Genomic DNA, 144,179 nt, shown 5'->3' with positions numbered 1-144,179 from the left:
CAACGGAACCTCTGAAGACAGTGCAGTTCTCTCTTGAGTGACAGAGCACAGGACAATACCTTTTCCAATCTCAGGAGATAGGGTCCTCTCATGAACCCCTTGAGCCAGGATGCAAGGCAGAACTTTATTGAAAATCTGGAGACAGGGCACTTCTTTGTGGAAAATCAGAGCTCAGCTTATATCTATCTGGAACCCCAAGACTCAATACAGACCTGTATGGAACCAAAGGATTCATTATACAATCCTCTCTGGAACCTAAGGGGTAAGGGTAGTCCTGTCTGGACTTCCCTACTCACATTCTTAGAGAGGAATAAATTATTAAAATAAGGAGGCAGAGAAGTAATCCATCAACAGCAAGATTCTGGTGAGCCCTCTCTGCAAACTCGGAGTAAAGGTCACTCTTCTCTAGAACATCTGGGTGCAAGAAAATCATCTCTAACATCTCTGGACTACTTTGCCTCATCCTCTGTGAGAACTGCCTCAGGAACCTCAAGTCACATCGCAGTTCTCTCATGAATGTCAGGTGACAGTGCAGTGTTTTCTTAAACCTCAAAAGGGTGGACACTCAATTTTGCAGCCTCAGAGCACAGGAAAGCCCTATCTACTACCTCAGGAGGCAGGTTAGGCCTCTCTAAAAAGCCATGGTGCTGTTATTCCCTTTTCCCCAGGAAGAGGTACCAACCTCTAAATGCTCTCTCAACCTCTTCTTGGGGGCAGGGGAAGCATTCTAAGGTAAAAGAAAATCACATAATTTAAAATATAACTGTAATTAACTGCTGTATTTGCTATTATCAAACAGTTCATTAAATGCTGATACAATAATTTCAAATAAATCAAAGGATATCAAACGTGGAGGACAGGAAATGCACTAAGAAATCTGGAATCTCAAGATGCAGGTCAGATCACTCTGGAACATCTAGAGGCAGGGCACGTCTCTCTTCAAACTCAGAGCTCAGCTTATATCTATCTGGAACCCCAAGACTCAATGCAGACCTGTATGGAATCAAAGGGTTCATAGCAGTCCTCTCTGGAACCTAAGGGCAAAGGGTAGTCCTGTCTGGACTTCTCTGCTCACATTCTCAGAGAGGAATACATTTTTAAAATAAGGAGGCAGAGAAATAAACCCTTCAACAGCAAGATTCTCTTGAGTCCTCTCTGGAAACTCGGAGTACAGTTCACTCTTCTCTGGAACATCTGGGTGCAAGAAAATCCTCTCTAAAATCTCTGGACTACTTTGCCTCAGCCTCTGAGAGGACTACCTATGGGACCTCAAGGCACAGGGTAGTCCTCTCATAACTGTCAGGAGACAGGGCAGTCCTCACACCTCAAAAAGGTGGACACTCCATTCTGCAGCCTAAGAGCACAGGACAGCCCTATCTAGCACCTCAGGAGGCAGGTTAGGCCTCTCTAAAAAGCCATTAACTGTTCTGCCCATTCCCCCAGGAAGAGGTACCAACCTCGAAATGCTCTCTCAGCCTCTTCAAGGGGGCAGGGGTTGCATTCTAAGGTAAATTAAATCACATAATTTAAAATATAACTGTGATTAACTGCTAAATTTGCTATTATCAAACAGTTCATCAAATGCTGATACAATAATTTAAAATAAATCAAAGGATATCAACCGTGGAGGACAGGATCTGCACTAAGAAATCTGGATTCTCAGGATGCAGGTCAGATCGCTCTGGAACACCTGGAGGCAGGCCACGTCTCTCTGGAAATTCAGAGCTCAGCTTATATCTATCTGGAACCCCAAGACTCAATGCAGACCTGTATGGAACCGAAGGGTGCTTAGCAATTCTCTCTGGAACCTAAGGGTACAGGGCAGTCCTGTCTTGAGTTCTCTGCTCACAGTCTCAAAGTGGACAACATTTCTTAACTTCAGGAGGCAGGTGAAAAATGCTTATAACAGCAAGAGTCTGCTCAGTCCTCTTTGGTGACTTGGAGTACAAGGCAAGCCTCTCTGGAAAGTCTTGGTGCAAGTAAATCCTTTCTTGAACCTCTGGAGTGCTTTGCCACAGGTATCTAGGAGAACTGTCTCAGAAACTTTAAGGCACAGGGCAGTCCTCTCCTGGACATCAAGAAACAGGGTGGTCCTCTCTTAATCCTCAGGAGGCAGGACAAGCCTCTCTGTGCCTCAGGGCACAGGTTAGTACTCTAAGGTACCTCAGGAGGCAGGTTAAGGCTCTCTGGAGAGGCATGGGGTTGGTTATGCCCTTGTTCCCAAGAAGAGGTACCACCCTTCCAATGACCTCTCTACCTCTTCTTAGGTGCAGGGGTAGCCTTCTAAGATTAAAAACAATTACATACTTTAAAATGTAACTGTGATTAATTGCTGTAAATATAATCATCAACAGTTCATCTATGGAACCTCTGGAGGCAAGGCAGCCCTCTCTCGAGCTTAAGAGCACAGAGCACAGGGCAGTCCACCTTGCAAACTCAGGAGGTAGTGTAACCTCTCTTGATCTTTATGAGGCTGTCCGCTCTGGAAACTCAGAGGACAGGCCAGTTTTCTTTGGATCTTGATTGTGTAGGGTGGTCCAGTCTGGAAACTAGGACACAGGGCAGTCCTCTCTGGAATCTATAGAGCACTCTGTCTGAGGTTCTGAGACAACTCCCTCTAGAACCCCTGGACACAGGGCAGTCTTCTCCTTAACATCAAGATGCAATGCAGATTTCTCTGGAACCTCAGTGTGCATAGCAGTTCTCTCTGGAACTTCTGCAGGCAGGGCACTTCTCTCTGGAAAATCAGAGTGTAAGTCACATCTCTCTTGAACAGCAAGAGTCTTTTCAGTCCTGTCTGTAAACTTAGAGCACAGGACACTCCTCTCTGGAAACTCTGGGTGCAACATTGTTCTCTCTGGAACCGCTGGACTGCTTTTCCTGAGGTCCTCTCAGAGATTACAGAGCAGTATTCTTAGAAACCTCAGCATGCCATGCAGTTCTCTCATAGACCTCAGAAACAGGGATAAACTCTCAGTGGCCTTAGGGCACATAGCAGTCCTCTCAGAGACCTTACGTCACAGGGCAGTCCTTTCCGAGACCTTAGGGCAAAGGACTTTCATCTCTGGAGCAGTATTTAGACCCGCAGCACAGTAGGCAGTTATTGGACCCTCAGCACACAAGGCAGTGACTGGACCCTTAGTAATGGAGACAACGCCTGGACCCTCAGAGCAGGAGGCAGTGACTGAACCCTCAAAGCTGGAGGTAGCGACTAGACCCTCCAAATAGGAGGCAGCAATGGGACCCTCAGCACAGGAGGCAACAACTAGACCCTCATACTAAAAAGATCCACTTTCTATTTATTGTCAACAATTCTTTTTCCTACTTTATTATTTAGTGGCTCTTTTTTCTTGCTGTTTATGTACTTGGAAAACTTGAAACTCTCTTTTAAATATTTTGCTACATTTTTTGTATTTTCATAAAGCATTTCCAGTCCTTGCTCTATTTTTTCTCTTTAATACTCACAATACATTTTATTTACATAGAAACATAGAATATGATGGCAAGTCCAGAAGTTTTTGGCAAAAAAATAAAAAAACAGGTAGGTCCATCTAGTTTGTCTGTTTTTCTGTGTGTTATGTGTACTTTTTTGGGTTCTAAGTAAATAATAATTATGTTTCTCACATGCATTCTTAAATGCTTGTATAGTATGAGTTCCCACCATAACAATTAGGAGACTATTCTGTCACTCATGCTTTTTTAAATACTGTATGTCCTACTTTCTGTTACCGTTCAGTCTTCAGTCTTTCAAATTGTGTCCCACTTAAAACATCAACTATATTCATTTCACATGATGGGCCTGATTCATTTAGGAAAGTAAGGCAAAGAAAATGAGTAAGTTTTCTCCTGGACAAAACCATGTTACAATGCAAGGGGTACTAATTAGTTTATTATTTTGCATTTAAGTTAAATACTGGCTGTTTTTTCATGTAGCACACAAATACTTCATAACTTTATTTATACACTGAAATTTAAAGTTGTTCTAGGACATGCCCTACCTCAACTATAAATCTGTCCCCACATTTTAAATTTACATCCCCCTCAAATGGTAAAATTACCTCACGAAAATGAGTTTGAGCCCTACCAAATTTCAGCCCTTTTTGAATTTTTTTTCCCACACACACTAAGAATTTAGTAGGTCAGTGTATAACTCTGCCCAGCAGGTGGCGCTGCAACTTGGTTTTTTTTTTTCACACACACACAGACAGACAGACAGACGCCACTAAGCATTTATATATTAGATATATATATATATATATATATATATATATATTAACGATGAGTGGGCTCGGATTATCGCAATCCGAGCCCACCCGAACAGTGCGGATCCGAGGGCGATCCGAGCACTGTTCGGGTATTTCCGGCGGGGAGAAACAGTAAAAATGAGGCTCTGACTCCAAATCCCGCCGTCGGATCTCGCGATACTCGGATTCTATAAATTCCCCGCTTGCCGCCGCCGTCTTCAGTCGGGCATTGATCAGGGAAGCGGGAGGTTGGGTTTTTAGACTTAATCTGTTTTGGAGATAAGGAAAGGCGGCCTATTGATGTTGTAGAAAGGGGAAAAACAGTATTATCACTGAATGAGGCTACACAAACTAAAAACAAAGCGTGCAACAGGAGTTGCTGGAGTTTGATCCTGATAAAAGGGGTTGATATTTCTACCTTATATAAAACACTTAACACCTTCATGACTGGAGGCTATCATTTACTTGCATATTGGAGTAAATGTATTTTCTCTTATGGGCATTAGATGTAGAACATGTAGACAAATAATTGGCACAAATATAATCTTCCTTTATTTTTTCCCTTGATATGTTCGCTTGGGTTATCCCATGTATCTCTCAGGATGTCTCTACCATGGATGAGAATTTTTAGTGGTGCTGTGTCCTGTGCTCTGTCCTGCTAAGTCCATTGTTATAAAAAAATTATTAAAAAAGTATAAAAAAATTATTAAAAAAGTATAAAAAAAATTCTACTGCAATATCTAACTACGTTCACTGTTCCTGCAGTAAAAAGGAATTTCTACTGCAATATCTAACTACGTTCACTGTTCCTGCAGTATAAAAAAAATACTACTGCAATATCTAACTACGTTCACTGTTCCTGCAGTAAAAAGGAATTTCTACTGCAATATCTAACTATGTTCACTGTTCCTGCAGTCCAGAAATATTAGTACTGCAATATTTAACTACGTTCACTGTTCCTGCAGTCCAGAAATATTAGTACTGCAATATTTAACTACGTTCACTGTTCCTGCAGTCCAGAAATATTAGTACTGCTGACATGTCTACTGTCGCTGCATTGGATGCTGTCACCATTGAAAAAATGGTGGAGGATTACTTTGCGGACACCATCCAAGTAGACATGTCAGACAGTCCTTACTTGTGCTGGCAGGAAAAAAAGGCAGTTTGGAAGCCCCTGTACAAACTGGCTCTATTTTACCTGAGTTGTCCCCCCTCCAGTGTGTACTCCGAAAGAGTTTTTAGTGCATCGGGGAACCTGGTCAGTGAGCGGCGAAGGAGGTTGCTTCCTCAAAATGTTGAGAAAATGATGTTCAAAAAAATGAATTATCAATTCTTCAATCAAGACCAGCAATGGCCTCCAGAGTCTACAGAGGGACCGGTGATTGTGGAGTCCAGCGGGGACGAATTGATAATGTGTGAGGATGAGGAAGTACACACTGAAGGGGGCGAGGAATCAGAGGATGAGGATGAGGACGACATCTTGCCTCAGTAAAGCCAGTTTAGTTTGTACAGGGAGAGATGAATAGCTTTTTTTGTGTGGGGGCCCAAACAAACCAATCATTTCAGCCACAGTAGTTTGGTAGGCCCTGTCGCTGAAATGATTGGTTTGTTAAAGTGTGCATGTCCTTTTTCCAAAAACTAAAGGGTGGGTGGGAGGGCCCAAGGACAATTCCATCTTGCACCTCTTTTTTGGCATTGTGTGCTCTTTGGGGCCTAGTTTTTCAAACTGCCATCCTGTCTGCCACTGCAGTGCCACTCCTAGATGGGCCACGTGTTTGTGCCGCCCACTTGTGTTGCTTAGCTTAGACATCCAGCTACCTTGGTGCAACCTTTTGGCCTAAAAACAATATTGTGAGGTGTTCAGAATAGACTGGAAATTAGTGGAAATGATTGTTATTGAATGTTATTGAGGTTAATAATAGCGTAGGAGTGAAGAAAAAAACCAAACTGGATTTTAGCACTTTTTATGCTTTTTAAAAAAAAAATCAGAACCCAAAACCCTAAATCAGAACCAAAACCTTGAGTGGGGTGTTTTGGCAAAACCAATCAGAACCCAAAACCTCAAGCTAATCAGAACCCAAAACCCAAAACACAAAAAGTGGCCGGGGCACACCCCTAAAATATATATATATATAATGTAAATCAGCCTTAGTGCCACATATTAATAAATATACACCTTAGGCTTTCCGTTGTTAAATATATATTTTAGATAAAGGAAAAATTGAAGAAAACTTAAAAAATAATAACAAAGGTGGCTATTTCTAAAATCTCATAAATTCATAAGATTTGTGAATGGTTTTCAGTGCAAAAAGTGCAATAAAGCATTTGTATATAGTATTGATAACAAAAAAAGACTCTGAATTAGTCACTAAGCTAAAGGTAGAAATAGACACTAGTTGCAATTTACAGCATTGTCCGATCAATCTGCCAAAATACACTCTCACACACTGTACCATATAGGATAGATTGCTTGGACATCACAACTGCAGGAGCCAGGAGGGGAGGAACCATACTCAGTCACCTTTACTGCTCTGGACCAGTATGGCCAAGGCAACTGATCAATGCTCAGCTGCCCCAGCAATTTTATTGGATTGATAAATTGTGGCGATTTTTATATATATATATATATATATATAAATATATATATATATATATATATGTATATATGTATATATATATATATATATATATATATATATATATATATATATATGTATATATATATATATATATATATATATATATATATATATATATATATATGCATACATGAATATATACATACATAAGTATATATATATATATATATATATATAAATATATACATATCATCATTTATGTATATAGCACCACTAATTCCACAGCGCTGTACAGAGAACTCATTCACATCAGTCCCTGCCCCATTGAAGCTTACAGTCTAAATTCTCTAATATACACACACAGACAGAGAGAGACTAAGGTCAATTTAATAGCAGCCAATTAACCTACTAGTATGTTTTCGGAGTGTGGGAGGAAACCCACGCAAACACGGCGAGAACATAGAAACTCCACACAGATGAGTCCCTGGTCAGGAATTGAACTCATGACCCCAGCGCTGTGATATGTATATATATATATATATATATATATATATATATATATATATATATATATTTATATATATAAATTAGCCTTAGTGACAAATTTTATTAAATAGACCCCTTAGTGTTTTAGTTGTTAAGCATATATTTTAGGATAAAGGAAGCATAAATAAAAAAGTTAAAATAATAGCAAAGGTGGATATTTTAAATCTCCTAAATTAATAAAATCTGTCAATAGTTTTCAGTGTAAAAAGTGCAATAAAGCATTTGTATATATTATTGAGAACAAAAACAAGTCTCTGAACTAGCCACTAAGCTAAAGGTAGAAAATAGAAATAGACACTAGTTGCAACTTACAGCACTGTCAGATCAATCTGCCAAAATACACTCTCACACACTGTACCTTATAGGAGGGATTGCTTGGACATCACAACTGCAGGAGCCAGGAGGGGAGGAACCATACTCAGTATGTCAGTGAGTGTTGTTAGGTAATAGGATACTGAGGGAGGGGCTCATACATCATAATGCAGGAGTCAGGAGAGAAGGAGCAGAACTCAGTATGTCAGTTACTGTTGCTAGGTAACAGGTTGCATCACAAATGTAGGAGCCAGAAAGAGAGGAGCAGAACTTGTCATGTGCAGTGAGTGTTGCTAGGTAACAGGATGCTGGGGGCGGGATCAACAGTTAAAGTTACATAAAATCCTGTTTTCCCAGAGGATTGCCCTGAACCAGGGGAGACTGTGATTGTGGCTGTAACACCCCGGGTGCCGGGTGGACTCATAAGTTAATACCTGTCAACCATCCCACTTCCAGGGCTGTAAAAGGGGGTGGAGCTTACACAACAGGTGAATCTTCACCCCAAAGTGGGTGTTTCTTTCTTTTAGTTCCACTGCACACGTGTGAACCAGCTATCTAAGACTGAAGCGGTGAAGCTATAAGTTACCCCTTACTGCTCTAGGCCAGTATGGCCAAGGCATCCGAATATCGTTAAGCTGTCCTGGCAATATTTTATTAATAATTTGTGGAGTATATATATATATATATTTACAAGTTAACCCGTGCATGATACTCATGCATTCTAGTCAAATCAAGCTACTTAAGGTGTTAAAAAGGTTCTTGTCATGCATTTGGGCCATAGCCCAGGCCTCAACCACCAACCACTCCCAACTGTCACTTCTCCTTCAAGAAATATATATATATTTTTTTAAATCTTTATAAATACTTTTAACAATTAACAAATTAAATTAACAAATTAAAAACATCTTAGTATACCAAATTTCAGCCCTTTCTGAATTTTTTTCCCCACACACACTAAGAATGTAGTAGGTCAGTGTATAACTCCGCCCAGCAGGTGGCGCTGCAGCTTGGTTTTATTTTTTCCACACACACACACACATAGACAGACTAACACACGCCACTAGACATTTATATTATAGATATATATAAATCAGCCTTAGTCTTTCAGTTGTTAATCTATATTTTAGAATAAAGGAAATATTAAACAAAACTTAAAAAATAATAACAAAGATGGATATTTCAACTCTCATGAATACGCAAAATCTGTGAATAGTTTTCAGTATAAAAAAGTGCAATAAAGCATTTGTATATTTTATTGAGAAGAACAAAGACTCTGAACCAGTCACTAAGATAAAGGTAGAAATAAACCCTATTTTCAACTTACAATTTACAACAGCCAATTACATTCCCTTAAATTTTCGACATTGGTACAACTTACAAGTTATTAATGTACTTTAGAACGGAAATGCTTGTGTGAGGACCAGAGAGGTAATTGAAACCATAGTAAAATGTCTGTTGTGTTGTTATATTAGCTATTTTCCCTTTTATTGGACAAATCACCACATTCATCATAACTTTGCTCTTAATCCTCCTCTTTACATCAAGAGCTGACGTTTTCTTTGAAAATGAATTTGATAAATAGTGTTCGGATTTTGAAGACGCTTTCTTTATATTAGTAGAGGTCATAATGGTAAAAGTACTACTACTGCCAGTACCGGTACTGGGATGATCCTGATCTGTACAGTGATCCATTGTTGCCAAGAGGATTAATGCTACTTGAATAAATTGGAGCAGATTCTAGCTGCCTGCCACCACACCATGGGAATGCCCATTGAAATAGGGACAGGAGGGAATGTTATCTTACAATTCTTATGACATTGCTCCATGATATAATTATTTCTTAACAAACAACAAACAAATGTTATACTTTTTTTTGGGGGGGGGGAGGGTTGTGCTGCTCAGAGCTAAAGAAAAGAACACCTTGCTTCTTGCCCGCTGCCCCTGACAAAATTACTTTGAGTATAAAAGCAAAATAACTTTAGATTTTACAAGAAAAAAACCTATTTTTTGTTTTCTTTTTAAGGAAGGGGGGGGAGGAAGCTGCTGCTGACACTTTTTTCCCCGCTTAATAAATATGTCACTGCCTGCCCCTGGCAAAATTTGCTTTGCATACAAAGGAGAACACACTTTAGATTTTAGAAGAAAGAAATATATTGGGGGTTTTTAAGGGGGGGTGCTGCAATGCTGCTCACATTCAACTACAGCTCCCATTTATTGCACACTTCATAAAGATGTCACGGACTGCTCCTGACAAAATGTAAAATCACTTTTACTAGAAGAGAAAAAGATTTTAAAATAAATATATTTGGTAAATGCTGGTTCATAAAGATGCCACTAAAACTGACCCTCACAAGAATGCCTTTTTCACTAGAAAAACTTTGGATTTTAATTTAAATAAATCCAATTGTTTTTTGGGGTGAGTCATACAGCAACAGCGCCCTGTTTTTCTCCACTAAATAGAATTAGAAATAAATACTAGTTTAGAATGATGTCCTACTAAACAGAAATACTAGTTCAGAATGGTGTCTATGTATAGTACTATATAATATATATATGTATATATATATATATATATATATATATATATATATATATTATACTTTACTATACACAGTAGCCAGTACTCTATCTAAACGCTCTGATAGACTGATACCCAATCAGATATATTCTAGCTGACTGATCGCTACAGAAATAAACTGCATTAAAATAATCACAGCTATTGTATTATTATGTAAAATTCCCTATTTCACCCTGTCTAACGCTCTAGTCACTCACTATATGTTATTTTAGGAGCACAGGCTGCAAGCCACCTTCCTTTCTGGACGCTGTCTGTTCTAAAATGGCAGATGAGAACAGGGCTATATTTGTATGTATGTATATATATATATATATATATATATATATATAAATATTAGGGATGCTCAGGCTCAGTTCCTCAGAAACCGAACACACCCGAACTTAGGGGATCTGAAAAAGCGCGAAAGTACCAAGCCAACTAGGCTCGGTACTTTCACGCTTTTTCGGGTTCCAAAATGAGGCAAAACGTCATTGTGAGTTCGTCGGATCTCGCGAGTTTTGGAATCTATAAATTCCGCCCTCCACGGCGATCTAGCGCCAGTTGAGAGAGGGATACAGAAGGGGTAGCATAAAGTGTAGAGCAGTTGGGCAAGCAAAGTTAGAGAATTGAAAGAGGAGGGTGGTAACAGTGTTATAGAGAGTAATCAGTGACATTCAGGAGAGCTCCATAGCAAATTGCCAACATGGCACTCTACACACGCAGTGGCAAAGAAAGAATGAGGCCTTAGCCTTTCTCTATGAGTGCGAGATCTAAAATTGTTACTGAGGTATCTTCTTGTAATGTCACTCGTGACTGAGCAAGACCAAGTAATTCGGACTTCAACAGTGATGCACAAATACTTTTACGTGTAAAAGCCGAGCTGGAAGAAAACAGTAAGGCATTAGAGGAAAATGTATGCTCAGATTCAGAAATGATGTTGTTTGTGTAAGTCCTGCACCAGTGGAAGCAGTTCTGGCACGTGATAAGAAGAAGGCCATTGTCATGCCTGGACATAAGACCAAAAAATCCACTTCTTATGTGTGGATTTATTTCTACCCAAATCCTGACAACAGTTGTCTAGCCATTTGTAGTGTATGTAAAGCCACTGTCAGTCGAGGGAGAGACCTTAACCATCTAGGAACCTCATCCATGTTACACCATTTGACGCAAGTTCATGGCAAGGTGTTGGGAAAATCAGAAAGTTATGGTAAAAAAATAACAACAAGCAGTTCATCATCAGCTAGGACCCTTCTCTTACCTACATCCCGACGCCTGCAATCTACACCCATAACACTGTCCTCATCAATATCCTTAGTAGAGATCGGAGTTAATCGTGCATCCAAGTTGCTAAGGCTAGATGACTCCTCCACTATCCTGGATTCCTCAGAAGAACTCTTGAGCGTTAGTCCCGCTGCTGCTGCTGTTGCTGCTGCTGGCGGTGAATCTTCATCCCAGAAGCAGATCAAGAAGAAGACTCTTAGTAGTTTACAACATTTGACTATTAAACAATCCTTTACAAGAGGAAGCAAGTATGAAAGCTGTCACCCAGTCGCAAAGCGATCACAGACCAGGAGCGGATCTAGACATTTGTCCTACCCCGGGCGATTTTAGGGGGGGGGGGGCGATTTAGGCCCCGCCCCCTTTCTGATTCCTAAGGCTGCCGGCGGCTACACAGTATCTGCAGGTCCGTTCAGCAGTGGCAGTGTGCTGTCCCGCTGCTCTGATTGTGAACAGCAGGAACAGCAGCAGCATGTACCCAAGTACGTCACATTTGTCAGAGGCAGGCTACTCTGTGTATCACCAGCTTCACTAAGTGGTATACAGCTGGCAATCTGTTACAAAAATTAAGGGATGTCATTGCAACATAGCTTATCCCGCTTGGACTCTCCTCAGGATATGTCATTTCTAATAACGCCACCAATATTGTCAGAGCATTACAGCTAGGGGAATTCCATCACATTCCCTGTATTGCTCACACAATAAACTTGGTGGTGCAGAGCTTTTTAAAAAATTACAGGGGCTGGCAGGAGATGCTGTCTGTGGCCCGTAAAATATTTGGACATTTCCGACATTCGGCAACAGCGTGTAGGAGATTGCAGCAGCTGCAAGAGCAATTTCATTTGCCTTGCCACCAACTGAAGCAAGAGGTGGTAACACCCTGTATATATGTTACAATCTGGTGATTACCTTAGCTGGTATTAGTGCCGGCCTTCCCAGGGCGCGGAGTCTAACGGCCCTCCCGGTCTTTTCCAAGTACCGCCGCAAGGCAGGATGTGTTTTGCTGCCAGAGAACCGCAGGTCACGGCCCCCAGGTTAGCCTACCAACGTAAAGGACAAGGATCTATAAGATGGACAGCAAGGTAACAGTAGCATACACGATGTAAGCGGTAATACACTGACTGTGATAACAGCGAGGTAATCCGGGTTGTTAGGCAGGAAACTCTCCGCTACGCTTGTACCAGGGATAAACGGTTGAGTAGTCAGGAAACAGGCCGGGTCGGTGCACGGAATAATCCAAGCGGAGGTGCCAAGGAATAATCAATAGAGTAGTCAGGAAACTTGCCAAGTCGGTACACAGAGTAATCCAAACGGAGGTGCCAGGGAATAAACAATAGAGTAGTCAGGAAACTTGCCAAGTCGGTACACAGAGTAATCCAAACGGAGGTGCCAGGGAATAAACAATAGAGTAGTCAGGAAACTTGCCAGGTCGGTACACAGAGTAATCCAAATCCAGGAGACACAGAATTCACAGGGAAGGTTCACCCGGGAGACAGCCAGGCGCAGATAACTCATTGCTCTAACACCGGTAGTGTGTCAGAGCAGGAAAAAATAACATTTGAATTCCCCGCTTCCAAGTCATGTGATCGCCGCCGGGACTACCCGGAAGTGCGGCGCGGCGAGCGGGTAAGTGTAACAATATGCTTCTGCATATGGAGGAACAGCAAAAAGCCATTCACGCTTACTCCACAAGCCATGACATTGGGAAAGGAGGGGGGATGTATTTTAGTCAAGCGCAGTGAAGAATACTTTCTGTGTTGTGCAAGGTGCTGAAACCATTTGAAGTAGTCACATGTGAAGTGACTTCAACACTGCGAGCTTGAGCCAAGTTATTCCCTTAATTAGACTTTTGAAAAAGCAGCTTCAGAAACTGAAGGATGAGATTAAACATAGCAATTTCCGTTAAGTATGTCGGATTTGTAGATCAAGTACTATATTCGCTTTGCCAGGATCCAAGAGTTATCAAAATCTTGAAATCGGATCACTACATTTTTGCGACTGTGCTTGATCATCAGTTTAAGACCTATCTCTTCTCTTTGTTACCAACTGACCCATATCTAAATAGATGCAAGGAGCTCCTGGTGAGAAAGATGACAGCTTAAGTGTTACGTGACAGGACGGCGTCTCCTCCTTCAGTTTCTCACTCAACTGCTGCTAGGAAAAAACTTTGCTTTCCCAAAACACCCAGGGATGATGCAGATGACTCTGCACCAAATTTTGACATCTGGTCTGGTCTAAAAGAATTGACCAAAAAACATGACACCTCTGCCGTAACTCCACCTGATCCTATTATCAGCATCCAAAGGATGGTGGAGGATTATTTTCACGACAGCATAGAAATAGACACATCAGACAGTCCCTTTATATACTGGGAGAGAATTTGGAGACCCATGTACCAACTCGCTTTGCACTGCCTAAGCTGCCCATCCTCCAGTGTGTACATGGAAAGAGTTTTGAGTACAGCCGGGAACCTTGTCAGCGATCGGCATTGGAGGCTACTTCTTCAAAATGTGGAAAAGATGATGTTCATAAAAATGAACTTCAAGTTCCACGAGGAAGGCCTTTCACGCCAATTAGTTCAAAATACTGAGACTTCTGTCACGGTGGATTAGAGCGGTGATGAATTAATAATGTGTGAGTATGACGTACACACTGATGAGGGTGAGGATGAGGCTGAGGATGATGACAACAATATCTTGCCACAGTAGAGTTCATTAACAGCACCGTTGCCTTAGGTGGCTTAAGGCCATTGTTATCTTGTTTTGTGGGGGCCCAAACAAACCAAGCACTTCAGCCAGAAGGCGTGGCACTTTTGTGGCTGAAGAGCTTGGTTTGTTAAAGTGTGCATGTCCTTTTTAAGATCCAACATAAGGGTGGACTTTCAGCTACCGCTGTGTGCCAATTTGACCTACATGTGGTATATATTGTTGTGTGCTTAGCAAAAATCTTAGACACCCATTGATGATGCATGCGCAACGCTACTTGCGTAAGCTGTAATACAGTAAATACAGCTTACGCAAGTAGCGTTGCGCATGCGCAATGAGCTACGTTACTTGCGTAAGCTCTAGGTACAGTATTAGGTGATTCCTCTACTAGCGTGGGAAAATGCCATAATACTGTACTTTGAACTTACGCAAACAACGTAAGCTCAGTGCGATACGGACCTCCTACTAGGTAGGAGGTGTTTGCGGCGTCTCAAGACTTTTTTTATTTTTCTTCAAGCAAGCACACAGATTCGGGATATTACAAATATGGGCCCCTTCTGGGCGAAGTGTTCCTGCTTTTCAACTATCGTTTTTGGAAGTATAAAATGGCTGGGACTAGGGCATGCTGTCAAGATGGAGGTATAAATATTAAGGGACTGGGGCAAGCCAGGACGTTGGTAAGAAGAAAGAAGACATCATTGGTGAGTATTTGTTTTTTTTGTTTTTTTTTATTAAATAGATGTGGTTAAAAAGAGGGTGGTTAGTGTCTTTATTGTGGGGTTTTTATTTTTAATAAATATATGTGGTGTTTATGAGGGAGTTGTTGTTTTGTAAACTTTTTTCTTTGTGGAACTACAGGGCCCAGCAAGCCAGGGATGTCAGGGCATGTTGGCACTTGTGGTTCTCCAAGTGCCAACATGCCCTGGCTGCCGTGGGTATGCTGGTGCTTGTAGTTATACAAGCAACAGCATGGCCACAGTTTTTAGGGCAACCTGGCTGGCTGGGACTTGTAGTTCCACAAAAAAAAATGGTGTCAGTTTGTTTTTTTAATACTTTATCGCCATATTACCCTACTACCCACAGCCCAGGGGTAGTAGGAAGAGCCCTAGTGCTATCAGCACTGGGCTGTTTCTTTCTAGGGGGGGGTCCGCTCGTTTTTTTCGGCGGACCCCACTCCCTAGGGAATCCAGCCCAGCGCTGAACAGTCTAGGGTTGGTTAGTCATTATGGCAGGGGGACCCCTGTCGCGCGTCCCCCTGCTATAGTGCCGCCAACCCTGGCTGTTTTGCCTAGTGCTGGTAAAGTGAAAATCGGGGGGACCCCACGCAAAATTTTTCCCTGATTTTCACGGGACCAGCACTAGTCAGGCAGCACTAGGGTTAAGCATGAATAGTGGGGGGACCTCACACTTTTTTTTTTTCAACTTTTATCTGTTCTTTAACATTTTAACACTGCCAGGGCAGTGTAACAGTGATGTGTTGATACAACACGCTGCTATCAAGCAGCGTGTTGTATCTGGTGTGTTTAGAAGCAAACTCTCCTGAGTTTGCTAACTCGCAGCTTCATACATTGTAGACTTGTATAGCTGTAGTGGCAAACAGTGGTGAGTTTGATCTCTGGCGATTTTGCAAGTAGCGATTTTGACAAAAGCAGAACTCTGGCGATTTTGTATGAAAACTCAGCTTCATACATCGGCGAGTTTCAACTCTCCCGAGAAAATCGCTGGAGTTGCAAAATCGCACTTTGATACATTTACCTCCTAGTCTTGTCTACTGTAAAAGTATTGACCAGAATTAGTGACACCTCTGCTGTAACTCCACCTGATCCTACTATCAACTATCAACATCAAAAGAATGGTGGAGAATAATTTTACATTTTTTTTAACGGTATAAAGACAACACTTTTATTAACAAAGAACAATGTTGCTTTCAGAAGTAATGCAAGCATGGATGTCTAAATAGACATGTATATGTATTACCTTCCACTTTTGTGCTGTTTCATCAAGTGTTTGTAATCTGCACTTTACATGAAAGGTACCTAACTAGATTATTATTTTGTGGGAATTGGGGCTGATTCGAAGCTCACTGATGAACTGGCTTTTTGCTGCGAATTACAATGGCTCTTTTTAGTGCATTGACTGGCACCCTGGATTGGTGTGTGTCTGATAAAAGCACGCATACCAGGGGGTCAGCGCTCGTTGCCATGTATTAGCTGTAGAATTACCTCACTTATCCAAGAAACAGGTGGAGCGATCAAATGAACAATAACTGGTTTCATGATCCAAGGACAATTTCATCTTGTACCACTATTCTTTTCTAAACAATAAAAAAGGTAGAAATGTAGCGCAGACTTTGATACAGGGCTGCCTGTGTACGGATACTCCTATCCACAAAGGAGTATGCAAATTCAATATATACAACAACCACAAACCCGTCACATATGGTGCCTAGTATCAATCAAACATATATTTGGTCCTTTCGTATTGGATGTACATAACATATATAAGCTTTCACATAGTCCAGTATTATACGTATAATAATAAGTATAATACTGGACTATGTGAAAGCTTATATATGTTATGTACATCCAATACGAAAGGACCAAATATATGTTTGATTGATACTATACACTATTCTTTTCTGCCACTGCTGTGTGCCAATGTGTCCTAGATGTGGTCCGTGTCTTTGAGTCATTGCTCTGTCGCTTACCATCCAGCCAGATTGCTGCAGTATTTGTCCAAAAGTATATGAAAATAATAATGTGACCTGTGAGTTGGTCAAAATTGACTGCAAATGACTTGAAATTAGTGTTATTGAGGTTAATAATAAGGTAGGATCAAAAAAGAGCAAAATGATGGGATTGTAGCATATCTTAGCCATTCTTACAAAGAAATACAGAACCAAAACCAAAACCACAGGGATCAGTGAGCATCTCTAATATATATATATATATATATATATATATATATATATATATATATATATATATATATATATATATATAAAATCTATCCAAAACTCTGAAGAGTTTCACATTTTTTTATTTTTTTTTTCAGATTCTGCTTTTCAACTCCTTTTTAATGTGTCGAAACCATCATCACATATTTAGAGTTACTTCTGAGGAGCATCTTCCCTCCTTCAAATTGTAGAAGGCTTTTCTATGTGTGTTAGAAGAAATTGAAATACAGACATAGGTCCTGAGTCATTACAGAGAGCAAAGCATAAAAAAGAAGAAACTTTGTACCTAGGCAAAGCCATGTTGCATTGGAGGGTGAGGTAAATTTAAAATGTGGGGACAGATTTATAATTGGGGTAGGGCATATCCTAGACCAACTTTAAATTTTAGTGTAAAAATAAAGCTATGAAGTATTTCTGTGCTTCTTGAAAAATCTGCCTTTAACTTATGCGCAAAATAATAAACTAATTTGCACCCCTTGCATTGTAACATGGTTTGTCCCAGAGAACATCTACTACTTTTTTTTTTCCTTTCTTTCCTTAATGACTCAGTCCCATAGGCAGATTGTCACATTTTATTGGGCTTTGAGTGTCTCTGGGTCTGATTCATCAAGGTACTCATACTGAGCAAAACATGCGTTTGTTTCAAAACGCACGGAATTCAGACATACGCATGCCCGGATTTAACAAGGAGCGGATCTGAAAATACATTCGCTAATGAATTTGGGTGAAGGTCTACTCAGCTCTACTAGACAGGACATTGCAGGATACGTGGAATACCTATGTGGAATATACATTCGCAAAAAAACACACAGAAAAAAAATCAATTAATGTCACCTGTTAATAATATTGGCATTACTGAAAAAAATAGTTTAAAAAATAAATAAATAAAAAAGTGTTTTTTTTATTTGTTTTTTTTAAATATACCCCAAAGTGTTGCCTACTTTCTGATTAGAACTCCATATTCTCCTTTTATTTTTGTGATTGCTGAATGCCTTCAATAACCCATCATCCACCCACTCCTCCGCAAAAGCCCTTCATCTTGGTTTGACTGTATTAATGGCCAAACCACATTATTTTAAACCCCAAATGTTAAAACCTGCAATCCCGAGATAGCTCAAATGGCATTGGAAAAAATTAATAATGTTTTTAAAAGATGGGTCCAATACTGAGTAGGCTGTACGTGGAGAAAATGTAACGATGTCACCATGCAATTTGCCTTGAAATGCATGGGGTTTGGCCTGAAATGTATGACGTTTGGCCTGAAACTGCACGTCTGATTTAAAACAGCAAAATATTCCCAGTATTTTTTATAATCAGAGACAGAGAAATCAGGAGTTTTCAAAATTAATCTCAGATGTTATACAAAAGATAAGAACCTTTGATGATGCTCTGTGTTTGAAGATTTTTATTCCAAGACAACAACACTTGGATTCAGTTTACCAAAGCTGTGGGTTGTTATTTTAATTGCTAAAGGGAAACAGTCATAAAAAAAAGTCTTTATGTCTTGCGCTTTTAAATTTCGAGCAGTGTATTCTAATCAATATATAATATTTTGTCTCTATTTTGTTTATTTAAAAGTGTTAAGGCATTGACAAAGCACAAAATGGCAGAGGAGTAGTGAAAACCCATCTTTTGCAGGTGCGCACTTAGGGTGGGTTCCAAGTGCGCAGAACCCCTCCCCCCCAACCCACGCACACTCGGATCTCTTACTCTGTACTCAACTGTGCTTCTTGTGACTGACCCCTTCGTCAGGACCAGTCACTTTGTTCTATTGCATGCTACAAGTCAGAGATACGTTTCTACTCTCCTTCCTCCTGCCTCACTCCTCCCACTCCCCACTCTATGGTCCCCTCCTGTCCTCTCTATGGTTTCCTCTCTTCCCCTGTATGGTCACCACACCTCCCCTTTATTGTGGCCTCCCCTCCTCTCTATGGTCGCCTCCCCTCCTCTCTATGGTCGCCTCCCCACCTCTCTATGAATGAGTAATAGTAAAGTAGAATTTGGGCTAGTAAGCAATGTTCTAATAACTTATAATAGGCTGTTTCGAGGAAGGGTGGATTCTAATTACAGAGTTAATGCTAAGAAGAGATGATGGGTTCTATAAGCTATAAATACTTGATAGCTTATTTGTACAACTGAAATTTAAAGTTGATAATTGTGTGCTACATGAAAAAGCAGTCAGTATTTAACTTATGTGCAAAACAGAATACTAATTTGCACCCCTTGCATTGTAACATGGTTTTGTCCAGGAGACTGAAATAAGAAGTTTCTTAAGTTAAGATCCTTAATGAATCAGGCCCCTAGTGTGCAGGAACAGTAACATCAACATTATATTGTTTCTGAATAGTAAGGATAATAATACAGTGTTCATTGAGCAACCAACCTGCTTCTGGAGGCAATATCATGTGCTGTCAGTCATTAAAAGATGAAATCTCTGTTGCACAGTTATGTTCTGCAGTGATACTATAGGCTGCCATTTAGATACTGGAACACGATATGCTGTTGGTATTTATCTATCTTGTATTAATCTATCTTCTACCTACCTATCTATCTATCTACCTGTCTACCTTCTTACCTAACTTATTGTAAACACATGCAACTATGCTAAAGGGAAAGACTGCACAGTATAACATAGTGTGTGTGTGTGTGTGTGTGTGTGTGTGTGTGTGTGTGTGTCTATACCAATATTTCTATCCAAGTACATGTACAGGTTTGTGGAGCAAGAAAGTGGCATTTGCGGAGCATCAAAAGAAAGCACAGGCCAAAGGGAGGAGTTTATCTGAGGGAGACATACCTTGCAAAGTACAGTGTAGGCCCAATGCAGAAACAATATTTGGGTTTACTGCCTATTTATTGAAATTAGATAATAGGATAGAGAGGGCTCATTTTTAGGGTGTTCCTATACTTTTAATGGAACCCATTTCACACATTCAAGTTGCATTTTAGCAGGCAAGTACTTTTGAGCATTGTAATGAAAAGCATTGCACACACAAAACTGAGACATTCAATGAAAACAGTAACAATGGGCCCAATTCATTAGCGATGTATACTGTGTATAACTTGCGTAACGTAATATACGCATATAAATGCAAGAAAGGTATTCATCGATTCATCAAGCAGCAGATCCTTAGATATGTAGCAAGGTGAATCGTGTGACAAATCGCTTACGCAACGCAAAAAACTATGCATCATGGAGATGCGGACAACTACGGATATTAAGCAGTGAGGTCAACACAAGCTACAAACTTGAAAGTACTCAATGAAATGTCTGTATATAAGATAAGTTCTGTTGAGTTGATTATTGTGTGGAGATGCCTTAAGTTTATTTTTCCAAAAAATAAAAATCATTCTCAAGTGTATTAAGCAGAACTGTTGATTAGGATTTACATTATATAGATTATTTATATTATTTTTTTTATAATATTACTATTATTATTATTATTATTATTATTATTATTATTATTATAATTATTATTATTATTTGTATTATTATTATTAATAATAATAATAATAATAATAATAATAATAATAATAATAATAATCCATCAGAACACAATTAATGCAACTAAACACTAGGGCACAGATTTTTTAAAATTGTATCTGTTTATTAATATCCATTTCTTTTATTTTAATAATGTATTTAAAAAGAGATTACTTTGCAGTCCAGATTATATCTTCTACCTGGGTTTTGGTTCTATTTGGATCACACTAACATGTAGTTGACTAATAATGTTTGTGTGGAGATGTGCCCTGGCAGATGGCGAAGAAGATGTGCCCAGAGGAAGTGCCCGTGAAGAGGGTGAAGAAAGAAGAGATTGGAATCTACTCACCGGTCCTGTGTTCTAGTGGTGAGTACTTTTCTTCTTCTCCTGCAGGTTCCAGCAGCAGAGGGCAAGTGAGCCAATCAGGGCTCACCTTCCCCTGCTGGCCAATCAGCAGCCGGATTGGTGAGTCAATCCTGGCCCACCTCCGGCTGTTTGAATTGTTGGCACCGCCGAGTGACGTCAGTGCGTCAGCGGCTATTTAAGCCACCGGGCATCGCTATTCTCGGTTCAGTGCGACGGCAGAGTCAACGGTGAAGGACGTCGTGGGACGTCCAGAAGCTAAGAAGATACGGTCACCGGCAGAAGTGGCAGGGAGCCCTTGTAAGGGCTAGTAGCTACCCTGCCACTTGAAGACGATGGAGAAGCCGGCGTCGCAAGAAGAGAAGACGGCGCGCACGACAGAAGACGCCGAGATCAAGAAAAAGTAGAGATCATCAGCGGGGAGCCCTTGTAAGGGCTAAGAGCGCCCCCTCCAAGAAGACAACGTGAAGCAGCGCGCCAAAAATGGGAAGAGGTGCTGCCGGCTGGAGGGTCTGGAAGACCTGGAGATGAAGACGTCAAGGCAAGCTGAGAATACTGCGCAGAGCATTTGATTATATTTCTTGCTGTTAGGTCAGGCAGAAGGCCTGTGGGCTATTCAGGCACTAGACTCGTTGGCACAGTTAGTGGGCACAAGGCCCTGGCGCAGTTAGGGCATAGGCAGGGTTAATTTGGGGCAGTAGGCCCAATTGGTAGATCTGGGCACTAGGCCCTATAGTTAGGCAGGGGGCACCAGGCCCCAGTAATAATTGTTTGGGCACAAGGCCCAATAGGTAGCTGTTTGGGCACAAGGCCCAATAGGTAGTTGTTTGGGCAGAAGACCCAACAGGTATTGAGCTAGGACATCAGGCCCAGAGTTGTAGAGAAGGCACCAGGCCCTTAGGTTATATGGGGCACTAGGCCCCATAGCTGAGGCCATAACAAGTAGAATTTGGGCACCAGGCCCAATTAGCAGAACTTGATAGGGTAGCAGGGCAGCAGACCTGTAGTTGTTAGAAGGACATTAGGTCCTTGTGGTTAGAGGGACTGTAGGTCCTGGTTGTTAGCAGGGCAGTAGGCCCTTAGAGTAGATAGCAGGCGATAGGCCTTGGTTTATCAGGACGCTAGGTCTTCGGTAGTGTAGGGAACATTTTTTCCCTTGATAGTTAAATGTGTAAGTTGTTGAGAGTGGCACATAAGGCCCCTCTACCTGTCCAAAAGGGCACCTAAAGTCCTGAGCCCCAAGACAAGGCGGGCTTAAGAGCCGGGGTTCAGGTGCAGGCAGAGGTGTGTGGGGCGGTTGAGTTCCATCGGACACGGATAGGTAAGTAGGAGCAGTCGGTCTGTTCTCAGGTAAGTAGCTGGTGACCATTGGTAAGATGATCACTGGCAAGTAACATACCTAACTGTTTATTATTTGTATCACCTGTCTCCTTTAGTGTATTCCTTTGCCAGGTGTAGGAGTCAGACCTTCACTGAACACGGTGCTGAGACGGAGAGTGGCTGGGGTGAATCGGAAGTGGATGGTAGGCGGTCATTGTTCAGAAGGTAAGACATCTGTGTGCATCTGTCCTGTTCCCCCCAGAGACGTTACATTTGTGGCATTTTTGGCCTTAAAAATGAACTTTACACTTGTGTCTGTGCTGTATTTGAATGTGTCTTGGGGACATTACAGGTCCCAGCATGGCTTTGCAGCCATGGACTAAGCTTGTGCTTTTAGTAATACTCATACTTCATTAGTAAATGCCAGCCTGGCCATCCTAGGACCTGTAGTGCACCAGGGACACATTACTTTAATGTGTTTCATGTACTTTCATCACACCTTAAAATAGGTATTACATCCTAAAAATAAGACCAAAAAACCTTGAACATTTTTTTTATTTTTATTTTGAAACGGTGGGAAATATCCTAAAATAATAATTTTGTGGGGAGTTACAACAGACACAAGTAGCTTACCAATATAAAGGTCATCAAAACATTTTTTGCAAATATAAACAGATAAGAGATACACAGCCAAGCCACCCCAAAAATTACATGCAATGAAGCATGTGACAAACTATTCAACAGACAAATAAAAACATTTTCAAATAGAGAAACATTATTATGACTCCTAAAAGATTCCATACAGTTTAGACATTAAAGAAAAATAAGACAGAGTAAACCTCTCATGGATAATAAACATAAACAAAACTAAATGATAACTATTATATATTATACATCAACCACCTTGATTTCCAACCAATTTAAAATGTGCATCAAGCATGGTGTTTTGTTTTTTTAATATTTAAAATTGTTATTGTTTATTACATACATAAAATATTTTCATAATGGTTTGTTATGTGAGAAGTGTATGCAGGTGTATGGTCTGTATACTAATTTTGTGATCAGGGGACAAGAGTGGTTTTTCACTGTTAGCTTATTCGGCACTACTGCTGTTAGCTTTTGGACTTTGACATGACCCCGAGCTTGGGCAAATGTTGCACATGGACTTACTGAAAACGCTGTGTACAGCAGGGTATGCATCATACATATTCTGAAGAAAACACCTACTTTCATTGAGTCACAGTGGTCTCCACCCATCGCACACCCTTTTTTATTTCGAAGAACGCCGGGTTTCTAAAGTGGTGTTTGCGCCCGGTTTTGGTTCAGGATGGTTCCTGTTTAGCCTGGGTTCTTCTCATTATCCATTTAACTTCCCCTTTCCAGCCTTTTGGTTTTTCCCCTTTCACCTTCCTGTCCTATAGCCCTTACTTAACGGTTCTGCATTTGCTACCACTCGATTTCCAGTGTCCGGCATGGAGAGCTATTTCTGTTTCATCCATAACAGGCTCTACAGAACATGAATCATCTCTAGTCTGGAGTCATTATTCAGCTAGTGTGGAAGCAGCAGGTTCAGCTGGGCAGGGGAAGTTGTCCCAAGCTGTGCAAGAAGAGCGGAGGGAGCTGTTTGCATCTGGTGAGCATGCTGTTTATGTGGGTTTTGAACAAGATAGCCTGGGTTTGGGCTCTTCATCTGAGAGTGGTGGATCAGTTGAGTCCAGGAACAAAAATGAGAGGCTGATATGTCTTCTGGAAAAGAAGTTATCAGGGTCCACTGAGTAATGCGGGTGAGGATGTTGTGCGCTGTGCAAATACAGCAGTCCTTAAGGACATTCGAGGCAAAGTACGGGATAGAATCTGCACTGGCCATTTCGTCGTCATGTTTGCCTTAACCAGCAAGGCTAAAGCTGTATTGTCTGCTACTAGAGCATGCTCAGGTATCGGAGAAGTCAGAGTTTTGCTAATTGGTTAGGAGGCATGCTGCTATTCTCTGCTTGATATTTGGTAACCAGGCCTGAGGAGCATATGAATATGGTGAAGAGATGTACATGCGCTCTAAAGGTGTGATGTGGAGGCAAAATGATGAGGCTTTCTGCAAAAAAGCAAGCTGGTTTGTGAGTAATTGACTCTGGTTGCAAGGGTGTCGAAGTTTGGCTGGAAGTGACACAGCCACGGCTGGTATGCATGATGGAGGCGCTGGGAGGCTGAGAAAAAGTTTTGGAAGACAGGGTTAGTCCTTTCAGTTTCATGGGAAATGCTTTGCATTTAATGAATGGCATTGTTAAAAGGAATCTTCCTGAAGATTCGGGCATGCATGTTCCTTGTGCAGGAGGGACTACACTAGGTGCCCAGGCCCTATTCCCAGCGACCGCGTCAGTACAGGGGCTCCTGCTCACTAAAGCCCTGTGGTTTTGTCAAAACTGCACAAGTGGTTGGGGTGATATCATCATCATCATCATCATTTATTTATATAGCGGCACTAATTCCGCAGCGCTGTACAGAGAACTCATCAGTCCCTGCCCCATTGGAGCTTACAGTCTAAATTCCCTAATATAGACACACACTCACACACTCACACACAGAGAGGGAGACAGACATACACAGACTAGGGTCAATTTGATAGCAGCCAATTAACCTACCAGTATGTTTTTTGGAGTGTGGGAGGAAACAGGAGCACCCGGAGAAAACCCACGCAAACACGGGGAGAACATATAAACTCCACACAGATAGGGCCATGGTCGGGAATCAAACTCATGACCCCAGTGTTGTGAGGCAGAAGTGCTAACCACTAGGCCACTGTGCTGCCCATATAACCCAATATATCCCAATAGTCAAATTGTGCAGTTCTTATGGGATGGTTTATTTAAATGAATTTAAGCTGCCTGTTAGTGGGCATGTTCAGGTTGGTTCTCCTAGGAATTTAAAGTCGGCCCGGGAGACGTCACTGGTAGTTCAGAAGAAAGTTTCCAAGGAAGTGAGTTTGGGTAGGATGTGTGGCCCTTTTTCATTATCTCCTTTGCCAGGTTTGGATTTGTCACCAGTGAAGGTAGTACCCAAAAAAGGCTTATACAACATTTGTCACATCCTCCTGGTATGTCTCTGAATGATGCGATTGTTGATGAAGAGTGCAGAGTGGTGTCTCAATCCTTTGAGGAAGCCTTGACGCTTGTACAGCAGTGTGGGTCTGGCGCGTTGCTGGCGAAGTTTGATGTAGAATCTGATTTTAAACTTCTTCCATTGCACCCTTCTTCATTCAAATATAAGAGGTTTTTTTGTCTGATGAATATAATGTGGACAAATGCTTGCCTGTAGAATGTGCAGTGTCGTGTGTCTTTTTTGAGTGGAACCCTTCCTGTGTGTGTGAAGCTCTACTAAAAAAGGTGTTTGTGTTGTGTTTACCCTGTGATGAATATATTAAATAAACTTAAATTAAAACAGAATAAAAAAAATGTACTTCAATGTGTATACATGGAAATAGAAAGTGGGAATGATGTCATAACAACCATAGAAGAGCTGGATTGGAAACTGGATGGAAACTACATAAGCCACCTAGCTGTTGATACTCTTTTACTCTTACACTATTTCACTTACCAAGAGTTATCTTATCTCCGTAAAATAAAGACATGAAAACTTGTTTGGTGAATGAAAGGTCACAAATTTCTTTTAAAGTTAAATTGAAATGAGTGTTGTCATTTCAGTAATTGTAACATAATGTAGAAAGTATCAATATTAAAAGTAACTGGCATTGCAAGTCCTATATAGAAGCACTACAGCTTTGTACTTTTACATAGTCACAGGACTTGGTTTAAATTAGAAGGGTTTTATAAGTCACCAATAAATGTCGTTTTGATGAAAGTCACCTTATGATTTTATTACTCTATATAATTAAATGCAGTTTTTTATTATTTTTTTTAAAACATTCAACAATGCTTTATGCAATGAAAATGAAGACTACATAGTTTAAATATTAATCAACTTACTGTTGGTATTGTAAATTATAATTATTATTATCCTTTTGTAATAAAAAGGGTCCCAGCCACAGCCATTAATCCTTGGCCCTCCATTTCTCCAGCATTATCCCTGCTTTAAGGAGAGTTTGCGTGAAGGATGAAAAACCTTCCACAGAGAGATATATACACCTCCCACCTAAACCATATGCACTGTGATAGGCAAGGTGAGAAAGGGGGGGCTGCATACACAGCACAGAGGAAGGAGGGGGAGCACCGTGCAGAGTGACGTGAAAGTTGGGCGCCTGTTCTGATGTGATCGGGCACTGCCAGCCTGGGGGCTGATGCGGAAGTTTGTCTGCCCACCGCAGGGCCATCTTAACAACATTATAGGCCCCCGGGCAAAGCAGTGCACCGGGGCCCCTAGATATAGATATAGATATATAGATGTATACAGATACAGATATAGATATAGATATATAGAGATAGATAGATGTACTTGCTCAGTGACCATTGTAGGTTTTTTTTGCAGGTTTTTTTCTTTTGCAGGATTATTTATTCTCATTAAGAGCCGTGCCTATTGGGCCCCCTTGCCCTTGGGGCCCCCGGGCTGCTGCCCATCGTGCCCAATGAAAAAGATGGCCCTGGCCCACCGCTGATTTAGGTGAAATAGAGAACTGTTATTGGTGACACTTGCTGCCAATTTAACACCCTTGCTCCCTGCTCCTCATTCGCCCAGGCCAAACAGTTATAAATAATAATATTTCTTTATTTACATAGCGCCATTCTCCCAAAAGGACTCAAAGCACTTTACAAATTTTCAGAAGGTGAAGAACCATCTTGGGTGCACTCAGTTGCTGTCCTAAGTAATCATGCACATCAGCCCCATTGGAGCTTACAATCAAAATTGGAGCTTACAGTCTAAATTCCCTAACACACATACATTCTAGGGTCCATTTCTGTCAGGATCCAATTAAATTACCAGTATGTTTTTGGACTTTATGGGAGGAAACCAGAGCACCCGGAAGAAACCCATGTAAACACAGAGAGAACATACAGACCAACCAGGGCCTTGGTGAGAAAACAACGCCAACACTGTGAGACAGCAACGCTAATCACTGTGACTCCATGATGATCACTCTACTGAAGTCTGATGGCCTGTCAGTGCTGGGCATGAATATCACTATCCTCCAATGCTGACAGCTGCTGTAAGTGAGACACAACAATAACAGCTGAAATAATGGCAGATTAAATTTTTTGTGATTTTATAAGCAATTTATATGCCTGTTCACTAAGCTTGAAACACACTGAAGTTATATATTGAAGCATTTTTCAAATACTGTGGAGATCATTTATGTAACGCACCTGACGTGTACCCCAAAATGCTTTGGTTTTGCAGCAGTGTAGTTCAATGGTCTGCCCAAAACACTTCAAGGTGCACGCATCCTCTCCACTGCTGGGAGACATTTTCCGATGTGCGGAGAGACAGAAAAGTGTTTAGGAAGTGTAAACTTCACATCAAAGTCCAGCCTCCTACCACTTTAGTGCCACTGCCTTCAATAGAACTGTTCACTTTTTTACTACAAATATTCTTTTGACTTTACTTATAGCTTATATTTATAATCAGAGTGTAGGGACATGGAGACTAAAGGGTGGCTATTTCGTTTGTGTGAAATGTTTTATTACATTACCTGGAAATACGTAAATTGAAGCACACAGTGGGTCCGCAGGTAGTTTTTGCACTACAGAGCAAATGTTTTGCTCTTTGTAAATGACCTCCTGTGACGACTATAATCAGGACCACCAAGAGGAATTTGAGGCCCCGTTACAGCAACTTTCTGTGTCCCCCTAACACTTATAGCAGGAGAAGAGAAGGGGGCGTAGCCACATAGTGATGGGGTGGGGCTAACATGGGCAGTGCCTGCACCTCTTTACACATGACATTATGGGGGGGAATTCAATTAGACATAAAGTGTCTCCGGAACGTCCGCTAGACACATTGCAGTGGAGATTTTGACAGAAAACTTTGCTCATTTTGAGGTGCGAGGAAAAATGAGTGGAGATTGTTACCACTGGCAACGTGCACAGTGTAATGTTTGTGCGCCACATCACCGGCAATTGAATTTTCCACATGTATTAAAATAGTGTTATTCTCACCTACCTGTTATTGCAGCTTTCAGAACACTACCCGCTGAACAAAATAAAAAGTAATTTTAAAAAAAAATGTTAATTACCTTTCAACTAATTTTTACCCACTCCCCTCCCCTTCGTCTATAATGCGCATATCGTGAAAGCTTACTCTGCAGTTTAATTAAAATACTTACATTAAATAAGTAATTTTATTTATATTTTTAATTTTCAAATACAAGTTATTATTTGCTTTTTCCAGGGACCACTGTTGTAAAATAAGTAGCTCTATATTTATTTATGTTCATTGATTGCATATTTAGAATGTGTGATAAATGCTGCAGTGTATTATTCCTAAATTTAACTAGGGTGTCATGGCATTTTTGCTAGGACAGAAAATAATGATATGCGAGGTTCATAAATGTCATATATGCAGTTAGAATGTTTCTGTGCTTTGCTTATTCTCAGTGCTTTTTCCCACTGGAATGTGGTTCATTCAATGTGCCTTCCTCCTCCCCCTCACTCTAGTGCATTCCAGTCTGCATCCCACATATTATCCACTCCACATCTTCCTTCCAGCCCAAGTAACCACAGACAGCATGCTGAGAACTGAGAATCCTCTGGGTCTCCCCATCCCAACCACACACAGTGCCTAGTCTGACTGCTCAGCCTTGAACGTATTCCCTAAAAACTCAGCAAAAGAGACCAAAAATGAACACAAATCCAACCACCTTTTAGAGCTAAGCAACAACTGGACACGAAAAACTGCGAGAAAAGTTACTGCTTCAGTTACAGACCCTAAAAAGGTGGCAGATTTTAGAGAAATCAGATCACTCCTCTCTTGCTTCAGGGTGGTCCTCCTGCGAGAATGAAATATTTATAACTGCAGCCAGAGGACAAAACAAGCACAAACTTTGCTGAAAACTCTCTTCATCTTAAAGGGTTAAAGATCCAAGAAGAAAAGCGAGGATCGGTGAAAGTAAAAAAATGAAATAGAAGGTTAATTCATCTTTTATGGTATCTATTTTTTTTTTCTTTTTAACTTCATGCTGGATGTATCACTTTTTAAATCCGTGCAAAAAGTGGATTTTTAAGGAACATCTGTCTCCATGTAAAGAAGAATTGGAAGAAGAGCAATACTAAAGTTGTGCTGGTGGAATTTGTGGAGCTATTATTCTTTATAAGGTATGATCATTTGAAGGGGGGGATTAAAATCTGAAATCACTTGTAGATTTTTGAAGATGACAAGACTGGATTCTGAAGTCAGGACAATACTTTCTTACTTACTATGCTTAAACTTTCACTATTGTGAAAAATAGATATATGTGTTGGATTATAAAGTCATACAGCTGTCAGAGAGACTCATGTAGACACATCCACACGTGGGTGTAACTGAAGTGAAATTGTTTGCAGAGTGCTAAATGTGCTCAGCATTAATACAGTTTGCGTAGTGTGATCACATTGTGTGGCAGAATAACGTGCTACAGATAAAGGTGTTTGGTGCTTAAACCGCTGGTTAGTTATCAACCAGGAATCCTGATTGTTAAGTTCTAATGTCAATGATACTGTTTCTATTTTATGTCTATAAATCAGCTTAATAAGGAAATACACTTGTTGGTATGATTCTGTTTTCAGATGCATATTTTGTATATACATAGGTAAGTGAACCTTCGACATAAAGCACTATATATATATATATATATATATATATATTTGCACTTTATAGAAAAGTAGCTGAATGTCTTTTGAGGGCTTGTAAGAACAGTCATTTCTGATTGCCAGTCCCAGTGTTGGCTAGTAAAACTTCACCTGTTGCCTAGCTGGGGGGTCTGCTATGTACGATTACAGGCCCTAATGATATAATTCTTCAGCCTCCTTAGCAGTGTTGTCAGAATAGCGTGTATAGACTATAATCATGAATCCTTTACGGATTCTTTCACTTTTGCTGTCTAAGACACATTACAATATTCACTGAATTAAAAAAACCATGCAGAACCAGACTTTCATAAGTCCTTCTTTCTTGTGGACAGCGTTACATGACTTCCAAGGAACCTGTTTGCCTTTTTTTGTTTTGTTATCTGGAGATTGTTGCAACCACCTGTATTAGATATAACATAGAATCAGCTTAATTATTTTCTATTTTCAATTTTATTTTTAGTTTGAGTAACTTTGCAGCTTGATCTTAACGCCTGTTTTGAATTTGCCTTGTTTATCGTAGCCCAAATCACTGGTTATGCATAATTTTTTTCAAGGAGAGGAAGCCAGCAATGAAAGGGTTCTTGACTGGTAAACAAAACATGTTTAATATGCTTTCCCTCCAAAGTGCGTCACTATTATGCTAGATGTTGGAGGCAGATAAGGACCACTTGGCCAACCTCTTCATCAATCTCCATTCAGATTTATAGTGATACTAATGCCTTTTAGGGTCTCCAGTGTTCTGTTTTTCGCTAACTTACAAAGCCCCTTTTTACAACAGGTCTGAGGTTCCATATTGAATGGAATGTGAAAGGAGTGAAGAGTGCATATTCATAAAACACATGGAAATAAGTTTTTCCGTTAGTACGATAGCTCTCGTAACAACTCACTCTTTACTGAGCAGACTGAAGGTGATCAGGAACTCTTAAAGTCTGACCTATGATATCCAGATGAAATGAGCAAGTAGTTGCACTGATTAGACAGATGTTCTGAATAATTTCAAGTAGGAAAAATTTACTATAGATGTGTATTGTGTTTCTATGTTTGACTATATTGACTATTTTTCTTTGTTGTGGTTTTTATTGAGTAAGTTATTATTTCCTTCATTAGACAGAAGGCAGAGTTTTCACTATTATTTATATTCGACACTATATCCATAATAGTAATAGTCACCTGGTCTCCCATATTTGTACTTATGTAAAATTAGCTGAATCTTGTGTTGCTGTATTTTGGATTCATGTCTTTCCTGTACCGTAGGTTGACGTGTCTACAGGAGAAGTCACATAAACACATGTGGTATAGCTGGCGTCTCTTAGCATCTATAAGTTTACCTGGTTTTATACAATAGAAAAATTAAAAATGTACTGTTAATACATAAACTTACAATTAAGTGGCTTAGAAAAATGGACTTGCTTTCTAAATTGAGTAAAAAGATAGCCGGAGACATCAGCGGAATTGTTTGTGCCTATTCATTTCTTGTGATTGCCTTTTATAGGATTATTTGCTTTGATAAACATGTTGTGCTTGCTGCTGTGCTGTTTCCGCATGTTTACAGTTCAGAACTAGGAGTAAACAAAGCAGGCAGTAGATAAATAGAATGACTTTATGCTTTATTTTACTAATGCAGTCAATCTATTGACATTAACTGTTGCGTTGTAGCAGTTATATTTTACCTATGGTGTGTATTTGTTGAGATGAATTGAGTACAAATTTCTACTATAGAGATATACATGGAGTAACGTTTTGTCTATTTTAAATTATTGCTAAGGGGTACTATTACCCTATAGAGGTAATAGGCCTCAGCCGACTGGCTTCATACAGGTCACATAACCCGGAGATGACTGCTAACATCCAAAATCATTTACAATAGCGGTATGTTACTCCTTATAACACACAAGTTCTCCTAATAAAAACTAAAATGACATCTGATCTCACATTGTATAAACAGTAATATCAGAGCTTGATGTTCCTGCAGATATAATTTACAGGAGATAAATACATATATTGATATCACATGTGTATATTACAGGTATACAGTAATACTAATATATGGGAATACTGTGAGCTTACCGAAACGTTTTTTATGGGTAAATGAGAAATAAAAGGTTTGTGTAGAAGTGTGTATTATGTAATGCATTATCCCAATTAGCTTTTTATATATAAAGAAGCCTTATTAACTGTTAAGACAAACTATGCATATGATCTGCAACCATACTTGTTTGACGCACATTGGATGAGGGGTCTGGTTGGGTAAGGATATTGCTGTAACATCCATTTCAGTACTTCAGGGTTCATGAGGCTCAGGAGATACTGTGACTTTGGTATAGATTTTGAAATAAAAAGTATTTATGGAATTCAACTTGCCTTTTATTTTAAGATTTTGTGGTAAAACCATTTGATTTCTGTGCCTAGCTGATATCCTTGTTCACGTCTTATTTAGATAACACAAATGCAAAACTGTTTTAATGGCTAATTCCCTCAATCTACCTTGTTAGGTAATACCTACAGTTGTAATGTATTGGGGGCAGAATCATGTTAAAACAGATCCTGAAACTTGTCATCCAGTAGTAGAAACTGACCAGCTCACTACAAAGAAATAACAAACTTACTCACATTATCTAACGGTAATTATTTCTGTTAGGTGTGTACAAAAACAAATCAACATTTTGCCCATCTTTATATATTTGATTCATTCCATTAGCATAATGTAATTGCATATTTTTTCATTTGCAATTAATTTAATATTGTGACTGTGATTAATGAAATTGAAAAAAAGACATGGCTTTCATTTTATAAATATATATATATATATATATATATATATATATATATATATAGTGTTTTGTTATGATGCAGTCTTCTTCTTCACTGTGCTAGTCTGTTTTTATATCTTCCATAAACTAAATAATACTGTATCAGAATTTATTTATTATTTTAGCATGATTGTAGCTTTATATCTTTAAAGGTGTCAAAACGGGACGTCTTTCAATCTAAATTCCACGTTAATTTATGCTCATACACCTTGTGTCATTTCTCTTTGAAAATAGTTAATAAGTAAAGCAAATATTGACGGGTCCTTAGACAATACTGTTTGTTCTGTCAACATTTGTGAGGTACATGTGTGTAAGGCACTTATGGTGTGCTGTATGCAAACAAGATAACAGGAAGCAGGGGATAAAAGCACTTGTCTAAACCAGAGAGCTGACACTTCATCTAATACCGACAACTTATTATTGTTGCTTCTGTTCATGCAGTATTTTAATCACTTGTATTGTTAAAAAGCCACTTTTGGACATAGTTCTGAGCTAAATAATATGCCTGAAAAAATGTAATTCATATTTTTATTTATAGGTAACTAAACTGTCCAGCAGGCTGTGTGTTCTATCATCTAGAACAGTGCAGTCAAGGTATTTACATTAAGTTTACCACATACATTATATGTGGTCACTGGACAAATACTGTTAGAAAGGTATCATACACTAGTGTGAATGGAGGGTGTTAGTGATGTGGTGACCATAAAAAGCTGCATCTGCCCTGCTTTGTGATTGGGTTTTTTGTCCTTCATCAGAGTCCACTTTTTTGGGTTGGAAATATATGTTTGTAAAGGAGACTGAATAATGCACCTTAACTTCTTATATTAAAAAATAATCTTTTAGTATGTTGGACTCTAAATATCTTAAAATATACATGCACATTTTTTCATGTTTGCTAAACACTTATCCTAGTTCTCCCATTTAATGTACTGCATGTTAACAAATGTTTGTCTTTATAGCAGCATAGGGTTAATGTTGTACCTTTCTTTTCCAACATTGCAAGAAATATGTCCAAATTCCAAACATAAACAAACACCAAGCGCGGCGAGCCAAGAGCAGGCGGCTGGCTCAGGATCACTTTCAGAAGTAAAATGGCAGCTTTAAAGGAATAGGCCTGGTGGCCTTGTGGTTAGACCATTAGCCTGTGAAGTGGCAGATTTTGAGTTGCGTTACACCGCAGCCAATGTCATTTTATATTTTTAAACCGTCTGGACTTTAAAATGAACACACCTTCTGAGTTAGTGATAGATTAACTCTACATGTAAGAAGTTGTTAGGGTCGGAACCAGACATTGTAAAGCCAGATTATGCTCAGTATTTATTTAGAATTTTTAATACAATGTGTTTGAAATATGAAAACACCCTTTAGCCCAGTGGTTGACAAACGTTCTGAAGCTGTGATACACCTAGGACTTGGTTATGTTTTTGACTAGTTTCACCTAATAGTAGAGCCGGCCCTGTTTTTGACCCTAGTAAAACACACCTAAAGATAGTTAAGTAATTCCTTTTATTTACACTTAAAATTTGAAGTTACTTTCTCACTGAACGATATGTTAATTGAATGTCTTACCCGATTAGAATCTTTCCAGCTTGTCATTTATTAAGGCCTTGTACATTCTGACGAAGCTTACCGAGCTTCACATAGGGATCAGTGACCATGAGGACATGGACCTTATAGAAAGCTAGACTGAAAATGAATGTAGCACAAACTATTAGTTGCTTTATTCTTTCTGTACAGACTCTTGATTTTAGTAAAGGTACGAATGATCTCCAGGGGAACAGACCTCAAAAGTGGGGACCTGCATTACTACTTTTTGGGTGCAACTGTGTTATACCTGATGCATTTCAAGGTCCACTTAAGGTCCTTGGACCTGGTCTTGTAAAAACAAGTATGAGTCTAGCTTCACCGGTTTGCAGATATACCTGAAAGTTTGTAGGGTGGACAGAGTGTAACGTCACAAGTCCAACCTACTGACACAAGCTTCTTTATTTAATTCAACTCATCCATATCTCTCTTAAATATAGCTCAGTTTAGCCTTATGTATGTCTTAATTAATTACGTTAATCAAGGGTGATGAGTTATTGGGACTATCAATAGCATGTCTATAATACGTCCATAACATATAATAACATGTGCCACCTGTGTTTGAACATTTTTATTACATGCGTCTAAAATTTTGCATTGACACAGGAATGCAACTGGAAGGTACAGAATGCATCGCATTTAACGTATGGGACGACAGTGACGATAATCTCATTGTACAAAGCAAAATTAGAAAACAAAAACTTTTGCACCCCAGCATACAGCACCATCATGCCTCATAGATCCATGTATTTTTCCATAAAACCAGTTTAATTAGCACAATATTAGGTGTATGACATCACAAAGGACTGTTTGTGCTGCATATCACCGTTTGGATGGAGCTGAAGACACACATGTCTTTGGTCTCTATGACACATTAACATACATTATGGCAACATACAGCCTACTGTGCTGCTATCATTTTAAATATGGAACTATATATACTAGAATGTCTTAAGTTTTACATAACAATGCTTATTTTCTAAATAAATTGGAGGTAACTTATGTCAGGAAAAACAAGGATTTAAACAAGGTGCAGTTTATTTGCCAAAAAGTAAACGCAGGTCTTTCCTGAGGATAAATAGTCAACATGTGACATTGGCACACTATATTAGTCATTTAATCTACTAATGAAAATTATCACAAAGTCTAGGATGAGTGTCTTGTGAATAGGTGACCTTCTGCAATCCTGTAGAAGTTTCTCCCTAGGGACTGATAATTTGGGAAACTTTGTAAAATAATATAGCGGTTAGTTTACAAATCTATGGGGTATTTCCATGTGACTTGCTCCCCATACAATGCATTTAAGAAATCTAATAAAAAAAAAATCACTTTAGAGAGCAGGATCTGAAATATCCAGGCCCTGCTTGTTGCTCCACACCTGGACCCATTTGTACACCTATTGAAATGCAAGGATAGTCCTACCCTAAGGGTCTATTGTGTCTCTATGTCCATCAGGTGCATGACAAAGGACTACATTAGGAAGCTTGCTGCTGCAAATTAAGTAGTATCCCTCCCATCACATTCCAGCATTAACCCAATTTCTGTACCACTTACATGTTATCTCTACAGGAGAGCTGTCAAGGAGTTAATTGAGGTGAAAAGTCATTGTATTAAGTAATGGGAGGTAGTGGAATATGAATTGCTGACACTGGTAACATTAGACAGAATGGCCTTTGCACAGGTTGCATTCCATAAATGGCTAGACTAAGCTGGGAAAGGTTGGGACAAGGTCACTTATAGGTTGATAAGTGTTCATGAAATGGCATCTAAAGGGAGTTTAATAGATGTATGCATATGCACTGGAAAAGGCAGGGATAAATATGTTGCATGTGAATCTATGTCCATCACAATGTATTGTATTCTTTGAATATGGTGAATCTAACCGTTAAACACAAAGCTAATGCAAATAAACATGACACAATAACCAGTAGTCTGGCAACATATATAGCAATACAAAATTCTCATTGCATAAAATATTGAAGCAGCAGATAATAAAGTATTCACGTACAGTAACAATATTTTGTATCTGATCATTAGATATTATAAATGTACTCATTTATTACCAGTTTATAATGTTTAAATAGCAGTGTCAAAGCAATTACAGATTAGTGGTCTGTTTGCATTTTTCCTAGTTACAGATAGTGTACTACTGCATTTCACAATTCTTAGTCTACCTTTCAATCAGGCTATTCATAATATAGGTAATGTGACCGTGTAACTTATTAGCTTGGTAGAAGTAATAATAATACAAGAAGGCATATTATAAAGTGTGTACTCAGCTGTTCCAATTGTCAACAAGTATTTAACACTGGGAGAGGAATCTCCCTATACATCATCTGGGATCTCTACATCGGCCTATTATGTTAATCAATTGTATTGTCCTTAAGTGATTCTCTCTTCCTCCAAGTGACGTAATGCATTGTCTTCTCATTTCTCATCTCCTCTTGCAAATTGCCATCACAAGTGGAGGGAGGTGGGTGTTTCTAATCCATGCTTGGGAAGGACAAGGTTCTGTAGCTCATGTTTTACATGAATTTACTACGAAGAAGCTAACTCTGATACAGCGACATGTCCACCACAGCCCTGTAGCTGTGATCTGGGGGTATCCAATAGTAAAAGTATTATAGATATAAGTATGGAGTACATTTATGATTTATTTCTGCTTAGAATAATACATGCAATATTATTTAAATGTTTACATAATGTCTTAATATATGTTGGTAATATGATCATACAATGCTCATATGATTAACAGCACTGTCACTATTATTATCCTTTATTCACATCTAGCCGTGTCCAAGTCAAACTTACAATCTATTTTCCCTACTTCAGCACACACTAGGACCAATTTCATAGGAAGTCAATTAATCTGCCAGTGTGGAGGTGGGAGAAACCCACAGACACAAAAGGAGTAACTTTGCACCTGGGCAAAACCATGTTGCATTGGAGGGGAGGTAAATTTAAAATGTGGGGACAGATTTATAATTGGGATAGGGCATGTCTTAGATCAACTTTAAATTTCAGTGTAAAAACAAAGCTATCAATTATTTGTGTTCTACATGAAAAAACAGTCAGTATTTAACTTATGTGCAAAATTATAAGCTAATTTTGCACCCCTTGCATTGTAACATGGTTTGTCCCGGAGAACATTTACTCCTTTTTTTTTGCCTTACTTTCCTTAATGACTCAGGCCCACAGAGAACATAGACACTACATTCATATAGTGCTCTGGTCACAACTGACCTCAAGGCCCCAGAGCTGAAAGGTAACAATTGATGACCACTGTGCCACTATACTGACCAGTTCTCACTTAATTCAAGTATTTTGTGTAAAATAGATGTCCTGTTCAGCCAACATTCACAAATTATATTTGGAGAGCAAATTTTTGCAGCTAGGATGGACTTTTCCTTTTACAAAGATGTCACCCTAAATTCCATGTACTGTAGACTTCTCCTAAACTTGTCTCTTCTACTTGTGTCCTTAGTTGTACCCTTCACAGCGGAAGACTCGTGTGAGGTTATTTTAGAGGAAACTTTCACTTCCCTCTGTAAGTGCTGTGTTTGTGTTTGTATTGCAGGCACTAAGAGCTAAGTCCTTCAACAAACACTCAGTACCAACAAGGGAAGCAGCTTTCTCTTCTGCTCTTTGTTGACCTGCTTTCTTATATACTTTTGCAGAAAAGTTATCGCTTTTTAAAGGCAAGTGATTAAGTGGCTCTCTGCCAGGGCCCCTCTCCACTGACCTGTGTGTTGAAGAGCTGATCCTATTGATATATACAGTAAGCTTCTCTCCTGGTTGTGCCCTCATTTTCAGTAGGATCGTTCTGCTGTTAGGAAGATACCTCTTGGTACTCTTACAAATGCTCAATTGCAGCATGACATGTTTTCTCCCAAGAGCATGCGAATATGTGATTATAATTCCACTGGTACAAGTAAATTATCATCAACATGAATTTATATAAATATAATAGTATTAGGAAAAAATGCAAAATACAAGATCTATAGGTAGAAAATTCACTTGTACTGAAAATATGATTCTAGCATTTTAGTTACATACTTTCCAGGGACAGTCCAGGTTTGTAAAGATTTATCCCTGGAATATTTTGGTCACTGGAGAATTCCCTATTTTTCAGTATTGACCAACTGCACAATAAAATTCCTTTTTTTCTGCAAGTTATATGCAACTCTTACAATGTATATTCTATTTTCAGGGGCTTTAAAATTTAGTGGGCCTGATTCATTAAGGAAGAAAAAGGAGAAAACCATGTTGCATTGGGTAAACTTACAATGTGGGGATAGATATATTGTCAGAATAGGGCATGTCCTAGATCAACTCTACATTTCAGTGTTAAGCCATACTTGCCAACTTTTTGGAGTTGTTGTCCGGGAGCCTCCCTGGGGGCGGTTTGCATGCAGGGGGCGGGGCTCTGTAATTTTGGACCCGCCCCCCCCCCCCCCGTGACTTAATGAAGCAAACGCGTCATTTTACAGCGGGGACCGGGGCAAAATGCCGCGATTCCTGGAGAAACGCTGCATTTTCGTCCTAATTCTGCCTACTTCACTAGGAAGTGTGCAGATGCAGGAGATTGCCACACTCTCCCGGGAGTCCGTGAAACCCACCCAAATTGGGAGGGTCTCCCGGGAGCGTTGGCAAGTATGTCTTCTGCTAAAGCTATCCAGTATTTGTGTCTTACATGAAAATAACAGTCAGTATTTAAATTATGTGAAAAAAATTATAAACTCATTTGCACCTCATTGTAACTTGGTTTGTCAAGGAGCAAAGTTACTCCTTCTTTTGCTTTCCTTATTGAATCAGGCCTAGATTATATAAAGTGCAAAAACGGTATGTTATGAATAAAGGAACTCACATAGACCAGTCATCCAGAGGAAACAGTGGTTCTGTAGCCTGGAGTGCTTACCACATATACTAGGCATTCAGAGGTCATTTTCCCCGACAGTGTTTAGTCTTCAGTGATCTTTATGCATTTCATCATGAAACATTTTCAAATCAAGTCATTTTACACAATTTTTCTGAGCTTGTTTATTGAGTGCATATTAAAGATAGAACAGGTACATCCATAACATTTTTTTCTTTTTTGATGTTTAAGCCAAGTTATTTTACAATTTTAGCAATTTACTGATCTTGTACAATTCTATTGTGCAATGCTGATAAACATTATTTGTGCATTTTCATAAATCCTCTAAACCCCCTGCACCCCTATTGTCCCTCCCCTGATCTTTACCTTAAAGCACCGTGTGAAAATCATGCTATACAAGGTACTAATAATCTAAGCTTTTGTGAGGATATTGCGAATCAACTTTATATGGCCTTATTTGGTGCTCTTGCACTGTTCCATTCATGGTTATTTTACTATTCCTACATCTGACACCTATAAGTCTATTAAAATATGATTTTCATTGTTTGCTTGCATTTTTGCTTTCACAGCACTGCACTGCTAACATTCACTATCTAATGCTTTGTTTTTCTCTAACCCTATATTTATTGTGATGTACTTGCCAGGTATGGCTAAATAATGATTATATTGCGTGAACAATTTTACAAATCTGCAAAGTAATTACGTCCGCTGTACATTCTCATCGGATGAGGAAAGCTGATTATACTTGACATTTTTAGCTCAAATTACACACTGTCCCTTTAAATGTATTGATAAAGTATGTCAAGCTATAGGAGGCTGTTCTTTCCCTGTATGCACAAGCCAGTGTTTAACCGACTAGACATTTGCTCATTAGCTCAGTTGCCTTTCTTCTTGTTTTTATTTGTATGTTTTTGGGGTCAGTAGATTGCTGTAAACAGCCGATAGCCGAGCTTATTCATCACACTCGAAGGTTATGACATGTGAGTTTCCACAGCTCATCGAGAAAGCTTCGCTCACAACTTCCAGTGTTTGACTGAGCAGGAAGCAACATGTTTTCTTGTTTACAATTTTGATGCAAACATAATATAAGGTTCATGTCCACCTCTCCAGGTTTAAAAAAAACCTATGCAACAGATGGTTAACGTCCATGGTAAAGCAGACATCAATGAGACAGGTTTTTGTTTTGCCAATCACAAACATGATAGTTTTTATTTGGATATATTAGATTGGATCCTTGTTGCTGTCTTTATTAATAATGTAGAATTCCCCATAGTGTTCTGCTGTTTCTGACTTGTGCTACAATCGTTACAATAGGTTGTGTATGTTGAGCTAGATTTAGAGGTTTCCTTAATATAATGGAATACACTCTGCAATATGACCATTACTGTATCGCTCATAAAATATATATGGTTAAATGCAAAGTATTTTTTAACAGCCTACCCCAACTCTATAGAAAAAAATGATGGTAATAACCCAGTAGGATCCCCATTGAGCTCTGACATTACGGACCAGGCACACGTTGAGATTTTTCCATCTATTGTAATCTAGCGGTAGAAAGATCAGACTTTATTTTCCTATTGATTAGAGTTGGACCCCCTCAGAAGAGGCTTAGGAAAAAAATCCTTTAGAAAGTCTAAAAGATCCCTTATTAATGTGCTGTAAACACCTACATAAGTGATTTATGACACACCCATTGCAAGCTGATTCTGGAAGGAACCCTATATTATAAACTCTTAAATCCTGTGTAAACTTATTAGAGAAGGTGTGAACAACTGGTGAGATTCTGCCTGTCCCTAAGGAAGTCATTGGGTAGGTGTGTGCTCCATAACGGGAGGGTAATTTGATGGTAACTGAACTCATGGATAACAATACAGTTAAAATGTATAATCTCTCATATTTGCATCAATTATTAGCAGAAGTATTGCCCAGTTCTCAAAGGAACTTTCACTGCTTGTTAGATAGTAGCTTTTGTATAGTACACTGTGGGTCTTAATTATGAATGGCACTTGATGTGCACAGTAAAACATCTTGGTTTTGCACTCTTCAAGGTACACGTCTACTCTGTGCCCTTAGCAGATGCCTTCACAAGGCAGGAATTCACGTTGGTATTTGATGAGGCAGAAAAATCTGAAAGGAGTACTGTAAATAGTGTAACTGTTACATCAAACCTCTGAACACCTTATATCTACCCCTTTTATTAAGCTTTTCTCCTAAAATACTACTTAGGTTAGCCTCATTTTTGGCTTTAATTAATGTCAGCTAGGTGATATCTGGACGGTCTTAGTACATGCACTACTGTTGTGTGTTTAAAGCCTTTTATTACATTGCTTAGAGTGCACACAAAAATGCTTTAATTTGCTGAGGGGCAACATGGATGCACAAAATGCTTCTGATGAAGAGTATGACAAAATTTCACCAACATACATCTCCTGACTTGTCTCAAAATATCTCCCAACTCAACACCTCCGTTCTGCACAAGATCTGCATCTCTACTCCACTCTCATCACATCCTCCCATTCTCAGTTACAGGACTTTTTTCGGGCTGCTCCCAATTTGTGGAATTCCCTCCCTTGCACAATAAGACTTTCCTCTAGTCTTAAAACCTTCAAGCGTTCTCTGAAAACCCACCTCTTCAGACAAGTTTATATTATTCCTCAACCACCATCTTAACCTTCCTAGGTTACCCTATTACCACCCTCTACACAGCTAACACAAGACAAAAACCCTCTGACCAACATTGCTGTGTGATTGATCACACAGTCACTCAATACATTTTACCTTTGCATTCTAGCTGGACCAATGTGCAATATGATGTAGCACATGCCCTTGTGTTTCAAACTCCCATTGTACCATAGATTGTAAGCTTGCGAGCAGGGTTCTCTTACCTCTCTGTCTGTATGTATTACCCAGTATTGTTTTATTAATGTTTGTTTTCAATCGTAAAACATTACGGAATTTGCTGGCACTATATAAATAAATGATGATGATGATGAGTATGAAACACAATCTGATCTCCACCAGCTTAGAGTTTCTGCAAAATTATTGTGCTTTTGCTGAGTGGAAAAGGCTGTGCTCCCCTCTGCACTGCAAGGAGTGCCCCTAAAATTGCAAAGAGCGCTCTCGTCCTGCCCAATACTGTTCATAAAACACTAATATAATATCTAAAAAATCAGCTAAAAATTTAGAAAAAAGGGTGCATCTTACAATATTCTGCAATCTATTGGCTGGTTTATCAATATTTAATTTGCATATTTGTATCTAATAGACCTGTTATAGAGCAATATGATGATACTAATGCAGTAGTAATCACCATTAAACTCTGACATCATGGGCTGTATACACGTCGAAATTTGCAATCTGTTGATAGAAAACAGAGATGCACCTTGCAATACATGTACTACCTGGTTCATTCATTTGCCAAGCATGCACTTCTTGCACACAAGCCTTCAGTATATAAACACAAGCTCATACATGTCTGCTGTGTGTGTTGTAATTGCAATGGATAGGATAGACAACATATAGATGAGAAACACACTGCTGTGAATCATACAGAAATGAAGGGAATATAGAATAGCCTATATTGACCATCGATTTTAATAAGCAAAGGCACAATCTAATAATATTAGTATATTTTTGGGCTTATGAAGGGAAATTTATACAGTGAGCAGTCAGTTGCAATGCAGTCTACATGCAAGCAAAGTCCTAGTGAACAAGACAACACTCTTTTGTTATAAGGAAGCAATATTCACTGTATCAGTCACTTTTTTGAAAATTAGACAATCAGGCTTCAGTAACAAGCTTGCACCATTTTCCATAGTGTTTAATGGCAAAACTAAAATAATAACTGCCAACTGATTTCTTATTCATTTTGAAAATGTATGACTTTCTCTCCGACAAAGTCACTGGTTTTTAACACAGACCAAATGCTCAGTATCACTTCTAGTGGACTGTTTCCTAAATGTAATTATGATTGTCTGTTATAGTTTTATGACTCTAGAAATTTTAATCTGTTGAAATAAACTACTCTCAACAGTAGAATTGCATTACAGTCAGGTCCAGTAATTATGTCCTCCAGTGAGCGTTATACTGGAATTATGTCATTATATAGTATGCTGTACATGTACATATGTACAGGCCCACCAACACAATGCATTATATAGTATGCTGGACATGTACATATGTACCAGCCCACCAACAAAATGTCATTATATAGTATGCTGCACATGTACATATGTACCGGCCCACCAACACAATGTCATTATATAGTATGCTGCACATGTACATATGTACCAGCCCACCAACACAATGTCATTATATAGTATACTGCACATGTACATATGTACCGGCCCACCAACACAATGTCATTATATAGTATGCTGCACATGTACATATGTACCAGCCCACCAACACAATGTCATTATATAGTATGCTGCACATGTACATATGTACAAGCCCACCAACACAATGTCATTATATAGTATACTGCACATGTACATATATACCAGCCCACCAACAAAATGTCCTTCATATTGTCATTAAATATAATAATAAATAGAAAATGGCCTTATATCTAATCTGCACTGTCCAGGTGTCATCTCTCTCATATGCAATGACTGTCTCTTCTGTCAGATGAAAACCTTTTATTGCCCATCACTGTAACTGCAATATTTTCACTGGTTCAAATGTATACACTAATAACTATACAAATATAAATACTATAAATGCAGCTACTGTGTTGCACTACAGTAGTACAGTCCTATAGGTTGGCCCTGTCTATAAATGAAGAGACACATACTGCATATATAGTCTTTTATAGGTAAAAAAACGAAAAACTCTATGTAATTTGGATAAACTTGTTTTTATATTTAAAGAGGGGAGAGGGGATTGGGTCATGGAACATAGATGGAGGTATCCATGAAGAGGATGCCAGGGGAAAGAGGAGGTGATGCCAGGGGAGGAGATACGGCACTAGGAGACGGGAAGGTATCTGGGAACGGGTTACCAGGGGGAAAGAAGCAAGATTTATTTTATTTCCTGCCCCCTCTACCCCGCTTATCAATATATATTTATTTAAATATATATATATATATATATATATATATATATATATATATATATATATATATATATAATTTTCTCTTAAGAAAGCTCTGCTTTTATATACTGCCCTGTATCTCCCATGTAATGGAGAGGGAGAGTCTTTGTGTCGATAAGCTTAATAATTGGTCACTACTGCTACCGATCAAGGTCCTTCTCAACAGTGGGGGACCTTCCATACTCGGTCCTGGCACTTAAGCATTGTTACACTCTTCCTTGCTATACCAAACATATTTGAAGTGCTTCTCCATTATAGAAGCAGAGCATCTGCTTAGTGCTTCATCATCGCCGTTAATTTCAGTAGTATAGAATCCTAGTAAAGGGCACCCAACCTCTTTGGGAAAGCCCTTGGGATTTCGCTGGGATCCTCCCTAAAAGTCTGATACCACTATGATTAGCTGTGATGATAAAACTGGAAGCTGATACGCTGCTCCTATAATGGAGGAGAACATCTTCTATGGGGTCTATAAATTAAAGGGAAATAATCTATAAAATCTGTAAAAAGGGGCATTTATCTAAGATTTAGGGTTTCTCCCTATTTACCAAAACACCCAGCTGGTAAAGGATATCAAAGGCCCGTATCCAGGACCAGTGGCCTCCTGCGATGATTCCTTATGCAAAGCATGAGGAAACCTATTTGCCAAGAACAGCGGCGGTAGAAGTATTTCATGCATTAGCAGCACAGGAATAAAGGATGTATATTATAAATAATGCATTTTTTCTGTTTGGTTTTTTTAGTTCATTTTTATTTATTTATTTATTTTAATTCTAATATTTTTTTTATAAAATCTGGAACTAGAAGCCCAAGTCCAGGCTTTCACTTCCAGTTTACATGCCAGCTCAAGCATGCACTGAGGGTGCCAGGGCTGGCTTGGCAAAGAGTAAGACTCCTCTTACCACTGCAAGCTAATATCAACGGTAACATTTTCTGAATAAATTGCCCCATAAAACACTTTCTGTTGCTGCGAGATACATCAATAGAAAATCTTGGTTTCGGAGAGGTCTTAATAGATAGACCCCAATATAAGAGTGCAGCAGCGAATTTGATAATTTTGTGGTTTTAACTCAAAACACCAGGAAAGCCCTTTTATGGGGTGTAATATGTTTTTTATTTATTTTTTATTTTTAAAATCTGTATCCCTAATTATAATGCCCTGTACTTTTTTCAATATTCCTCTTTACTAAATATTAACTTTTAAAGCCCAGATAATATGAAATTATGGAAAAAATTGCATATTGACAAAGAGGAATGTGTGCGTTTGTTCAATGCAGAAAAATAGGAACATTTCCATGGACAAAAATTTACAAAAGACAAATATTTAAAACCAGAACTGTTTATGGAAATTTTCTGTTTGTGTATGAAACATTGTTACCAAACTTCCTGTCTTCCTATCGTCTATGCTGAATGCTGAGACCGAAAGACAGCTAGGAGTATGATCTCAGGTTACCTTCTTATGGTGGATAGGCTTTTCATACTCTGTGAAAATGTTGTAAATTAAACCTAAATACTGTAATATGCATTTAAAAGTGTAACGTCCATTCTAACAGTTGATAATTACGAAAGCCGTGTTTTAGTTAATGTGAACGTTGGCTGATACTTTTTGTTGGGCTGTGGTGTAGGTGGGTGTGTGAGTAATGTTAATAGCTGCTACTTGCCTGAACTCCTACCACTATCAGAGTTAGATTGGAATCAATTGCAGATCAAACTCCGCACTAAGACATGTACACTTAAGAGCTCATATGCACATTTCTTTATAACATACGGTACACACACAAGCATAACGTACAGGTGGTGGACAACCTAATGGTGTCGGATCACCATTTGCCCTTAATACAGTCTGTATTCTGCGTGTAATGGACTCAAATAAATCCTGACGTGTTGTAAGGGGAATGTATACAGGCAAATACCCACATGCATAACCTGCCCTGTTTTCATCTGCCTTTTTTTCCTTGCCTTGGACCACCCTGAATACTCGCTGGCTCTGTGCCCCTTTACTCTACAGGATCAAATTCCTTACAGACTCCCTGAACCATACACAATCTGCTTTCAGGCAGCTGTCTATCCTGCAGAGATTAGTAGCTCAGGAGCGCTCTGAGGAGGGGCACAGAGTAAAAAAGAAGGAGGGGGCACCTTCCACACTTCCAGGAAAGTTCACAAGTTGTGTTTTGACAGGGAAAGGGATAGTAAATTAGAACCATCAGCAAAGTATGCATTGTCATTAATACTGATGGGCACGCAGGAGGTACCAATTAAGTACCGCTAATATATTTTGAGCTGGACTTTTGCTCTAATAATGTAGGTGATATTGGATGCCATGTGTTAGTTTTGTTTAGTAGACAGCAAATACATTACAGAACACTAGGGGCCTGATTCATTAAGGATCTTAAATTAAGAAGTTTCTTATTTCGGTCTCCTGGATAAAACCATGTTACAATGCAAGGGGTGCAAATTAGTTTTCTGTTTTGCACATAAGTTAAATACTGACTGTTTTTTCATGTAGCACACAAATAATTGACAGCTTATTTGTACACTGAAATTTAAAGTTGATATTTGTGTGCTACATGAAAAAACAGTCAGTATTTAACTTATGTGCAAAACAGAAAACTAATTTGCACCCCTTGCATTGTACCATGGTTTTGTCCAGGAGACTTAAATAAGAAACTTCTTAATTTAAGTACCTTAATGAATCAGGCCCAAATGAATGGCCATGTGAACCGGACCTCTGTGTGTATATCTATAGAGAGAGAGAGAGAGAGAGAGAGAGATGTGTGTACATAATGGTTATATACTGAATATTAGGATATTTAATATATACGGATCATATACAGATTTTCATTTCTGAAGATATGTTATTGTCACATAGATAAACTCAAAGCACAGCTTGCTTAAAGGTATGTGAAGGATTCACGAACTGTCCTCCCCTCTCATTCAGTAGAAAGAGTTCCAGGCATGACTGAGTCAAAGCAACAAACATTTAATTCATTATAACACCTTCATCAAGACACAGAACTTTCACATGTTCTATTTAATAAAATGTGTTGTGTCCATAATGTAATGATGAACTGTGTTGGAACACCATGGTTCACCTTTAGAACAGGGAGGATACAGGCACTTTATACACAATTTAGCATGAGAGATTTATGGCAATTTTATTTTATATAAAGAGCACCAGAGGGCACTATGATGTAATCAGTCTTCTGGCAGGTCATGGAAATAGGGAAATGTTATTTCTAGAGCACCTAGGGTTAAACCAATCAGACTAACCCCAGGGGGCTTATCAGAAAAGCAGAGGTCATGACTAGAAGTTGTCTATGGGGAAAGTGGGGGAGGGTATAACTGAATAGGTTGTAGGACTTATTCACAGATGTGTGTAAGATCAGAGCAAGTCAACAATGCCCTATTATGAAATCATTTTTTAGGTATACAGTAAATCAAACATTGATGTCTAAATACATCAATGTCTCCTAATCCATTGAAATTCCTAGACTTATTACAAGTTGTGAGTAACTTAAGTTTAGCTAAATAAAGGAAGTAAAGGTATTTAATGGCACTGTAACCTGCTGGCAGCTAGAGCTCTTCTATTTTATCAAGTGAGCGTACTTGTTCACTTAGTGCATTGATAGGTGTATGCCCACTTGTGGTTTCTGGAACATCAATCTGTGCATAATTAGCAGGATTGCAGGTGCATCTGGAAATGCATGGTGAAAATAGCAATATCTTCCCTTCAAAGTCGAGCATACTATCATTTTAGAATCACCCCCTTTATTAATTTTGACTTTTCCATTTGCCTCCTAAAATAATGTTCAGTTCAGCATTATTAAGACCTTGAAGTAATCATTAGAGTGAGGTAACATTGTATCTGTGTTTAGTACGTGTCATTTTTATTTTTATGTAATATTGGGCAGCACAGTGGCACCGTGGTTAGCATTGCTGCATCCCAGTGCTGGGGTCATGAATTCAATTCCGACCAGGGCCCTATTTGTGTGGAGTTTATATGTTCTCTCCGGTTTCCTCCGACAATCCAGAAACATATTGGCATGATAATTGGCTGCTGACAAAACGAACCCTAGTGTGTATGTGCATTTGTTAGGGAATTTAGAATGTAAGCTTCAATGGAGCAGGGACTGAGGTGAATAACTACATATTCTCTGCACAGCGCAGCTTAGTATTAATGACGCTATATAAAGTAACAATAATAATAAGGTGCAAAAGGCATTTGATTGAATGATCCCTGATTACCATCCACAGTGAACACCCTGCTCTATTCCATTTTTGTACACAACCATATTTACATCTGAATGATGGCTGTGCTCAAGATGGAGAATTCTAGTGATGTCTGCTGTTGTTTTGGAATCCAAATTTAGGTCCATGCACAAGGGCTTTTATGTGACTGATAAAAATACCTGTGTTTATGGACCATGCCAACTGGAATACTGTTTTGTAAACAAATAAACAAATGATGCCTATTTGTATCTTGCAACAAAAAGCACATATGGTATAGACCTTAGGATAGGGTACGTGAAGACATATTGTTTTTATGCTTGAAATGCCCTAAATAAAACCTCAGATATGTGTATAAATAGTCATTGAAAATTGGGAAGAAAAAGAAGTCTGTAAAATGTATTAATGGCAGTATGCATCAGTATCAGTACTGTATTTTATTTGTTTGGCACTAAAGACATGTGAATCTTAAAACATTATCTTAAAACATGATTGTATTGATTGCTGAAAATACGTAAGATCAAGCTCACCCAAATGTTTCATATATAATATAGTGTGTTATCACATTGCATGGCCAGCAGAGGAGAGAGACCGAACTGGCCCCAAATTTCTCCATTGTTGAACAAGATTTTTAGTCCAATTTAAAAATCAAATGAAACGATAGAATTAGCTTTCGTTTCAGTGTACACACTAATGCAATATTCGGCTGGATAGTAGTTTATTGTGTGATTGGCATGATAATCCATACTTGCCTACTTTTGCAGGCAGCTTTCCGGGAGGGGGTCCGTCGAGGGGGCGTGGCCACGCGCTGGGCACCGTTAGGCTCCACCCCTGACAATCTCAGACAATTTTAGCCAATCGCAGCGGGGCCACGATGACGCATTTAGCCCCGCCATCTTCAACAACGCCGAAATCTGGATCCGGGATTTTTGCCTGCTCTCTCGGGAGTCCGGGAGAACTCCTAAAAATTCGGGAGTCTACCGGACATTCCGGGAGAGTAGGCAACTATGCGATAATCAGCTGAAAACCCTGTAGTGTGTACACAATCAACAACCTCAGTAAGGCTGGGTACACACTGCAGGTTTTTCAGCCAATTATTAAGCCTATCACACAATAAATGACCGTTCAGCCTGATATCGCATTAGTGTGTACAATGAAATGATGAACGATTATCATTCCAAAGCACATCGTATAGTTTGATTTGATTTTTAAACAGGATTAAAGATCCCGTTCAACGATAGAACGATGTTGATCCAATTCTGCAGGGTGTATACACTCGTTCATAGATCTCTATGGAGTGTGCAGAGTCACGATCTATTCAGCCGATGGTTATGAATGACAGATTAAGAGCACAGATCTGAAGGTAAATCGTGTAAACGGTGATTAGCATGTACACAAGAATCGACATGCTGATCGGGACTTTTTGGGTAAAATCGTTAACTATACCGCATCAGGAGAAATTTTCTGCAGTGTGTATCCAGCCTAAGAAGCGGTGCCGTTAAAATGCTATTTGTTTGTAAAACTGCAAGATCCACCATTTATAGGTGTCCCTGATTAATCAGAGGTCTGGTAACTTTACAATGGCTGAGAAAGTGCAGTAAAATGCTCTCCTGCTGTGACTGACAGGCTTTATAAACACCCTCAATAAAGGTTTAGGTATCCTGGTGGACAATATTTAGACCAACACACATTACAAAGCTTTTAGTCATTGCAAGTAATGACATTGCCATAAAAATTCATAGTTTTAGCCTAATTTCTACCAGTGTGAATTTCTCTCCAGCATCAATTGCCTAGTTGAAAGTGTCTTACTATACTTTATTTTTTGACAAAAGCTTATATGTGTGTCTAATATTTTATAATATATTAATCAGGAAAATCTTTTAAATTGATTTGCAGATCTCCTAGGCAAGATTTTTTTGAGGTCTGTACTTGACATCACCTCGGTACTTATGTGATCAATTCAGAGTATGCTCCATCAGGCAATTAAAAATTTTGCACAGCTTTCAGAGGCAACTTGTTTCTTAATCCAGAGACCAGGGATCGCTGCGATGACAGACGAATTAAAGCACCAACTAGCTACTGAAGTCATGTAGGGATAGTGCGTCCGATAGGAGGCTGTCCCTGCAATGACTTCTTTCTAAAGTTAACTCCGGGTTCTGCCCTGGGGGTATATTTACTAAACTGCGGGTTTCAAAAAGTGGAGAAGTTGTCTATAGTAACCAATCAGATTCTAGTTATCATTTATTTAGCACATTCTACAAATTGACAGCTAGACTCTGATTGGTTGTTATAGGCAACATCTCCACTTTTTGAAACCCGCATTTTAGTAAATATACCCCCAGGAGTCTTTACTGTGTATGTGCTACCCAGGTCATTTACAAAAATTAACCCAGGGAAGAGCAGGAATTCGAAGATCCGTCTAACGTAATGTTCTGGCCATAGGATAGAAAGGTTAGCGTTATCTTCAGATGACGTTAACCATTGGGGTCACATTCAGAAAAGTTAAGCTTTTCGTAGCTTGCTACATTTGCCCACAGTCCCCACTGAGTAATTAGTAACATGCTGGTGTTAGACAATTGGTCTCTCATCATCATACAACTCCTTCAAAGACCTCTCCTTTTCTACACTTCAGCTTCCTCTCTAGGTAAAAATAAAGAATAAAACACTGTCCAGATGTCATTTGGGGCTTCAGCTTAGCTACCAGGTCTGCAGACACTTGTAACTGGTTTTAAGTTTCCCAAAATATGTGTGTAATACACAAATCATGTCATAAACGTATATTTTAGTTCATTTTGTAACAGTGATCAATTTATGAGTAAAAAAAGTAGAAAGAAATACTCAGATACATTACATCAATGGGAAAGTCTGTTTCCTTGTCATACATTGATACTTCAGCTCTCAAACTGCTTCATGTAGTCATATACTATACAGTAGCAGGGGAGCACGCAGGATTTTTATCCCCCCCCCACCCAAAAAAAAGCAAGAAAAAAAAAGCAAAAGCTCCGTTTCGGCAGCACTGTACCTATACAGCAGCCGCGGCGCTGTCAAAGATGCGTCCGCGGCAGTGCTGTATACAATACAGCACCGCCGTGGACGCTTCTTTGACAGCGCCGCGACTGCTGTATAGTACAGTGCCGCTATGTAGGGGCACTTCTTTAGCGGAGGGGAGGGGTTTCTGGAGACCCAGAAACCCCCCCTGCGTGCTCCCCTGAGTAATAGATTTAGCAATCTATTTACTAATATATTATTATATAAGCTAAACTTCTGTTGCTGCGATATCATTACAATCTATCCATAAAACCTTGGTGGGGCAGCTCGGCTATGCTGAGCTGCCTCAGCGATACAAGCCGGAAGCAGTAAGGGTTAACTGACCACTTCACTGGCCAGTCTGAGGGGATATGTGCATGATTGAGCTCTGGAACTGAAAGCTCAGACTTGGAATCTGAGTTTTTCTTAATTAAAAAAAAAAAAAGTCATTATAAAATAAATAAATAAATAAAAATATTGACCATTGAAAAAAATGCTTTATTCAAAGAACAAATATTTTTTTCATTTATTTTCTTCTAATCAGCATCTTGAGATGCAAGTATTGCCGTGGTACCTGCACCGCTGCAATGCTTGCTAAATAGAGTTCCCGATGCTTTGCATGTAGGAGATATTACCGGTGAGACCTGGTGACTCTCACCACCAGTGTCTAGCACCGTCGGTGAGCCCTTGATGTATAGGATAAAGCCAGCCATAGGGATTTTCACTCTTTCATAAATATGCCTCATAAAGCTTATAAATGCTATTCTGTATATTAGTTGCTAGATATTAGCGATTTTCACATGTAATTCTCCCAACACTTTCACTAAGGACCACCTTAAAGACGTTCTCCACTTTGGTCAACACCTTCTTAATCAATCCAGCTCCCCATCCATAACAAATAGAGGCGTCCCCTCCCCCATCATCCATATTGTCTGGATAGGGCAGCTGCCCTTGCTATCAGATAAACAAGTCCATTAAGTGAGCACATAGTGAGTTGGTTATTCTCCTAATACATATTTGTTATATATATGTTATATATGTTATATTATATATGTAATTTTGTTATACATGTGGGGCAGGATTGACAAAGAAGGGTTAATCCCTTTAAGTTGACCACACAAATTGAACAATCGAATTCATAACCAATCATACCATCAATGGTGTAACTAGCGTAGGTACAGGAATTGCAGCAGCTATGACCGACAGCTGAGGGGGGGCCCAGCTTCCCTGTCAAACCCCCATGTGTACAGTATATGGGAGTTTTTCATTATTGAGTGTACATGGGGCCCACAATTGGGTGGTTGCCTGCTTACCACTGAATGATTTGTGTACCCATAGAATAATCTAATATGATATAGTTGAGATTTTAAGCATGTGTAAAAATGCATTGCTCATTTATCATTCAATCTGCCCATATACACAGCAATAAAATGGTGTTCAAGGAATGGGCAAAATGATCATACTTGGAGGATCAGGGGGGGTATATTTACTATACGGCAGGATCGAAAAAGTGGCGATGTTGCCTATAGCAACCAATCAGACTCCAGTTATCATTTATTTAGCACATTCTACAAAATGACAGCTAGAATCTAATTGGTTGCTATAGGCAACATCTCCACTTTTTAAATCCCGCAGTTTAGTAAATCTAACCTGAGATCTCTGAACAGTCATTTAGATGAAATTGCATTGTTTTACAATGTTCATATGCCACACACATAACTATAATTGCATGACCTATTTCGCTATGATCACATTGCAAATAAAAAGCAATGGGTGTGTGCAGCTTTTATGTTTTATAAAATGACATTTGAACTTAGGCAAATAAAGTCATTTATTAAGCCAACCTGTAGCACATGGGACCCTCAAATGCCTCAAGGATACACGATAGCTCACTATAGTGCCACTATAATAGTGATGCTATATAAATAAGATAATAATGTGCAACTTTGAAGCTTCAGGGTATGAGGACATCTCCAAAGCATCATGCATATGGGTTTACTTGTGTCTAAGGAATTAATGCACAGTAAAAGATAAATTAAAATATGTGTTATAAAAACAATATATACTGCAAAAGTCAATATGTTAGATAAGACCCTCATGTGGTCAAAACACACACACACACACACACACACACACACACACACACACACACACACACACTTATATCTATATATGTATCACACACCCTTTGCACTTGTGAGTAGTTCAGCACAGAGCTGTAACTTGTACATTCCCAGATTTCTACTACATGCTGCAAAATAGCCCACACAAGTTGAAAGCCTATGGGCATAAATCTAAGAGCAGTCCTGGGGCCTTTAGATGCTAGCAAGCTCTTCCCTTTGCCTGTTCCCCAGCCAAGAATCCGAAATGAGACACACTCTCTCCTTAACTCCCTTGCCAAGAAAGGGGATGTACCTCCACCTCCAGGAATACCAGACTAGGAGCAGCTAAGGAAGACAGGCGGGTAGAATACGTTCAAGCATAAAAACAAATCTACTCATGGATTTTATACCAGCCTTGGTTTTTTTAAGTACATGTGTAGTTTGTGGTTTGTTGTGTATTATGTGGTTTGTAGTACAGATTTGAAATAAGAGCAATATTACATTTGGTAAGTGAAATCCTTGAAGCTTTTAACTTCCGTGCGTAGCTAATTTTTCAGGTGGACGTCCTAAAAAGCACCCAAATTCATATGTGAAAAGTAATTTCATTAATGTATTTCTTATAGTGTGCACATGATCAGGGGAAGACACTCAGTTCCAATACCATACACATTGCTGTAAGGAACAGATGACACAAATTAAACATATTTGGACAGATATGGTAGGATTTATAAACCTCCAGTCTGTGGTTTGGGAACATCACTTAACATAACTTTATGTTTTATATAACATTGTCCATGAAAGTGAACCCATTAGCACTACTCTAGAGAAATACCATAAGGTGTTTGGTATATAGCGAATGCCACTTCCAATGTCAATTCTTCCAGGAGTGCCAGCATACATTCTCTGTGTGTGTCAGTAGTTACTGCCTGTGCCTGCATCAACACGCTGACGGTCTATCCCTAACCCATAGCTCAGTCTGAATAGTCATCCAACTGTAAACTGTCTACTTCAGCACTTGGATTGAGCAGACAGATCCATTCTAATGGTATCTTCATTGTCTATAACTATTGCTTGCCAATTTGGTTCAGATCTGCATGTGAATGGCTGCATGAAATGTTTCTACTGACATTTTGGGTGGTAACTCTGAGACTGGGTTATTTTCTAAAAAGTCATACAAGTGTGTCTCCAATGACACCCCTGACATCATAGCAATATAGTGTGAATGGATCAAATCAGTTCCTTCCAAGCAACGTGCGAATACCACTGTTTGATTCAGGCTTCCGAGGATAATATCCTAGAGGTAAAATTGGGAATGATTGGATGAAGTTGGACAGTCCTAGATAATTATGGGCTTTACACTAAAAGCTTCCATACCCTCTTGTTTTCTGTTAGTAATAGCAGTTGCAACAAGTCATGGAGCCTGAACATGTGCACTATAGCCCCATATGGTGCACAGCTAGTGGTCAAAACTATTTTTTATTTTATTTTTTTATTTGCAATTTGCTGGACTTTTTGTATTTCAGGGGTCTTGAATCCATTGCTATTTTGAAGTTAGCTCAAGCGGTTCACCAGACAGGGAAGCATTGCTGGCAGGCCTCAGGTTGAGCTGCTGCTTAATAAATTTCCTTATGACTCATGCCATTCTACCTCCTTAAATTGGTGAGACAAATGGCCCCAAACCAGCCTTCAGTGCTTCACTATTTCACCGTCTACCCTGGGCCATTTCCTCCCTCTGTAAATTTAGAACTACTACTAGGACATTCAAAGAACAGCAGAGCCGTAGATCTAGAGGGCAAAGGGGAAATGCACCTGAGATCCATGTAGAGAGGACGTAGCGCTTGTCATCATACAGAAAAGTTCCACATCTCCTGAAGTCATTACCAGGAATAAAAGGTATGACCATGCCAGCAACTTCCTGTGTCTGTTCTTCAGAGCAGTTGCTAAAACGTGGGCCTCTGGTAGCAGTAATTACCCACCAGTTCTATTTCTTCTTCCCCACAGGACATTTATAGCCCCATCTTTGTCTGTCTTCTCTGTAGACTTTTCCTAACAGATGAGAGGAACAAAATACATCTTCCATTACCAGCACATAAAACGTAGCATGACTGTATAAAAAAAAACATGAACATGATTGTTAAAAGGTTATAGCAATAAAATATGTTTATTTTACATTCTGATGGGAGGGGCTGCTGCTAGGAGATTGGGGTATACAGCAATGGCTAAAATGTGAACTTCACATTACAGGCCTGAAGTACATGAACATTTCATATTTACCATAGTCTGCCTGCAGTCTAAACACTACTGTCCACAGATGTCCGCTGGGGCCTTTATACTAACACATGTGTTCACCCTTTCCGTGCCGCAGCTTTTCTTAAAAGTCTAGGATTTAAAGCCAATTTAGATGATGTTTCTCTGTGCACCACAGGGATGTATACTAGCATCAGTTTATTGAAAGCCTAAGTAAAAATGGCAGATATGGAGCTTTCATTTTTGTCTAGATTTTAGCATGTAATACTTTTTTTATAAATGGGATAAACCAATGTCCCCAGTTTAGTATTGAGCCAGGAAATATCAACGTGCCTCTTAATTAAAGAGGGGGGGATAAGGCATACTTACCAACTTTTGAAAGTTGGCTTCCGGGAGCCTGCCGGGGGAGGCGGGCATGAAGGGGGAGCGGGGCTCCAAAATTTGATTCATTTGCGGGGCCAAATGACACTATTCCCAGTGAAATGCAGCGTTTTGGGCCTAATTCTGCCCTCTTCACTAGGAAGTGGGCAGATGCAGGAGATTGCCACACTCTCCCGGGAGTCCGTGAGACTCACGCGAAATGCGGGAGTCTCCCAGACATTCCGGGAGAGTTGGCAAGTATGGGATAAGGATGGATTTCTATATTCACTTATTGCAGAAATTTACTAACAAAATATCACGGGGCAGCTGAGGCTATACTGAGTAAGAGCCAGGGACTGGCTGGGGGGCAGGCAGGCATTTGGTCCCGTAGTGGGCAACCTTGGCCTGGGTCACTCGGCTACTTGTCTTTTTTTCCCTCTAAAATGTTTGTCACAGACCGCTGAGCTGGCTTGTTACCCCCCTGGTTTGAAATTGGCCAGCCAGCCCCTGCTAGGAGCTATATACGTAGACTTACCATTTTGCTGGGCCAGTGTCCAGGAATATGATTATGTGAGACCCAGCTAGACTTTTGACGCATGCACAGTGGAACTGGAAGCCCAAGTCTACTTTTACAATTTTTTTTTATTTAAAGAATTTTTTTTTATGTAAATATACTGTATATAGCCAGTTGAAAAAATGCTTTATTTGAATAATAAATATTTCCTAGATGGCAATAGCAGAAGAAAGATTGCCACGCTACATGTACTGCCTCAATCCTTATGAAATATGCTTTACGCGCTTACCCTGCACAAGTGGTCGGTCGCTGATTTTAGGAAAATTTAAAAAAAGAAACAGTTCATATAGTCAGAATTATCTCCAAGAATTATTTGGTGCTGAGCAAGTGCATCTAAGCACGTCATGTGTGGTACAGTCAAAGTAGGCATATGCGGACTACAATCCCCAACATGATATGGTTACTGAGCTGGGATGTAATGTAATTTATTTGCATTTTGAATGCTCCAATTCAATAAATATTAAGTTATAAAGCCCCGAGAATAACAATGGATAGTGAGAACTGCCTTTAGTATAGAAAGATTATGGGTATTGCACTGTATAGATAGTCAATATTGAAAACCAGTTGACAGCTATTCCAGTTTCCCATTGTTTCCAGTTCATGCTGTAAATGAACAATTAAACTCCTATGTGATTTACCTACCTGGGACTATGTGAGTCTCACTCACCCTATGCAAAAAACATTTTTCATTAATCATCTATCTAATTAAATCTAATTTGTTTGATCAACTCCTGTCCCCTTTTTATTTCTTTGTTTTTTTCATGTAAAACTTTTGGGTAGGTTTTGGAAAGTGTACTTTGGCTAACAATTAACATCAATTTAAAATAATATAAAGTTTGAAAATAAAGCCACAATGGGCTAGATTTACTAAGCGGCGGGTTTGAAAAAGTGGAGATGTTGCCTATGGCAACCAATCAGATTCTAGCTTTCATTTATTTAGTGCATTCTACAAAATGACAGCTAGAATCTGATTGGTTGCCATAGGCAACATCTCCACTTTTTCAAACCCGCAGTTTAGTAAATATACCCCTATGTGTTTGTTGATATACTTTTTCTGAAAACGCCAACCTATGATATGGTTCTATATAACCAAAGAGTAATAACGAACACTATGGAGTTATTCATCACAGTGATTTGGCTGCAAAGCAAAGGTATGTAATACAATATTTACCAAGGAAGAAGACACTGAAAGATTGTTAGATAAAGAAATGCATTCACTGCATTTTTATTTGCACTACTGTTTTGCCTGGTTTGCAGCCAATGAATGCTAATAAATGAACATTTAAGCACAAAACAAGATCTGTGGTATGTTTACAACTTCTTCCCTGCGTACAAATAATCCACTATAAAGTACTTTTTTATATTTCAGGAATTTAGTTTCCATAGTTTGCAATACTGTTATTTCTTCCGTCCGTACATTCATTGTACGTTTTGCTAATTATATGGTGGTCAAACATAGCAAAGGGTTCATTTATTTCATTTAATATCATTTGTTTATATAGTGTAGTGCCACCATATACACAGTGCACACACATACACACACACACACACACACACACACACACACTATGTTTTTGTAGTATAGGGGACACGGAGCACCTGGAGAAAACCCACGTAAGCCCAGGGAGAACATACAAAACACCACACAAGGACATGGTCCAAATCAAATCCATGGCAGCAGAGCTGTGAGGTTGCAATGCTAACCACTGTGCAATCATGTTCATATTCACATCATAACTAGAAGTGTATACAGAGGAAGAGATAAAACAACTATACTGTGCAAATGGAGTGCACATTGTCTCTTCATTGAAACGTGCCACAAACAATTTATCAGGAGTTATCATGTCTTCAATGCCTACTACATGCCCCCTAAAACAACCCCCACCCAAACAATCTATGGCTCACCAGTGCCTCCAATTCTATGCTCATCCCATAGCCACTAAAAGGAAGGTCATAGTGATACACTAATAACATTAACTATGCAGTTCCTGCTGTCAGTCACCAGCACACTCTTTGTACGGTGACTTTAGGAAAAGTATGCTGATTAGTGCATCATTGTGCTCTTCCTCCTGCGGTGACATGGGGGCATAGTTATTCATTAACAGGGCTTTGCCCTGTCAATTATTTGTATTATTGTTCGGCCCATTTGATATAAAAATCATTACGAGAAAGTGCATCCGATAGGAGGCTGTCCCGGTGATGATATCACTGACCTTTAAACTTCAGTTCTCTCTGGTCACTATGTCAACATGCTTTGCGCGTGTGCCGATGCATAGGTACACTAGTGACCAGAGGGGAGAGCAGGTAAGCTGTGGTGCGGGATCCAAAGATCCCTCTAACGCAATGCTCTCCCTATGCTCTCCCTATAGGCTTCATTGGAAGACGGCGTTAGCTATTGTGGACAGGTTTAATCTTTAATCTTGTTAAATGATCAAAAAACGCAGTCCTGATATCTGCTGCGAACCTATAGTTATAAATAGCTACAATTGTCAATTAGGGTAAAAATACATTGTAAATAGGACCCTTTATGATGAGCAAAGGAGAAGAATGGGAGATGGGAGATAGAAGAATGGGATGGAAGAATGGGAGGTATACTGCAGATTGGAGGTGAAGGAAAACATTTATGTGGTGCCTACAATACTGTACCCTGAGACAAGGGGCCTGATTCATTAAGGATCTTAAGAAACTTCTTATTTAAGTCTCCTGGACAAAACCATGTTACAATGCAAAGGGGTGCAAATTAGTTTTCTGTTTTGCACAGAAGTTAAATACTGACTGTTATTTTCATGTAGCACACAAATATCAACTTTAAATTTCAGTGTACAAATAAGCTATCAAGTATTTGTGTGTTACATGAAAAAACAGTCAGTATTTAACTTATGTGCAAAACAGAAAACTAATTTGCACCCCTTGCATTGTAACATGGTTTTGTCCAGGAGACTGAAATAAGAAGTTTTTTAAGTTAAGATCCTTAATGAATCAGGCCCAAGATTCTCACCTTGCCCCATGGTAGGAATAAACCTGAATATTAATAAATGATAACTTCACTTGAAAAATTATTTCTCAGTTTTGGATGAAGTTCATTAAGTTAAACAATGATACTTAATATTAATTACCTGGAGTCCAGTGACCTCCTCTCCTTGCTGTTTGCCTGTTGGACATGAACATCCCATTCATGTTGTCAGATTGAGGATAGGACCATCTCAGCAAGAAGAAGTCCTACAGGTATTGGAGGAACACTGCACTTATTTTGGATGTTGAAAACTATAATACATTGGCACACAAGTGTATAGATTGGCTTTTTCTTGGTATCTCAGATAAAATTTGAATGATAAATTAGAAAGTAACATTTATGATATAATATGATTATTATTGAGTACGTGCTCATACTAGAGATACTCAATGACCCCCGTGAACTGGTTTTGGTTTTGGATCTGGATTAGCTTTGTGTTTTGGTTTTGGCAAAACCACCCTCGTGGGTTTTGGTTTTGGTTTTGGACTTTTTTAGGAAAAAAACTAAAATATGCTAAAATCACATAATTTTGCTCTTTTTTTGTTCCTACATTATTATTAACCTCAATAACACTAATTTCAAGTCATTTCCAGTCAATTTAGATCACCTCACAGGTCACAATATTATTTTCATACACTTTCAAACAAAGACTGCAGTGACCTGGCTGGATGGTAAGCTACAGAGCAATGACACAAACACACGGCAGTTCCTAGCACATCTAGGACACATTGGCACACAGCAGTGGCAGAAAAGAAAAATAGGGGTCCGCCCTTCCTCCCACCCTCCGTGATGTTGGATCTTAAAAAGGAATTCAAAACTCACGAAATCTGAGATTCGACGAAGTCACAATGACGTTTTGCCTCGTTTTCAATTACGAGGGCACGTGACAGTACCGAGCCCTTAAGTACTCGAATCCCCTGAGTGCCGAGCTCAGCTCGGTACTCGGATCCCTTAAATTTGGGTGTGTTCCATTCTCGAGGAACCGAGCCTGAACATCTTTAGCTTATACGTCTTCCTCCATTGAAATTCGATTGGATTTTAAACACCCTTTGTGCATGAATCTTTACTTATAAATTCAGAGAATTTGATTTCTCTGGCCATCTATCACTTATTTTGAACTAGTAGCCTGTATTTTTATAGCCGGTTTTGCCAGTGGAAAGAGAACATATGTCCTCTTTCAGAGGAAGCTTATTCTTGCCCCTCCCTTCATATTGTCTTGTGCAGAGTGGAAAGCCTGTTCAGAAGAACATTTCTCACCTGGGACATGTTTACGATGGTGAGAAAACACACAGAAACTCAGACACCACCTGTCCTGATAGCTGTCACTGAAGTGATCCACACATGCGTGAACAGGTGGGGCAGGCTTTTGTAGAGCAACAAGGGACATGGTCTGTGTACTTGTGAACATCCATCACTTTTCTAAGTCCTTTGAATCCTTTGTATTAATATTTCTCAGAAGAACATGTGTAACAGCTACAACTGAAACAAAAATGAGAGGCACTTGACACAGTTAGCTACTTATGTTTCATATTATTTATGTCCTTTATTAGAAAGCATATTAATAATCTATAAGAATTGTATGTAGACTTGTGCGATGATGGGTTAGGGTTGGTGGAATGTGAATAATCAGCAACAACCAACCACCAAGACATTGCGATTGGTCATCTCACACTTCCAAACATCTGCCATTAACCTTAATTGAAAATATATTTAATACATTTTATTGGAGAGAGAATTGTACCATCTTATGTTTCTTTGCATGACAGAATATGTCTGTTTATTCAAAATACTATTTATTTATAAGGTGCTCCTTACTTGCTGCCATATTTCTGCGAGTCAGTCCACATTCCAAGTGAGAAACTGTTACCAACTAGAAAACCGCCCTGTAGGCAGTAGTGTGAACTGTAGCAGGCTTATTTTGCCAGCTTTATCTGTGTATGTAACATGCATAAAAACAAAACAAGGAGTTTAGATCATTATAAAATATTTTTTGTTTTCAGGATATACAATGCAGTACCACACGCTATGAGATACAGTGAGATACAGTATCATTGCAGTCACTAGCTAGGGTCATAATTGGAGTTGCCAACCATGGCATTGTGGGTGGATGCGAGTGTGTGAACCAAACATTACGTTTAGGGACACATACAGAAGAGGCAGCTATAGTGGGATCTGAACCAATGTTTATGAGAAATCACTTCACTAGGAATATCACTAAGGCACTATTGTTTCCATCATTTTCATCGACTGATCCTGTCAGCTCACCTATGCTCAAAGTCAAGTAACACAAATTAAATAAAGTACGTATATACGCTTATTGTGGCGTCATGTGTACATTTTAGATAATAATTAATTTAATTGCATGTAAACAATGAAAAAACAAATAAAAACACAATTTCACTAATTAATATAAATCATTACTATATCCCTTTATAAAATAACTTGCCGTGGTTACAAAATTCACATATAGCAAAAGAAGCTTTCAAGTAAATTAATCCCTGATTATTGTATTAGCACCCACAATTTATCATTGATTTTTCTTCATTTCTAAAAGACTACCTTCTGTCCTCTTTATGTCCCATAGCAAGGAAACATGGATGGAAGGTGTGGTCTGGAAAGATTAACATTTCTCCCAGCCATTCAAAATGCTTTAAGTCGGAGATCAAAGCCGATAATACTGAGATCCTTCCTTGTAACTAAGAATTCCTTAGTGTCCCCTTCCATTCACTAGCCGGCCCTGGCTTAGCTGTATTATATTCTCTTCCATCATACATTACGGCAACCTGCTTTTCACCATGGTTAGCCTATTCTTCCACAGGCTAAATCTTTTCTTATAGATTTAATCCAAAAAGGGGGGACTATAATTCCCTGATTGTAACGAAAAATCCACTTGAAAATAAAACTTTTTTTTTTAATTACACTTCACCTTCTGTTTTAACATTGTGTCATATTTTTTCACTGTAATGAAAAGCATTAAGGTTTGTTGGTTACTTTTAGCTACCAAGACCCCTGTACCGATTTTTAACAAGTGACCTCTTCTTAACAATGTGCCCCAATTTTTAGTAATACACTTTTGATTTTTAAATCTATGCTCAAAGGCGACATCTGTTAGCAGTACAAATTAGTGTATAATACATCATCTTTTCATTTGTGGACACATAAAATGGGACACGTTTTCTTTAAGACTCAGTATTTAAGAATGTTAATGTGATTTTCTCTGAGTTAGATATTTGAATAACGCTAATAATATGTCAACATTGGCACTGTAGCAAAATGTAAACTCATCTATTACAGAGGGAGCTTATACATAAGTAAGCAAAACTGACCCTCGTAGGCAAATGTTCTTGGGCGCTTACCTACTGGCTTAGCACCACATGTCAAACACAATCGCTGGTTACTGAGTGCTTACCCTTGCTGTTTGGGGGGCTTATTTGAGGAATTTCCATTAAACCCAATGCATGAACTTGTAGTGAACGCAAGCAAATGCAGCAGGCATCATCAGAACAATTGCACCACAATTCAAATGCTTTATATGCAAATGATAGTGGGCATTGGATTCCTTTCCCATACCTCTGCAGGGGCGCATGCAGGGGGGTTTCTGGTTCTCCAGAAACCCCTCCCCTCCGCTAACGAACGGGCACTAAAGATTGCCCCTACACAGCAGCACTGTACTGTACAGCAGCCACGGCGCTGTCACAGAAGCGTCTGCAGCGGTGCAGTATTGTACAGCACTGCCGCAGACACTTCTTTGACAGCGCCGCGGCTGCTGTACATTACAGCATTGCCAAAATGAAGCTGCTGTGCATGCGCGCCCGCATGTGCACCAGTTCTCTCTCTCTATATATTTTTTTGGGGGGAGAGGAAACCCCCCCTTAAAAATCCTGTGTTTGCCCCTGCTCTGTGCATACTTTCACTAGCCAGTGGGTATTGATAAGTGATAATGAAGTCTTTATAACTTTCACGTTAGATGTGGACACTTGTCAAGCAGAGAGAAGTGTGTCCTTGTGCAGATAGATACAATCCTTTATACTTTTGAGCAGCCTGTGTTACACAATGGGATGATCTGTACTCTTATTTACAGTTTCCTAATATGGTCAAGAAGTTTTTAATAAACATTGGCTACTTTGAGCTATAGAAACAACATACATCAACGTTGTTGTTACTGGTGGCATCGTAAATCTCACTTTGCTTTATTTAGCTTGACCTTTCTCATTGTCCCACTGAGCAGAAACTGCAATCCTTTAAGTTTTGTTGTAACATGGATTCTTTTATATGCCCAGGTACCTTTCAATATACTTTTAATACTTCTTAACATATGTTGTGATCACTTTAATGCCACATTCATTTTTTAAGGGAGACCTTTCTTTACAATCGCTGCTGGAGCTGCTACTAATGTCTGGAGGCAGCGAATCAATTCAAACTGTTGACCAAGGTGTCAGGGACTGTGAGCACCATATAAGGAGCTGCATATCTCTACATCTATGTTACACAATCACTGAGAGTGATTGGACCATACTTGCCAACTTTTTTTTTTTTTCTTCCGGGAGATGCCGGCTGGGACGTGGGCGTGCAGGGGGCGGGGCTGCGAAATCGCGTCATTTTGGCCCCGCCCCCGTGACGGAATGACGCAAATCGCGTCATTTTACAGTGGGGGCGGGGCTAAACGCCGCGATTCCGGGTGAATCGCGGCGTTTAAACTAAATTTTTCCCCCTTCCTATCAGGGAGATTGCCACACTCGTCCGGGAGACTCTCGCAAAATGCGGGAGTCTCCCGGACAATGCGGGAGAGTTGGCAAGTATGGATTGGACACTTCAGGAACCTGCAAGGCTCATACAATGTGCTAATAGCTAGATAAAGTGGTAGTACCAACAGGGCCATCTTAACAACATTATGGGCCCCCGGGCAAAGCAGTGCACCGGGGCCCCTAGATATAGATATAGATATAGATATATAGATGTATACAGATACAGATATAGATATATAGAGATAGAGATAGATAGATGTACTTGGTCAGTGACCATTGTAGGTTTTTTTTTTGCAGGTTTTTTTCTTTTGCAGGATTATTTTTTTCTCATTAAGAGCCGTGCCTATGGGGCCCCCTTGCCCGTGGGGCCCCAGGGCAGCTGTCCATCGTGCCCAAAGGAAAAGATGGCCCTGAGTACCAAGGGAGCCACCAACATCTGACTATAAAGTAGAGAGGCATGCTTGGGGGAGAGCTTTACTTGACTGTAATCTGCTCTTTAAAAACTTTTTAAAAACTAAAGCTAGGTTCACACTACAGAAATTTCAACCAACTTTTTATGCCGAGCGATTTTACATGCGATCGATGTTCCGATCGCTCGGTCCATGGACTGCATACACACTAGCCTTGTTTAGGACGATAAAGCGAAGAGCGGACGTCCCTTTAGCGACTTTTTACAGCCATGTTGTCGTGTGCAATGACTGTAATTTCGTACTCACTGTTGTGGATCGGTCGGAAGTTTATACACACTACACAGCGGAAACGAGATTGGAATGAAAATATTAAACGGTACGACCAACCAAATGAGGCGACAATCGTCCATTTGGGCAGACTTTCGACCAACATGTCACTGCACACACTGACCCGACTTTTGAACGAGCGGTCGTATGTCGGCTGATTTAGCCGATTATTGGATGAAAACTGTGTACCCAGCTTTAGTAACAGTATTAAAAGAGTAAGGAAGTCTAGCAATGTATGTAAACAATTTTAAACACAACCCATATCCATTTTTTTAGCCAGCATTGCAATATAGTATACGTCATACAAGCCACTTTTAAGATTTCCGGGGGAAAAGTCATGTGACATGGGGTAGGAGGAGGGCACCACAGTCCCCACTATAAAAAGCTGAAATTCACAGCATTGAATGGAGGGGGCAGAGCTTAATGACACAATTAAGCCCCACCCCCTCCATTCACTGCCGTGAATTCCGGCAAATGCGGGAGCTTTGCCTACTCTTTCCGGGAGTCTCTGAGGACTTCCCGAAATTTGGGAGCCTCTCGGGAATTCCGGGAGATTAGGCAAGTATGGTATATGTATATATATATTAAATGCTCAGGTAATCAACAAAATTAGATCACAGTTTCTGTAAAATGAATAATGAATTGCTTAATAAAAATATAGACTACTTGACACTACGATGTGTATATATATATATATATATATATATATATATACACATATATATATATATATATATATATATATATATATAAAATGTGAAAAGACAACGGCGTTCAGTGCAAACACCAATGATCACGTGTTTAAAACCTGTGCTCAAATATTAAAATCACATACAGTAGGCTGCTTCCCTTTGAAACATCAGCTTGCAGATGTAAAATCTAGATACACAAAAGAAAAAAGTGCCAAAACATAGTGTGATATTGCCAAATCAGAGCAGTGATCAGGATAATTATCAAATTAGCCTCGTACCAGATATAAGATATAAATTCGCTTATCTGAGAAAGTATCCCTCTGCGATCTACAGATCCTTTTGGTGCAGATTAAGGTACTCCAAACTAAAACTCAGATAAAAAATAACAAACAATAGTGTAGTGCTTTTACAACAAAAGTAAAATATAATTTAATTCATAAAATTGTATCCATAGACAGCAAATCAATGCCCATTCATTGAATATAATCAAATCAAGCTTATCTGTGCACTGTGATCATCCACTGTCCAATAAAGATCTCGCCATCCACTGGTGATCCTGGCTCCTTTACACCAATACACAAACAGGAGATGGTAGTTCCTCAGCCCCTCTAGTGACAGTCGACAATGCGTGTTCAGCCGACAGATCAAATCAGATGCACATCAGAAAATCCCTTGACGCTTTTCGTCTATCAGACTTTATCAAAAGGATAAAAAACGTCTGATAGACGAAACGCGTCAAGGGATTTTCTATATACATAGACATATATATATATATACAAAGACATATATATATATATATATATATATATATATATATATATATGTATATATATATATGTATATATATATATATATATATATATATATATATATATATATACATATATACATCGTAGTGTCAAGTAGTCTATATTTTTATTAAGCAATTCATTATTCATTTTACAAAAACTGTGATCTAATTTTGTTGATTACCTGAGCATTTAATGGTAGGAGCAAAAGTGGTGTCTAAGAGAAACAGAAGTATACAATCTAGTATTATAAAGTAATATAGCATGTGTATAACTTTTTAATGGAGATCAGAATCATTCCTGTTGTGAGACGGCATTTTGCTGAAATAAAATGGTGTCAGCATTATAATTGACTATTTTGTCTTATCCACACGACTTGCAAAACTGGGAGTTTGGAGAATCGAATAAATTTTCCACGCAAGATAAAAACACGGCAGAAATATACACATGACGGGAAGTTGCTGCCTCTGAATGATATAGCTACTACATTCATCTAACATCTGTTTTAGTGATAAATATGGTATCAATCACATTCCAGGGGTCATGCACCCATGGCTCCTAAAATTTTACTGCTGTTGTCTATAACATTTTAGGCTGATTACATTTCTACGGATGTCCCATTTTCTTAACTCACAATCAGAGACTGAGCTATAACTATATTTTAGGTATATTGTCTCCATCCCTGAAATAAAGAATTGTTATGATCATGAAATGCAAGGCTGAAGCCAACATAGAAAATACTCCATAAATTAGCATTAAGGTAGCTTTAAATGGGAAGTCCACAGAGGGGGCTAATTATGACCCCTATCATTTTCTATAGGTTAATGCAAACTCTTCTCTCTCTCGGCCTCTCAGGTTCCGTCCACGCCTGGTCCTACCTCGCCAACTGCACCTTCTCTGTCTCCACGTCTGGCTCTTCCTCTGCCCCCTCCCCCCTCCAAGTAGGAGTCCCCCAGGGCTCTGTTCTAGGCCCACTTCTTTTTTCGCTCTACACTTCCTCCCTTGGTGCGCTCATCTCCTCCTTTGGTCTTCAGTATCACCTTTATGCTGATGACAATCAACTCTACATCTCTTCTCCCGATCTCTCTTCCACTCTCCTCTCTCATAAATATCTGACTGCCTCTCCACCATCTCCTCCTGGATGTCCTCACGCTTTCTCAAAATTAACATCTCTAAGACTGAACTCATTGTCTTTCTTCCCTTCAGACTCCCCTCCCACCACAACCTCTCTATTGTTGTTAATAACACAACCATCTCCTCTGTCACCCAACTTTGTTGCCTGGGTGTCACCCTCAACTCCTCTCTCTCTTTTGCCCCCCACGTTCAATCCCTTGCACAAGCCTGTCGCTTCCAACTGCATAACATCGCCCGCATCCGGCCCTTCCTCTCACAAGATGCCACCAAAACCATCATCCACACACTTATCATGTCCCACCTGGACTACTGCAACCTTCTCCTCACTGGCCTCCCCCTCTCCCATCTCGCCCCCCTCCAATCTGTACTTAATGCAGCTGCTAGACTCATCTTTCTCTCTTGCCGCTCCTCCTCTGCCTCCCCTCTCTACCATGCCTTACACTGGCTCCCTTTCCCCTACAGAATCCTCTTTAAACTCCTTACTACCACTTATAAAGCTCTCTCCCTGTCTATTGCCCCCTACATCTCTGACCTCCTAACCATTCACACTCCTGCCCGCTCCCTGCGCTCGGCTAATGACCGTCGCCTCTCCACCACTCTAATCACCTCTTCCCACTCCAGAATCCAAGACTTCTTTCGAGCTGCCCCCCTACACTGGAATGACCTCCCTCGCTCCATCCATCTCGCTCCCAATCTGTGCTCCTTCAAACGGGCACTCAAAACTCACCTGTTCCTGAAAGCCTTCCAACCATCCACTTAATCCCTCATCTACTCTGCTTGTTCTCCCCTCTCTCCCCTGGTCCTTTTTTTCCCTCGCATCTCTGCCTCCCTTTCGTGCCTGTTTTTTCCACCTCCCCTTAGGATGTAAGCTTGCATGAGCAGGGCCCCTCTCCCCTCCTGTTTCCATACCTACTCTTCTGTTCCGCCCTCACTCCATATGTGTGCCCGGAGTTTCTGAAGCATTGGTACTTTGTGTTTATTGTTCTGTAATGTTTCACCCTGTATGGTCTACTGTTTGTACTATGTAAGGCGCTGCGGAAACCTTGTGGCGCCTAACAAATAAATGATAATAATAATAATTATTATTTCTGGGTTAAGAAGTTAATTATCGTATCTATGTATTAAAATTCTTCAGCCTGGACGGTGAATAATTATCTATAATAAAGTGATCACAAGTGATAAAGTGATCACAAGAGATAAAGTGATCACAATCACTTAAACTACAGGTTCTTACGGCCTTTTTACACTGTGCAATGGGAAGGAGTGTAGGTGCACAAAGTCTGCCAGGGAGCAGTCTGAAGATCCCTCTCCCCATAGGATAGAACGACTAACACCATCTTTAGATGGCGTTAGCTGTCAGGGTCAAGCTCCGTATTTCGGAGCTAGGCCATTTTCACAGTTCCCATAGACACCTATGGGGACTGCCTTTGTGATTGAAGAGGCTGGGATTGCAGCAGATATTTCAGATATTTGCAGTGATTCTTTAATATAAATAGCATTGTTAGCTAAAATGTTGTTATCCCCTGAAAAGACGTTTTTGGGAGATTCACAGAGATTAAAACCTCTTTGGAGGTTAATAAATAGGCCTCTTAGTGAGACATATTTCTATGGTGGGAGATCCCAGTTTTGGGGGGTAATAAGGCATTTTTCTTACGGCAAAAAGAACTAGAATGTTATGGGTATTCATATCTACTGTTGTGTTTTATTGAGTGAAGAAGCTAATTTTTCAAAAAACTTAAGAAACTACTGACAGTGGTGACATAAAGGGCCCTCTTATACCCCATTCACACTGTCTGAAAAATCCTGTTTTTTGCAGGGCGAGCTGGGTCGAGGCTCAGTGTGAAAGGGGGTCAGTGCAAAATCCCAGGTCTGATGACCCGAAAATTAGACCCGGGACTTTTGCAGGGTTATTCCCGTATCAGTCCCAGGTCTCCTGCAGTGTGAACGGTCTCACCGAACACCATTGAAGAGACCCGGGCAGATACGTGTTCAGTGTGAACACGGTCTACCCAGCAATTGGTCGGGTCCAAGGTGCAGAGTGAACGGGGTCTCTGAGCTGGGGTGCTCTGTGACACGGCAAAAACCCAACTTGAAACACTTTGGAAATTGCAGGGACGGCAATGTGAAAGTGGTATTAGTGGTTTTATTACTTTCAAGCAAATTGATAGGGTGAGTATTTTTTCAGCCTATCAATTGGCTGCCTCCACTGTGCACGACAAATATGTCTAAATGTATAGTTTAGCCTACAGTTATCGCCTTGTAACAGCAAGTAGCCTCTATAGTATTCAGGAATGTTAACTTTTGCATACACATTTATTCAGATATCCAGCAGTCTGCACTCCTTAGAAAACACGGCAAAGCAGATGTAGGCTCGCCAATCCCAATCATTCATAAAATACTCTTTGGTCTGCTGGTATTTTGTGAAACCATTCATATGTGTTGTAAAGCGTCATTGTGACTAAGACAGAAGCAGGACTGCTAGAGCACCAAAAGAGTTAAGAATTACTGGTACCTCGTAAAGAGAGAGGAAAAAAAAAAGAGCTTCCAATCGTCTGGGAGAGAAAATGTCACCACCTGGAATAACATAGAAAACCACCCTGAATGTATGGCACAGAAACAGGCAGAGCGGCTAGCCCACCTCTGCAAACAAATTAAACCACCCTTCATCTGGTTCCCGTGGAACCTATTTCAAACGCATATCAGATGTGAGAGTCTGTAAGTACAGTAGTTGCTACTTGAGTTCCCTGAGCCAAAGATTTCCACCCAAGCTGTCTATGAACATTGGTGTGTATGTCATTGGATCCCCGGTTATTTCTCTTGGAGTGAATCCTCTCAGAAGGACTGCAACGTCATTAAAGCATAACTAAGCTAATTATAAATATGTCTCATCCTTTTCAGTAACATGTAAATGTTGGCAGCAGCCTGCCCTTCATATTCCTTTAGTGAGTCCCAGGATCCCTGACAGGTTGGCATGAAAGTAAATAAACGGTTTGATATGTATTTGTGTTGCATACAGGTATTTAGACAGACCCCATTTATTTTAGTGCAGCATTGAACATTCCTCAGCAGCTACTGTGGTTGTATTTATTTTAATGTGGCCCACACATAGGACATTAGTTGAAACTGTTGCAACGTCCCATCTAAATTAGGACTTATCTTTCGTAATATGATATTTGCACTTTAACCTCCGTGGTCATTAGTTCCATTTTTTACATAAAATATCCATAATTATTTGTTATTTATTAATACCATCTAATTTCCATCAACCATCATTAAAGTATTACACCATTTGCCATCAGTAAAGTATTATAAGTCTATCCAATGTCTAATTACCAGATTACCTAAATTCCCTATCATAAAAGTACTTAATGAAGCCATAGCAACAACCCTAAGCAGATCCTTGCCAACAGCTATCTGTCTGTAAGTTTGGAGATTAGTTTTCTTATTGGTATCCAGTATTAAACAAAGCTGATAGCCAAAAGGCAATTCCTATTTACACACATAGATTCTCTATCTATTTATCAATTATTGCATTTTATGCCTGGTAATTATAAAGTCGTACCCACCGCTTATTGCAGAGATAAGAAATTAATTTTCAGAGCTTTTTATCATTTTATTCCAGCTAGGACAGTGTCTATGAAAACTGTCTGTCCCTGCAAAAACAAATTCCCCGGTGATATCTTTTAGTGTGCTATCTTAATGCATTAAGTTGATGAAAGCCAGAGAAATCTGTGATATCTCCGGTGTTGTGCTTTTGATACACTATGGTGAAACATAAAGTAGCCATTTTGCAGGAGTTGAGGCTTAAAATTGTGATAAATAGCCCCCATAAATTTTAGTTTCTATTATTCAAAGAATTTTTTGTCTGCAGAATACCACACTTTTTGTTACTGGTTATCATACGCACACATACTGCATGCATCAAATACATAATTTAGCATTCAGACTTTACAAATATTCTGTCAAATGCAAGCGTTAATTTGCATACTTAAATTAAGCAAGAGAGGGAACAACTCTGCATCCTGGACACTAAAATCTTTTTGGAAGTCTAGATTTGGACTCTAAGGGGGGAATTCAATTGGCTGCGTTACTGCACATTATTACTGATATTATTTTAATACTGCGCATAATTATAGTTAATATGATGGTTTTTCTGCTCGCGGCTCCCTGAGTAGAAATCAGGGTTCAAATTACTGTATTAACGGTAATAGATTTAGATTTAATAAAACCTACCTTTTCTTCTGCTTCTTCCCCTTCATTCCCCTTCCCCTATCCTCCATTCCTCCCTCTCTCCCCCGTGTCTCTCTGTCTGTCTAACTCACCCCTTAGATTGTACGCTCCTTTGAGCAGGGTCACCTCTCCTTCTGTCTCACCACTGTTAACTCTGCTCTCCAGCAACCTTGTCGTCCTCCTCGAGGACCCTCTTCCCCCTGTCCCCTCCCGCTCCCTCCTCTCCCCCGCTGGGGGTCTCCCTATAATCCGTGCCCTCCCTTTTGGGCTCCGTCGTATGCAGACCTTCCCCTCTTCCCTTCCCCGCCCTTGCTGTGCTTTGAGCTCACAGAGTTACTGTGCTTATTGTTTACTGTACTGTGCTGTCTCTCCTTGTATTGTAATTTCGTTTGTCCCTGTACGGCGCTACGGACACCTAGTGGCGCCCTATAAATAAAAATTAATAATAATAATAATAATAATAGTGCCACATTACTCGCGGCAGAATTGAATTCCCCCCTAAGGCAGGATACACACTGCAGAAATGTTCTGCTGATGTGTTATCTTAACGATTTTACCAACGACTAATTAAAAATGTCCCGATGAGCATGTTGGTTCATGTGTACACATTATACATGTTTTACAAGATTTACCTTCAGATCTGTGCTCTTCATCTGTCACAACCATTGGCTGAATTTGAGCGACTTGGAGCAACATTTTTAGTCTGGTTTATAAATGGAATGAACGATATGATATGCTTTGGAATGATAATTGCTCATACTTGCATCGTACACATTAATTCAATATCACTCGATAAACAGTCGTTTATCGGGTGACTGGCCCGATAAACGGCTGAAAACCCTGTAGTGTTAACCCAGTCTTAGTCGGTAGAAACACTCTACTCTCTTCCCTTGAAAATTTATCTTCCTATACATAAATCACTTGAAAAGAATGACAACAATGGAAAGTATTTATCATACTTTCAAGGTCAATCAAGGTGACCTCTATACACCGCTGAAAGATGTGGATTAAATTATAAATACATGAATAATATGCATGTAGATGATATGCATTTAAAAGGTTAGTTTGATTATATAAATATATATATATATATATATATATATATATATATATAGACACATATAGTATCCAGGGGCTTGGCACTCAAAAATAACATGTGTACATTAACCTGTTGCCTTCCTCGGTACTTCACTTGTTCAGATAGTACAATAAATAGATTCCAGGTGAGACGACACTCACTCAAGGATTTAAGACAAATTGTTTGTATCAAAGTACAGAGAACTCACTCATATCAGTCCCTGCCCCATTGGAGCTTACAGTCTAAATTTCCAAACAAACACACACACTAACCAAGAAAGACTAGGGTCAATTTAATAGCAGTCAATTCACTTACCAGTATGTTTTTGGAGTGTGGGAGGAAAGCAGAACACCCGGAGGAAACCCACGCAAACACTGGGAGAACATACAAACTCCACACAGATGAGGCCATGGTCGGGAATCGCACTAATGACCCCAGTGCTGTGAGGCAGAAGTGCTAACCACTAAACTACCGAATTATAAATCCTATCTATGTAACGAGGCATAGAAAACTCTGAGGGGTTAGAAACTTCAGCTGACAACTAAGATGTGTAAATCACCTGCTACAATGGTGAATAGTTTCAATATTCATCAGGGGCAACAAAATGTAATTTCTAAAGTCACCCCCATCCAGTCTCTGCTTCCCACTTCCCATCCCCCCTTGTTTCTGTCAATGACAGGATTCTACTGTATTTCTTGTAAAATATGGACCACATTTAAGCTTTATTTAACCCGTACTGCTGCAAATAGTTATATTTAGGGTTGCAGAATTAAAGGGGGAAAAATAAACAAAAACTCCAAAAGACATCATCATCATCAACATTTATATCTATAGCGCCAGCAAATTCTGTAGCGCTTTAGAATTGGGATTAAACACAGTAATAAAACAATACTGGATAATACACACAGACAGAGAGGTAAGAAGGCCCTACCCGCAATCTTACAATCTATGGGACCTCTAAAACATAAAAGACAGCTATAACATTTTTGTGAAAATGATCGCTAAAATGGTAATATGCTAAAGTGACTATAGCATATTCCCACACATTAGTCATTAATTTCCCAGCGTCTTTATTATTAACGCTAATTCATTATAGAGCACTTAGTATGGGCCCCATATGAATGAGGTTCATATGAAGTGGTACTGCATCTTCAATGAGAGTAATGGGAACAAAGAGAAAACAATCTGAAAGAAGCCTTTGTAAACATACAATCTCAACCTTCCAGCCTCTTATACACAAGATTCTATCCTTAGGTCGAATGCCAGAGGATCCAGCATCTTGAGGTGCACTTTACCAGCAAGCACAATGAAATAATTAGGATTTGAGAAGCAATCGAGAAAGCTAAAGTGGCTACAGAGCTGTAGTTGACAGTGTCATCCAGTTTTATATCTAATCACTCTAAATTCTCAGCAAGCTGTTTAATGCGTCAATAGGCAGATATGTTCCTTTGACCAGAGACTGGCTGGGCTGGGGGACAGGGGGGTATCTGCTCCCTGGGCCGGTCCCATAGTGGGCTACCTTGGCCTGGGCTACTGGGCTTCTTGCTTTAGTATTCCTTTAAAATGTTCCTAATAGGCTGCTGAGCTAAAATTTGCCATCCAGCCTCTGCCTTTGTCTACTGGCTAGTTTCAAAGGTCTCTGAACTAAATAATTCACATTATAGGTATGGTTGAGAGAATCCAAGAATAGTGGGTTACAGGATTATTAGGGGCACATCATTGACTAACATTCCCACCTCACTATGCCTACTACATGTTGGGCACTTAACTAACCATGTATTGTTTCTAAACGTTACCCCTTTGGATACATTGCCTGGCATTGAGAACTATAGGCAAAACTCAGTGAGATCCCTGAACCTGCCCAATGGGGCTCATGTACATGTAAGTTATCAGATTCTGAAACAATTATTTGTCATTACCCTTATAATTTGGATCTTTTCTTTTATTTATTTTAGACCACAGATCCTCTAATTTTTGTGTCACTGAGATAAAAAACACCCCATATACGTCAAGTTTTCACGACTTTGGTATATTTAATTTTATGACATGATGGGCATTATTATCTTATTTTATACACAGGCTAATGCTTTAATGGCCTATTTTAAATCTACGGTGTTATATGCATTATGTAACCCTTAATACTGTGAAACCTCAATAGCGTTATCCATCTATGTACTTATAGCAATACATACGCCAACATACATATGCTAGCATTTACTTGTGGTACTTTTGTAATGCTGAGATTAAATGCTAATAAATGACTTTGAGATCAATGTTATATGGGCCACGTGCTGCTACACACTAATCATTATTTTATAGTCACATTGGAATGAGTTGTCTCAATAGTTTATTTTCATTATATTTCATACGTACAATGAAGGGGAAAATGTTGGTGTCATGCACGTAAAAGTGTCCTCTTAAAAGCATCTCCCCATATAAATTAAATCTGTTTGTGGGAATTTGGCGCTTTCATTACTTAATGATTTCCATATGTTCCCCATTATTAGCCTTCGGCAATGCGTGTCTTCAAATATCGAGTATATATCCTGCTATAAAAGTGTCACCCAACCCAAAGAGGTTATAAAAAGAATCTTTTTAGGTCAGAAGTGACCTGAGTGTTCAACCCTAACAGGAATGTGAGTTGGTGTCGGCAAACAACCATGGTGATGAGAGACAGAGTATTTCATGGTTACTTGTGACCTGTAAGATTCCGACTGACATCATGTAGAAACAAAAATCGGGCTGCTCAAATATAGCAAATATAATAATAATAATTATTATTATTATCCTTCATTTATATTAGACCAATGCATACAGGGAGAACATCATCATCATCAACATTCATTTATATAGCGCCAGCAAATTCCGTAGCGCTTTACAATTGGGAACAAACATTAATAAAACAATACTGGGTAATACGGACAGAGAGGCAAGAGGGCCCTGCTAGCAAACTTACATGCATCGTTATCGATACAGTACCATACAATGAAACTGAAGGCCCGGCTAGATCTTATAATCAATAGATAATATGAAACACACCAGATACAATTTAAATGAGTATAATATTTAGCAAATGAATTGTAATAATTGTATAAATATTAGAGATGGGCGGGTCCGGTTCTCCGAGAACCGAACCCACCCGAACTTTGGGTATCCGAGTACCGAGCTGAGCAGCTCGGTACTCTCCCGCCCATTCCGAATCCAAATCGAGGCCGAACGTCATTGTGACGTCGTCGGATCTCGGGACTCGGTTCTCGCGATACTTCAACTTTATAAATACACGCCTCCACAGCAATCCATCGCCATTTGACAGAGGGAGAGAGCAGGGTGTAGTCATAGGCTAATTAGAGCAGGGACAGAGAATACCATATTGTTCTTGCAATTGCTCTAACCAAAATCGCTAGTGCAGAGAGGAGGATAGAGGTTTATTATTTTTTCTTCATATTTGGCACTCCCCAGCGCTTTTGGGGTGTCCCCCATAATTGTGCATTAATATTTCTGGCTGTCAAAAGTCATATCTGTCAGCAGTATCTACTCAATAATTTTTAGCACTCCTCAGTGTTTTTGGGGTGTCCTCCCTAATTGTGCATTAATATTTCTGGCTGTCAAAAGTCATATCTGTCAGCAGTATCTACTCAATAATTTTTAGCACTCCTCAGTGTTTTTGGGGTGTCCTCCCTAATTGTGCATTAATATTTCTGGCTGTCAAAAGTCATATCTGTCAGCAGTATCTACTCAATAATTTGTTGCACACCTCAGTGTTTTTGGGGTGTCCCCCATAATTGTGCATTAATATTTCTGGCTGTCAAAAGTCATATCTGTCAGCAGTATCTACTCAATAATTTTTAGCACTCCTCAGTGTTTTTGGGGTGTCCTCCCTAATTGTGCATTAATATTTCTGGCTGTCAAAAGTCATATCTGTCAGCAGTATCTACTCAATAATTTGTTGCACACCTCAGTGTTTTTGGGGTGTCCCCCATAATTGTGCATTAATATTTCTGGCTGTCAAAAGTCATATCTGTCAGCAGTATCTACTCAATAATTTTTAGCACTCCTCAGTGTTTTTGGGGTGTCCTCCCTAATTGTGCATTAATATTTCTGGCTGTCAAAAGTCATATCTGTCAGCAGTATCTACTCAATAATTTGTAGCACACCTCAGTGTTTTTGGGGTGTCCCCCATAATTGTGCATTAATATTTCTGGCTGTCAAAAGTCATATCTGTCAGCAGTATCTACTCAATAATTTTTAGCACTCCTCAGTGTTTTTGGGGTGTCCTCCCTAATTGTGCATTAATATTTCTGGCTGTCAAAAGTCATATCTGTCAGCAGTATCTACTCAATAATTTTTAGCACTCCTCAGTGTTTTTGGGGTGTCCTCCCTAATTGTGCATTAATATTTCTGGCTGTCAAAAGTCATATCTGTCAGCAGTATCTACTCAATAATTTTTAGCACTCCTCAGTGTTTTTGGGGTGTCCTCCCTAATTGTGCATTAATATTTCTGGCTGTCAAAAGTCATATCTGTCAGCAGTATCTACTCAATAATTTGTTGCACACCTCAGTGTTTTTGGGGTGTCCCCCATAATTGTGCATTAATATTTCTGGCTGTCAAAAGTCATATCTGTCAGCAGTATCTACTCAATAATTTTTAGCACTCCTCAGTGTTTTTGGGGTGTCCTCCCTAATTGTGCATTAATATTTCTGGCTGTCAAAAGTCATATCTGTCAGCAGTATCTACTCAATAATTTTTAGCACTCCTCAGTGTTTTTGGGGTGTCCTCCCTAATTGTGCATTAATATTTCTGGCTGTCAAAAGTCATATCTGTCAGCAGTATCTACTCAATAATTTTTAGCACTCCTCAGTGTTTTTGGGGTGTCCTCCCTAATTGTGCATTAATATTTCTGGCTGTCAAAAGTCATATCTGTCAGCAGTATCTACTCAATAATTTTTAGCACTCCTCAGTGTTTTTGGGGTGTCCTCCCTAATTGTGCATTAATATTTCTGGCTGTCAAAAGTCATATCTGTCAGCAGTATCTACTCAATAATTTTTAGCACTCCCCAGTGGTTTGCGCTCAGAATGGATTCAAAGCAGTCCACATATGATCTAAATGAGCAACCAGGTTCTGTCACCAGTCCTGATGTTAGTGTTCCCAGTACGTCATCTGGCCAAGGCGATGTCAAACAACAGAGTGTTTTCAAATTAGTGCAAAAAACAAAAACCAAAAAAAAATTTACTGTATTGAAGCGAAAAAGAAGTGTAACTGAGCAAAAGTTAAGTGACGATAAAAAAAAAATTGCAAGCATGCCATTCTACACACGCAGTGGCAAAGAGAGAATGAGGCCTTCACCTTTGGCTATTAGTGGCAGATCCCAAAAAGTTACCCAGGCTACAATTGGTGCACAACTACTGTTACGCGTCAAAGCTGAGCTGCAAGATACCAGTGAGGCATTACAGGAGAATATTTGCTCTGATTCACAAATGACAACAATCCCTGTGGAGAGTCCATCCAACAGTGGGATGTCTAATCGTGAGCATTCTGCTGATGTGTGCCTTAATAGCCCGAGTGTAGCCGGTGATACCCAAATTGAGGATGCCACTTTGGAATTAGAAGAGGATGAGGGGGAGATTTGTGTAGGCGACGAGGGCGCTAATGAGGATGTTGATGAGGATGAGGTTGTTTGTGTAAGTCCTGCACCAGTGGCAGCAGTTCTGGCACGTGACAAGAAAAAGGCCATTGTCATGCCTGGGCATAAAACAAAAAAATCCACTTCTTATGTGTGGAATTATTTCTACCCAAATCCAGACAACAATTGTATAGCCATTTGTAGTGTATGTGAAGCCACAGTCAGTCGAGGGAGGGACCTTAACCATCTTGGAACCTCGTCTATGTTACGCCATTTAACGAGAGTTCATGGCAAAGTGTTGGGAAAAGCTGAAAGTTCTTCCCAAAAAAATACAAGCACTCCCTCATCAGCTAAGACCCTCCGCTCACCGACATACCGACGGCTACAAAATACACCCACCACACCATCCTCATCAATATCCTCAGTAGCGCTCGGAGTTAGCCCGGCATCCCACTTAAGGCTGGATGACTCCGGCACTATTATTGATTCCTCTGAAGAAAGCGTTAGTCCTGCTGCTGCTGTTGCTGCTGCTGGGGGTGAATCGTCATCCCAGAGGCAGGTGAATAAAATGAGCAGTCCTACATTTCAGCAATTAACTGTGAAACAATCATTTGCGAGGGGAAGCAAATATGACAGCAGTCACCCAGTCGCCAAGCGAATCACAGACGCCATGGCTGCAATGTTAGTGTTAGATCTGCGTCCAATCTCCACAATAAACGCAGCTGGTTTTTCACAGTTAATTGAGGTTTTGTGTCCGCGTTACAGAATTCCATCGCGACACCATTTCTCCCGTAAAGCTATTCCACAACTATACCAAAAAGTGTGTAAAAATGTAGAGATTGCGCTGAAAAATGCCATTCTGCCCACTGTTCACTTAACCACAGATATGTGGACAAGTGGAAGTGGCCAAACCAAAGACTATATGACTGTGACAGCCCACTGGGTTGGTCATTCACCTTCACCAGCAGGAACAGCAGCAGCATGTACACCACTACGTAACATTTGTCACAGGCAGGCCACTCTTTGTATCACCGGCTTCACTAACAGGCATACGGCTGACAATTTGTTACGCAAACTGAGAGATGTGATTGATGCATGGCTTATACCACTCGGACTCTCCCCAGGGTATGTCATTTCAGATAACGCCAACAATATAGTGCGAGCATTACAGCTGGGTGATTTCCAACATATTCCCTGTTTTGCTCACACCATCAACTTGGTGGTGCAGAGCTTCCTACGAAATAACCGTGAGGTGCAGGAGATGCTTTCGGTGGCCCGTAAAATTTCAGGCCATTTCAGGCATTCAGCCACAGCATGTAGGAGATTACAGCAGCTCCAAGAGCAGTTTAACTTGCCCTGCCACCAACTTAAGCAAGAGGTGGTAACTCGGTGGAATTCCACCCTGTACATGCTTCAGAGGATGGAGGAACAGCGCAAAGCCATCCAAGCATATTGCACAAGTCATGACATTGGGAAAGGAGGGGGGATGTATTTCACTCTTGCACAGTGGGGAATCCTTTCAGTGCTGTGCAAGGTGCTGAAACCATTTGAAGTTGTGACATGTGAGGTCAGTGCAGACTCTGCTAGTTTGAGCCAAGTCATTCCTTTAATTAGACTATTGGAAAAGCAGCTTGAGAAAATGAAGGAGGAGCTGAAAGCAAGCAATTCAGCAAAGTATGTTGGCCTTGTCGATCAAGTACTTAATTCGCTTCACAATGATCCTCGAGTTATTAAGATCTTGAACTCGGATCAGTACGTTTTGGCCACTGTGCTTGATCCAAGGTTTAAAACCTACATTGAGTCTTTACTTGTAAATGAGCGAGATGTGAACTTTTGCAAGGAGCTATTGCTCAGCAAGTTGGCCGCTGAACTGGGCCTCGGCTTGACGACGTGTCCTCCTTCACTTTCTCAAGCTGTTGCTCGTAAAAAATTAAATTTCCAAAAAAGAAGCAGGGAAGACACAGGGGGCAGACGAGAACAATTTAACATCTGGGCTGGTTTGAAGGATTTTTCAAAAAAAAGTGTCACTTTGCCCATAAGTCCATCCAATATGAGTATAAACATGCAAAGGATGGTGGAGGATTACTTTCAAGAGGTAGTTGATATGGAAATGTCAGACAGTCCCTTTCCTTACTGGGAAGAAAAGCAGGCCATTTGGAAACCCATGTACAAACTTGCTTTGCAATACCTAAGCTGCCCACCCTCCAGTGTGTACTCTGAACGAGTGTTCAGCACAGCAGGGAACTTAGTCAGTGATCGCCGTAGAAGGTTACTTCCCAAAAATGTGGAGAAAATGATGTTTATAAAAATGAACTACATCTTCCACGAGGAAGGCCTTCACCATCCAAGACATCCAAGCACTGACTGTTCTCTAATGGCGGATTCAAGCGGCGATGAATTGATAGTCTGTGATGATGACGTACACACTGATGAGGGTGAGGATGAAGCTGAAGATGATGCCGATAACATCTTTTTAAAACTTTCTATGTAAGTGTAGGGTGCAATCTACCCCCAAAGAGGAAAGGGACTTGTGGCATTTCCATATCACATACCATCTTGAAAGGCTGCTGTTAGGGCAATTTATCCTTAAGGGTAGGGTGTCATAGACAGAGTGACCCTAAACTGGCTTTGTCCATTTTTCATAATATTGTACAGTCTATAATGGCTGAATTTTTTAGTATTTTATACAAGTGGAGGGGGGCCTAGAGAGACAGAGTGACCCCAAACTGTCTTTCTCCATGTCAATTAATATTGTACAGTCTATAATGGCTGAATTTTTTTGTATTTTATACAAGTGGAGGGGGGCCTTGAGAGACAGAAACCAAACTGGCTTTCTCCATGTCAATTAATATTGTACAGTCTATAATGGCTGAATTTTTTGGTATTTTATACAAGTGGAGGGGGGCCTAGAGAGACAGAAACCAAACTGGCTTTCTCCATGTCAATTAATATTGTACAGTCTATAATGGCTGAATTGTTTGGTATTTTATACAAGTGGAGGGGGGCCTAGAGAGACAGAGTGACCCCAAACTGTCTTTCTCCATGTCAATTAATATTGTACAGTCTATAATGGCTGAATTTTTTAGTATTTTATACAAGTGGAGGGGGGCCTTGAGAGACAGAAACCAAACTGGCTTTCTCCATGTCAATTAATATTGTACAGTCTATAATGGCTGAATTTTTTGGTATTTTATACAAGTGGAGGGGGGCCTAGAGAGACAGAAACCAAACTGGCTTTCTCCATGTCAATTAATATTGTACAGTCTATAATGGCTGAATTTTTTGGTATTTTATACAAGTGGAGGGGGGCCTTGAGAGACAGAAACCAAACTGGCTTTTTCCATTTCTTTACATATTTAACTATAAGTGTAGGGTGTAATATACATTCAAGACGATGGCTGCATTGCCAATATGCATAGATGGAGAGGAAGACAATCTGTTTTGTGTGTAGAATAGGCCTACCAACGAAGAATTAAACTGTTTTTTTGGATGATTTATTACCTCAACAATTAGATTACTTGTCTCTAAAACAGTTGGAGCACTAAATTGGGTTAATTTAGGCCCAAAAACATGGATTTTCCCAAAAAATAGCAAAACAAAACCAAACAAAACCAAAACCAAAACCAAAACACGCAATGGCGGTTTTGCAAAACCAAAACCAAAACCAAAACACGACGGTAATCCAGATCCAAAACCGAATCCAAAACCAAAACACGGGGGTCAGTGACCATCTCTAATAAATATCCCCTTCTCTGATGAAAAGCAAGCACGCTCTGTGGGACTAACAAGAGCTTACTCTTCTAATTAGCTGATAAAGACATTCGCACATGAATGGATTAGATCCAAGGGTATTTTGTCTGCATATAAACACAGGACATTTAAGGAATAAATTACAAAATGCAATACCTTACTAGGTATTAATTAATAAATACAATTCCACACACTATTGTCCTTGCTAAGGCTATTGGTAGGTGGATTTTGTTAGGTGTTACCGATAGTGACTGGTTCTCTGCTGGCTTATCTGTAATACCTTTATTTTAAAATTGTAAAAATGTTAAAAGACTTTTATTAAATGAAGCACCCCTGTTTCTATCCTTAATTAAAAGATAAACTTAATTTCCTGTGGTTTATATATTTTATTTACAGTCAGATGCGATATACATTCTAAATAAAATTGTGCAACAATGACATTTGCCATGGACTTAACGCTATAGGTAGTTCTATGTTAACATAATAAGGGCAGGACTAAAAACAGAATTCCTTTGTTTGCATTAGAATTAAAGGGGATGTGAACCATCAGAATTCTGTTGTTGGGCAAGATTTCTATATAACTTTAGTTGTGTGCATTATATACATCTGTTTCTACACAGCAGATCCATCATCAGATCTAAAGATAACAGCACACTCTGCAAGATCGTCAGTGACACTGGGTAATTGGACCAATGGTACAAACTGTTTATACCACAAGTAAAGCAATGCCCAATTAAATTCAATTGGGCCAATATTGAACATGTTGCTAAATGCAGTAGATGATTATCTCTGTCAGTCTGTGTTTGTGAGCATCTTGTGGCCATTCTAATAAGCCACCCGTGGTAAATAGGATTCCCTGCACTTTGCCAGAGCCTGGTGAAAGCTATTGGCAGCCATCACTGGCCCGGTGAATTTGTTACATAGGTCCCTTAAGCTGGGTACACACTACAGAGTTTTTGTCCAATAATTGGCTCAACCAGCCGACATACGACCACTAGTTCAATAGTCGGGTCAGTGTGTGCAGTGACACCATGGTCGAAAGTCTGCCCAAATGGGCGATTGTCGCCATATTTGGTTGGTCGTACCGTTAAATATTTTCGTTCCAATCTCGTTTCCGCTGTGTAGTGTGTATAAACTTCCGACCGATCCACGACAATCCTCCGATACTTCCTCATATACTTCCGAAATTGCAATTATTGCTCACGACAACATGGCTGTAAAAAGTCGCTAAAGGGATATCCGCTCTTCCCTTTATCGTCTAAAACAAGGCTAGTGTGTATGCAGTCCATGGACCGAGCGATCGGATCATCGACCGCATGTAAAATCGATTGGCATAAAAAGTTGGCTCTGTTAGACTGTTCAGGTTGTTAAGAGGTATTTGCTTGACACAAAACATACAATTAATTTTGTAGCCTTGTGCTATATACTACAGCACAAGAGGATACAGCTTTGTCACCAAGTGATAGGTGTGAAGTCTTTACAAAAGTGTCAGTAGGAAGTATAGATGCATTTATATGGTTAGTATGGACGGAAGGTGAAGTATCTCTGTAACAGGGAATAGTCACAAGGGATTCTTGAGCTTCCTTCATTGCAGAAAACGAAAACATTTAATTTACAAAAAAAAATTAATTGGACAGTAAAACGGAAGACTTGGCTCTGTCAGCCTGTTGCAAAGTTCTACAGAAAACTAAACTTCATTCTACTACTGTGGTTGTCACAGAGGTTTATATCCCTGTATTAAAAATGTTGAGCTCTTTATTCTGGTATTGCCCGTGATCTGCAGAAAAGAACGCTTTGATAAAAGTTTCCCAAAATGTCCATAATTATGTTTGTGTAGATGATTGGATACCATTGTGATTGCATTATCAAAAAGTATGTTATAAATACTTACCCAAATACAGCAGAGACAGACTTACCTGCATACATCAGTGATGTCACTAACTTCTAGTGCAGTGATAGGCTGAAAATACATTCAGCCACAAAGTAGCTACCTCTCTTTGTATAATAATTGCTAAATTTGCTAACAGACCTCCATAAAGTGCATGTTTTGCAGATCTCCTTCCAGCGCATTCGCATTAATTATAAGCAAAGTTGGATGGGTTGAAAAGAATGATTAATACACTTATAACATGGGATATACCGAGCGCAGACTAATTTCTTCTCACACTTATGCTCCTGCTCGCATATCTGCATTATTAGTGAGTGTATGGAGAACCACTGGTCTAATGAACAGAGATTAACAAGGAGACAGGCTTGGTTTTAGTAAATGTATTACTCATAAGGACTCATTAAAGGGCTGAGATAATATCAGAGTAACAGAAGTGCACTGCCAAGGACCACAGTTTGAGCTTGGAAGGTATAAATGATCAAATTGACATGTAAGAATTTGACAACATAGAGCTTTTCAGACTCATACCAGACAAGACTATTGAGTGTAAAGGGAAATAAGTCTCACCAATAAAATAGTTGAAGATTACAATTAGAAGTGTTACTCTGACAAACATACAACACCTAAAGTAAACTCCGAAAACCAAGTGGTAGGTTAAGCTAAAAATAAAGTATCATCTGTTTCCAAGTCACACCAGACAACTGTGGCTTGAAAACATACTTGTTAAGAATGCAAGAATAGCTTCACTTGAATAGAGCACAATTAGGGACATCAATTAAATTTAGCGCACAGGAAAAATATACTGTTCCCCTTAGCAACCAATCTGTCACTTGTTTTTATCTTCAGTATGTGCTAGAAAAATGACAGAATACTGGTTGGTAAGCAGTATAGCACATTTTTCCTGTGCACCAGTTGTAGTGCAGTAAACTCTGTACAAAGACCATAATCTACATATAGGACTGTAAGCTTGTGAACAGGGCCCTCTTACCCCTCTGTCAGTCTGTATTACCCAGTATTGTTTAATTACTATGTTTGTTCCCAATTGTAAAGCGTTACGGAATTTGCTGGCGCTATATAAATAATTGTTGATGATGATATAGGATGCTATTTATCAATAATAGGCAATATGGAAGATAAAAAAATCTTCTTTAGTCCCATTTAAAAAAGACAATTTTGCTGAACAACTGAGCGATGCTCAGATCCCTGGCATTACTGGAACTGGAAGCCCGGAAGTTGGTAAATAATATTTGTATTTACAAATTTCTTACGTTTCGCACATATTCTCTTTAAGTTTATTTTAAATAACAATTTCACTTGTTTTCTTGTCACACAATATGGGGTATATTTTAATGAGTATTCAATAAAGGTTATTATGTTTTAATTCATAATAATAATTTCTCATTGCATCCCCTTTTTCTCTGTTTCTTCTCCCTGTTGTGTGATCAGTTAGGTTGCCTAGGTAGCACCTCCCCCACCTCTGATTAAACAATAATGATCAACGCATATCTGGGGGAGTCTTGATAAAAAACAGAACATTCTAAAAATAATGAATATGGTATTTTAGCTGAATACACTGATGCAGAAACATTGAAAATTCCTGATGTTGCATTAGTGTGTACCAGCTGGGTGTAGCCACATATTCCAGTGTTTGTGTCTGTGCTGAGGTCGGTTAATCCAAACCAATGTTACTTGGTAAAGTACCAACTGAACCAACAGCTTTATATACAACAGGCTCTACATCAGAGTGTATCCTAAACCAACCAAAGGAATGTCTATCTTTACACATATTTTACTCCCATTCATTTTAGTAATGTGCATGGTCCCTATGACCTTGTAGAGTGCACATGTATAACCAAAGCATTAAAAATACTTTAACAGACAGGTTCAGGAGAAAAAAACTTCCGTCTCTATCAGGTGCTGTCTGGCAAATTTCAGCCCAGGGCTCGAGACTCGGCTCAGCAGCCTTTTAGGAACACTGTAAAGGGGAAAAATGCAGGTGGCCCAGTGACCCAGCCCAAGGGATTGGAACTATGGGACTGGAACGGACCGGGGCAGATCCCCCCCCCCACATGCCTCCCAGACTAGCCTGTCCCTGTCCCCCATCCTATATGAGTGAATGGCTGCAACTGCATCATTTAACATGTTCTCCTTCTTTTTAATATTTACATCAATACATGGAATTGCCATTGCTGGTAGTCACATAGCTCATGTAAATGCATACTTACCAACTTCCTGAAGTTGGCTTCCGGGAGCCTGCCGGGGGAGGTGGGCGTGATGGGGGGCGGGACTACAAAATTTGCATCATTTTGGACCCGCTCCCGTGACGTAATGACGTCATTTTACATCAGGGGTGGGGCCAAAAGCAGCGATTCCCGTTGAATTGCGGTGTTTTGGACCTAATTCTGCCCACTTCCTAGTGAAGTGTCCGATGTGGGAGATTGCCACACTCTCCCGGGAGTCCGTGAGACTCACGCGAAATGCGGGAGTCTCCCGGACATTCCGAGAGAGTTGGCAAGTATGGATAAATGTGTATATCTCTGTTTAATTAAGGTGCCTTATATTCCTCTGATGGTCTCACATTAAATACAGTACAACTGCAAGTGCATCCGTCACCATAAATTAAAGTGGAGCAGACACCTTCACATAATGGAGGCAACCATTTTGTGAGCTGAAACAATATGCATGAGAACATAGTCATAGTTACTATAAACATCTCTGAAACATGAGACACAAAATGGCTTCCACCACTGCTTGATGTCTGTATTGATGTCCACATATAATACACCCGTATTTTTTTATATTGACTGCTGTATAAAAATGAGTACAACTAGGGTGGCCTTTGAAATGTAAACGTAATGGTTAGAAATAGAATTTTACTTTTCCCTATAACGCTTACACTCTAAAAAGAGTGAACTTTTGCAGCAGCTATGACCACTCCTCTTTTGGCATATTTCACTTGTCATTATTATTCAACCCACGCCCGCTGCTTGCACAGGCCTGTGTTAAAAAAGCAGTCACAACGGTTTAGCTTTAAATCACACAGCTAATAAAACCGACCCTTAGCCCAGTACAATTACAAGGCACAGAAGAGCCTGACCATTGTCATGCAGAGGGCTGTTTGGCATGGTTATATGTCTGTGCAGAATGCTGGCCAGTGGGACAAAAAAGGGGGTATTCAAGACAACGCCAGGAAGATGGGGAGGAGAAAGTTGGAAGAAAAGAGTAAACAATTTACTCAATTACAAAACAAACTTTCTAAGTGGCCTTGCAAACCGCTTGGAGGATCTTGGAGTGTCTTGGGTTTAACTGTATGATTTTAAAGCTTTGGCTCTGTCGTCCTGACTTCTAAAGCGGCCATTCATTGGCACCCACTTTGCTGTTGAAAAGATTTGCTCTACAAATGTCCACAGGAAAATTTTAACCCTCGAATTCCACATATCGATGGAAATCTGTGATAAAGGTTAAGGCGGATTGTACGTTAATAATAGGTCATAATCCTCTATGAAGTTGCCACAATTTATTGGTAAGTAATTGGTTGATAAGACAATCTCTCATCCACATCTTCATACCATCAGCATATAGTAACTTGCTCATCTCAAGTTATAAGATTTGCTTCAAAATAATTGTTTGATTTGGTTTGGAATTTCTAGGGCAGTGCACAGTGTGTCAGAGTTGTACGAAACTATATACTTCCTATTTTATACCATCTGATAAAATAGCTCCAGGAATTGATTTCTCTAATAGCAAGTCAGATTGCCTATTGCCTATATTTTGACAATTCTTAATTTATTGCATAAACATATTCTACATTTACATACAAAGACATACATACAAATCACACTACAATGTCACATAGCACACAAGCACCTTCCACAAAACAACTGAACCACAAGAGCTGGTATTTCTTTTTTACTTGGCCAATATCTAATATATAAATGTCTAGTGGCGTGTGTTAGTCTGTCTGTGTGTGGAAAAAATAAAACCAAGCTGCAGCGCCACCTGCTGGGCAGAGTTATACACTGACCTACTACATTCTTAGTGTGTGTGGAAAAAAAAATTCAGAAAGGGCTGAAATTTGGTATACGAAGATGTTTTTAATTTGTTAATTTAATTTGTTAATTGTTAAAAGTGTTTCTAAAGATTTAAAAAAATATATATATATTTCTTGGAGGAGAAGTGACAGTTGGGAGTGGTTGGTTGTTGCCGGGGGTGACAGTGGGGAGTGGTTGGTGGTTGAGGCCTGGGCTATGGCCCAAATGCATGACAAGAACCTTTTTAACACCTTAAGTAGCTTGATTTGACTAGAATGCATGAGTATCATGCACGGGTTAACTTGTACTTTTATATTTTATTACTCTTTATTTATATGGCACTAAAATATTCACAGCACTTTGCAATCAGTGAATGTTTATTCCTTCACATCAGTGGAGCTGACAATTGAATTCTGCACTTCAGACACAAAAACACATGTTAGCAGCTAGACTAGACCTGTAGCTAAAGTACAAGGACCTTTGAGATGCCCAGAGCTTGGCTCGGACACTGCTGCGTGCACTTGAGATTGTCACGCTCACACTTACATTGATTACCAGCAAGTGCCCCATTCCTTCCCTAAAATCGTAGGTTGTAGTAAATGTCCGTTGCACTTGAAGATAAATTGGACATCAGAGCGTTCTGTGGTCTGGTTCGGGGCATGCGCAGAGGATTATACGTACAAAATCGCTATTTATATTCCTTAATGAATCAGGTCCATTATGTCCAATTTATTCAGATGCCAATTAAACTTCCAGCACATTGTTAGACTGTAGGAGGAAACCGGAGCACCCAGAGGAAACCCACAGGAACATGGGAAGAACATACAAACTCCACACAGATAGGACCTAATTCATTAAGGAATGTAAATACTGATATGTGTGTATTTCCCATGCTCAAAGATGGACTATACAACAGTGAATGTAAGTGTATGCAATTGATCTTTGAACGCAAAGGACACTTCCGACAGCCTACAATTTAAAGTGCGGAACGGGGGAAAGAAGAGGCGTATGTAGACAGTAAGGGCAAACCAAGGTCCAGTGCACGCACATCCGTCCGACTCAAGTTCTCAGCATCTTTCAGGAATGTTCATTTTTGGCCAAATTACTTGCACCAGCAGCAGGGCAGGTGTAAGTGCCAATTGATAGTGATGACGGTCACGTATGCATGTCAGAACATGGGTTTGCAATTGAGAGCAACTGTAAAAATTAATTCTATGCAAAGTAGGAATTAAGAACATCCTGATAAATATATTTCATGTAAAAAAAACACATTTTTTTCAATTAATTTTTATAAATGGTTATATTATTAACAGGTGTTAATGTATTTTTTTTTTTTTTTATCTGTGCGTTCTGATGGGATTTTATATATAAATATGCTTTGTGGGTATCCTGCAGTGAGTTGTGACTGTCTGCATTCGACAAGTGCCGTATAGGCAGAACGTACTTGCACCCATATTCAACTAGAAACGTATCTTCAGATCAGCTGGTACTTGAACACAGGCATACCTGCATGCCATTTACCAACTATAAATCTGCCATCACATTTTAAATTTACCTCATCATCATCATTTATTTATATAGCGCCAACATATTCCGTAGCGCTTTACAATTGGGGACAAACATAGTAAACTAATAAACAAACTGGGTAAAACAGGCATAGAGGTGAGAAGGCCCTGCTCGCAAGCTTACAATCTATCCTCCACCTCCAATGCAACATGGTTTTGCCAAAGAACAAAGTTACTAATTTTTGTTTTGCTTTACTGTCTTTAATGAGTCAGACCTATGGTGTCTAGGTTTAAAACGAACCTAAAGTCCCAGTAATGAGACAATAAAGCTAACACTGTGTATCTAGTATAACTTTACTGACAACTACATTCAGAGGCGGGCGGGGCCGGGGGGCCGCTCTGTCTGACAGCTATTTTGCCCCCCCCCCCTGCTGAATACAATATTTCCTAAATATTTCAAGTGGCCGCATCAGCGCGCAGGCGGCCGCATCACATGACACGCGATGCGGCCACGTCCCCCCGGGCTGAACTTTGCCAGCCCGCGCCGGACTACATTGTATGATTTCAAAACATAAAGCAGAACTTTCTGCACACACATCTGGAAAGTTAAGTGCACTACTGCAACAAGTATCAAATTGTTGTTAAGATTCACTGGTCGGGGGGGGGGGGGGGTGGATTACCAGTCAACAGTAATTAAACAAAAATACAGCTTCAGGTCAATAACCGATTGATAATCTAGCAGCAGTCAGAGATTTTATGGTTTCTCAGTCGCCCAGGCTAGAAGCCTATCCTCTGAGAAGCAAGGAACTCTCCTTTCTGTTCCTTTCCAGTCCCTTGTGCAGGAGTTGTGAATAGCAGAGTAGAGTCTCATAGGGGCTACATCCAGAAACAGCTGCAAACCCTGGGAGGAACTGACAGGAATGGAACGGTCCAAATGGCTGCGGCTAAAATCTGGAAAGGAGCAATGTGCCAGTGGAGCAGAAGTCTGCATCTCTTGTATATTTTATACACAATCATTTATCATGCATAAAAACCAGGAATACAGGAGAAAATATAAATAAATGTCTCTTCCAAGTTAGATGTTTCAAATGGTGACAATGAGTAGATCAATTTTTCTAATCCAGTCTGTACATTGCAGAATTTGTCCTTCTTGTTATATATCACTTCACACTGGAGTATATTAATTTTGTTATGAAATAATGAAGAAATAAGCACTCTGGGTTTTCATACTTTTTGAACTCATCACACAGTAGACCATCTGAATTTAAATAACAATATGGCAGCAGATTATTATTTTGATTCCTTGTAGGTCTCTGTAGAAACATGGGTGACTTCAGAATAATAAACACATGAACAAGTATGGGTTTGTCAAGCTTATAGGACTCAACAAAAATTAATGCATTTGATCTGGGAACAGTAAAAAAAATAAGGGTTATCCTTTTGGGCAGAATCTTGTTCTTTTTGTCTTAAAACAGGTGGCATGGGAGTGGATTGAAGTGTTTTATCCACTGTGGACTCTGCAGGAACTTCTTGATCTGGCTTCAAGCCAGTTTTGGTAACCTCTGTCCAAGCTCTGTGTTGGGGTGACCTTCCTGACATTCCCTGCTTTGGCAACCGTTAGTTGGGGTTCTGGATTGGAGCAAGGTCATACAAATACGCCTGCTACAATATACCTTATGCCTTCTCTGGTTGGACATATTTGTATTCATCTGCTATTTATGGCTGTCTTCATCTTTCTTCAGATGATAAAGCTTATTAGACTGGGCTTTATTATCTCATTTTAGTGGTCTTTTAGGTTGGATTTATATCAGATGAACAGGCATGGATTCGTTAATCTTCATAGCTGCTTCTCTCATTGGTTTCATTTTTGTGACTGTTTAAACCCTGCTTCCTATTGGCAAAGGCAATGAGGCTTTGTATTTCAATGTAGGTTGGGTAACTGAGAAAAAGAAGCCTGGAGTAGAACCAGGCACTTGATACACCACTGAATTCCTTAAATTAGGTTTCTCACTGACATGCACGGACTCAATAAATTGCAGCTCTGAGGTGCAGAATAAGTAGTCAGTAGGGGTCTGCTGGCTTGATATTCTTCCACAAGTTCTCCCGGACTGGGACTTGATGGATCTGCTGTGGCACTGAAGGTTCAGTGGTCGCTATCCTATCATCTGGACCTTTTGCATATGATTTTGACTTGAGTTTTGATGTGGGGTCTTTTTCTAGGAGGCTGGATAAATCATCCGGTTCACCAGAGCCTGTATCAGTTTTCCTAGTCCGGCTCTTCTCACTCCATTGCTGCGTGTCTGGATCCTGGAATGTTGGGGCCATATGTGGAAGAAAGGATAGGTACATGAAATATTAACAACAACAGCAATTAATGTACACTCTAGGCCTCCCTCCCAAAACCCAGCTCTTACATTAATTCAACAGCACCCACATTTAATGATTAGGCCTACGTACCTCAACCAGCCCACACATTAAATTAATAGCATTGACATTTATTAAATAGACTTAGCCAAACAATTAGTATTCCCATAATTGCGTCATTGATGCTCCCATCCTGCCCACTTCACTAGAAAGTGGGCAGGATGCAGGAGAATTGCCTGCTCTCCTGGGAGAATTGGCAAGTATGGTGTACATACTACTTAGTAATGTTATCCCTTATAATCAGAATTCAGTTATGGGGCAGCACGGTGGCTTAGTGGATAGTACTTCTGCCTCTCAGTACTGGGGTCATGAGTTCGATTCCGGACCATGGCCTTATTTGTGTGGAGTTTGTATGTTCTCCCCGTGCTTGTGTGGGTTTCCTCCAGGTGCTCTAGTTTCCTCCCACACTCCAAAAACATACTGGCAAGTTAATTGACTACTATCAAAATTGACCGTAGTCTTTGTGTGTATGTTAGGGGATTTAGACTGTAAGCTCCAATGGGGCAAGGACTGATGTGAATTCTCTGTACAGCGCTGCGGAATTAGTGGCGCTATATAAATAGCTGATTATGTCATTCATTAGGGTAACATGTTATGTATATGGGTTAATGCAGGTACATTTTAAGGGTTTTGTGCATATCCAAAATATTTCAAATGGAGGTTAATGGGTGACAAACTTTAAATGTGAGCTAACAGCTGCATTCCCTGGTGTGGGAAGTGATACTTCCTTTTAAATGATGTACAAATAAAGCTGTATACAGCTCTCTCTTCTAAATGATGAACATTTGCAATTCAAGGACGATGTACACATTCTGCATCACAAAGGCCCTACCTATCCAATCCTCTATACTGGGAATTATCTCCCACTTTCACTCTCACCATGTTCTTTCACTTTCATTCCTATTAAGCACTATGCAAATGTGAAGACATTCACATACCTCACCACATGTGGTAAACAGCAAATTGAATAGTATAGTCTGGCACATGTAAAGCATATTATAAGTGCACATTCCCCTTATTCTGTATTATATGTCCTACGTAAACAGGGTCTGATTACATGTTCAAGCTAATACCCTCATAGCGCCCCCTCGCATTCCACGCCAGGGTAATACGCGGTATATTGAAACACACGCATTCTTAAAGTAATATCCATCTTGCTTCCCCCACCAATGTATATGTTCCAATGTTTTAAAAACTTAGCTCCACTTAGTTTTTGAAAAGGGTCACGGACATCTTTTTCACTAATCTCAGAATTGTATAGCAGTACAAGCATTACTGAGGGTGAAGATGTGGAGTTGGAGGGGGTTTCACTGCTGCGCCTGTCACCATCCTTGTCTCTCTTACTCGGAATGGCCCATTGTCTTCAACCTTTGCCATGGGAATATTAATATTAAATCCCTACTCTTTCATGTTTTCTTTTTACTTTGGAGAACAACTATATGCTTATATTTTACAATGAATTGCAGCTTATGCCTTTTCCTGTCACAATTTCACCCTCCCTCCCCCCAAAAATTTTTTGTTTCTCCCTAAAATCCTTGTGCCCTAAACTGCAGCATAGTCAGGCTAGTGGATAATCAGGCCCTTTACATAAAGCACATCACACAAATGTATGTGTCCATCAATGCTGGCACTTAGCCTACAGTCTATGAGAAGATTTTATAAAAATTGCGCCTATTCATTAAGCTATTGTAGGTATACATACAGTCATATAATCTTACTGTTGCCCATTTGGATGGCCAAGTAACACTAACTCCATTAGCAACAAATAGCGGAGGTAATGTATTGAACTAGAAAATATCAAAAAACCAATGATCAGTGATATACACATAAGAATTATAATGGGGGAATTCAATTCAGCAAGAGATCCTGTAGGAGCCTTGTGCAATGACACTCCAAGGTGTTGTTCAGGTTTAAATCACTGCTCGTTTTTGCTCAACCTCATAGAGGTGCAAGCAACAAGGAACAGAATTTTCTCTACCATAATAACCAGTAGTGTCCTATGGGACCTCGCTCTGAATTGAATCCCCCCAAAATGTGGCAAAAATCACTGTCTGGTTAAGGGAAGAAAGGTGTAGTGTCTTGGTAGCTCAAAATCCTAAATTTGTCTAACAATATAAATGTATCAAACTGAAGAAAACACAAATTATGCTACAAATGATGTTGCAAATTTTTGTTATTATAAGAACATCATTATTATTATTATTATTATTATTATTATTATTAGTCATTACTTTTTATATTGCACCTATATATTATGCAGTACTTTACAAAGGATATTTAATCATTCAGTCCTTTCTCATTGGAGCTTACTGGCTAAAACATAAACACACCAGGGTTCAGTTTGTCAATTATCCTTCTTATTTTGTTTACTGTATGCACCAGTGCACTAATGAATATACCTGGATTTGCGGAAATTACATTCAGGCCCAGGTCTAGGGTGGAAGAATTGTGGGGGCAACAGGCTGCGAAGGATGAAGCAAATGAGGACTAAAGGAAGCAAACGTTTCAATCAGTGCCTAAGTGCATTGGTCATCTGGACAGCATCTGGGATCCAGTAATAACAACAAGAGGGAGGATGATCAAGGAGGTTCTGTATGCATAAACATATGCAGGCACTTGAATATAGCAAAGAGTTTGGAGCAGATGTAAAAGAAAGTTCCTTTCTCTGCTCATATTTAAAAAGTAATGTAAAAATGTATGAAAAACCTTGAGAAAAGAACATCAATGTGCAGCCCGTGTAACATGTCACTGTCTTTAATCCGCTGATAAGTTAATATACACAATAAAATGCAGCTCCCAAACCTCTAACTTCTAACCTTCAGCTCTACTCTTAATGTGTCTTTTAGTGGTTCAGCAGTTAATGTGTTAAGTGTCTCTACTCTACTATTCTAAACTATTCTATTATATTCAACTTTTATTTTCCTCCTTGCCCTAACCTTTCCCTCTCTCCGTATAAAGCTGCCCCTTTCTCCTCTAGTCTTATCCCCCATTCACAGATCAGAGTCACAATGGTACCAGACAAGCTCTGAAAAGGAGATATCACGCATAAAAATGCCCTAAAAAACGCTTTTATTTTGATCCTTTTCTCTCTCTCTCTCCTCTCTGCAGAGTGTGGCCCTTTTCCTCTCCCCCTTTCACTCTCCCACTACGTTTTATATTTCTTTTACGCTTTCTTTTTCCAGGCTTGCGGCAGGGGTGGGGTGGGGGAGGGAGGGCAGCCAGTGAATCATTGAGGTCTTGCAATGCCACACACAGACTCTCTCCCTTCCCCCATTTCACAGATTTTTCCAATTTGCCTTTACATGCAGCTGCAGCTCGCTGTGTGCTCGGAGATTAATTGGAGACAAATGTAATGAGATGGAGGTCGCCTTCCCAAAAACTAATGTTCATGTTTTTAAAAACGATGACATTCTTTTTTCACAAGTTTGATAAGCCCATTCGCTCATTGTCACCCATTTATAGAACTCTATAAGAATGTACACTGCATGGACAAAGGAAAGGTCATACTATATTCTTACCTACACTTATCCTAGTCTACTGCCACAGAAGTCAATGTCTGTGCTCTTTTATATTAAGACACTGCCTGTGTACATATAATGTAGCACATAATAAAGTTTGGCGATAAAGCAAGATAATATAATAAAGTTTTAAAACAATGGGATTTGGTAAAGGATTGAAGAGTATATCCACTATACATAGCAGAACATCAGCTGTATTCTGACAGTGTAACTTCTTATACCATCAGTAGAGTGATGCAGATTTTTTTATTCAGTATAAATGAACACTGAATAGGCCCTGGTTCTTATTTTTTGGTATATTGACAAATGTATAGTAGAACCTATCTTTTGTATCTCTAGATGGCGTTAGCAGGGCCCTCTTAGCAAAGCAGTGCACCGGGGCCCCTATATATATATAAAAAAAAATAAAAAATGATTATATATATGGGCCCTGCAGCCCAGGGGGCCCGTCAGAGGCAGCGAGAGAAAAAAGTTCCTGAAAAAAAGAAGAAGAAAATACTTACCTTGCTCTCAGCTGGCGATCCGGCTCCCTCCGTGGTCTCCTCCTCCGTGCTGCGCTCCGCAATGGATGTCGGGCAAGCGCAGCACGGAGGAGGAGACCATGGAGGGAGCCGGATCGCCAGCTGAGAGCAAGGTAAATATTTTCTTTTTTTTTTAGGAACTTTTTTCTCTCGCTGCCTCTGACGGGCCCCAAGTTGGCCTCCAGGAGATCCGGGGGGAGGTGGGCGTGTGGGGGCAGGGCTCGGTGAATAGTGACATTTGGCCCCACCTCTGAATTCTCTATCACAATTTCCAGCCCATAACAGCAGGGGGCGGGGCCACAATGATGTGTAAATCGCGCCCTAAGCACTTCCACCAGCCTTTTAACTAATGAAGTGGGCAGGAACTGGGAGGTTGCCCTACTCTCCCAGAAATCCAAGAGTCTCCAGGACATTTCAGGAGAGTAGGCAACTATGCTTTCGCTGTGCATGCGCAGTAACTTATTCTTGTCAGATCCTCCATTTGCTGGCAGCGTTAGGCTGCTGGTGAACGAGATTTTAATTACTTTAGGAAGGAGAGCATTGCCAGGGATCACCAATGACACCATACACGTATGAGACCATATACATTGCATTTTACATTGATCTAATTTGCGTTGTGCTTAACTGCATTTTTTTTGTTCAATTTCAGTGAGTCAATGTAGTTCAAAACATACATTCATTAAAAATGGTAGAGCATTGCAGATGCAACAAGACAATGATTACATTTGTGTTTTCCCATGCATTTGACTTGAACAAAATAACTTCCTGTTTTGTCAGAAAAGACCGCAGATTGAACACATTTGTAAATGCATCTGAATGCATATTAAATGCATACATATATGCAGTGCAGGTTTTACTTGCATTTTGTGGGCTGCACGGTGGCTAAGTGGTTAGCACTTCTGCCTTACAGCATCGGGATCATGAGTTCAATAGTTTGTATGTTCTCCCCCTGTTTGCGTGGGTTTCCTCCGGGTGCTCCGGTTTCCTCCCACACTCCAAAAACATACTGATAGGTTAATTGGCTGCTAACAAATTGACCCTAGTCTTTGTGTCTGTCTGTGTGTATGTATGTTAGGGAAGTTAGACTGTAAGCCCCAATGGGGCAGGGACTGATGTGAGTGAGTTCTCTGTACGGCGCTGCGGAATTAGTGGAGCTATATAAATAAATGATGATGATGAAGATTTTCACATATGTTAATAGCAGTGTGTACATAGCCTAAGGAAGGAACGCTACATACATTTTGAAAAAATGACCAAACACCTTATTATTATCCTTAATCTATAATACAAACATATTTTGCAGCACTGTACAACATGGAAACAAAGCAAACACACATAGCACAATGCTAACATATACAGTACAATGACACACAAGGTATGGTGGGGCTATTCACTAGAGCTTATAATATCAAGAAAACTTGAGCTGTAGTACAAAAAACACAAAAGGGTTAGGAATTGGATTTGCCAATAACCTGTGCTGAATTCACAATTGGTATTTGAAACATGTGTTTGGAATAGAGTTCCAGGGGTAGGCACAGATTACTAACACATGTCGGAACTGTGACAGACAAAGCAATGAAATGGTGAAGACAAAAGTAAATAGAGAGAAGATGTGTCATGAGGGAATACGATATTGAAGACTCAGCAATGAAAAGTAATATACAGAAAAGGAAGAACCTCATTGGTTAGTAAAAATACACACCACTGTATTTGTCCACAGTGTAACCTTTAAGAAAGGTCAAAGATGAGATGGAAGTAATTTATTAGCAGTGTTTTTTTTAAAAATTAATTTAAATACTAGTTACTCTGCTATAAAATACATAGTTCTCTTCTGCCCCGTATAAACACTGCTCAGTTTTATAAGCTGAATATTTCATTAATGCCAATACAGCATATTTCTTTTATATGCTGCAAACGAGGGTAGAAAAGTCAAGTTAGAGGCCAGAATACTGATTTTCTGATTTCACGATTTCTCAAACAGCTGTTCATTCATCATCATCATCATCATCATCATCACCACCATTTATTTATATAGCGCCACTGATTCTGCAGCGCTGTACAGAGAACTCATTCACATCAGTCCCTGCCCCATTGTAGCTTACAGTCTAAATTCCCTAACACACACTCAAATCGAGAGAGACTAAGGGCAATTTAGTAGCAGCCAATAAACCTACTAGTATGTTTTTGGAGTGTGGGAGGAAACCGGAGCACCCGGAGGAAACCCACGCAAACACGGGGCGAACCTACAAACTCCACACAGATAAGGCCACGGTCGGGAATTGAACTGATGACCCCAGTGCTGTGAGGCAGAAGTGCTAAGCACTAAGCCACCGTGCTGCCCTATAGGGTTCTTTTTACCCTTATCAAAGTATTATTTAATTGGGAAGAAAGTAAGTTTACAGAGGACTGCCGATTTAGTCAAAACTGCAATCCAAACAGCTTCTGATTGTCTAGAAAGCGCAAACTTGCTCTTGTGCTATTTTGCCATTCAGAACATAAGAGGAGGCCTCACTGACCTATCATTATTTGTTAAGGGGCATTTATGCATTGTTATGTTATGGGTTATGTAGAGCCACATGTGTGCATCACAAATAATTATAGCCCTTATTAGCAATGAAATAGGATTAATATAATTATATATTTATATATATTTATTATATAATATAATACAATAATATTTCATCCTTAATATAATGAAAAAATTAAATTTGTCCCATACATTAATTATAAATAATTTTTTCCCCTAATCAATGAATAATGATTGCCCCATAATTTATAAGTCAATGGTGCCTCCTCTTATCTTCTGAATGACAATATAGCTCAAACAACATGCAGTGTGAGCAATCTCTCCAAACCACCTCTTTCTCTGGCTGTTTTTCTGGCAGTTTGTCAAACAGCAGCTTAGTAAATCTGACAGTTTGTATTTTGATCATATTAAAAATTGGGATGGTGATCTGTAATGTTTGTTAAACTGTGGTTTTCAGTCTTTTAACTGGCGGTTTGGCCTTTAGTAAATTTGGCAGTTTCAAAGCTGCCAGAAAACAACCAAAATCAAAATGCCCTTTAGTAAATCTAGCCCTTGGTCTTTAGCCTTTACTATAGGAATAGGTCAGGATTAAAACTTTACTACATTTTTCTTTCAGGTTTTCTTTTTTACTTTTTAGAACAACTATTGTCTTACATTTTAAAATTAATTTCAGTTTATATCACAATTTTGCACCCCCAAAAACTTGGGGGTACAAAGTCAAAGTATTGGATCAGGCCCTGAGTGGGTCTGTTTTTATTTCAAGTGCCATATTTGTGGAGATTGAGGGCAATGGTTAATGCCAGCTCGGAGCTGGTATTAAGATCAAGGCATTTGGGCATCAAGTTGGCCATAAAGGGCCTCATTTAGAGTCGGACGCAATGTGCGTCTAAGACATTGAGGAGTGTGAGTGTGCCGCAGCTTGGTAGGGTGTTACGAGTGGCATGCAACCCCAGTTGCGTCCCACTCACAATACCCTACCGAGCTGGGAGCAGTTTGTGCAACTAGCTTACTACTTGCGCCACCTAATGCCTACCGCACTATTTTAGCCCTTTTTTATGTGTGTTGCGTCTGTGTTCAGGATTTACCTACGGGGATCACACCCCGTGTCTATATTATCCAAGTTCACGCCTTCACAATTCCACGTTCCGTCCTTTCCCTTGTAGAAAGCCGCAAGCTGTCGCATGTATAAATTATGTCCAAGATGCAGGCGGATATGGTGCTTGCTGCACATGCGTGATAGTGGTTTTGTGGTCGATGCGCCTAAAACGGACTTTGCGTTCGACTCTAAATAAGGCCTAAAATCTCTGTTGCAATTTTTCAACAAGAGTGGAAAATTGTATAATGTAGGCATAATCGGCAAATCATCCAATGGAAACATTTGAAGTGTTAAAAATGACCGTAACTCTTGGCTTCTAAACAAACTGACATAAAGTTTTTAATAGCAATATAAAATGAACTTTTAGTATTTTTTTAAGCTCATTCTCCTAATATCTCAATGTATAATATGCCTGAAACAATAATATAAAATGACACTTGCCTACTTTTAAAACCTCACCTCCGGGAGATCCCGGGGGAGGTCATGTGGCAAGTGCAGGAGGGGGTGTGGTGACACCATCATGCAACCATGGAATGTCGGAATTCAAGGCATTACATAGCGGGGGGGGCTTAATGTTGCGACCGCATTGTTAAGAATCGCCTCCACCAAGACTGGGGAGGATGCCTACTGTTCCAGGACTCCAGGAGTACTGCCCGAAATTTGGGCGCCTACAGGAAATTCCGGGACAGTTGACAAGCATGTATAAAATGTCACACAGGTGAATTTAGTAGGTATTTGCTTTTTGGTCTAAGTAGAGATAAGCAAATCTATGCAGCCCATTTTTTGAATAATTGACGCCAACTGGAGAATAAGGCCAATGCTTTGGATTATAAATAAGCCAATCAGCAAGTATCAACAGATGTCACATGTCTATAAAGTAGCTTACAGCCTCTCTTAAACTCATTCCTTCTGGATTGTACTACAGGAAAACATCCGTGGATGCTCTCTGTGACTGTGATTATTAGTAGCCCAGACTTCTGGACACTTCTGTAGGCACTGGATTTGCTACACATGCTTTAGGCTACTTATGAAGTGAAACCGAACTACACCATAAAAAGCCTTGGTTTTGCATTCGTGCATTAGATGGTCCACCAAGCACCCTCCAAGATGTGCAGGGCTGCCAAGAGGAATTCAGGGCCCAAATACAGCAAGTTCACAGGGCCCCCCTATAGTTGAGCATGATAAAAAAAAATTGTACCGCCGCTCAGTGGTGGTGCAAAAGTGAGAATGGTCATGCAATTGGGGGCGTGGCTGTGCATCATTGGGGGCGTGTCTAGCATGCAAAAAGCACTAGGCCACCCTACAGAAAAATGCATTACTCACACATGCCCCCTCTGTGCAGCAGCTGTGCTCACACATGTCCCCTCTGTCCACATGCTTTAATCACACAAGCCTCCCTCTGCCCACTTGCTTTAGTCACACATGACCCCTCTCTGCCCAGCACCTATAGTCACACATGCCCCCTCTCTGCCCAGCACCTATAGTCACACATGCCCCCTCTCTGCCCAGCACCTATAGTCACACATGCCCCCTCTCTGCCCAGCACCTTTAGTCACAAATGCCCCCTCTCCAGCACACCACCTTCTTACCTTACCTCGGCCACTACCGATCCCCCTTGCACCTTGCAGGTGTGTGCGCGTGCGACCTCTATGAATGTTAATTTAAAGCGGCAATGTCAGGACCCTGCAGGTTAAGTGTTTAAACACTTAAGCCGACATTGCTGGTTTAAATTAACCTTCATAGAGGTCGTGATGATGTGAAAGTGTAGTGCCGGAGAGCTGTCCATTCAGAATAAGTTGCGGTCAGCATGCCGGTGCGATCGGAGATCTGCAGCGTCGGTTTTGAGGTAAGTCTGTGGAATTAGTAGCGCAATATAAATAACTGATGATGATGATATTGAAAACGTTTTTTGGTCAATTCGGATTTTATTTGTAGGCCTCCTCAGTGTCAGAATTTTCATCATCGTTAAAGCGTACCCAACCCAGGAAGAACAGCAACTCTGCCATGAAGCGGAAGACCACATAAAATCTCAGAGCGGGGTCAATGACTGCTAAGGCGCATGGTGCGTAAAAGCCGCAAGCGCTCTGCTGATTCCATAGCCGAAAAGTTCCAAATTTCCACTGGCATTCATATAAGCACAAAAAACTGAGCTTAAAGGAATGGGTTTCCATGGCCGAGCAGCTGCATGCAAGCCTCACATCACCAAGACCAATGCCAAGCGTCGAATGGTGTAAAGCACACCGACACTGGACTGTGGAGCAGTGGAAATGTGTTCTGTGGAGTGACAAATCTGTTTGGCAGTCAGATTGGCGAATCTGTGTTTGTCAGATGCCGGGAGAACGTTACCTGCCTGACTGCATCATGCCAACTGTAAAGTTTGATGGAGGAGGGATAATGGTATGGGGCAGTTTTTCAGGGTTTGGGCTAGGCCCTTTATCTCCAGTGAAGGTCAATTTTAATGCTTCAGCATACCAAGCCATTTTGGACAATGCTATGCTTCCAACTTTGTTGCAACAGTTTGGGAAGGCCCTTTTCTATTCCAACATGACTGTGCCCCAGTGCACAAATCAAGGACCACAAAGACATGGTTTGATGAGTTCCATGTGGAAGAACTTAACTGGCCCATATAGAGGCCGAAATCAACCCCATTAAACACCTTTGGGATGAACTGGAATGGAGACTGCAAGCCAGGCCTTCTCATCCAACATCAGTGCCTGATCTCATAAAAGCTCTACAGAATGAATGGAGCACAAATTCCCACATAAACACTCCAACATCTTGTGGAAAGCCTTCCTAGGAGAATGGAAGCTGTTATCGCTGTCAAAGGGGGACCAACTCCATATTAAAGTGTATGTATTTGAATACAATGTCATTCCCTGTTGATGTAATCGTCAAGCATCCATATACTTTTGTCCATATAGTGTAAGTTCTAAAACAGTCTGCTGTACCTAGAAATCCTAAAGTTTGCACCTTTGCTGATTAAGATCTGCTTAATAAGGCTAATACCAGTCTAATATTGAGTAAAACTCATAGACCTTATTTTAACCTTAATGACCTCTCCAAGACTGTATATTCTATAATATGTAATCAATTTAAATTATTTTGAAAATGTGAAAGACAAGTGACCTTTGTTTGCCCAAATTGTAAAATAAAGTATACAGTCATGAAAATAGTAAATTGTGACCTTGCACAATGTAAGTTCTGAGGAAAACAGACAATATTGTTTTGTTGTTAATTATGAAACATATACCAAATATTTGTAAGACTTTAGCATTTATTATTATTATTATTATTAATAATAATAATAATAATAATAATAATAATAATAATAATAACTGCAACTGAGTGATGTGTCAATCTTCTTGAACTTACCACCCTTCATTCCATTTATTTTCAATGGCTCCATCTCTTTGTTTAAACACATGCCTCGCTAATCATAAAATTGGGTGATTTCTTGGATATTCAGTCATCATCATCATCATCATCATCATCATTTATTTATATAGCGCCAACATATTCCGTAGCGCTTTACAATTGGGGACAAACGTAATAAACAAACTGGGTAAAACAGACAAAGAGGTGAGAAGGCCCTGCTCGCAAGCTTACAATCTATGGGACAATGGGAGATTGACACATGAGGTTAAGTATACATTTTGCATCTTGGCCCAGCCAGACTGCAAAGGTAGGGTGACTCATAAGCTAAATGATCCTGTCACACAACAATGTTATTCCGGGGGTAGTTGTCTTGTGTGAAATTGTGTAACAGGCTAAAGGTAGTGAGGTTAAGATGGTGGTTGAGGAATATTATAAGCTTGTCTGAATAGGTAGGTTTTCAGCGAACGCTTGAAAGTTTGTAGAACAGAGGAGAGTCTTATTGTGCGAGGGAGAGAGTTCCATAGAGTGGGTGCAGCCCGAAAAAAGTCCTGTAACCGGGAATGGGAGGATGTAATGAGGGTGGATGAGAGACGCAGATCTTTTGCAGAACGGAGTTGCCGAGTTGGGAGATATTTTGAGACAAGAGAGGAGATGTATGTTGGTGCAGCTTTGTTGATGGCCTTGTAGGTTAGTAAAAGTATTTTATATTGGATTCGGTAGAAGACAGGCAGCCAGTGTAGAGACATACAGAGTGATTCAACAGAGGAATAGCTATTTGCAAGGAAAATCAGTCTTGCCGAAGCATGTAAAATAGATTTTAGGGGTTTGAGTCTGTTTTTGGGAAGACCAGTAAGGAGGGAATTGCAATAGTCAATGCGGGAGATGATTAGTGCATGAATTAAGGTTTTAGCAGTGTCTTGTGTGAGATATGTGCGGATTCTGGAAATGTTCTTTAGATGTATGTAACATGATTTAGATATAGAGTCAATGTGGGGAACAAAGGATAGGCGTGAATCAAGGATTACACCTAGGCAGCGAGCTTGTGGGGTGGGATTTATGGTCATGTTATCAACAGAGATAGAAATGTCAGGTATGCTCTTGTTGGCGGGTGGGAATATTATTAACTCTGTTTTAGAAAGATTAAGTTTGAGTTGACGAGAGGCCATCCAAGATGAAATGGCAGAAAGACAGTCAGTTACACGGGACAACACAGATGTCGAGATATCAGGAGAGGATAGATAGATTTGGGTATCATCCGCATAGAGATGATACTGAAAGCCAAAGGAACTTATTAGATTTCCAAGAGAAGCGGTATAGATAGAGAACAGCAGAGGACCTAGCACCGAGCCTTGTGGTACTCCAACTGATAGGGGAAGCGGAGCAGAGGTGGCTCCAGAGAAATTAACAGTGAAAGAGCGATTAGAGAGGTAAGATGAGAACCAGGATAGAACTGTGTCTTGAAGACCTAGGGATTGCAGTGTTTGTATGAGAAGAGAGTGGTCAACGGTGTCAAATGCAGCCGAGAGATCAAGGAGAATTAGGAGAGAGTAATGGCGTTCAGTCTTAGCAGTGATCAGATCATTAACAACCTTGGTCAGCGCAGTCTCTGTGGAGTGTTGAGAACGAAAGCCAGACTGAAGAGGATCCAACAGGTTGTTTGCGGAAAGAAAGCGTGTGAGGCGAGTGTAGGCAAGTCTCTCTAGAAGCTTGGAGGGGCAAGGGAGCTGAGAGATGGGACGGTAATTTGAGAGAGAGTTTGGGTCGGAGTTTTGTTTTTTTAGAATAGGAGTAATCACTGCATGCTTGTATAGTGATGGAAAGATGCCAGTAGAGAGTGAGAGATTACAGATTTGAGTTAGAGGTGAAATGAGCACAGAAGACAGGGATCTACCAATTTGCGAGGGAATAGGATCAAGAGGACAGGAGGTAGAGTAGGAAGATAAGAAGAGCGTAGAAATTTCCTCTTCATTTGTGGGGTCAAATGAAGAAAGGGTGTCAGAGGGTAGTGGGAAGGAAATGAGCTGATGGCTTGTTGAGGAAGAGGATACCATTTCTAGTCTGATCTTGTCAATCTTGTCCTTGAAGTAGGAAGCAAGATCCTGAGCACTGATAGTAGATGGAGGGTTCGGGGTGGGAGGATTGAGAAGATGATTAAATGTATTGAAAAGGCGTTTGGGGTTAGAAGCCTGAGCATAGATAAGAGATTGAAAGTATGTTTGTTTTGCAGTGTCCAGAGCATTTCGATAGGAGTGGTAGACAGAAGTATATGTGAAGAAGTCATTAGAGCTTCGAGATTTACGCCAGTGACGTTCTGCTTTACGGGACAGTTTTTGAAGATTTCGTGTTGCTTTGGTGTGCCAGTCAATCCCTCATTTTTAAAGATACAGCTACTGAAAAATACATATGTACCAACTCCACCTATTTGTATACACTGAATTCATGTGCACTTTCTGCCTATTTCAATTGTATGCTGTGTGCAGTTGTCAGTTGTTTGTCTGACAATGACCCCTAATGATTAGTAATTAGTCTGTAGAACAGGAAGTCAATAGCTATTTTACTGAATGCAATAGATGATTAGCATGAATGCTCCTTGTCACACAAAAAGCCTTTTAAACATGTTGGTTCTTTGGAGGGAATACTGGCCTTGAGATGTTTAAAATATTTTTTTATTTTTTCAATAAAAATAAAATATCTGCTTTAATCAGCTATAAAACCATATCAAATATTATTAATGATGCAATAGCTGTTCAGCTGATGCAGTTTATATATTCACAAGCAAGACAGCATTGAAGGATTGATTCATTAATAGTCGTTTTCTTAATAGTTTTTAGGATAGCTTTTAGAATATAATAGAAAAAAAAAATCATCAAATGCATGTATTACCCCTAAAGATTTTAATCTACACTAGCATTGACTTTCAGTGTTCTTCTGCATTAATACATTGCTCACTTGGCATTATGTGCCTGGGGCCTTATGGGGATGATCTCAATGCTTCCCTAACTGCAACAAATACAAGTAGAATCCTGTACATTATGATTGTAAGAGGCGCAGAGCATTAAGAGGCAAGTTTACTAACCCTTACACATTTATGAGGAAAGTAAACCTATGGAATAGTGATGGAGACAGTAATTGTCCATTGACAAGAAGGCAGTCAGGCCATGATAAGAGAGAGCATACTCCACCCTCCGTAAGGCCAAACATTACCTTTAATTTAACAATTTTGGCACCCCCACATTACACACCCAAAGTACACCACATACCTATCTGCTCCAGAATTCCACCACGAGCCACTTTCTACAAAATATCCCCACATGTCGTCAGACCCCCAATTTTCACATAATGCTCACACACATATGTATTCCTAAACTACCTTAAATGACACTCAGACCTCCCCACATGATTCTCACATGCCACTCAGTCGTCTCCACATGCCCCTCACTAGCCACTCAGGCCTGTTCACATGCACCTCACTAGCCACTCATACATCTGTACATGCCCCTCATTAGCCACTCAAACCTCTCCACATGGCACACAATAGCCACTCAGAACTCCTCACATGCCCCTCACTAGCCACTCAGACCTCCCCACATGGCACACAATAGCCACTCAGAACTCCTCACATGCCCCTCACTAGCCACTCAGACCTCCCCACATGGCACACAATAGCCACTCAGACCTCTCAACATGCACCTCACTACATGCACCTCACATGCACCTCACTAGTCAGACCTCTCCACAGACCTCTCCACATGCACCTCACACACTAACCACATGCCCCTCTAAAGCCACTCAGACCTCTCCAAATGCACCTCACTAGTCACCCAGACCTCCTCACGTGCCCCTCTAGAGCCACTCAGACCTCCCCAAATGCCCCTCACTAGCCACTCAGACCTCCACACCTGGCACTCACTAACCACTCAGACCACCCCACATGGCACTCACTAGATACTCAGACCTTCCCACATGGTGCTCACTAGCCAATCAGATCTCTCCTCATGCCACTCAGACCTTTTAAAGTGTAAACGTTATATCTATGCTCACTTTACAATTCCATATTTGGATAATATTTTACAAAGTCACAAATACCAATACACATACTGATAACATGTTTAGCAATTGCATACACAAAACTCAGCGTAGTCAGGGTCTTCAAATCTCAGACTCATTTGCTCAGCACGCAGGAACGACACTACCACTTGGTGACCTAAGGTAGTTGCCTAGAGGGCACCTAGAACACTGAATGACATAATGTATGTGCTTTTATTATCCCCATGGTGTCCTTACTCTGAGCACCAGTTCCTGACATAAAGCATCCTGCAGCTTCTTACATGGGAAATTGCTGGCTGCTTCTCACCTATGTCATTGGGATGCTGGGCGTATGGCACCACATTCCCAGTCTGACAGTGGAGCATGTTATGATGCGTATAATCGAGGGGTGGGGGTGTTAAGCACAGTGTACATATTATTTTAATTTTAATTATTAGTTATTAACATTTATTTATACCCCTCCAGTATACTTCTCAGTGCATTGCAATTGGAGACAAACCATACTTGTCCACTCTCTCAGAATGTCCGGAAGATGCCCAAATTCTGGGTTGGTCTCACGGACTGCATGGATAGCAGAGCATTCTTCCTCATCCTGCCACCTTCCTAGTGAAGTGGCTGGGTTGGGGGTCTCCATGATGCGGTTGGGTCATTCCATTGCGGGGCTTCCATGACACAATTTGCAGCGCCAAGCCCCCCTCCTCACTCGCACGTCACCTCCCATCCGGGATCTTGCAGAGGAGAGAAAAAAAAGTCACAAACATGGCACTAACACAGTAATAAAACAAGACTGGGTATTAGCAAGTTTACAATATATAGATTTACATGAATTATCCTGTTAAAGCTTTTACTGGCATGAAAATTAGGGATGTGTACCGGCCACTTTTGGTGTCTCGTGTTTTGGGTTTGGATTTGCTTGAGGTTTTGGGTTCGGATTTGTTTCGCAAAACACCTGACGAAAGGTTTTGGTTCAGATTTAAGGTTTTGGATTCGGATTTATTTTGAAAAAAACATAAAAAGTGCTAAAAACCAGTTTTGTGGTTTTTTTTTTCACTCCTACGCTATTATTAACCTCAATAACATTCAATAACAATCATTTCCACTAATTTCCAGTCTATTCTGAACACCTCACAATATTGTTTTTAGGCCAAAAGGTTGCACCGAGGTAGCTTGAGCACATAATGCCAAAAAAAGAGGTACAAGATGGAATTGTTCTGGGCCCTCCCTTCCGCCCCTCGCGAGATTTGACGCGAGACTTGGACAACAGAGCCTCGTTTTCAATTTTTTGCCCGCCGGAAATATCCGAACAGTGCACGGATCCCGTTCGGATCCGCACTGTTCTGGTGGGCTCGGATTAGCGGAATCCGAGCCCGCTCATCTCTAATGAAAATGTACCTTCCAACATGACCCATTTGACCGCATAAAGCAAAGATTTGTAATCAGCGTTAGACAGAAACCCGGAGGAAAGTGCAAAAACTGTATTTCACCTTATGTGGCACAGAATGGAGACATAACATACAGCCTCGCATGTTTCACACCGATACCAGCGCCTCATCGGAGGGTAACCCATGACACCCACTACACAATTGCCTGCTCCTAATTTTCTCAGATTTTGTAAATTTACTTCACCTTGTTTGTACTAAAATTTCTAAAATTACAAGTAATACCAAATATTAATTCAGACCTTTTTATTGCAATTGGAAAATCAGTAGAAAAAAAATTAAAAAAGCATATGCATCTTTAAATTGCAATTTGTAGCCAGTTAGCGCTTCTCCAACTTGTTATCAGTTTCATACTTGTCATATGTTAGTCTTGTCTTTCTATTGTATTGTGCTGTATAATATGTCGGAGTTTCATAAACTAATAATAATAATAATAAGCAATAATAGTTTCCCCAGCACTATACATAAGTTACATAAGTTACTCTGTGTGCCACTGTTAATAAGTGTACACATATGTAGAAAATAAAATAGCAAACATGTTTACAAGCATGTATCTCAGTGTTATGTTATTATTTACAAACCTGTAAATAAATAAAACCTTGTAATAAATAGAATTAGACATCACAACATAGAGATGGCTGAATTTTACAATGTAATAAATGTGCTATAGAAGTAAAGCCTCCGTTTCATAAGTGAACTGAGAAACACACTGAACAAATCATTTGTTTAGAGATTTTGTTGAGGGATACAGTCCAGTAGGTATATTTACTAAACTGCGGGTTAGGAAAACTGGTGATGTTGCCTATAACAACCAATCAGATTCTAGTTATCATTTATTTAGTACATTCTACAAAATGACAGCTAGAATGTGATTGGTTGCTATAGGCAACATCTCCACTTCTTCAAACCGGCAGTTTAGTAAATATACTCCTAGTTGCTGCCATTGCTGAGAGATGCATTAAAATACATTTCTTATTTGTCTGGAACAAATAATTATTTACATTGTATTGTTTTTCATGATTTCTAAAAAAAAGTGTAATCATATACATGAAGTTATATACTGTACACAAAAATATCAGATACAGTAGTTTACTGTTCTTATAGTGGCAGTTTACTGTGTTGTAACCACGGTGACGGACTGTGTGAGTGAAGTAGCTGCAGGCAAGAGAGTTAGTATTCTGACTCTCCTGTCTTCTTCTATTGCTGGCAGTCCCTGTGGTCTCCACACAATGATTGCAGAAAGCAGAGCAGGTTACTCTTGTCATCACCCTTATTCCTGTAATCATCTTTTTCCTGTAATCTGGTGACCGAATCATGGGAGGGAGAGTGGGTTCAGGTATCATTGCCAATAAACATCATCAGTACTACCACCTCAGCAAGGAGGAGTAGAAATGTATGTCTAGTTATGGAAGCCTTTCAATATAAAATTGTACATGAAATGACTATTCACTCCAACATTCGGTAATAATATTAATATATATGTATATGTAAACCTTTTATTTGAATATTTATCTGCAAATATTAAAAGAATGTTGGCCGTCCGGGCTGGGGTGGCGGTAAGGAGTGGGATTTTTATTTCCAAGAGTTGTTTTCTGCAGAGAAAAGTCATCGCACAATTTATGATTGAGTTAACGCAAGAGAAACCAGAGATTTAAAAGAAAGCATTTTTAGGAAATTTTAATCAGCCCTCACCACCCTGAAATGGCGATAACAGAACAGATGTTAGAGTGGTTGAAATACAGTCGCGATAATTATTAAATATACTTTATAATATCAGTCACCCACGTTCTTACATGCAAGAAGTATTCTCTCACTTGCACAAAATCTCTTTGGGGAATATTGTGCTGTTTTGGTTAAGTACTTCTGAAATAATTACTAGCCCTCAGTTACTGGCTTGGCCCCTTCCCAAAGCAAACCCTACTTGTGCTATGTCATAACAGCACTGCAGCAGCAAGTCTGCCCATAGCTGCCTTTACTATCTCTGCTTCCAAACCATAACTAGTTACGAACACCCACCTCGCATGCAACAGAAGTAGTAAACTCGCCCCCCCCCCTCACTCTACATATTCTTTTATTGCTTACTCACTATATTTGAAATGTAAATTCTAGGATGTATTATCCATCTGCTTATGTCTCAGCTGTACAGCTCTGATTTCATTTTCCTGCATAAAAATCCATTCTTCTGTTTCTATCTGATCCTTGTGCATCAATTCCCCTCAGTTGTCTTTGCTTATATTTTGCTTAACGCTATAATTTAAGTTTTTGATTTTTTCTTTTGTTATTCCACAAAGTTTACATTTTTAGTCATTATTTCCAGCTTCCCCTGTTTTTGGGTAGTATTTGCAGCCCGTATCCAATGCTATGTGTTTCCCCGTCTTTTCGTGCTGGGTGGCTGAGCAGGAATGCAGATGTAGGGTGTCAGCGTCCTCTCTCGCAGCTCTGAGGCCTCTTCCTTTCCTGCCTCAGTCCATTAAGTGGTTTTTAGGAATGTCATCTCAGCACATTTGTTACCATAGCAATGTTTCATGCTCCTACCTTCTTCTTTTTTAATGTTACTTAAGCGTGTATTTTGGTAAAATAAATATATTTTTTGGAATTGTCACAGGCCAGGCAATAGCTAGTCTAAACATATTTAATGCACAGCCATTTCAGCCCATTCAGTCCACATTAAACAAAACGCAATCAGTGAGAAGAAATCTTTTATAGTCCTGGGCTGTTCATCTGACATCCTGTGGGCTGAGGTTGGCACATTGAGAACCTCTATACGCTCTTTTGTGTGGCATCTGTGTGAGCAGTGTATGGCTGAAGGCAAGAAGCACCTTGTCCTCTTACCTGTCCTCTTACCTGATGCTTTGATGAGAACAGGCTCCATATGTGACAAGATAAGGTTCTCAGTGAAGGGAAACACACAGGATGTACAGATCACCTCAAACAAGCAAATTGACCATGCCATGAAAAACTAAATCATTCTAAACACATGATTACAGGCATCTCAGACAAATAGAGCCCCCTTACCTCTCATTCTCATATATTTTTTGTCTTTTTTAAAAGAAAGAAATATCTTACTACCTTCCCGTTACACACAGTGGAGACAGACTTTCAGGGGCCTGAATCAATATTCAGCTTGATTTCATATAAAGTTTACACCACAATCTTCCTGCACCAGTTTGCCAGCAGCTTCACATCACCATTCTGTGCTGTTGGGGGGACCCTGCTTGTTCCACTATCTGTCCGTCTGTGGCTTCCAGCTTGTCTTCATTCCCCTTCTCACACCATCATACTTCCCTTGCTCTTATTTAGTAAATCACATGAGTGGCCAGGCCACTGCCTCCTACAAGATGAACACACGTCTTCTAAAACACTGCTGCTCTGAGCATTCTGAGGGTCTGATTGGCTAGTAATCTGGGAACATCCCAGATGAGCAGGACATCATTTTTGAATGAATTAAGGTGCTCCGACCCAAGTAAAACTCTTCAAAAAAATAATCATGGTGCCAGGTGTCCCGTAATGTCAGATTTATTTTTCAAGTCAAATTGTTTTAATTAGAGATGTTCACTTACCCCCGTGTTCTGCTTTTGTTTTGTTTTATCTGGATTAACTGCGTGTTTTGGTTTTGGTTGTAGTTTTGGCAAAACCGCCCCTGCGTGTTTTGGTTTTGGTTTTGGATCCTGATTTTTTTTCTAAAATCCCTATATTTTTTTGCTAAAATCACATCATTTTACTTTTTTTCGCCTCTACATTATTATTAACCTCAATAACACTAATTTAAAGTCATTTGCAGTCAATTTTGACCACCTCACAGGTCACAATATTATTTTCATACACTTTCAATCAAAGACTGCAGATTTAGAAGACCAAGCCCGTTAGAACTATTATTTGTATTTCAGCAATGACAATTAGCAATGGAGCAATAGAGCTCTCCTGAATGTCACTGGAGACTTTGAAGAACACTGCTACCCCTCCTCTTTCTTTTCTACCTATGACGATGCCCAACTGCACTAGGGACTGCCAAGAACTGTGCTACCCCTTGTGTCCCTCTGTGAAATGGCGCTGGATCGCCCTGGAGGGCGGTACTTATAGAATGCAAAGCTCGCCAGATCCGAGATCCAAAGACGTAACAATGACGTTTTGCCTCGTTTTCAATTCCGAAGGTGTGTGTAAGTACCGAGCCGGCTCGGCCCGGTACTCGGATCTGCTAAGTTCGGGTGTGTTCAGTTCTTGGGGATTCGAGCCTGAGCATCTCTAGTTTTAATCAAAACTTGAAATATTTTCAATTTCTTCTATTTATTAAATGTCAAACAGTTTTATTTTATCTTCCGTTTACTGTCACTTTTGATTTTAACATATCAGAGCATGAAAGTCAACTACAAAAGTAAATTTCACCAAGATTTCAATGGATTTTCCAATTAAAAACACATCAGGTCAGACGGGAGTATATAGGTATACTCTTCCTTTGTCGCTTTAATTCCATGCCTGCCAGAGGTAACCAGCCCAACAAAGAAGAGTGCATACCTCACCCAGACACCCCTCCCACACACCGGTTGGTGGGGGTCTGGGTAACAAATACATATGTCAGGCACCGTCCCTGCATCTCACCCATAGGGCAGGGACGGCCACCTATCATTTCCGACCAAGGACGCCCTGTTGCCAGGCAACAGGGACACAGCACCCACGGCCATCTAGGGTGCTGTCGGGTGCTATGCTTGGCACCCTGTCGGCAGTCAGTGATGTCACTGACCGCCAGCCTATCAGCCCCCAGGTGCTTCTATTTAAACCTGACTCTGACATCATTTGGGTGCCAGAATATCAGGTCTTATCTGCCTCCAGCGTTCCTTATGAGATATCCTGTTGTTGCTGTTATTCCTGTTAGACCCGGCTTGCTTCCTGACCATTCTCCTGGATACTGATTTGGTAATATTGCCCTTTTGGCTTGACTTTGGCTATTCTGACCTTCCTTTTGGATCAGTATTGGTACTGCATTTCCTGCTTGGCTTGACCCAGATTGTCTTGACTACTCTCACCACTACTACACTGGTAATTGTCCTGGAGAACCACGACCTCTTGCAGCCAAGCCCAAACCAGTTTGCGGGGGTCCCTGGTGAAAACGCTAATACCAATTAGTAGCTCCATCCTATACACAATCCTGACAACATAAAACACATATACATTTATACATTAATTCAACATAAATTTAATTTAAGCAACAGACATCCCTCATTCACAAAAACGTATTGTTAAAAATGTCCTTTAAAAAAAATTGACTGTGTCCTCTCACCTGCTGAACACATCTTTCTTAATCTGATTCAGTTAGAGATGGGCAACATTTTAAAAACTGATCCACAAAATATTCACCTCGTTCCACATTTGGCTTCAGAATTTCGAAAGTTTCGCCGATCGAATGCGGCCTTAAATGATCCCAGTCCTACCCCACCACACCATATAACAGGATGAATTGATTGTCATCACAGTTACAGGGTATATATTCCACAAAATGCAAATTGACAAATACAATGTGGAATGACATTCCACGGAATTACAAAGTAAAAGTGGAAGATTTCTTTCACCGGATCTTCACACCTCTGCACCTCTGTTCTTTGATTAACCCCGACCAAATCAGGGTTAGATAGCGCTAATATGATTTATATTTTTATTTTATATTTATTGCTATGTACTGATGTTTTTTGCTTGATCATTTTGACATCTCTTTAAGCTTTTATCACATAATAATATTATTAAGGTATTAGGTTCGTTTTCTGGCAGTGAACTTATTCATAATTTAACGCTAAATTTTATTTTATTTGACTACCACTATTACATTTAAATGTCTATAGTTAAACTGTAAGTAGTTTTACAATGAACTTTAACAATGGAACTTGACAACAATGCTCTATGTACAAAGAGTAATAAATTATGGTAAGAGAAACCTGCCTGGTTCTAGTTATTCTAAGGAACTAGAATTTCTGTGTATTCGAACTAATCGTAATAGGATAACAAAGACTGGAGAGGTTTCTCTGACCTCATAACCCTATTCACAATTAGTGCCGATAGAATAAGAGTTTACTATATAAAAGTGGTGCAGTGACATTATAGAAGGTGGGTGAGTTTTGCATCTGCGAAGGAAAAAAGTCTAACACCTTCCACCTAGCCCCTCCTCCGCTCGTTCTCCCCTCTCTCCTCTGGTCCCCTCTCTCTCCCTATCGTGCCTGTTTCGTCCACCCTCCTTTAGGATGTAAGCTCGAATGAGCAGGGCCCCTCTCCCCTCCTGTCTCCATACCCGTTCTTCTGCTCCGTATTTACTCCATTTGTCTGCCTGGAGCCTCTGAAGCATTGGTACTTTGTGTTTACTGTTCTGTACTGTTCCACCCTGTATGGTTTACTGTTTGTACTATGTACGGCGCTGCGGATACTTTTTGGCGCCTATCACATAAAAGATAATAATAATAATAATAATAATAATAATAATAATAACAACACGCAAGTAACGACCTATTGACTATTTTAGGCACCTCTTCACCACACAGGTATCATCATCATCAACATTTATACAGCGCCAGCAAATGCCCTGCACCCAGGCAACTCAATGCTAAATGGGGTGACCCATGTAACTACATATGTAACAGGTTAAAAACATATGCACAACAGAGACAAATGTTATTAAAGCCACTCAACCTATGCCAGGTCAGAGCTGGAACAGAAAAGGAGGAAGGTGCAAGATGGGGGACATTTATTGGTAGAAAGTTATTAAAGTGACATCCTTTATTGGCTAGAATCTAGATGAATAGATTTTATTTGAAAGCAACCTTGAGTTTTTTACCAGGCATGCATACCCCCCCCCCCCCCCCACCCCCCAATATTTAGAAAAGCAAACTTGGTCCTGCCTTTAATCCGCCCAGTCTGCATTTAGCCACATCCACATTTGCTTGAGGCCACACACAGTTAACGATGAAGCTCTCTTTTCGGGACAGTCCGTCAAATTGAAACTATTGAGAAGTATTGGCCTGTAAAATTTATCTGAGCTTCAATTTTTATAACTGCCCCATAAATGTTTCCTGAGTGCATGTTTTATCTATAGAGGCATTACTGTCTGCGCACTGTTCTGTCCTAACAACACAAGTTAAATATTGAAATACTAAGACCAACATCCATGGGTCACCATCATAAGTGAGTCTCTGGAAGACTCACAGAGACTTAGCAGTAGATTTACTAACTAAAGAAAAGTGACAATAATGGCCAACCAGTTTGTAACTATCATTTTCTATAATGCACTACATAAGTGACAGCAAAAATCTGATTGGTTGGTACGGGTAACATCTAGTTTTGGTTATTAGAAGCTTAGTAAATCCTTTAGTTTCACATCACACAGCACCAATGATATAACTGAGTGCTTAGACAGGCTATGCCTAGAAAAATTCTTCATTGTTATCCACTCATAGAGGATGTAAATAAAAACTAAAGGACATAACACTTCTTTATCTATCCATTGGTTGTCATTTCGCTAAAGTGGCAAAGTAAGAGCAGTGACGTGAGGATGGCATATTCAGCCTCATACCCCTTGTCCTGTCCACTTGATAATGCAAATTGTGTAGTTAAGATCCCCCCATGTTTTCTTTTAATTCCTTCTCCCGGAAAGAAGGTTTGAATTGTAGATGAGTACAAGTTAGAAACCACAAATTCCACAATCAGCGCTACAATAAGTAAATGAAAGAAAATCATTAATATTATACATTGATCAGCAACAACATTAAAAGCAATGACAAGTGAAGTGAATAACATTATCTTGTTACAATGTCACCTGTTAAGGGATGGGATAAATTATGCAGCTAGTAAACTGTCAGGAAAAAGGACGGCAAGCGTAAGGATCTGAGTGACTTTCACAAGTGCCAAATTGTGATGGCTAGACGATTGTGTTAGAGCATCTCCGAAACGGCAGACCTTGTGCGGTGTTGTGCAGTGGTCAGTACCAATCAAAAGTGGTCCAAGGATGGACAACCGGTGAACAAGCTACAGGGTCATAGGCACCAAAAGGCTCATTGATGCGTGTGAATCCAAGGCTAGCCCATCTGGTCCAATTCCACAGAAAAGCTACTGTAGCGCAAACTGCTGAAAAACTTACAGCTGCCTATGATAGAAAGATATCAGAACACACAGTGCTTTGCAGTTTGCTTCGTATGAAGCTGCGTAGCCACAGACCGGTCAGAGTGCCCATGCTGACCCCTGTCCACCCCCGAAAGTGCCTACAATGGGCACATGAGCTCCAGAACTGAACCATAGAGCAATGGAAGAAGGTGTCCTGGTCTGATGAATCACGTTTTCTTTTACATCATGTGGATGGCCAGGTGCGTGTGCATCATTTACCTGGGGAAGAGATGGCACCAGGATGCACTATGGGAACAAGGCAAGCTGGCACAGGCAGTGTGATGCTCTGGGCAATGTTCTGCTGGAAAACCTTGGATCCTGGTATTCACGTGGATGTTACTTTGACACATACCACCTACCTAAACATTCTTGCAGACCAAGTACACCCCTTCATGGTATTGGTATTCCCTGTTATCAGTGGCCTCTTTCAGCAGGACAATGCACCCTGTCATGCTACAAAAACTGTTCAGGAATGGTTTGAGGAACATGACAAAGAGGTCAAAGTGTTGACCAAATTTCCCAGATCTCAATCTGATCGAACATCTGTGGGATGTGCTGGGAAAACCAGTCTGAGCCATTATGGACATTGCTGCTTTTTATTGGTCCTCTCAGTACACTCCTTCTGCAGCAGTTTTAAAGTCGTGAACCAAAATGTTAACCACTTTAGATGGTAATGCAGCTTTAAATTTATATCTATCTTTAAAAGCACTTCTGTTTGTTTATTAACAGTTAGCAATTAATATATTTAGAAAAAACAAACAATCTGCAGGTTCAATGTACTTCCTAAGAAATCATTCGATTTGTCATCCTTTCATGTTTTGATTACCATGCATGAAAGTACGAGCAAGATAGGTTATCAGCATTCCAGTGATGCCAGATCAGACTATTTTGGCTCTTACCTTAGTTTCTGTATTTTACTGGAATGCTATATTCACCAATGCTTTCTAAGCCACTTAAATTATTTCTTAGAAATATTTAACAACATTCGTTATGAGATAAAATTGCAAATACTATAGAACAGATTGTGAAACATTTCTCATCCTATATCCAGTTTTGAATATCAGTGGACCAGTGCAACATTATACATCACCGAAATAAAATCTTTACTCATTTTTTATTTGCTTGAATATGTTTGAGAATATTTCACAACAGAGTCAGGTCAGTTAGAATACAGTTTTATTAACCACATGTAACAAGAAATAATTTCCACAGTTTCCCTGTTACCAGACTGGCACTCACAGGTTGTGTGCGTTACGGCACTAAATTTGCAGATGACAATCTTTGATGCCCAAGCGCCAGCTCCTAAAACTTTGCTCTTTTGTGTATATGTTCGGAATCCTGGAATTGTAAATGGCCTTGTCTGCAGTCTTGGGAGAGAGCTGGTTACTGGCTTCTGTCACACATACAGATTTATAAAGTTTATGCAATGGGCAAATGGCTCCACACTGTCTGATATAACCCATACACAGGGCTAAACAGGGCCTAAATGTGAAATAGGGAGGAAGCCCTTTTTTCATAACGCATACATATTACATCAGTTGTTGAGATCCTTCATACCAAAAATAAAAGGAGCAGTAACAAATTCATGGCAATTTCTATTATACTAATTTATTACATTAATGCATTTCACTGTATTCCTTATCCAAGTCCATAGCAAGTAGATTAGTTAATACTGTGTACTTAAATAAAAATAATGAAATAGCTCTTTTAATGATCATGGATCACATCGATCCTACCATACTAACAAGTAAATAATGAATACAAAAATAAAATAGAAACAAAGTATAATGCAGTATGCTTAGTAAATTAAAGATATACACACTCACTAATAGCACAGGCTAAATCATATGTGGACAAAGGTGGTCCCATCAAGTATATTCTCTTTGCCCCTCTCCGGCCAGGAGAGGGGTTATTCAGGTTATTCAGATACTCATGCCACTTGTGTATTACATTGTTTTCAAAATACTGTCATTTAATATGAACTAACACAGCATGACATGCAAAAGATGCTCAATTGAAACTCTTTTTTTTTTTTTTTAAAACAGAATATGTTAAGGGATAGACTTAGAACTTGGGCCTATTTAATACCTACTTGCCAACTCTCCCTAAATGTTCGGTAGACTCCCGGATTCCAGGGAGATCTCCTGTACTCCCAGGAGAGTAGGGAACCCTCCCGCATTCCTAGTGAAGTGGGCAGAATTAGAGAAGCAATGACACAATTCTCAAGGAATAAATAAAAATGAATGTAAAATGCGTCTACGGCATTACATCATGGGGCGGGTCCAAAATGGGGAGATTCGTCAAGTAACGCCCCCTCCGCTCATACCCCTTCTGCAGGGCCGGTGCTAGGGTCCACGGCACCCTAGGCATTTTTAAAAAAGCGGCGCCCCCCCCCGCAAAAATCGCCGCCCCCCCCCCGCAAAAATCGCCGCCCTCCTCTCCTTACCTTGTCTCACCACCGCCGCCTCTCTGCTCCGTCTCCTCCCCTCCACTCACTGACACTAGTAAGTGGAGGGGAGGAGACGGAGCAGAGAGGCGGCGGTGGTGACAAAATAGCCTCCTCCCCCCTCCCCGTGCATCTGAATGCTGTGCGACGGCCGTGACAGGTATGGTCAGCGGTCGCCGCACAGTTTTAAAGTATTTTAGAAAACTGTGGCGCCCTCCAGGCGCCCTCCAGAGCCCGGCGCCCTAGGCAAGTGCCTAACCTTGCCTAATGGGAGCGCCGGGCCTGCCCTTCTGGGAACTCCCGGAGGGAAATTTCAGAATGTTGGCAAGTATGATTTAAAAATGATCAGGGCTTTGCCCTGTTAATTATTATCTTTCAAAGCAAAGATGGCAGTTGAATTAACGTGGCAATTTAATAAACAAGTCCTGTTGGGACAGCGCCTCCAATAGGAGGCTGTCCCGGTGATTACTTGTTTTCTAATGAAGACCCCAGGTTCTGATTCGGAGCGTTTACTAGGCATGCTCGGCCTAGGGTTGTGCAGTTGCTATTTGCCGTAAATCGCGCAAGGGTGAGCAGCAACGCTGGTGATGAGGGATCCGAAGGTAACGCCATCTTTGGGGGTCAAGCTCCGAAAAGCTAAGCCTGATGTGTTTAGAGCTTGAACGTGGGTGTTTAAGCCTAAACAGCAGATGTATTCTGCTCATCATATAGTGAATAAAGCTCAGGTTGCACTTGAACTGTCATGATACCAATGAGAGACATCACATAGGCATTAGAGGTGAGACAAATTATACCAGCCCCATGAGTGACCTGCCATGTGCTTTCTGTAATGATCCATTTGTACTGATGTCCTGTATACCAGGTACCAGTGATTCTGGGTTCAGAATAATGGTCACTGTTGTGCTGTATTCACTCATATTACACAGCGCACTAGGTAATGACAGCTTATTGGGTAATGTAATGTTTGGTTTATCATCATGTCTGCAGCTGTCTACTTAGATTATAATATCTTTACGAGCATTTGTACATCACCTTCTATGCCATTATTTACTGGTACTTAATATATTCTGACTTATATCACATTTCAATGACTGTGCATAATGTACTATGTGGTTAAAGAAAAGATAATAAAATACATATATGCAAAGGTGCAGCTACCATAGGTGCAGCTGCTGTGGGGCCCACAGCTGAGTGGGGCCCACAGCTGAGTGGGGCCCACAGCTGAGTGGGGCCTGCCTTCCATGTCAAAGCTCCATATGTATATGTGTTTTCACCAATGGGCGGTACATGGAAGCCCTTACATAATTCTGCTATGGGGTCCACAAATGTTTAGTTACGCCCCTGTATACATGCTACTATCAAGGGTGTTATTTTACTATAAGGGGTGGTCACTTGACCACAAGTCTGTTTAGCTGCAGTCAGAATTAATGTTTTGTCATGTTATGATTAAAGGAGCTTGTGTTCAAATGGCTTATAAAATGGTTTAGATTACTCAGTCGATCGTCTTTCAGATAGAAGCTGTTTTCTTCTGGTCTTTCTTTGCTGTGTTTCTAAACAACCATTTTTGTACCAGTAATCTATTAGCTTCATATTTTAGGAGTATTGCATTATTGTTCTATGGACTATGTTCTATGTTCTATGCAGTAAGGAGAAAGTACGGTGGATTTTACATAAGGTGAAAGTATGGATTATCTCCCATCATGGGACACAATGTTCTGCTCCTGTTTTTCCAATATTGTCTAGAGGTTAGCACTTCTGCCTCACAGGGTTGGGTTCATGAGTTCAATTCCCAGCCATAACCTTATCTGTGTGGAGTTTCTATGTTCTCCCTGCGTTTGCATGGGTTTCCTCCCACACTCCAAAAACATACTAGTTGGTTAATTGGCTGCTATCAAATTGGCCCTCTTCTCTCTCTCTCTGTCTGTGTGTATGTTAGGGAATTTAGACTGTAAGCCCCAATGGGGCAGGGTCTGATATGAGTCCTCTGTACAGCGCTGCAGAATTAGTGGTGCTATATAAATAGCTGATGTTGATGATTGTCTAGTTGAATTAACCTAGGTGATTTAAACTTAATTGATGTCAAAAACACCTTTAACATAAATTACAAATTGTTACTAGGTGAAATGGGCCCTATTGGAAGATATGGTTATGTCAGATGGGCTGTCAAGTCAGAATACGTAGGACTAGTGGAAAAGAATAACATCATCCAGCTCCTCTATTCCAGCTTGTCAGGAAATGAGAGCTCTCCCTTCAGGGAGCTGCTGAATGCAGCTTGTCCATTGTTATGCTGGCTGACTGGATGCCTGGCTTGTCTCAGTCTTCCCTTATACCACCCAAGTTGAGGGAGGAGCTTAGCATTGTCAGCTGACCTGTTCCTCATTATAAAGCACATCAGCTGTTAAACAACTCAACCCTGCAACATAAATGTCTGTGTTTGACCTCCCTTGACCTAGGCAGATAGTTGCTGTAAATACGACAGTATTCCCCAGAATGATGTGTGTACTAAGGAAGGTTAAATGTGCTGTCAAATGTACATCACAAGCTGAAATGCATTTCAGTTGCACCCATGGTATAAAATGATAAGAATCATTTATTCTAAGCTTTGTGTACCTGGTGTTTTCAATGAGAATAATATAATAACCAAGTCTAAATTGCTTTACTTGCTTTTAACAGCTTACAGTACCCAATAAAAATGCAGGGAAAGTACATTCCACAGTTCTCAGACAGCCTGTTTAATTTCAGTGTATTATTTGGCTGACGTACTCTAAGCCAGCCGTAGCCCTCTCATGTTACTATCTGACTTGTGTGTGGCATATGAATGCAGAGATTCTCACAGTAAGGAGCATCAGGCTGTTCAGACATTTACATGAAATGAAAAAGAAAGTTCCGAGTACTTGCTGTGTTCCAATGGCAAATACAAAGATGAAGGTATCAAATGTATTTCAGAAGATTTACATTTGAAAACATAGTTTATACACTTCAATAGCACCTATGGACACAGTCTTCTGAGACACAATCATAACACGTATTAGAGGTGGGTGGGGAGCAATGGAGATCTTTCCAATTGAAGTCCTTAGATTTTACATTACATTGCCCTATAACTCATGTACAGCATATATTTAGTCTTGTGCTGCAAAGGTCTTAAAATATCACTCTTCTGCAATTTTTAATTCTAATATATATCTCTATATATATATATATATATATATATATCTATATCTATATCTATATCTATATCTATATATACAACGTTGAACTCTTAATTAAAATATGTAATTTAAATAAATAACACCAACTAGCTTCTGATTTTAATTCGACCACCTACGTTTCAGAGTTGACAATCTTTCCATCTGGTTACAGATGTTACATAGATTTGCTGCGTTCGCTGAATAGATGTACTGTTATAGCACCACCTACTGGTGCATTTGCATATTTCATTGACTATTCGGTTGTTGGTAGTTCTGTACTTAGAGGTGTAAATAACTAGGCACTTGAGACTTACAGAAATATACAGAGATAATTGATGGCGTGAGCCCTGCTTGCAAGGCTTATTGGCTATTGCAAAGGATTATTTACCATTTCTTAGCTATAGCAAATGAATAATGGGAGAGATTGCAAATGTTCATATTGATCAGTCATTATCAATCTTATAGTTAACATATTTTGCAGATGTTAATTATTGCAGGATTTCATAAAGCTAATTGCCTTTAAATATACAGTAAGGTATATGATTGCAACATATTAAAGAACAACTGAACTGAACCCACTGATTATAAATAGTATAATATAAAATAAAGTAAAAAGTAAGAGATGCTCAGGCTCGGTTTTCTGTAAACCGTGCCAACCCGAACTTAGGGGATCCGAGTAGGCTCGCGAGCCAGCTCGTTGCTTTCGCGCATGCTCGGATCTGAATTGATGCAAAACGTCATTGTTGCATTATCGGATGTCGTGGGTTTTGGATTCCATAAGTACCTCCCTCCCCAGGAGACCCAGCGCCATTGCTCACACAGAAACAGAGGTAGCAGTGTTCTTGTCACTCTCTATTCTCCAGTGACATTGCTCAGTGTCATTGCTCACACAGAAACAGGGGTAGCAGTGTTTTTGTCACTCTCCAGTCTCCAGTGACATTGCTCAGTGCCATTGCTCACGCAGAAATAGGGGTAGCAGTGTTCTTGTCACTCTCCAGTCTCCAGTGACTTTGCTCAGTGCCATTGCTCACACAGAAACAGGGGTAGCAGTGTTCTTGTCACTCTCCAGTCTCCAGTGACATTGCTCAGTGCTATTGTTCACACAGAAACAGGAGGGGTAGCAGTGTTCTTGTCACTTGAAATTTTTTTACTGGAAATGATGTTGGAAATTAATGTTATTGAGGTTAATAATAATGTAGGGATAAAAAAAGAGTCAAATTATGTGATTTTAGCAAAAAAAAATAGGGATTTAGAAACAAAATCGGGAACCAAAACACGCAAGGGCGGTTTTGCCAAAACAAAAACAAAATCACGAAGTTAATCCAGAGCCAAAACCAAACCCAAACCCCGGGGGTCATTGAACATCTCTAGTAAAAAGTATAGTGTTTTTATGAAAAAAGTTGTATATATCAATCATATTTAAAAATGTTGAAAAATGATAATTTCATGATACTTTATGCAATCAACTGGCATATTGTTTTACATATGTGTTGCAGTTGTAAAGTTTTAATGTATTCCTTTGTATACTGTATATATGGTTTTAAATGCGTTTTCTGTGTGCGTCCTATTAATATCTTTTCTTGACGTTTTGCAGAAATACTCATGTGCCACTGACTGAAGATTGTCTACATAATGGCATCGCGCCAGTGCCCGCCTATGTTCAATTCCATGAATCCTCCTATGAACAACTATGTTGAACATTGCTACCTGAGGTCCCCTAATGTCATGGCTGAAGGTCAGTGTCTGGTCAGAATGAGCAAGTTAGGGTGAGATTATTGTGCAAAAGGTCACACAAAGGTTAGATTCTTCTGACTTCCCAAAAGAGATCTGACGGCAGCCAGCCATGTGATGATTCAGTAAATAGACATTGCGTTGAGAGGCTTCCATTGTCTGATACTTACTGTGTGTTTCTGGATGAGGTTCAAATGACTCTTACATTTTCTTATGCTATTAAATCTATTTAGTTGATAAATATCTTGTAACCGAGGCTGTATCTGAAATATAAACATGAATAAAACAATACATTCTATTACTTGTAAGCTGATAGTTTAGACTTTCCATACTGGACTGAGCTGTATGTAGTGTATGATTTGCAGAATGTCACATTTGTAAGTGTGTTGATGTACTGATATGACTTCCAGGCATGAATGAGATGACCTACTGCCATCAGAATAATCTCATGGCCGGGCACCATGGCTTCACACTGGCACAAACGAATGAGCACATGGCTGGCCCTGATGGTGAGTGTATTCACAGCGTTATTAAAAAATTGTGATGTAATACAAAGAAGTGGCTATTGATATATGAATGTATGTAAGATTGTTGTTAAATTAATAATACTAACAATATTGGACAATAATTAATATCGTCAGCAGAGCTCAAATATAATAATGAAAGGTCTCTTAGTCATTTAATAAAATTGATATACTGTCAGAGATTGAATATCAGAAAACATGTTAGTATTGTGTTTTCCATCATCCATTCACATCTATGTTTTTCTCAAACCAGGATCACGTTTCTCCACCCCTCGAAGTTCAGTGAAGTTGAGCAAAAAGAGAGCAATGTCTATATCCCCCTTATCTGATGCCAGTATTGACCTGCAGACCATGATCCGTACGTCCCCTAACTCCCTGGTCGCATTCATCAACTCCAGATGTTCCTCAGCCAATGGCTCATATGGCCATTTGTCGATAGGAACCATCAGGTATATTTAATGCATTTGTTTATCAAATAACATAGACACCATGTAATATTTTCATCTGAACGAACATTAGTGTATTGCAGATAAAACAAGCATGTAGCATTTACATGACACTTCATAGGGCTGATCACACACTAATTACATATAAAAGCTCTACTCGGAGTCTGTATTTACCTCCCCTTAGCTATCTCCATTGTTACATTAAAGCTGCACTACCACCTAGGTGATCCTCCCATTAGTTCCCTAGGGGCTGATACATGCACCCATTTTTCCCGGGGCATTGACATTTCTATATTATTTTATTTTGTCCATCACTTTAAAATGGCAACAGAGCTGGAGGACAAATCAAAAGCTTCAGTCTCTTGATTTTGTCTTGTGATTGGTCCTTCCACCTACACACTAAATGGAGCAGCCCCTGGACCCTTTGTAAAATATTTTTTTAAGTGGTTGTGCAGCTTTAACATACACAAATTAATATTTGACGATCTATTTGGGTTTTATACCATATTGTCTTTACTTGCAGTCCTTCACTTGGGTATCAGAATTGCCTTAATCATCAGAGACCACAGGGGGCATCTTATGGATTGAACCCTCTCATGTCTTACAATTCACATGAGCCCTTGTCCAGCAGAGGTGTGGGTGTCCTGCAGTCTCGCACCTCTATCAAGCACTGCCAGGTGGGTTCCTACTGCACATATCAACAGTTTATTTCATATTGACTAGAGAAGAACAAATCAGAGACTTTGGGTAGGTGTGAGCATCCCTCAGACCTTCACTCCACAGTCCTGGGGATCAAGCAACACCCGCCAACTTCATGCAGCTAAGAGCGTATTAATCATAAGTTGTGATGCGCAAGCTGTCAGCCAAGTACCATCGTTTATGTTATATACTTTTTAGAATTTTAACCAAGTTGGCAACTGCTGACAAAACCATGTACTTGTCATTTGAGGTTTGCCAAGTTTTCTTTTGAGAAATTAAAGCTCCCAGGATCCTATTTAGTAAATTTTGAAGCATCACTGCAGCTATCGCTGCTTCTGGAAGCAATAAAAAAAACACATATCGCCTGTATGTATAAAATGTGTGTGTTACTCAGCAGCCCCAGCAATGCTGGTGTTTACCACTTCTCCGTCGTCATGATTGTTGGCTCACATATATACATATATATATATATATATATATATATATATATATATATATACACACATACGGTGATCGAAGTGAAAATTTAGAAGAGGTGGCATGGAAAATGTAAGGGAATGGAGTGTACTAGTTTTACAATGAAGGCAGTAGTAGGAGTGGCGGTGTACCAGCCACCTTCGACCAGTGTATGTATCCCAAGAAAAGTGGGATGGATCTAGCGATGGGGCGTTATGCCCCTGATATTACCTATTGCTTTTTACCTTCAAATATGGCAGCATTTTTTTTTAACCAAAATTACAGTAAGTGCTGCTTGTTATTTTATTACATATTGTGCTACAATTGATTGCACATTCGGTTTAATTAGTTCTTGCTCCTCAATACAGATGAAGTCAGAGCCACTGTCCAGTGCAGGGTTGGATGCTATGAACAGCAAACGACTGGAAGATGGATCAGAGGGGGATATATCAAGCCCTGCTTCTGCTGGGACACAGGTAAAGTGGCACAGGCCATTACAATTCTTATTACATGATTATCAATATTGCAATGTAATATCTTATATATCAAGCCAGCTCTGAATATGGTTCACATGCTGGATGAAACATGCATTATACACGCCTGAATTCAAACTATGCAAATATGTAGAATGAATCTGAATTCATTTCAGTAATGCTTAGTGAACATGAGTGCATCATAGTTGTCTAAACTAGTTTATCTGTCAGCCCTAGACCTGGATTATCCAGAAGCAACCTAGGAAGATTATAAGGGTCTGAAATTGCTTGAGGACCAAGCGGCTGCTACAGTTTAGCGGTTGCTGTGTGTAATCTGGCTGCAGAAAATTTTGTGCAGGTCAACAATTCAGATTTAAGATTGGGATAAACACTTGCACAGGAAATGAAATGTTTGTGATCCAGACACATATTACTGAAACTTACAGCTCTGCAGGGGCATAAAATCTATAGCTTTGGCCATCTGTAAGCAGAGGGTCACCAGAGTACATCTGTGGTGCTAAAAGTGTTAAAAAGTGATACAACAATTGTCCTAACCTCTGATTCCCTCTGCCACACCTCTGAACAACCCCAATTTGTAGTGTACACGCATCCAATCCAGTAGGCCACTGCTTGCTGACAAGAATTCAGGAATGTCTGACAAAACATGAGATTGGTGTTGGAGAGCATCGCTTCTAAGACCCCATAAATTATTGATCCACTCTGGGCAAGCCTAAACATGGGAAATAGTTAGTGCTCCCCTGTGTCCTGGTTTTCCAAGAACAGCCCCATTTTTTCCAGCCAAAATCTTAATTTAATTATTGTTCCATAATATAAACTCTTGATGAACCCAAAGTAACAGGCAAGGAGGAACAGGCTCCTATAACGGTTTTATTTGGGATCTAAAAGGAAGCATGGGTTGTATTAAATAGTTTCAACAAACATCAGATCACTTAGGGCAGGACAGTGGCTTAGTGGTTAGCACTTCTGCCTCACAGCACTGGGGTCATGAGATTGATTACCGACCATGGCCTCATTTGTGTGGAGTTTGTATGTTCTCCCCGTGTTAGCGTGGGTTTCCTCTGGGTGCTCCGGTTTCCTTCCACACTCCAAAAACATACTGGTAAGTTAATTGGCTGCTATCAAATTGACCCTAGTCTCTGTGTCTGTGTGCGTTTGTATGTATGTTAGGGAATTTAGACTGTAAGCTCTAATGGGGCAGGGATGTGAATGAGTTCTCTGTACAGCGCTGCGGAATTAGTGGCGCTATATAAATAACTGATGATGATAGGTGTCCCTGTTTTTACATTGGGATGATGAGGGCCCTGGAAGTGGTACTGTAAAGTTGGTTGATAGTTAAAAAGATTGAACCTTCCAGAAACAAATCCTCAAAACCCGGGACAGTGCATAGTAGTTATAGACATTTGGCAAGTATAATGAGAAGGAAGGCCTAACTCCTGGTGCCTGACTCAACAACTGAAATGGCATTTGCATTTAGGTGGAAGATTTCCATTAAACTATAGCAATCAATCAGACACTTGCTTCCATTGCCTAACTTGCACAAGACAGATATAAGCTAATTGATGATTGGTTGCTGTGGGTTAGGGCAAATTTTGCATCTAAATGCAATGTTAGTAAATGAGCCCCAATGTGTATAGGTGACATCTGCTTTCAGGTTGTAAAAAGAAAAAAAAGGCTCTATATCGCCACTCTGTGGTAACTATAGCTTACAGCATGTTTTAAAATTGACAAGAAAGGTTAATATTTCACTAAATAAAAGGTGCAAATGGAATTTGAAGATATTGTTTTTGATCTTTAAGATATATTTGGGTGCCACTGTCCAACTTTCACTATTGCTTTTACTTTATTATTTAAACCAAAATAATTGATTTGACAAACAATATATATAGGTTGTATAAATCTTTTTGCTTACTAAAACAAGTATTACTGACTGAGAAATCTTTCATTAAGCTATTGTTTCACACTACTATTTGTCACTGTAGTCTGAACAGTTGATGGCACTGTTCTCTCATTGTCTTATATAATATATATTATTTCACTTATTCAAAAGTCAAGTACATAATGTCCCCTTTATGACTAAAGCTATTTATATCTTCATCACAGGCCAATTTTCACAATTTGTCAGTTAATCGTTTACACCAGGAGTATGCTTTTTATACTTCAGTGAACCTTTTTGAGCCACATTCATTTTGTGCAACTCTCAGACACTCATGAAAACTATATCAGAGCCACAGAGGACGCAGACCTGTCATACTGATCTAATTCTAACTGACATACAAGTACTGAGGTGCAGAGCGAATAGGGTCTCCCTGCCTCAACCTTGTCCTCTCACAAATGCCGGAGTCCCAGAGTGAGGTCATATTGAAGGACGCTAATGAACACTGTGTTCCAATAGATTGGATGCCTGGGAGTCAGTGCTTGTTGCTGGAAGCAGATTCATGCTAGTCATGGTGTGTGTATATTGTGATCGTAACACTGGGAAGATTATAGAAGGACTTTCAAAAAGGTTTGGCTCTAGTCAGAGCTGGTTTAAGGGTTCCCTGGAGTGAATGAAGAGAGAGGGTGCACTCCATTCCTGCAACCCAGTTTGGGTCTTCTGGCCAGACTTGATTAGCAAGTACAGTTGCAAGGTGTAAATAAAATGGTGTCAGTCTGCAGTGTGTATATCTCACTACCTGCTGAAAGAGGCAGGAAGCCAATATATAGAGAGACATCTGTATTTCTTGTAAAACTTGCTTACTGTTGTGTCTGTGGGGCTGTGAACATATAAAACAAAATATAGCAAGCAAGACAGTCATAATAATAATAATATACCTTGCTATAAATTAGGTATCATTCCCCTTCAGACACAAATTTTGAATATCATAGTTGTTCAACCTCACTGCAGAGTCTCAGAGAAGTTAATTAGATAACCTCTTGATAACTTGAGACAAGTAGATTGTGCAAGTTATTGCTGAAAAATAGACTATCCGAAATCTATTAATTGTCTTTTTATGAATTAGGATCCACTGCTTGGGCTGCTGGATGGACGTGATGACTTGGAGAAAGAAGATGGGAAGCATGAACCAGAAACGGTGTATGAGACTAATTGTCACTGGGAGAGCTGTACTAAGGAGTTTGATACCCAGGAGCACCTTGTACATGTAAGACAGACCCAGCTTACGTTACTCATACTCACTCTGACTGCTGTACTTTGTGCACTGCAATTAAATATATAAGATAAACCAACACTAATGCATCATGGATTTAATTACTCTCCCCACAGCACATAAATAATGAACACATCCATGGGGAAAAGAAAGAGTTTGTGTGTCACTGGCAGGAATGTTCCCGGGAGCTTAGGCCATTCAAAGCTCAGTATATGCTTGTTGTCCATATGAGAAGACATACTGGAGAGAAGCCTCACAAGTGCACAGTGAGTTTTCCAGATGTGTGGAGATCTATCTTGTTAGACTGCTATTTATTAACATATTATATATTCATTTTCACCGAAACTTACTGTTGCAGCTTAGACATTGAGATGCCATTCAATAGCAATTTTCACAAGTGCACATTTGCCATTTTATTGTGTGCTACCTTTGATTGTAATAGCATTAATAACTGCAGTGAGAACTGAGACAGACATCTTGGTTAAATAGACAAATAATCAATTTTTAGTTCTTCCTGAACTATAGAACAAATATAACTATAGTGTCCGGAACAATTAAATATAAAGACTGGTATTTAATATAATGTTCCAATCAGAGCTTTTGACCACTTAGCCACCTCTCACTAGTCCGAATTAACTTTTGAATGTCAGCTAGAAAAAGTCCATTTACAGCATTGATATGTCTTAACAAGAGGAAACATTTCTTACCAGTCTATAGAAATGAATACGGATATATGATTCAAAATTACTTATACCTGTGTATAGAATGTTGTTGAAAATTAGTGCAACAAATTACATTTATCATGCATCTGTTTCTCTCTTTTTTTAAGTTTGAGGGTTGCAACAAAGCCTACTCCCGGCTTGAGAACCTAAAAACCCACCTGCGGTCCCACACTGGAGAAAAGCCATATGTGTGTGAACATGAAGGCTGTAATAAGGCTTTTTCCAATGCCTCAGACCGTGCCAAGCACCAGAATCGTACTCACTCCAACGAGGTATGGAGGAGCTTGAGCTGATGTTGATGGTGGTTGTGGTGGAGGGGGAAGATGTAGCAGTATAACAGCGAGACACTTTAGAATACTTTCAGCAGAACAAAAAGTTAATACTGTCATTATTATTTGTTAATAATTATAAAGTCAAGTTATTATGCTAAGCTCGCAGTTTAACATAATTTGAATTTCTTCTAGAAACCTTATGTGTGCAAAATCCCGGGCTGCACCAAAAGATACACAGATCCCAGCTCTCTCAGGAAGCACGTGAAGACAGTTCATGGTCCTGAGGCCCACATCACAAAGAAACACCGTGGAGATGGACTACCTCGGAACCATGCGACACACGAGGGGGCTGGGCCTCAAGGAGTTAAGAGTGATATCCAGCAGGACCTGGAGCCAAGCTCTTCTCAGGCAAGGAAGGAGGAGGGAAGACTGACTGTGCCAGATATGGCCTTGGTGAGAAATCTAATAAATACTTAGTAACATGCATTACCTTATACTGAAATTAAAATAAGCACAAAGTAATACTTTACTTTGTGCTATCTGCAGTTCTATGCTATATAAAGTAAGCAAGAGACCGGCAAAGCAGAACACAATCAAAGTCCATTCATGAAAAATGCCACTATGACTATGTTGCAAAACTGTGACAGTGTCATGTACATTATTTCATAGTACCTTCACATAATATCATCATATCCCAAAAACAAGTGTGCCTTGGTTGTTGGTGTTTCAGATACATTAGCAAAAAGAAAACTTAAAATCAAAATATTTTAATGTAATATTACCCCCCTAAAGTGTAATTACTTTTATTTTGGTTTTGTGCATAGAAATCCCAACCCAGTCCTGGTGGACAGTCATCTTGCAGCAGTGAAAGGTCTCCGTTGGGTAGCACCAATAACAACGACAGTGGAGTAGAAATGAACGCCAACACAGGCGGGAGCTTTGAGGACCTCTCCAACTTAGAGGACATTCCCTCAGTGGAGTCCATTGGTACTGCAGGAGCTTCAGCCCTAAGGAAGCTAGAGAACCTCAGGATTGACAAGCTGAATCAGATGCGGAAAGCTCCCTCTGCTGGAAAATCTGTAAAACTACCTGCTATCCATAACACAGGTAGGCAGCAGTAGAACAGCAGGAATGATAGAGAATGGATTGCAAAATAAAATGAAAAATAATTGTATTGGTGAATTAAGCACATTGCAAGACACATATTTCTTATATCCTTCTTTGAGCTGTGAAAAAACTTACCTTTATTCCATGGAAATGTTTTCCTGTGACTACTTATTATACTGCAAATCTAGTGGTGGTCATTTAGCACAAATAATGGTAGTGAATAAGATAAAACAACAGTAAAGACCAATACAGTAAGAAACAGTATGATGCTTAAATGCAGTTCATGATGAATGTGCTGTTGTTTCTTTAAGCAAATGTTTAAGTAGGTAAATAATACTGAAAACTCAAATCTGCTGTTGGGTGACGCTTACTACGATAATCCAGTGTTTTATGTGCACTTCTGTACACTAGTCTCCCATAATAATGAATGAAGAAACGGGATACCCATGTGACCTGAGTTTTATTAGTACCATAGAACCCACCCCTTACTTTTGGGTTCCAAATAATGTAAAGAGTTGTAGAAACCTTTTTGTTCCTCATACCCTGTAAATGTGGCAATTTCAAGTGCCTGAAATACAGAAACTTATGCAATGTGAGTTCACATTTCTACTGTTAAAAGGCAGACTGTACTGAGAAATCAGGACAAATGGGACCCCTACACCCATCTGATTCAACAATGGAGAGCCCCAGTATACTTGTCAGTGACAATGACAATTGGCCTAGGAGAGGAACATTAACATCATCTAGATGCATCTGGGGAAAGTAACATTTTATGTTAACATTGTAAATTCCACCCAATACTAGATTTTAAGTTTTGGAATTCTTTCTTAAGTATGTTTGATCTGACTTTAGAAGAATGTTATCTTCTCTTCCTAATCCTTACCAACTAGTATTGATATCGCTAGGAAACATTGTTATATCTGTAAAGTACTCTTATAATAATAAATATACAAATAAGTTGTTAATTTATTGTATTTTTTACAGCTTCTCAGGGAGAGTTACACGGTATGTGTGGTCCGCTTGGTATGGCCCACAGCAATCACATCATGGAGTTGTCATCTAGTGACCATATGAAGCTGAATGACAGGCGTAATAGTACAACAAGTACAATGAGTTCAGCTTATACAGTGAGCCGTAGATCTTCAGTGGTGTCCCCATATCTTTCAAACCAGAGATCTGATGTTGGGAACATGGTAGATACATATGATCAAATTACGTCAGATACATCAAGACATTCCAATGCCACTGGTCTTCCAGGTCTGACTCCAGCTCAGCAATACAGACTAAAGGCAAAATATGCTGCAGCTACTGGTGGTCCTCCACCTACACCTCTTCCTAATATGGAGAGAATGGGTTCAAATAATCGGATGACTTTTGCTACCAGTGATTACCATGGGTCAACTATCTCTTCCATGCTAGCTAACAATACCCAAAGAAGACATAGCAACAATGAATACCACAGTTATGGTACAGGAATTATTCATCCAGCCCAGGCTCCAGGGGCTGGAATAAGAAGAGCTAGTGATCCTGCAAGACCTGGGGGAGATCCTCAGGTAATACCCAAAGTCCAGCGGTTCAAGAGTATGTCTAACATGAACACATCAATGATGGGAAGACAAACTCTTGGTCAACAGCAACATTATGGAGGCTCTGATGCAAACCTACAATTACATATTTTTTCACCCCGGCCACCCAGCATCAGTGAGAATGTGTTTATGGAGACAACTAGCACAGATGGACCATCTCACAATAAGGAACAGAATTTGATGGCCAATAATCAAATGCAGCAATATATGAACTATCAGGGCTCTCAAATGACTGCTCCCAATAACCAGATGAATTTTAACCCACAACTTCATGGGTTAGATATTCAAAACCAAAATGCATATTCTAGTTCTCAGAGAGCTATGGGCAATATACATATACATCCAGACAGCCATTCCAGCCAGAGCAATGCTTTGAGTCACTCAGATTTCAACCAGTGCCAAATGACAGCTCACAGCCAGTCTTTCCATAATACAAGGCAAATGACCAGTAGCTCTAGTTTACCAGTGCAGTGGCATGAGGTAAGCTCAGGAACGATGGACATGTCTGATGGCCAAACTTCAAACCATCAGGCGATACAACCAAATGTGTCACCAGGAAACCAATGTCACAGCCAATACTCCAATCCAGTATCAGAGACAAACAAACAGATTTCTCTTGTAAATAGTAATTCATGTCAACAACAGAATATATATGTTAATAATCAAAGATATAACCACTTAGGCCAGGTACAGATCAAACCAGAACAGCAATTTCATCAGTCCATGCCCTCCATGATGTCCTGTCAAAACATGAAGCATCATTCAGTGCAACATCATGCTTTCAACCAGTCAAACACTATGGCCATATCTCCAGGGAATACAAACTGTGATTACCAAGGACAACAGGACAGCCAACAAAGCACTTGCTACAATGTTAGCCTTAACCCAAGCATGCTGAGCCCTCAAGGGCGTAGGTCACAGACACCTATGATGCAAGTGAAGGAGATGATGGTGAGAAATTATGTTCAATCCCAACAAGCACTAATGTGGGAGCAGCAGCCAAAAAATATGCCAATGATGAACAGCCCTAGGGAGGATGTTGACACAGGCCAGAGCCAACACAAGAGTACACCTGATGCCCAGGCATACATGAGTCCTAAATACATGAATTACCAAGGTAAGCAAACACAGAACAGCTTATTGTTGAGTCCAAACTCACATGAACGCCAATCAAGTCACCCTAAAACCATAAGAAGTCCAGGAAATCAGAGTTACATATTAGACATGGTGCCCCATCCCCCTTGTGGTCCAAAGCCTGTTAGCCGGCAGCACAGTATAACCAGCCAGTCGACATATGTGGGCAGTCCGCCTCAGCTTAGTCCATCTTACCATTCAGCTGAATCCAGTCCAAGGAGAGTGGTTAATCTGCCGTCCATTCACTCCCAATCAGACACTAATGACACCACTGGCATGATGTATTACTCAGGGCATGTTGAAATGCATCATGGCAAATCAGGAACCCAAAAGCTTGCCCCACCACTAAATCACCATCAAAGTAGCTGTGATGGACATCAGCAAGGACAGTACAATTCTAACCTGGGTTTCCCGAAGACAGACTCAATGCCATACAGCAGCTCATGTCCAGCATCCAATCCTTTAGACAGTCTGGATTTGGAAAACACTCAGATTGATTTTGCTGCCATCATTGATGATCCTGATCCGACATTACTGATCCCCGGTAATTTAACTCCAAGTGGTCTACCAGGATCTTGTCAACCTTCCTCACATTTGGGCACACCGCGTAATCCTGCAGCTATGGTTCCAAATATGGCTGTGGCAGACCTGAACTCCATGCTGTCATCTTTAGCTGGCGAGAATAAGTTCCTCAACACTATATCTTGAGCACTCTAGAGCTTCAGTGAAAGGGACATTTATGACAACTGCCCAGATCAAACTGATCACACAATGGTGCAGCGCTTGCTCATTATCCTGACATATATTTGAAAATGCTGGGACTTTATAATACAGTGTGCTTAAATAAAATGCACAGAAATGTACACTTGATTAATCCAGTAAATCTATTTCTATAATTATTTGTTGTCTTTTTGTCATGGACATTTTAAGTATGACAAAATTTGCACATGCTCTATACATTCATTTTTGTAATATGACTGTACAATTTAGGATAGTCTTGGATTACCTATTTACTAAACACAAATCATAACACTTTTCTATCTAGCTAAGCAGAATTTTTATTCAGTTTTAACAAAGTTGCAATTTTGTCAGGTTGAACCACAGCATAACTTCGTTTGGTCAGGGATACAAAACCTGTGGCTCTTCAGCTCGTATTAAACTACACATTTTTTATACTCTGAAACTGAGTGACAGAAGAACTTGCGGCTAAATGAGATGTGGAATATCACAAGTTGCCTTATTGAGCACTTGTTGGCAACAGATAATGAGGCAGTTATTTTGAGGGCTGAATTAATATTCATATGAACGTGGCCTAACAATTTATTTGGGAACAGATTTAGAGATAGAATTGGGTGCAAATGGAGGATTTTGCAGCCAATCAAACAACTGAAAGCAGGACACAGCCACACCTGCTCCAAAAAAGAGGGTGTGACTACATCACATTAGGCTCATGGCCATGACACAACTACAGTGACCACACCCCCAGGACATTTCTAATGCTTCTGAGAAGCGCTAGGTCGACCCAGGCAAAAAGAACTTGAATTGCCTGCACACCAGAGGCAGTGTGGCACCTACTTATCTAGGTTAGCAGAGACATACCTCCCAAATGCCTCTTGCTGGAACAACTGTGCTAACTGGGACAATTCGAAACAATCCTGCCAAAATCGCAATAGTTGGGAGATGTGAATGGGTACAAATAATACAAGCTCTCTTTCTATGCAGGAGAAAATCTACGTGCTCTTGCACACACATTCTGGCCAGCTCTATTTTTATAAAGCATTTAAGAGTTGGTCTAGGTCATGCCCTCACACAACTATAAATCAGGTTGTGTATTTTACATTTGACCCCCTGCAGCACAAAATGGTTTTCATACATGCAAAAATTGTACCCAGTAGCTGGATTTGCTCCTAACTCTAAATCAAATTGCCTCATGCCTCAGTGATGTCATTTAGTGAATTTATAGATTGTATTCTCATGAATATTTTAGCTCACAAAATGGCTGCCTACACCATCTGTAGGTAAAAGGTGTTCTTTAACCTCTCATTAGGTGAATGAGATTTGAGTGTTAATTAATTCAGTTACAGCTTTTGAGGATATGCCAGTCACAGTATATGGCTATCATTCACCATACATGACACTGCTTATGTGCCTTCTGATCAAAGAAACACCTTATTATAGAAACATAATTCTACCTCCTACTGTTAATGTTAAGGCTCGTTTTACTGTGTGTTACAAACATATCCACTCCACAAACCTGTATTTTGGGATATTTTATTGAAAGGGAAGTAACTACCTCCCAACTTCTAGATTTGGGCACAGTCATGTCACACAAGGACGTGTCCATACCACACCGTGCTGGAACGTGGCAATCCCGATCCGCGGATGGTGTGGCAGTCCCCTCAAACCAGGACTATCCCACTTCAATCGGGACAGTTGGGAGGTGTGGAAATGTACCCTATCTCAAAAATAGATAGCAATTGAACATTGCCTCCATTGGTAACTCAATATAAAAATTATAGTATAATATAATGACTAATGAACTTTACCAAACTATGCCATTCGGACAAAGCATCTCTGACATGGGTACAGCCTTGCTTTTCAAAATAGAAATATTTCATAATAATGTCCTTAAACTATATCTGACATTGTTTTAATAGTAAAGTGACCCAGTTTGACTCAATTAATAGTGCTCTCATCGATAGACACCCCCATCATGATTTGCCTCTGAAAGGTGCACTATTTGTGCTTCCTAACTGTATGAGACATCCGATCAAATAGCTTTGAAGGTTAAAGTTTTATAAATGCTTTTCCAAGCATTGAAGCTGCATTAAAAGGTATCAATATCATACATCCCAACATTGGAATGTTTTTCTTATAAGCAGTCCACTACAAACCACCTACATACAGTGCATTTGTATCTGATATTAAGGCACACTTACACAGTATAGAAGTCATTTAGTGCTAAACCAATATTCATAACAATGTAGCCTATCAATTTACTAGGAACTCCATCTCCATTCTATAGTTCAAAGGTCAATAATTGAAAGAATGTCTTCCAGAAAAGTGAATCCGTATGAGAAGTGGTAGATTTGAGGTTTTATAAAATATGAAATAGATTGTAGGTGAGTGAAGATTGATGTTAGCCATGGCTGCCCCTACAAAGTAAAAAATAAAAATGTCTAAAGCAATACCAAAGAACATGTCTTCTAATAAAATCATACCTTTTCTTTATGCTATTGTATATTTCATTTTTACTGTATTTGGGGGGGAAAAAGAGATATATAAGTATAATGTAGAAAGTAGGAGTGATTCCTCAGCTATAACGCTATAACTTTCTTGTTTCTGATCTACATTCAAACGTTTAAAGAATGTTTTATGTAAAAAAATAAAACAAACAAAAAGTTTATTTTTATCAGCTTTACGGAAGCTTGTAAATCCCTTTCTTATTTGTACAGTGTGTATTTTTATATTTGTAAATTCATTTTGCTAGCCTTTTTCATAATAAGACAATAAAATGTCTCATTTGTCAGTTGTGTTTTCTTTAATACATATATAAATGTTTAATATAAGTTCATTGTACATAGCGTATCTTAGAATGGTAAGTCACCCTAAAGACTTCAAAAGATCCATAATCATTTTAGGATGTTTCTACTATAATACATATTAAGACCTATTTATAAATCAGAAAAAATTTGAACCCCCAGAGAAGCGCAGTTTTAACTTGCAAAATAATATCAAGCGGACTACTTGTGTACTATGGGTATAGGGTTGTGTAAATGCTCTCAAATAGATTTTGTGCAAGGTATTAAAAAAAGGTGTGAATATATATGCACAAAATCGCATACCAGTCCATCAGGGATGCCAAGGGAAGTGGGGGGGGAGCAGGTACAAAGTACCGGGGCCCGGGTAAGCCTGGGGGCCCTGGCCTGCCTGTGTAGTGGGAGGAACAACCATCCTGGTGTGGCCAGCCCCTCATCAGCTATGGAAGGGACCCCAATAAGTGGCTGTACGGGGGCCCAAAATTTCTCTTGTTGACTTCCATATACACCTTACTGATATATTCAGTATTTCAGGAAAAAATAGTAAAGTGAGTGATACATGTAAAAATCCTTAGAAAATAGTTTTCCCCCCACAAACCGAGTGATGTCATGCTGCTTGTCCATTATTGTTATTGTTATTATCACTATCAATTATAAGGTACCACTAAGGTCCGCAGCGCAGTACAATGGGGAGTAGACAAAACAACGATGAATAACATATTGTCTGGAGAACATTATGGTGCTCAGCAAAATGACACCAAATTACTCAGGACACAATGGTGACAGGGACAAGCTGGAGGCAGACCAGTATGAGATGAGCCTATGCACAGGAACATAAGGGCAATGTACAGACAAAGAGGCAAAGTAGTGGGAGACATAAGAAACCAGGCAGAAGGTGACAGGGGTGTGCAGGTGAACGGGATAGGAGTAGTCAGGAAAACAAAAATAGAGGGCCCTGCCCATGAGAGCATACAATCTAAAGGGGAACTGTGTAATGCATAGTAGCCTGGTACCTGTCTGATCTCCAGCAGCTTGTGTACAATTGCTATAGGTAGATGACAGGAAAGTGTTACCTTTGGGTCTAGCCTAGCTCTTCTGAAGTTCCCCCCTCACACACAAGAGCAGATGCACGCAGCATCCGTTCACTGCTGCTCTGTTGTGTACAGTGTACAGAGTAATTACTTCCCAACTTTCCAACAGTCAGGATAAAGGTGCTGAATGCCTGGATAGTGGGACAGACCTTAAATCAAGACTGTCCCGTCTAAATCGGGACAATTGAGAGTAATGACTACCAACCTCTTCCTCTTAATATACCAGTTTTCATCTCTTCATATAAAAGACTTTGATCCTTGATATACACCAACCTGCTCCCCATAATTATACAAGCCTGTGTCCCATCCCCCCCTCTATTCCTGTACATGCTAGTCCCTGCACCATTACCTGGGACTTGGGTTCATAGGAGCCAGGTTCACAGACAGTGAATGTTCCCGGTGAACGTCCAGAGGGTTCCAGTGACGCTCCCGCAGGGTATGCCCACCAACACGGGGATGGCTTCCTAAGCAACTCTTTACTATCACTGGGTAGTAAATGTGGGAAGATACGATACTCTGTCTAGGAACAGAGGAAATTCAGAAGACGCAGTGTCATCAGGTAGTGTGACCTGAGCGGCTGATATCAGTCCCGGGTCAGCACTCACATGGAAAAAACACCAGTTTGCAGGAATCTATGACTTGCAAACTGGATTTGTTCCAGGGTAAAGGATTGCTAGCAACAGCAGGAGGGATAGGCAGCAAGCCTCCCGAATATGCAGAGGCAGAGGAAAGTGATAGTATTTTCACTTTCCCTGCCCCCAAAAAAACCAGAGCAGTGCACGAGTACGGGGACACGCACCTGTCAATCATGGTCATGTGGGCGCGTCAGAGCACTGCTGATCAGATTTTTTGGAAGATCGCTGGTGGCAAACCAGTCCTAGAAAGCGAAAGTGTAAAATAAAGAAAAAAGGTAACCCTGTGGTCTGACAGTTCTTGCGCCTTTAAATTGTGGAGAAAGACCAAAGACACCTATGTTCTTAGAAACAACAATTTATTTGAACTTAACAGACAACTTATGGTAACAGTTTATATACTGCTGTTAGAACTAGGAGAGAGAGAAACTTGAAAAACAACTTTGGCTTCAAAATTTAGGAAAGAATTGTAAAGCCGGGTAATAAATTACTTCTGTTCCTTATTGGTGGCTGCCTGGGCTTCTTTTTGTCCCTTGCTGCACCTAGAGGGATGATAGAAGGAAATAATATTAATAACCAAACATAGAGGCTCCAGAGGATGCAACAGTTCTAGCAAAAAGAAGAAAGGGTGGGAGCTGTTGATAGGTGCCAATCCCGTTCCCTAAAACAAATCCAGTTTGCAGGTCATAGATTCCTGTTTTGTTCGTTGGGAGGCTTTCCACCTAGCAACAGCAGGAGGGCAGGCTACCACATATCTGGTGGTTGCTCTGAGAAACTCGATTTTTTTGGAGATTGGTTGGTCTCCAATAATGCTTAGCAAAGATACGAGCTGAGGACCATCTAGCTGCTAGCATAATTGTCTACAATGATATGCCTTTAGCTGCTGTTTTTGTGGCTGCTACCCCCTGTAGGGAGTGGCTTCTGAATTGGTTTTAACTATCCCTGCCTCTTTCATGGTCGCCACAATTCATCCTCTGATAATAGAGGATCGTGCAGGGTGAAAATGTTTTCTACAAGTAAGGAAAAGCTGGGAGATATTGTCTCCCATGGGAGCTGTCAGATCTAAGTAGGAGGATAGGCACAAAGCCACACAAATGTTAGGCTCTGAAGAGTTATATATAACAGCAAATTCAACTATGGAAATATTGAAAGATGAAGTCTTAATGCGACCTTTTAGATTGGTGTGTATGAGGGTCAGTTCAGCTTCTCTACTGCTATGGCTAGAGCCAACAGAGATGCCAACTTACCGAATAAATAACCAATGTTGGAGTCTGTCTCCCATGTAGCTAGGAAGGAGAGAAAAAGCTTAATATCCCAAGTGTGAGAGTATTTTGGTTAGTTTGGTCTTGAAAAGTATATACCTCATAACAAATGGAGATATAGTTAGTTATCTGTTAAGTTTGGGATCAAGATATCTAAAGCAGAACCGTATGAGCTGATGGTAGCAGATGCTAGGCCTGATTCATATTTAGAAGCTAAGAAGTCTAATGCTAAATAAATTAGTGATGCCTGGTGAGAGGGATTCCCTTGAGATCGCCAGAGGTCAAACTCTTTAATAATTGCACAGTATCTAGCTCTCGTTCGGAGACTTAAAGAGGCATTAATTAAATCTTTTGTGGGGGATGCAAGGGCTACGTTCGTTAACAACCTAGTAATATTGTCATCCACATACATTGGGGAAGTGTCTCTAGTAAGTCTAGGGTTCCATGGAAGCAGTCCTTGAATAACCCTAGGTGAATCTTCGGCCATATACGTAACTGGATGATCAGAGGGAACCAGACTCTAAATGGCCATACAGGATACACCACCACTATTTGCGGTACCAGGTCCACCCTGATTTTTGGAAGGACCTTTAGAAGAAGTGTAGGGGGAGGGAATGCATAGGGGTGAGTTAGATCCATCCAAGGGAAAGACATGGCATTCAACCTCCATACTCCTTTCATAGATATTCTGGATGAAAAGCATGAGATCTGGGCATTCATGGGGCTGGCAAAAAGGTCTATATCTAGGTCTCTGAAAGTGTGAACTATTTTCTGGAAGACTTTTCTTTTCAGTGCCACTGAGTCTAGGGTAATTCTTTTGTGGGATAGGGAATCTGTTAGTTCGTTCAGTTCCCCTGGAATGCAAGTTGCAGTCAGGATTATGTCTCTCTGAACTGCCCAGTCCCAAACTTGTGCTTCTTTGCATAGGGATATTGACTTGGTGCCCCCCATTCTGTTTATATATGATACTGCGAACGTTTTGTCCAAGCACAGGTGGACAGAGACCCCTTTTAAGTGGCTGGGAACTAGAGCTTTCAGAATCAGTTTCTCTGCTCGTAGTTCCAGTACATTTATGAACAACCTGGATTCTTCGGGTGACCAGGTGCCTCTTGCTGCTTTCTCTTGTGTGAAACCTCCCCAACCTGTCAGGGAAGCATCTGTGGTGATTGTCATAAATGGAGGAGTGTCTAGAAGGGGGCGAAGAGGAGGTCAAGGGAGACTGTCCCATTTGGACAGCTCTCTTTTTACTCTCCCGGAGAGATGAATGATGTCTGACCAGGTAAAGTGGGCATGAATTAAAGTTCTCAGGAGACCTTGTGACTCTCTGCATAACAGAAGCACATGTCGAAAGCCATGGGATATTGCAATCATCTTCCCAATAAATCTTGGTAAGTTGCAGAGAGACAATATGCACTTTTTTCAGTTTTTTGAATGCATTTCTTTGTGTCTAGCCATTTTCCTGGTGGTACTGCTACAGAAAAAGAATGAGTATTTAGGCCGATCCCGAGAAATGTGATGGTCTTAGAAGGGGTCAGTTCCAACTTTGGGATGTTCACAATGAACCTGATGTTTGCTAACAGAGAAAGGGTTAAGTCCCTGTGTCTCAAAAGGGTATCTATGTCTGAGTAGACTAATAGCATGTCATTTAGGTAAATGATACATTCAGGCGCTCCCATTAGGCAAGGTTAGGCAGTTGCCTAGGGCGCCGGGCTCTGCAGGGCACCTCGAATTAAAAAGCAATTACTATTGTAGTTTAAAACTGTGTGTCGACCGCTGAGCATACCTTAAATGGCCGCCGCACAGCTTAAGATCGATCCCCTCCAACAGCTGATGGGGCGCTCTGTCTCCTCCCCTCCACTCACTGACTGTCAGGTGTGACATCATCATCACGGCCCGACAGTGTCAGTGAGGGACGGGACCCGGCAGAGAGGACCAGCTTTATGGAGCCAAGGTAAGGAAAGATGGGGGGGGGAGTTTTTTACATTGTGCCGGGGGGGATTTTGTTACATAGTGCCGGGGGGGGGGGGGGGGGCGGATTTTGTTACATAGTGCCGGGAGAGGGGCGGATTTTTACATTGTGCATAGGGCGCCAAGGACCCTAGCACCGGTCCTGGATACATTGGACTGTCTGCTGACGGAGATGTGACACCACTGCTTTCATGACTCATGTAACAGTGTAAGGGACGATTGACAGGTCAAAAGCCATAATTGTCCACTGAAATAAGCTGTCTCTCCAATATAATCTGAGAAGGCATCTGTGATTGGGGTGAATTGATATAGTTGGGTCCACCAATTCTAATTTTCCCTGCCGTAGAGCCAGTGCCAGTACTTCGTCTTACTGAGGACTGCAGTTCCTTGAACAAGGAATATGAAATGCCTGGCGTGGGAAACAAATTAA

At 40.0% G+C, this 144,179-nt stretch overlaps 1 protein-coding gene across 2 annotated transcripts; it reads left to right on the top strand.

Moving 5' to 3' along the window:
- The first annotated feature begins 29,000 nt into the window (after nt 1–29,000).
- GLI1 (GLI family zinc finger 1) lies at nt 29,001–138,759 on the top strand. 2 transcript variants are annotated; one of them, XM_075199379.1, is made up of 12 exons: nt 29,001–29,598; nt 124,535–124,675; nt 125,082–125,180; nt 125,449–125,644; nt 126,165–126,318; nt 127,165–127,272; nt 130,290–130,430; nt 130,553–130,702; nt 131,266–131,430; nt 131,623–131,883; nt 132,255–132,537; nt 133,522–138,759. In XM_075199379.1, exons 2-12 carry the CDS (start codon nt 124,573–124,575, stop codon nt 135,963–135,965), a joined length of 4,104 nt encoding a protein of 1,367 aa, XP_075055480.1. In that variant the 5' UTR covers nt 29,001–29,598; nt 124,535–124,572; the 3' UTR covers nt 135,966–138,759. The 2 variants fall into 2 exon arrangements, with proteins under 2 accessions (XP_075055480.1, XP_075055481.1); XM_075199380.1 differs by lacking the exon at nt 29,001–29,598 and adding an exon at nt 87,743–88,210.
- The last annotated feature ends 5,420 nt before the right edge of the window (nt 138,760–144,179 follow it).

This window comes from Mixophyes fleayi, chromosome 2 (genome assembly GCF_038048845.1).
Source record: "Mixophyes fleayi isolate aMixFle1 chromosome 2, aMixFle1.hap1, whole genome shotgun sequence".
NCBI lineage: Eukaryota > Metazoa > Chordata > Amphibia > Anura > Limnodynastidae > Mixophyes > Mixophyes fleayi.
Note: the sequence above shows the minus strand (reverse complement) of the source record. Positions and strands in the feature narration are given on the sequence as shown.

What these genes read in the sequence shown, in the direction of transcription:
- GLI1 (XM_075199379.1), top strand. Translation starts at nt 124,573, where the DNA reads ATGGCATCGCGCCAGTGCCCGCCTATGTTCAATTCCATGAATCCTCCT. An exon ending in CCCAGGAGCACCTTGTACAT is followed by an intron (nt 130,431 to 130,552) that starts GTAAGACAGACC and finishes CTCTCCCCACAG; the next exon opens with CACATAAATAATGAACACAT. An exon ending in ACCTGCTATCCATAACACAG is followed by an intron (nt 132,538 to 133,521) that starts GTAGGCAGCAGT and finishes TATTTTTTACAG; the next exon opens with CTTCTCAGGGAGAGTTACAC.